Genomic DNA, 119,574 nt, shown 5'->3' on the forward strand with positions numbered 1-119,574 from the left:
ATCGGCCAGGGAGAGTAAACTAAGAACAAATGTTTTCCATGATAAAATACACAATAGTGGTCTATGGTGTATAGCGTAGCATTTTATTTATATTAAATTATATAACTTCCCCAATCACACTGACTACAAAAAAACGTGTTTGCGTAGTTACTATTATACTACTAGTAATTATTTGTTTGACTATCTCTAGCCTTGATAAAACGGGAAGTAATGTTGCCCTTACTACACAAATGATATAAAATATTTAATTTTGGTAAAAAAAAAACGCTTTCTGGCAAGAAAAATTAAAACCATTTGGCCCCATCTTTTCAAGCCAATTATAATCTTTTGGTCGTTCAATCATGAATTGATACAGCATTCATCTAATCGACACAAAACTTTGGGAAGTTGTTGTGAATACTTTTTCGCTGCCATCGTCAGTAGCGTAGCGAAGGGACGGGGGGCGGGGGGGGGGGGGGGGAGGACATATGTCCCCGGGCGACGACCTTAGGGGCGCCAAAATGGGTTGGAAAAATAAATTGAAAGGCTGAGGGGGCGCAAATCAAAATTTTGAGGGGGGGGGGGTGCAATCAAAAGTTTGAGGGCGGGGTGCAAATCGAAATCTTGAAAGGGGGGGGGGGGGTGCAAATCGAAAAGTTTGTCCCCGGGCGCCGGGAAGGGTCGCTACGCCTCTGGCCATCGTTGAACTTAGTTGTAGCAGGAGTCACAGGAATTGTTTGCATTAAAACCCGAAAAGCCTAGCTGCGCCACGTTGCACATATATATATATATATATATATATATATATATATATATATATATATATATATATATATATATATATATATATATATATATATATATATATATATATATATATATATATATATATATATACATACTAGCGTACCCGACCCCCGCGCGTTGCCGCGGGGATAGAAGAAAGTCTGACGAAATATATTAGAAGGATATCACCAATGCATTACCAATCATATGTTCTTAAACGCGTGTCCTACTTTTCTAAAACTGTGTTATTTAAATGTAAACAATGCTTGCGCTTGGATAATTATTATCGGGACACGGGTTTTCCTACACCACCGCATGAAAACCTTGAGTGTACATTAATCACTCACAGAAATAATGAGGTAGAACACACTTCGGTGACCGCCCATGTGTCACGGACGTAGAGGGGCGCTCTCAGGAGCCCCCACCCCCCGATTACACTACCGCATAGGCACAGCGTACGGCCCCTGGCTCCTTAAAATTAACAGGCGCCATCGTGCTCATAGGATAACCCAGCGTGCCAATAGCATCCTGTTAATAATGATGCAGATTTCGTCATTCGCTAAAGTGACACAAATGAACAGAAATTTTTTCTTTAACACGTAAAAAAATTATTTGACGTGTTTTAAACATCAGTGTGACTGATGCAATATGCTAGCGTTACTAATGGTCTATTATTAGATGCTCGATCTCAATTTCTGACTGGATCGTCTAATAATAGATGCTTATTGCATCATTCGCAAAGTGACAAAACTCTACAGTAGGCTCCTCATATTAAAAAAGTTATTTTTTCATCTTTCGCAAGGTGAAGAAACTGTACAGGATTTCCTCGCGTTACAAAGTTATTATTTTGAAGCCTGTTGTTGTTTTACCGCTGAATATAGTAGTACCCCTTACTCGCTATGCAGGACGCTCGATTAACGGATGCCAAGTGCCAACATAGTCGCTCTAAAACTCTGGGCGCCAAACCGTGTATTACCGAAAGTTGTACCCTATATGGCGCCGCCCATAAGAAACTTAAGTTTTGTTTTTCGCAGAAATATTCTCGGGAGTATTCTCGTCTACTCCCTAAAGTTTCATAGTATTCGGATGAACCGCATCCGAGTTTTATTTTTTATAAACCGTGTATAGAGAAAAAGAAATCGCTCCCCCCCCGGGGGGCGCCGCCCTTGCAATATTAAACAATATTTTTTTGCAGAACGCTACTATTGAGTGATCTAATCATCTCCCCAAAGTTTCATGGTACACGGATGAACGGTGTGAAACCAACATTTTATAAACCGTATATAGAAAAAAATCGCAGCCTCCCGTGGCGCCGCCCTTGCGAAATTAAAAAAGGATTTTTTTTTACGGAACCTTTCCCTGAATTGTTCTAATCAACTCCCCTAAAGTCTCATGATTACGCATAACGGTGTCACACCAAAATCGACTTTTATTTTTATATACCGTATATTGAAAAAAAATCGCACCCTCCCGTGGCGCCGCCCTTGCGAAATTAAATTTTTTTTACAGAACCCTTCCCTAGAGTAGTATAATGAACTCCCCAAAGTCTCATGGCTATCGGATGAACGATGCCAAACCAAAATCGACCTTATTTTTATATACCGTTTATAGAAAAAAGCAAATGCGCCCTGTCGGGGCGCAACCCCTGCGAATTTGAAATACTTTTTTTTCGCAGAAACCTCCCCAGGAGTATTCTCAACAACCTCCTAAAGTTTCATGGCGATCGTGTGAACGATGTCACGGCAATTCACTTTTATTATTTTTATATACCGTATATTGAAAAAAATCGCACCCTCCCGTGGCGCCGCCCTTGCGAAATTAAAAATGATTTTTGTACAGAACCCTTCCTTAGAGTGTTATTATGAACTCCCAAAAGTCTCATGGCTATCGGGTGAACGCTGTCAAACCAAAATCGACTTTTTATTTTTAAATACCGTATATAGAGAAAAACAAATCGCGCCCTGCTGGGGCGCCACCCCTGCGAATTTGAAAATTTTTTTTCGCAGAAACCTCCCCAGGAATATTCTCAACAACTTCCCAAAGTTTCACCGCGATGTGATGAGAGGTGTAGTAATGCATACAGGTCAAACAGACACACAGACAGACACACATACATTGCTTTTTATATATATATATAGATATATATATATATATAGATAGATACATATACATATATATATATATATATATATATATATATATATATATATATATGTATGTATGACTGTGTGGGGGTGTGTGGGGGTGTGTGGGGGTGTGTGGGGGTGTGCGTATGTGTATAAACAACGCAGTAGACCTAAATGCTGTTTTACTTGAGACTAAAAAAAACCCCCCGATAATTCCCCAGCTAAAAATAGCCGTGGTATTCCCAGCACGTCATTGTGCAAGGATTCCTAGACTGGTAGGTCGTGTCTTCGTGACGTTCTTCTATTTAAGTTCAACTTTCACACTTTATGTTATAAATTCATAAAGAATCGAAAATGTAGCAAGAATCTTTAATAACATGAACAAAATCTTCTAAAACTTAGCTCAGTATTTTATTATGTAAATCACACATCCCCAAATAAAAATATTGGCGTTTAATTTAGCAGAAAAAAAATTCCGTGAATGTCGATATGAAACTGAAGAGAAAATATGCATGTAAACTAAATTTAATTTTAATGTAAATTGGAAAAAAAAATTAAAATAATTTAGAATAAAAAAATTAAAATAATTTAAAATAAAAACAATATATTCAATAACATTAGTTGACCACACTATAAACAAAACTAAAGTGAACATAAATAGATCTAACTTGAAAAAAAATTGTGAAAAAATAAATAAAAAAAAATTGAAAATAAAATTGTGAAATATTTCAATTAACAAAGGTGATCACTAAAACATATTTGGTGACCTTGACCTTAAACATAATGGCACCACGAGACTATATATCTAACTTTTGCAAAACTCACAAAAAATGTGTGAACTTTTGAATTATAAAATAAATTATGGGGATTCATATACGTTTTTAACACAAAAAAAAAGAAAAAAAACAACAAACAAACAAACAAAGAAAACAAAAACAAACTAGAACGAGGCTCTGTTTGGGAGTAAACAATTGCAATGTTGTAACAACACAGCCTTTCTTTTAAAACACATTATGTATTTTAGTAATACAACCTTTCTTTTAAAACACATTATGTATTTTAGTAATACAGCCTTTCTTTTAAAACACATTATGTATTTTAGTAATACAGCCTTTCTTTTAAAACACATTATGTATTTTAGTAATACAACCTTTCTTTTAAAACACATTATGTATTTTAATAATACAACCTTTCTTTTAAAACACATTATGTATTTTAATAATACAACCTTTCTTTTAAAACACATTATATATTTTAATAATACAACCTTTCTTTTTAAGTGAGAGGTAGACTGAGAGTGAGTATCGGTTTTATGTAAACAATGTCTCTAAGAGGTGATGGCAGTTGGTATGCATATTATATATATATATATATATATATATATATATATATATATATATATACAGAGCCGGCGTTAGGAATACGTGGGGCCTAGGGCCAACCATCCGCGCGGGGCCTGCTTTTTTCCATTATATATATATATATATATATATATATATATATATATATATATATATATATATATATATATATATATATATATATATATATATATGTATGTATATATAGGCCTATATAATATGCATGCACACATAATAACAAATAAATGTTTTGGAGTTTATAAGCTAATGCCAAACTTTCCACTTTAATAACAGATGTTTATCTCTTCCATGTTTTAACCCAATGTTCTTAGTTTTTTTCCTTGCTAAGATATTAAATCACTTTTGACAGTTAAATCACTTAGGCAAATCAATCACGTGCCACATAATTAGGAAAATAAAGTTGTTTAAATTGTTTGTTAATGACTAATCCTAATATATAAAAGGCCATGTGCGCTCTTCTCGCCCTCTCTCTGTCCGCAAAATATTTTCGCCGGACATCACGTCAGAATCGGCAGCGATATATGGATACCGATATACGGACTTTTGTTGAAAATAATATGTTAGATGTTTTAAATGTATAACCACAATTTTATTTAAAGAAGAAAAATAAAAAAATAAAGGTGTATTCGAATGTAGAAAAACAATTTTAATTATGCAACAGGAAAAGCATTTATAGATGTGAAAAAGAACGCATAAAACTGTGACGTCACTAATGTTTATACATAAACTAATGACGTCATCTGTCATGTTTAGAATAAAAAGAAATGAACTATTTCATTCAAATTTGATTTAGATCTACGTACACTATGAAATGTATACAATACAATTTTTCCGGCCTAAACTCATAAAATTTATTTTATTTATTTGGATTCTAGATCTAGAGATTCTAGATCTAGACTAGATCTAAATCTACGCAATAACTAGACGTAGACGCTAAGATCTAGATCTAGATTTAGACTCTAACTACTCTAGAATCTATTCCAAAAATAAATTTCTATATTAGGACTAAACTATTTCAAGACTTAATTATTTTATACAAAATCTTTGTTTGGAACTGAATAATTTGGGATAAAAAAATTAATTTGAAAGAATAGGCATATTCGCGTAAGTTAAGATTTTAAAATACGTCTTTCATTCTCTGTGTTATATAAGGTGCCTAAATAGCTGAGATGATAGTGTACTTAAAACCACGCAGGTGGTGCGGGTTCGAGACACACCAAGTCAAATTTGGTAATCAATATTTTAAATTTTGCTCGGGCTAAACTTAAAAGAAATAATTCTATTAGCATTCTAGATCTAGATATTCTAGATCATCTAGATCTAGATATTCTAGATCATCTAGATCTAGAGATTCTAGATCATCTAGATCTAGAGATTCTAGATCTAGATGATCTAGATCTACGGAAAAACTAGACTTACCCCGATGTAGACCCTACCTAAATCTAGAATCTATTCAAACAATACATTTCTATACTAAAGTATTTCAGGGCTTAATTACTTTATTGAAATCTTTGTTTATCTATGCAATTTGCTAATCTCTATAATATATAAAGCAAAGTTGTCGGGTGCCCGAGAGGGCACTTCCCGGCGCCGCAGGCGCTTCAAATTTGGCAGGATCTTGCCTTGGGGGGACAGAACACGGGGGCCAGTTGGCCGAAAAGTCTACAATGAGGGGGTCAAAACTGACCTTGACTGACCGGTGCCTTATATGAGCTATAAATTGAAAAAAAAATGTCCACGGAGGAACCTCTTCATAACTCCTAAGGTCGTAGACCGACCCTCGGGCGAATTAATTAAGCATTCAAATTCTCAATGTTTTCGAAAGTCTAAGCGAAGCTGGGCAGTATGCCTAGTAGTTAATATAAAAGTCATGCGTTTTAGGTGTATCTAAAAAAAAGAGAGTATTAGTAAGCACAGAATTTTAGACACATTACAAAATCAACAAAACTTAAGTAATTAAAATGAAAAGAAATAGAAAAACACTGATAGCTTTTGGACTTAGCTCGAATCGTGATTAAACAACTGTTACAAATCGTGAAAATAAACTCTAGGTTTATGGATATCCACAATATATGTATGGGGGGTGCAAATCGAAATCTTAAGGGAGGGTGCAAATCGAAAAGTTTGTCCCCGGGCGCCGGGAAGGGTCGCTACGCCTCTGGTAAAGGATAACTGTGCATTGAAATCTATGACTATGGGATGCCATACCCTAAAAAAAGGGTCACCAAGTTCAAGTACTTCGTTAATGGATCTCTGACTGGAGTCATTCAAAACAAGGTTTGTGTTTATAGAGCGTCCACGTATTACTGGGTATTACATTACCGATCATGATCACGGTCACACAAGAGAAGGTTCGTGTCTATAATTAGAAAGTGACAGTCAGCTACACCTTATTTATGAGTTTTGCGACGGCATACTCGGGCTGTCGTGAATGTAAGTACTTTAGATTAGACGTGTGAGAAATCAAGACAAGTTTACAATACAGCGAACTCGGCCTGAGGTATCAAAACAGTATAGACTTCAAAATTTGTTTAGAATCCATACAATATTTTAAAACCAAAATCATTATTGTCTTAACTATTGTAAAGGATTTCCCTATAATAAAAATGTGCTTACTCACTCTACAAATGCCGTTAAGTTCATCAAAGTATTAGATATAAATTGAAAGACCGCGTTTATTGGGGGAATATCAATGATTACTAAATCACAACCCCCCAATGCCTCAACGATGCCCCTTCCTTAATCAAAGTTGTGCGACGAGGACAATTCGCTGACTATATCATGTGAGCACCACTGGAAGACGATTGAATAAAACAATTTGGATGAATTCGGTAAATTAATCATTCTGTCTTGGAACGGATGAATCTTTAAGATGACACAACATAACAACAGTTTTAAATTTCTTCCAAAAAATAATAATAAATCACTCTGTTTAATGCCCCCTGATATAGATCCTAAGCCCCCCCCCTCATCGCCCTCCTCCCACCCATCTGCACGCAACTGAATGTTAATTTTGTTATACCAAGACAAGTAGGCCTAGATATAGGACATCTACAACAAGAAAGTCAGGGCTAGCTTTCATCAGGTCACTAACTGTCGTCTGCTACAGACATCCAGTCTTCTCACTAAAAAGACGTCTTCATTGGTCCGCATACTATAGGGTATCTCTTTACGTGTTTCCCAAATTTACATCCTATGTCAGGTCCGGGGCTAATTCTCGACCGCCATCTCCAGTCAGCTCAGGTCAAATGCAAGGCGACCGTACCCTACACAAAGGGGAGGTGTGACACTGTTTTTGTATCGAATTACGGCCTTTCCCAGTTCAGGTGGGTGGTAACTCACTCACATTAATCGTGGCCTCAGTTATAACGTCGGCATTCGACCATTTAGTTATTCCCAATTGAATTCAGCAACAATTTTTTTAAGTTTACAAACTAATTCAGATAACAGTGACAGTGCTGAAGCGCGGGGCCCCTTCAGGCGCGGGGCATGGGGCGACCGCCCCGTTTGTCACCCCCTAACGCCGGCTCTGTATATACATATATATATATTTAAATATATATATATATATATATATATATATATATATATATATATATATATACACTTATACCTATGTGTGTGTGTAATGCAGAGGTGGGGGTATAACGCGTGACTTCAGCAGAAGTGTGAGTTAGATCAAAGAAAGTGATGAATGTCTGGCATTTTGTTTTTAACAGGAGAAATGAGAACTACATCTGGTCGTTCAAACATGTGGCAGATTGTTCTCCTCACCCTCTGGCTCAAACAGTGGGCTCACATCCAGGTCAGTTCAGGTATTTCGGTAACTAAAGGGAACATGTGGGTAACTAACCAATGGGAACATTTGGGTAACTAACCAATGGGAACACATGGTCAAAATAAAATTTTGTAATCAACCTATAGGCACACGCTTTTCTTGACAGTTATTTAAATAGTGGTGCGTTATTATACATTTAAAGAAAATTATTTCTTTTCTCCTTTTAGTGAATAATTGTATAGAAGCTTGTTATTAAAACGTTATTACAAACTTTTGTTTAACTTGCTTCCTCTGTCGTGCTTCGCCGTAGATCGAAACTGGTGAGAGAAATTTCGACCACTTCTAAAGGACCAATTTCTTTCCAACACCGATTATACTGCAATAATATGTCATCGATTTGAATGAATTTGATGCACTATTAATTTGTAAGAATTAATTAACGTTTCCAACGTAAAGTACTAAATTTCCGCGACACAATACGCTCCTTGTGTACATTTGGTGCGCAATAGTTTTTAGTCCTGTTATTCTATTGTATTAAAATTTTAAAGTATTGAGATTTGAAAAAAAAAACGTTTAATTAATAACAAGCATTATTTTCTTTAAATATATAATAATACACTACTATTTAAATAACTAGCAAGAAAAGCGTGGGTCAAAATAAATTTGACTAATGTGGATGCTTAATTAAATTTTAAAGAATTAATTAAAATTTCCAATCTATATATATAATTCTCTTCTGGGATCAGTTAGAAAACAAGCTGCAAGCGCGCCTTTGCAGTCCCCTCTCTTCCTCTCTATCACTATCACTACCACCCCCACCCCACCCCCACATGATCTGGTGAGCGGTGTTCACTCTGTTTACATTTTACAATCACAGAGACGGGTTTGGTGACGGCTATTAGGGGCAGATAATTTAGTTTGAAACGATTTTAAACTTAGAGGAGGTAACTAAGAGGACGCTGCTTTCACGTGGGGGGGGGGGGGGGGGTAGTGTTTTTAAGCAAATATTTTCAATGGTAGCATTGGTACTGTCAAATTCACAAATTATAAATTACTGAAAAGTAGAAAAAAAACAACTAAATAGCGGCGTATGATACGCAGCGGGTCGGCTCGTATAAAATACTATCCACGGCGCTATTTTAAGCAAATTTTTCGTTTTGATTTTTTGTTTTGCAACTGTATTGTATTAACATTTTAATAATAAGCTTTTATGTAATAATGCACTAAAAAGGAGAAAATAAATGATTTTCTTTCAATATATTATAATACATCACTATTTAAATAACTAGAAAGAAAAGAGGGGGTCTAGTAAAAGTATTCAATACATTTTATAGTGACCCCCTCTTTTCTTTATAGTTATTTAAATAGCGGTGTATTATAATATATTTAAGAAAATCACTTATTTTCTCCTTTTTAGTGCATTATTACATAAACGCGTGTTGTTAAAACGTTTTTATGCATAAAAAAAATTGAATAGAATCACGTAGAAAAAAACAAATGAACATAAACAATAGACAATCAGTGCTTTATAAAAGAAACGTTGATTAATTAAACACTTTTTTTCATAAAATGTTTTAATAACAAGCTTTTATGTAATAATGCACTAAAAAGGAGAAAATAAATTATAGACTACTATTTAAATTACTACAAAGAAAAGCATGGGTCACTTAAGTATCTATTTTACTAATATTTGAGAAGAGACCCACGCTTTTCTTTATAGTAATTTAAATAGTAGTCTATAATTTATTTTCTCCTTTTCAGTGCATTATTACATAAAAGCTGGTCATTACAACGTTTTTATGAAATTTTTTGAGTACTTTACATGTATTATCTATATACTACTAAAAGTCAAGTTTGTTTACATGTTTGAATATTTATTTGTTTTTTTGTTTGTTTGTTTGGCTGATTGACTATTGTGATATGTTCGACTCTATCTGGAGAGCTGTAAAATAGTATGTAGGTAGAGAATAATTTTTTAATGCAGACAGACTGTTAATCACAAATTTATTTAAAGACGTTAATTAATTAATTGATTTATTCATATGTATATTAACCACTTTTTTTAAAAATGTTAAAACATTGACTAAACTTTGTGGGAATAGTGACGTCCCTTGATGTGTTTACTTTTTGGTACAATAAAAATGGCGGACTCCATCATAGACTTTGTGGCCCATTCAAAAGTTTAACGTGTTACAAAGCTAATTTTCTGCCGGCTATAACTTAAACAATACGTCCGTTTGCTGTATTTATTACGTTCCAACACTTATATCAATTTTAAACTGTCTTTTTTCATTTAGTTTTACAATAAATTTCTCTAGATCTAAAGATCAGCTGTCGAAGGAAAGTTTAGGCGGTAATCTATCGTTTTGGGTACGTAAAATCGCCCGCGGCTATAAATGTACGAAAACGTTACCTCATTGTCAAGGCTTTAATACTATTTAATAGAAGTTTATTGTCATATGTTTGTGTCAAATATTATAGATAAATGAATAATAAACCAAAATCAATCGCTAAATATAAAATTTTTTTTATCAATGTAGGCCAGAAAATAACTTTGAACAGCAGTGTTTGAGAGCAAGATTTGCTATATAAACAGCAGCCATTTGTAAAATAGAGTGGCTTCCCCCTGAATTTGCGCTATAAGCTTATAAAAATAAAACTTAAACAAGATGGCTGCTATAGTAAATGAGCATGGTTGCATCTGTGGGAAACATCGCTAGTCTTCATTTATTATGAAAAAGTTTAAAAACAGGTACATAAATGAAACAAGGAAACATGTTTGTATTTTAAAAAACATAAATCCTCCTCAAAATGTGAAATAATTATTAAAATTTAAGGAGTCACCTGTTTTTCACATTACAAGTCGCGGGCGATTTTACGTACCTAAAACGATAGATTACCAGTTTAGGCCTAGCGTAGATTCTAGATCTAGATCTAGCCTAGATCTAGGTCACTAGACTCAATGTAAATTCTAGATCTAGACTTAATGTAAATTCTACATCTAGAATCTATTTCAGGCCTTAATTATTTTATATAAATCTTTGTTTAGCTTCAATGATCATCTAATTCGAGAATACATGGGATTTTTTAAAATCTAGGTTCTATAGAGTCCTTTCATATGACGTCACGTCCGTTCGTGATACCTACGCCCGCCGCCACAGTGGTGTACACCAGACGTAAACACAATCAGCTGTTCGCCAGCGCTGGACGTGTTCACCAGCGCTGGACGTGTTCACCGTATGTAAAGAATCGCGCCGCGGAAAAGGAAAAATACGTTAAAAAACTTGAACTCTTAGGAATTGAAGATCCTTATACTGTTATTGACAGTTTCGTATAAATAAATATGTGGACAAAATTTCTAAATAAAAATACTGTTAGTAATACTGTTTGCGTTTAGAGTTAAAGTAGCCGAATCTGATCAAATGCAGTTCTCGATACTTTGTTTCAGGTAAGGACAGTAAAATAATAAACTTCATTGTAATTATAAAAGATAACTATTAATAAAACAAATATGCTCGACCTTCACAAATACTAATAGTAAAAGACAAAGTCAAAAGTAATAATAAGAATAATAAGATCTAATAGTAGGCCTAATACCTGGGTCCGCTGGGTAGACATAGAATCTAGAATCTACTTCTTTACTTAAATTTAATTACTTTAGATCTACATTCGATTCAAAATACACCCATAATAAATCAAAAGTAGTCATAATAGGCCTAATAAAGCATTTAATTGTCTCTAAGATCTAAAATCTCGCTCTATTATCTAATCATTTTTTTAGCAAACGAAATTTTCTGAAATTGAAATGGAAAATCCACTGTTTATAAAAGAAACAAATCAAGCTAGAAACATAAGTGAGATGGTTTAGAATAATAACAATGGACCCAGTCTACAATTGATACAATTGCAGGTCTACATAGGGCCTACAGTCTAGTAGTTTACAGTAGGCACCTAGTGTGTAGCTAGTATACTAGTGTGTAGCTGTCCAGAGTTAAGATTCTTAATGCCTTAATGCTTTCCCCTGATAAGCCATGTGTGCTATAAATGACATAACATGACACCGAGGTGAGAAGTGTTGAGGGGAGAGCAGTGGGACTTTCCCCTTTGTTCTCCCTGCTGGGCCCTGAGGGTCAAAATTATATAAGAAATACTATCTCTGTGGGGCTGGGTATCACGGAGGTGAGACATTTTCAGGGGAGGGCAGGGCAGACCTCTTAGGTTTTATTGTGGGCTAGATACAGATGGGGGCAGCCATCATGAGGGTTGAACGTCAGTATTAATGTGTCTGATTACTTCCCTGCTGGATTATAAGGGTCTTAAATTGTATAACATGCTACCCAGATTGGTTATTACCCATGGATTATATCAGCTGATTGTGTTTACGTCTGATGTACACCACTGTGGCGGCGGGCGTAGGTATCACGTGATTTAGGTCACGTGTTTGCAAGGACTCTATATCTAGATATAGTAGGATTACTCACTAACTTGGAGGCGTGGTCGGCTGCTAACAACAATATGGCGTCCGGACCGGACGCATGTCTGCCGATCATTTTTAGGCCATGTTTACCACGAGCAAAATGGCGGGTGTTCACATTATTTAAACATGGTATAGGTGGCCAGGGCTAGATATGCCAGAAAAGCATTTTAAAATTTGCTTTGGAGAATGAAGGCTAAATTTTAAAGTCAGTGTCATAAAAATTAATAGAACTTTTTTTTTTACGTTTTCAATTATTTTTTCTTAAGCCCTATATGTGAATGATAAGGTTGACTATCAGGACCTCGCGGGGCACAGGGCAGGTGAAGTAGGGTTCATCTGTTTCTTTGTCCTAAGCATATGAAGGGATAGTGTGGTCAGAGACATGCTCGGCTGGAATAGTTTTTTAAACGATAAAAACATGTTGTCTGAGACTTGGCGGGACACTGGGCAGGTGAAGTAGAGTTGAGTAGGTCACCTGTGACGTCAGTATATGAAGGGATAGTCCGAATTCGGTGTTTTTAAAAGATAAAAAACATATTTTTGAATGTGGGGTCTGCTTTTTGTGACGATAAGTGACACTGCAGTAGCGTAGCGAGGAGGAGGGGGACATATGTCCCCGGGCGCCGACCTTAGGGGGCGCCAAAATGGGTTGGAAAAATAAATTGAAAGGTTGAGGGGGTGCAAATTGAAAGTTTGAGTGGGGGGGGGGGGGGTTCAAATCGAAATCTTGAGGGGGGGGGGTTCTCATCAAAAGTTTGGGGGGGGGGGTTGCAAATCGAGATCCTGCGGGGGGGGGGGGGGGGTTCAAATCGAAAAGTTTGTCCCCGGGCGCCGGGAAGGGTTGCTATGCCTCTGAGTGACATACGTGATGTTTTTTTTTGATGGATGACCCCCGAAACCCACAGTTATCCAACGGATGACGGGTAGTCTAGTTTACAATAGAGTTACATGACTAAAAACCATTGCGCACCTATTGAACGTGACGACGCCCTATTGAACGTGATGACGCGTGTCTAATAGCGCGGAATAGTTTGATGAGCCAGTTTACTAATTTGGACAAAATTTTAATTAATTTATAAAAAAATAATCAGGCAACCAATTAAGTCAAATTGAATGTCATGTTGCATTGTCTTCATGTCTTGACCCACGTACCAACTACGAACCGTATCTGTCAGAAGTGCCTGCAATTTTGCTCGGGCGTTTCGATCTAGACAGACTGACGACTGACGACAAACTGACGAGGAAGTGAGTTAAATAAAAGCTTGCAAAAAAAAAAAAAAAACAAGAGAAAAGTATCTTTTACTTATCTTTTACTTATCTTCTACTTATCTTTTACTTATCTTTTACTAGTCTTTTACTAATCTTTTACTTATCTTTTACTAGTCTTTTACTTATCTTTTACTAGTTTTTTTACTTATCTTTTACTTATCTTTTACTTATCTTCTACTTATCTTTTACTTATCTTTTACTTATCTTTAACTTATCTTTTACTTTCTTATGTTCTACTTATGTTTTACTTATGTTTATGTATCACTGCCTCAGTGGGGTTAAGTTGTGATAATCACCCACTGAGGTGTAGTGCGGCTAACCCAGAGAGATAGCAACACACAAAACATGTTGTCTTCTTTACACAACACACAAAACATGTTGTTTTCATTACACAACACACAAAACATGTTGTCTTCATTACACAACCACAAAACATGTAGTCTTCATTACACAACCACAAAACATGTCTTCATTACACAACCACAAAACATGTAGTCTTCATTACACAACACACAAAACATGTTGTCTTCATTACACAACACACAAAACATGTTGTCTTCATTACACAACACACAAAACATGTTGTCTTCATTACACAACCACAAAACATGTTGTCTTCATTACACAACACACAAAACATGTCTTCATTACACAACACACAAAACATGTTGTCTTCATTACACAACACACAAAACATGTTGTCTTCATTACACAACCACAAAACATGTTGTCTTCATTACACAACCAGCTCAGTTGACTAGAGAAAGATGTAAACAATTCCAGACAGAACTTTTCATACAGAACTTTTTCCAGACAGAACTTTTCATACAGTACGTCATAAAGAATTCCTTAAAATTTCAAACAGCCCTAAAATGATGTAAACACAAATAGGTAACATACTTGTATATATTAAGCAGACTGGTCATAAAATAATAAAATAAAATATATTACGACCAGTATGAAAATACACTGCAAGTATTTTAAGTGGAGTTAAATTACTTCACATATCTAGTCCGTAACTTTCGGTTTTAGTATGATAATATCAACACAATACCTTCATTAGTTCTATATACATTACTCTAGTTCTTCTATGTCCATATCAGCGTACAATACCTTCATTAGTTCTATACACATTACTCTAGTTATTCTATACCCATGTCAGCGTACAATACCTTCATTAGTTCTATACACATTACTCTAGTTCTTCTATGCCCATATCAGCGTACAATACCTTCATTAGTTCTATACACATTACTCTAGTTATTCTATGTCCATATCAGCGTACAATACCTTCACTAGGTCTATATACATTACTCTAGTTATTCTATGTCCATATCAGCGTACAATACCTTCACTAGGTCTATATACATTACTCTAGTTATTCTATGTCCATATCAGCGTACAATACCTTCACTAGGTCTATATACATTACTCTAGTCATTCTATGTCCATATCAGCGTACAATACCTTCACTAGGTCTATACACATTACTCTAGTTATTCTATACCCCTGTCAGCGTACAATACCTTCACTAGGTCTATATACATTACTCTAGTTATTCTATGTCCATATCAGCGTACAATACCTTCACTAGGTCTATATACATTACTCTAGTTATTCTATGTCCATATCAGCGTACAATACCTTCACTAGGTCTATATACATTACTCTAGTTATTCTATGTCCATATCAGCGTACAATACCTTCATTAGTTCTATACACATTACTCTAGTTATTCTATGCCCCTGTCAGCATACAGTCCTGATCACCCGCAGTCTGGGGTTTGAATCCAGTTGACACATTCACAACTACACACAGAGGTCACATGACATGGGTAACACGGCGAAACATTGCTCACCGAAGGGCACAAAAATAACATAAACATTTGCGGTCCCACAGGGGTCTTACAGGGGTCACACAGGGGTCCCACAGGGGCCGCAACCAAATAAGTTTTAAATTATCCCCTGGCTGGTAACCCATGGTTTGTCTTAGATTTAAAATTTCCTCCATTTAACTGAAACGGTACTCAAGATATCGGTACATGAACTTTGGTCTACCTAACTCAAACAGTATTCAAGTTATAATCTTAACACGGAAATAGAGTACCACTGCCGGTTACCGAAACTATTTTAAAGTTTGACAGAAGCATGCGCATACAATGTATTACTGTTAGTAAAATTTCTACCTAACTTAAACAAGTTAATAAGTACCACTTCCGGTTATCGGAAATAATTCAAAAGTTGATACAGAACTATAAATTTGATATAATTAATACATGAAATGTAGTCAACACAACTGAAACGGAACTTAAGTTATCTTGATCACAGACAGACAGACAGACAGACAGACAGACAGACAGACAGACAGACAGACAGACAGACAGACAGACAGACAGACAGACAGACAGACAGACAGGCAGACAGACAGACAGACAGACAGACAAGCCCCTATACACCCCTACAACCCCCTATACACCCCTACAACCCCCCTCCCCCATACACCCCTACAACCCCCCTATACACCCCTTCAACCCCCTCCCCCCTCTATACACCCCTACAACCCCCCCCCCTCTATACACCCCTACAACCCCCCTCTATACACCCCTACAACCCCCCTCTATACACTCCTACACCCCCCCACCTTTAGCCACATGTAATCACCCACCTCTGATGTTGCAACCTGTGGAGACACGTCTACAATCTAAAAATAATATCGGAAATTTCCGTTGATTCAAAACGAAAGGTGAGCTTTGATAGAACGGGGGACAGAGACATTGGTGAACTTTCGGTTGGAAACTTTTCCCCGGAAAGTAAAGACGGCCACGAAAACAGCAGCCGACACACACACACATACACATGATGGGGTGGGGGTGAAATGGTTTCAGCACAAACTAAACCGCCCATGGCTTCTATAGAAACTATCTCGCCACACAAAATGTAGGTCAGCTAGTTCTAGGAACTTAATGTTCCTGCTACATGTCGCCAACAGTATGTGTAGTTTTGTTTCCTCATCTGTCCACTGCTAGATTGTAAAGCCATGTTTCTGTGCTAGTTGTGTAAACCCATATTTCTAAACTAGCTTGTAAGGCCATGTTTCTCTACTACCTTGTAAAACCATGTTTCTCTACAAGCTTGTAAAGCCATGTTTCTCTACAAGCTTGTAAAGCCATGTTTCTCTACAAGCTTGTAAAGCTAGTGTTTCTCTACAAGCTTGTAAAGCCATGTTTCTCTACTAGCTTGTAAAGCCATGTTTCTCTACAAGCTTGTAAAGCCATGTTTCTCTACAAGCTTGTAAAGCCATGTTTCTCTACAAGCTTGTAAAGTCATGTTTCTCTACAAGCTTGTAAAGCCATGTTTCTCTACAAGCTTGTAAAGCCATGTTTCTCTACAAGCTTGTAAAGCCATGTTTCTCTACAAGCTTGTAAAGCCATGTTTCTCTACAAGCTTGTAAAGCCATGTTTCTCTACAAGCTTGTAAAGCCATGTTTCTGACCAATCGTGTATGTCGCCAGGCTAGTGGTGTGCCCGTCAGACTTGTGGAGATGTGTGCCGAGGGTCAACACTTCTCATCACTGACCGGAAGTTGCCAGCCGTGCTCCAGGTGTGACTACTTCTCCGTGCAGCTCAGGGCATGCACGCGCTCGACCGACACCACCTGCCTCAGGTGTTTGAGTGACACAGGTGTCAGGCGTCAGACGTTTTCGGTGAGTTGTTGACATCTGCCTGACATCTGCCTGACATCTGCCTGACATCAGCTCAACTTGTGACCCAGTTAACCCCTGCCAAATGTCACAAATGACACCTGACCTAATCACACACCTGACCTACTTGAACACCTGAAGGTGTAACCCCGTTCTCGCGAACACAGCCAACGATTGGCCCAAATTTTGTATTAGCCTTCCTGGTCTTTGTTAAGTGGGTTGACTCTACTTCCCCCTGCCCCCTCCCCCTCCCCCATCTGTGTCTAGTGGGTTGAATCTACTTCCCCCCCCCCCAATCTGTGTTAAGTGGGTTGACTCTACTTCCCCCTCCCCATCTGTGTTAAGTGGGTTGAATCTACATCCCCCCCCCCCATCTGTGTCTAGTGGGTTGAATCTATTCCCCCCCCCCCCATCTGTGTCTAGTGGGTTGAATCTATTCCCCCCCCCCCCCAATCTGTGTCTAGTGGGTTGAATCTACTCCCCCCCCCCCCAATCTGTGTTAAGTGGGTTGACTCTACTTCCCCCCCCCCATCTGTGTCTAGTGGGTTGAATCTACTTCCCCCTGCCCCCCCCCCCCCATCTCACGTGATCATGACTAATGACATTTTGCCAAGTATGGATTACATAAACACAGTGAAGTGTCAGTACATGCTGACATCAGAAATGCTGACTAAAGTTTGTCATGCCTCCATGACTACCCGACTATTGTTGTAGGCTTGAAATCACATCTATTTTTAGAAAAGACACAAAGTTACGGTTGTATGGATATTCAGCCGCGCCTAGCATAGCATTAGTTCTGTGTCGTACTTTGACTGTCAGTGTAGTGGGTGGGGCTAGATCCACAGGGAAGTAAAACATAACCACATTTGTGGGGGGGGGGGGAGATTGTTTAAAAATAAATGACGTAAGCCTTATAAGATCAGAAGATAATTTTCTCAAAATTTGTAATAATAAATCTGTATTTAAATAGCTAAAAAGAAAAGTGTAGGTCGCTATATTATCTATTGACTAAAATTAAAGAAGTGACTCGCGTTTCATTTTTAAAAACTTTTTTCCCTGTAAATTGCTATGAATACATAATGCAGTAAATTCAATTGTAGTAAATTCAATTGGCCAACATTTTCTGTATCGTGTAGTGATTATCATTGTTAGTGTCGTGTAGTGACTATCAATGTTTAGTGTCGTGTAGTGACTATCAATGTTTAGTGTCGTGTAGTGACCATCAATATTTAGTGTCGTGTAGTGAATATCAATGTTTAGTGTCGTGTAGTGACTATCAATGTTTAGTGTCGTGTAGTGACTATCAATGTTTAGTGTCGTGTAGTGACTATCAATGTTTAGTGTCGTGTAGTGACTATCAATGTTTAGTGTCGTGTAGTGACTATCAATGTTTAGTGTCGTGTAGTGACTATCAATGTTTAGTGTCGTGTAGTGACTATCAATGTTTAGTGTCGTGTAGTGACTATCAATGTTTAGTGTCGTGTAGTGACTATCAATGTTTAGTGTCGTGTAGTGACTATCAATGTTTAGTGTCGTGTAGTGACTATCAATGTTTAGTGTCGTGTAGTGACTATCAATGTTTAGTGTCGTGTAGTGACTATCAATGTTTAGTGTCGTGTAGTGACTATCAATGTTTAGTGTCGTGTAGTGACTATCAATGTTTAGTGTCGTGTAGTGACTATCAATGTTTAGTGTCGTGTAGTGACTATCAATGTTTAGTGTCGTGTAGTGACTATCAATGTTTAGTGTCGTGTAGTGACTATCAATGTTTAGTGTCGTGTAGTGACTATCAATGTTTAGTGTCGTGTAGTGACTATCAATGTTTAGTGTCGTGTAGTGACTATCAATGTTTAGTGTCGTGTAGTGACTATCAATGTTTAGTGTCGTGTAGTGACTATCAATGTTTAGTGTCGTGTAGTGACTATCAATGTTTAGTGTCGTGTAGTGACTATCAATGTTTAGTGTCGTGTAGTGACTATCAATGTTTAGTGTCGTGTAGTGACTATCAATGTTTAGTGTCGTGTAGTGACTATCAATGTTTAGTGTCGTGTAGTGACTATCAATGTTTAGTGTCGTGTAGTGACTAACCGTGGAAGAAAAAACTGTCACTTAATTATTTGATGCAGGTCCTTACAAAGGGGAACAACCCAGTTATTGACGGCTCTTAGAAAGTTGTAGTAGACTCGACTAGAACAACTAGCCTAGAGCCCCCCCCCCTCGACTAGAACAACTAAAAATTTTGTTATATAATCATGACATCAAGGCTGTTATATAATCATGACATCAAGGCTGTTATATAATCATGACATCAAGGCTGTTATGTAATCATGACATCAAGGCTGTTATATAATCATGACATCAAGGCTGTTATATAATCATGACATCAAGGCTGTTATATAATCATGACATAAAGGCTGTTATATAATCATGACATCAAAGCTGACGTCAGGTGTGGAGAATAACGTCATGACCCTGTCTTGTCCACAACACCCCATGTGTCTCAAATGTCAACCCTGTCTTGTCCACAGCACCCCATGTGTCTCAAATGTCAACCCTGTCTTGTCCACAGAACCCCATGTGTCTCAAATGTCCACCCTGTCTTGTCCACATGTGTCTCAAATGTCCACCCTGTCTTGTCCACAACACCCCATGTGTCTCAAATGTCAACCCTGTCTTGTCCACATCACCCCATGTGTCTCAAATGTCAACCCTGTCTTGTCCACAGAACCCCAAGTGTCTCAAATGTCCACCCTGTCTTGTCCATATGTGTCTCAAATGTCAACCCTGTCTTGTCCATAGCACCCCAAGTGTCTCAAATGTCAACCCTGTCTTGTCCACAGCACCCCATGTGTCTCAAATGTCCACCCTGTTTTGTCCACAGAACCTCATATGTCTCAAATGTCCACCCTGTCTTGTCCACATGTGTCTCAAATGTCCACCCTGTCTTGTCCACATGTGTCTCAAATGTCCACCCTGTCTTGTCCACATGTGTCTCAAATGTCCACCCTGTCTTGTCCACATGTGTCTCAAATGTCCACCCTGTCTTGTCCACAACACCCCATGTGTCTCAAATGTCAACCCTGTCTTGTCCACATCACCCCATGTGTCTCAAATGTCACCCCTGTCTTGTCCACAGAACCCCAAGTGTCTCAAATGTCCACCCTGTCTTGTCCACATGTGTCTCAAATGTCAACCCTGTCTTGTCCACAGCACCCCATGTGTCTCAAATGTCAACCCTGTCTTGTCCACAGAACCCCAAGTGTCTCAAATGTCCACCCTGTCTTGTCCACATGTGTCTCAAATGTCAACCCTGTCTTGTCCACAGCACCCCATGTGTCTCAAATGTCCACCCTGTCTTGTCCACATGTGTCTCAAATGTCCACCCTGTCTTGTCCACATGTGTCTCAAATGTCCACCCTGTCTTGTCCACATGTGTCTCAAATGTCCACCCTGTCTTGTCCACATGTGTCTCAAATGTCCACCCTGTCTTGTCCACAACACCCCATGTGTCTCAAATGTCAACCCTGTCTTGTCCACATCACCCCATGTGTCTCAAATGTCAACCCTGTCTTGTCCACAGCACCCCAAGTGTCAAAAATGTCCACCCTGTCTTGTCCACATGTGTCTCAAATGTCCACCCTGTCTTGTCCACAGAACCCCATGTGTCTCAAATGTCCACCCTGTTTTGTCCACAGCACCCCAAGTGTCTCAAATGTCCACCCTGTAGACCTGGGGAGTTTGTCCTGACCTCCTGTACGTCCGCTGAAAAGACAAAGTGTGCCCGGTGTCCCCGGGGCTCCTACAGTGGTAAGTCGCTGCCACAATAATTTCAGTCATGTGCTAAAACTGCCACAATAATTTCAGTCATGTGCTAAAACTGCCACAATAATTTCAGTCATGTGCTAAAACTGCCACAATAATTTCAGTCATGTGCTAAAACTGCCACCATTATTTCAGTCATGTGCTAAAACTGCCACAATAATTTCAGTCATGTGCTAAAACTGCCACCATTATTTCAGTCATGTGCTAAAACTGCCACAATAATTTCAGTCATGTGCTAAAACTGCCACAATAATTTCAGTCATGTGCTAAAACTGCCACAATAATTTCAGTCATGTGCTAAAACTGCCACAATAGTTTCAGTCATGTGCTAAAACTGCCACAATAATTTCAGTCATGTGCTAAAACTGCCACAATAATTTCAGTCATGTGCTAAAACTGCCACCATTGTTTCAGTCATGTGCTAAAACTGCCACAATAATTTCAGTCATGTGCTCAAACTGCCACCAATGTTTCAGTCATGTGCTAAAACTGCCAGCAATGTTTCAGTCATGTGCTAAAACTGCCACCATTGTTTCAGTCATGTGCTAAAACTGCCAGCAATGTTTCAGTCATGTGCTAAAACTGCCACCATTGTTTCAGTCATGTGCTAAAACTGCCACCAATGTTTCAGTCATGTGCTAAAACTGCCACCATTGTTTCAGTCATGTGCTAAAACTGCCAGCAATGTTTCAGTCATGTGCTAAAACTGCCACCATTGTTTCAGTCATGTGCTAAAACTGCCACCATTGTTTCAGTCATGTGCTAAAACTGCCACCATTGTTTCAGTCATGTGCTAAAACTGCCACCATTGTTTCAGTCATGTGCTAAAACTGCCACCATTGTTTCAGTCATGTCCTCCTACTCCCCCTACTGCGCCCCGTGTACTGACTGCGGCAACAGGGAAACCCTGCAGAACTGTACAGGCAAGCAGGACACAGTCTGTGGTCAGTGTAAGCCAGGTGTGTCCTTTAGTTTCTCGCATTAACACAGGTGTGTTCTTTAGTTTCTCGAATTAACACAGGTGTGTTCTTTAGTTTCTCGAATTAACACAGGTGTGTTCTTTAGTTTCTCGAATTAACACAGGTGTGTTCTTTAGTTTCTCGAATTAACACAGGTGTGTTCTTTAGTTTCTCGAATTAACACAGGTGTGTTCTTTAGTTTCTCGCATTGACACATGTGTGTCCAATAGAAATGTTCTAAACAGCCTTACCTGTAATTATTCTCTCTGTATTTAGGTATAGTGGCCACACGTCTCTTGCTATAAATAGATGACCTTCACCTGCATCTAGTAACGGTTTGACCTTTGTCCTCAGGATTCTACAAAGATTTTTCCCTGAACAAATGCAACCGGTGCATGTCTTGTCTACCAGGTGAGCCACACCTGGCTGAGTGTGCAGGTGGTGCAGACGGTAGACTCTGTTCGGGCATGTTGCTGCACCAGTGGAGGCAGAGAAACATCATAGGTCAGTTGGTTTACACCTAGTCAGGTGACATTTGATGACAGATGACATATGATGACAGGTGGCATTTAATGACAGTTGACGTTTGATGGAAGGTGACAGTTGATGACAGGTGACATGTATAAAACCAAATGTCACTGAATGTAAATCTTCTGTGCAGATTCCGGTGGGTTCAGATCCAAGCAAGAAGTTGTGATTGCGCATGTCAGCACCAGCACCCAACCGTCTACCGTCTGGACCACAAACTTGACCACTCGACTGACCAGTGACCACAACCTCCTGCAGACAGACATAGCTCAGGTGATCCTCATCTCTCTCGTCTGCTTCATGCTCTCCACAATGCTGGTCATTATGATATGCAAATTATATCGCAAGATCCAGGCCATTGGTCGAGGCTGCCCACGTGACCAGATACTACAACCAGCGGAAGTAAACAAACAGGCGCAGTGGACGCTGGGACCAAAGGCCGTTAATATAATTTATATAGGCCCGGCTCAATGTAAAAACAACTCTCGACCTATGAATGAGCTAATTTTAGAATCCATGACAAACCACGTTTGATCGTGACGACTGTAAGATCTGTTTGTTGGTTCATCTTTCATTCCCACACAGCATGCAGTTCGATACATCTGGAACCTCGGGCCATCGCTTCACGTCTGGCCATCGCTTCAGTCTAGACGTCTGGCCATCGCTTCAGTCTAGACGTCTGGCCATCGCTTCAGTCTAGACGTCTGGCCATCGCTTCAGTCTAGACGTCTGGCCATCGCTTCAGTCTAGACGTCTGGCCATCGCTTCAGTCTAGACGTCTGGCCATCGCTTCAGTCTAGACGTCTGGCCATCGCTTCAGTCTAGACGTCTGGCCATCGCTTCAGTCTAGACGTCTGGCCATCGCTTCAGTCTAGACGGAGACTTGTGCCCTGTCAGTTTACAAATTACATGTCAGCTAGAGGAGAACACACCGCTAGCCTTAAGCTAGCATAAGCTAAAATACTACTAATTGTAGCCAAGCTGAAGGTTTAAGCTAAAATTAGGCTGCTGGTATGGCTGCAGCTATGATTGCTGTCAATTTAGTCATAGTTTGCGTTGGATTTATTCTCATGAATTAGCTGCTTAATATCTCACGTCTGACAATATATCATGCTAAATGTCATTGCAATATAGTAAACAGTTCAACAAAAATGTCATGTCCATGATCACGTGATATTTACACCTTCGATTGGAAGGGGCAGGGGGGGGGTAGGAAAATAATCTTTAAAAATGTAAAACACATGAAATTACGAAGGGTCACTACGGGTCAACATCGAGAAATCAAGGAGACACTGAATACGATTAGCCGTACCATCTAGGTCATCTAAAACACGCAAACATTTTATAAACTAGTGGTGTTATGGTGTGGTGTGTGGTTTAATGTGTGGTGTCGTAAGATTTATGGTAGTTTGTGGTGTGTGGTGTCGTAAGATTTATGGTAGTTTGTGGTGTTACACGTCTTAAAGTATCTTTGAATGTTTTATCCACGGCTTTGTTGATAGCACTGCCCACGTGACTATATTAGTCATGTTAGCCATGTTAATTAGAACGCTTGTTCTAATTCCAAATAATCAGCTTCTAATAAAATTGTTGTACCCGTTTATTGCTTGAGGCGGCTTGTGAGAAGTTTGTGGAAAATTTTGTAGCTAAGATTTGATTGGCCCTTGGTTTTCAAATGTTTCAGATAAAAACGTGTGCCAACTTCGATGGTCAAGAACTTCAAAGATAATTAATCAGGTCACTGAACTAATTAGTTCCACCAGCTGTGAGGGATGCTTGAGTTGGAGAGTCTGATGTTCATTGAGTCTGGCATCCACCACTCAAGTCACTGATTCCACCTGGCCTGTTCTAAACTTTAGACACAATTTTCTGGCCCTAACTGAGCTAATTTTAGCCGAGGGAAACCGTAATAGGAAGTTTATTTTTAAAAAGCGGGAAAATTTTCTCCACGACTTTGGGAAGTTAAAAACAAAAGCGAGAAAATATTTCGTGCTGTTCACATGCGCACTTCAATAACATTTTTTTGTAGCCTTGAGGCTGTTTATATCCGCTGTATGTGCTGGTTGTATGTACTAAATGAATGTGCTACCTGTATGTGCTACCTGTATGTGCTATCTGTATGTATAAGTCACCAATGATTGTTGATTTAATCACCCATGATTATTGATTCAATTACCCATGATTGTTGATAAGAACCACAAACAATAAAATAAATTTACATTTTATAACAGTACAAAAATCATTAACGTTTCATGTGTTCATTGAGTCAAAAAATGTACAAAAACCAGGTTTCAGTTGATCTTGGGTTGACCTTGAGTTGACCTTGGATGAAGAGCTGTCTTTGAGTAGGCAGGACGTACAAATATGAGGTGGAGGGTGAGGGTAGGTGGTGAACAGGGGACAAAATATTTCGTGTGTGAACTAACAAAGATTTTATCGGTAAACCACGAGTCGTCCCGTGCCACCACACTAAACAAAATGATGTACAAAGTAGCACACCACACAATTTGTGTACACCACACAATTTGTGTACACCACACAATTTGTGTACACCACACATTGTGTATACAGTACACGTTGTGTGTACACCACACATTGTGTGTACACCACACATTGTGTGTACACCACACATTGTGTGTACACCACACATTGTGTGTACACCACACGTTGTGTGTACAGTACACAATTTGTCGTTCGTCTGTCACACATTGTAAAGGTCCATGGGTCAACGTGTAGTCTCTACCTTGTGATGGCGATTTGTCACGTTTGTTGTCTGGCCACGCTGTCACGTGGTCACGTTTTCATATACTCACGTTGTTGTATAAGACATCACAAGGTCAACATGATATAGGTCAAGGTCATGACATTTCATCACAATATCATAATGAGCATATTAATAATTTAACGCACATAATTGCATACATAGCTTGATCAAAAGTTAATGACTTGACATTAAATGTCAATAAAATCTTGACATTTCTGGGTCACATGGCATATCGACAAGTCAAAGAATTCAGACAGTGGCACTAATACAAAATAGAATGAATATAACACATCACAATTTGGTTCAACTCTTTCTGCCACGTACATTACAACATCAACCACACATGTCATTACCTGCCGACACGACACCAACACCTGTCATCACCTGACACCATGACACCCACACCTGTCATCACCTGACACACACGTAATCACCTGACACCATGACACACCCACCTGTCATCACCATGACACACCTGTCATCACCTGACACCATGACACACACACCTGTCATCACCTGACACACGTCATCACCTGACACCATGACACACCTGTCATCACCTTACACCATGACACACCTGTCATCACCTGACACCATGACACCCACACCTGTCATCACCTGACACCATGACACACACACCTGTCATCACCTGACACACGTCATCACCTGACACCATGACACACCTGTCATCACCTGACACCATGACACACCTGTCATCACCTGACACCATGACACCCACACCTGTCATCACCTGACACCATGACACACACACCTGTCATCACCTGACACACACGTCATTGCCTGACACCATGACACACCTGTCATCACCTGACACCATGACACACACACCTGTCATCACCTGAGAATGTCTTGAACAAAATGAAAAGACATTAAAAGACCCTTAATTTTTTGTTTGATGAAATGAAATCTTATGAAGACATGGGCTTATAGAAAAATAGATTCTTTGCATATAATAGGAGCTGACAATTGGTTATCAGATATGAGATTTGTCATGCGTCAAAACGTGTCGTGCTCTGTTTTAAGCGCTGTATCCACCATGAACTTTTCAAATCCAATGTAGGGGGGCTCGGGCACCTGAAAGAGAACAACCGTTGAACGTTCGTCAGGCTTCAAATGCTGCACCAGTACAAGATAATCAAGCCACAATGTAATCAAACCACAATGTAATCAAGCCACAATATAATCCAGCCACAATGTAATCAAGCCACAATGTAATCAACCCATGTTTAACATACTCTTACTATATGTGACATCACTAACCTGTCTAGATATCACTTACCTGTGTAGATGTCACTAACCTGTGTAGATGTCACTAACCTGTGTAGATGTCACTAACCTGTGTAGATGTCACTAACCTGTGTAGATGTCACTAACCTGTGTAGATGTCACTAACCTGTGTAGATGTCACTAACCTGTGTAGATGTCACTAACCTGTGTAGATGTCACTTACCTGTGTAGATGTCACTAACCTGTGTAGATGTCACTTACCTGTGTAGATGTCACTTACCTGTGTAGATGTCACTTACCTGTGTAGATGTCACTAACCTGTGTAGATGTCACTTACCTGTGTAGATGTCACTTACCTGTGTAGATGTCACTAACCTGTCTAACCACGACCAATCTGCTGACTCACCTGTCTATGAGGACAAGGGTCAAGGAATTTATCAGATCCGGAATGGCTTGATGGTTCCGGGGTCTGAAAAAAAAAGTTCCAGTAAAACAAAAAGCACAAGACATTTGTACTTTTGTCAAAGTAGAAAAGTTCACATCTCTAGGCAAAATATTGTCATCGTGCAAAAGTTCAAATCTCTAGGGAAAATATTGTCAACGTGCAAAAGTTCAAATCTCTAGGGAAAATATTGTCAACATGCAAAAGTTCAAATCTCTAGGGAAAATATTGTCAACATGCAAAAGTTCAAATCTCTAGGGAAAATATTGTCAACATGCAAAACTTCAAATCTCTAGGGAAAATATTGTCAACATGCAAAACTTCAAATCTCTAGGGAAAATATTGTCAACATGCAAAAGTTCAAATCTCTAGGGAAAATATTGTCAACATGCAAAAGCTAAAATCTCGAGTTTTGCACCGTCCGAACTGTTAGGAAGCGAGTTTAAGATGGGCTTGTAGGATAACGTGAATTCACAGACAAAAAACGATCCAATACAAATATCGAACAGGAGCGCTTTTGTTCAGTCCTCTGTTTATTACACTTTTGTTCAGTCCTCTGTTTATTACACTTTTGTTCAGTCCTCTGTTTATTACACTTTTGTTCAGTCCTCTGTTTATTACACTTTTGTTCAGTCCTCTGTTTATTAGACTGTCCAAACTCGTAATAGACGATCACTTTCAAAACGTCAAAATGACCCGGGACAAATCGGCCCAGTCAAAATGGTAAACGGAAAAAAAGTCACAGGAAAAAAAAACACAGAAAAAAAGTCACAGTTTTTGCTAGGAAAAAAAGTCACAGAAAAAAAGTCACAGTGGAAAAATTTTATCGGAAAAAAAGTCACAGAAATAAAGTCACAGAAAAAAAGTCACAAAAATCATTTTAGAAATATTTTTATTAATTTGTTAAGAATTGTAAAATTTTGTATGTTTATTGTTGTGGGTTGTATTTTTTGATAGCATAAATTATTTATAGACGTTAAAAGCATTATGATTTATAACAATTGTAAGTAAAAATACTCTAAGATAATTTACACAACAATCTCAACTTGTTACGTATTTAGTTAAATACGCGGTAGAAAAGTTAATTATAAAAGAAATTTAGGCAAATTTTGCCATGAGTTGAGGGCAGCAAGTCAGATGAACTTACCATTTCAGGGTAATTTAATATTGGTATTTAAAAAAAAACACGATGAAAACCGTGGACTTTGGAGCATTCTATTAAATGCTACTAATCTTAAGTTTAACATAATTACAATCTACATACTTCACAATAAATATTTTTAGATGAATTATAAAAATTCCTATGCGTATACAGCCTACACACATTACATTACATTTAATTAATCCTAAGTTAATTTGCACTCTCTAAATATTTAATACATAAAAGTATTTACAAATATCATGCAAATATATATTTGTGACTTTTTTTCCTGTGACTTTTTTTCCTGTGACTTTTTTTCCTGTGACTTTTTTTCTGTGTTTTTTTTTCCTGTGTTTTTTTTTCCTGTGACTTTTTTTCCTACAATCGTCAAAATAGCCCTGTCAAAAGGGCCCCGACTTATTGGCTCCAGTCCAATGGGCTCCCGTCATACTGACTCCCGACAAAGCGGCTTCTGACATATTGGCTTCTGACATAAGGGCTCACGACAAATGGGCTAACCCTAATCAAACAATAAGCGACACCCTTATACACCATAATTAGTTGGGCCAGGCAACACAATATATTAGATATTAAAGATACATTTAGAAACCTACATAATAAACGCATTACACCAAAAGGAATGGAAGTAAGACTAATTTTTAATTAACACCAGTTTCACGAAATACAAAGTCAAATCAAAATGTTAAAATAACATGTCAAACGTGTAAACAAAATATACAAGAAACCGAGAAACACATTTATTTAGATTAAATATTAATACAGAAAGCAAAACAAACACTTGCGAAAATATTATATACCACCAATCAAACAGCCACAACAAATGAAGCAATCTCACTTAACTTAATTAACACGACTAGACAACAGAAGATGAAAACAGAATAGTAGCAACGGCTGTTTAGAGATTGACTATATGGGAATATTCGGAATAAAATAAGATTTTCTTTTAAAAAATGCTCTGACATCGAGTTAAAAGAAATATTTTAAGCATAGCTAAGACATAGACTGGGAACTCTCGCCTAACTAAAAAAAAACAAAATAAAGTATTAATATTAATTAAGACAGTCTCAAGCCAAACATCACGTGAGCGCCCTCGAATAAATTAACGTTATAACAGTCATTTGGTTTCTCAGGTGTTAAAAGAGCACAATCTGAAAGGTAGAAAGAGATACACACCTCCCACCCCTACCCTCCCCATAATGTAAACAAACTCACCTGTCTCACACACATAATGTAAACAAACTCAGGTGTCCCACACACATAATGTAAACAAACTCACCTGTCTCACTCCCATAATGTAAACAAACTCACCTGTCTCACTTCCATAGTGTAAGCAAACTCACCTGTCTCACTCCCATAATGTAAACAAACTCACCTGTCTCACTCCCATAATGTAAACAAACTCACCTGTCTCACTTCCATAGTGTAAACAAACTCACCTGTCTCACTCCCATAATGTAAACAAACTCACCTGTCTCACACACATAATGTAAACAAACTCACCTGTCTCACTCCCATAATGTAAACAAACTCACCTGTCTCACTCCCATAATGTAAACAAACTCACCTGTCTCACTTCCATAGTGTAAACAAACTCACCTGTCTCACTCCCATAATGTAAACAAACTCAGGTGTCCCACACACATAATGTAAACAAACTCACCTGTCCCACACACATAATGTAAACAAACTCACCTGTCTCACTCCCATAATGTAAACAAACTCACCTGTCTCACTCCCATAATGTAAACAAACTCACCTGTCTCACACACATAATGTAAACAAACTCACCTGTCTCACTTCCATAATGTAAACAAACTCACCTGTCTCACTCCCATAATGTAAACAAACTCAGGTGTCCCACACACATAATGTAAACAAACTCACCTGTCCCACACACATAATGTAAACAAACTCACCTGTCTCACACACATAATGTAAACAAACTCAGGTGTCCCACACACATAATGTAAACAAACTCACCTGTCCCACACACATAATGTAAACAAACTCACCTGTCCCACACACATAATGTAAACAAACTCACCTGTCTTACTCCCATAATGTAAACAAACTCACCTGTCTCACACACATAATGTAAACAAACTCACCTGTCTCCGGGATTCATATGGCAACATCGAGTCTTCCCTGTCGTTTGGCGTGGCACACAATGTGGTCAGTGTGTTTGTGCCCCTGAGGTAGCCGTCGTTTGGAGGATTTGGTTCGTTCTGTGGGGAGAAATCGTATGACGTTTGACCAGATTTAGGTCTAAGTGTAAACACGATTTGTATCAGCATGTTGGTCTAATTAGTGTAATTTATCAGCATGTTGGTCTAATTAGTGTAATTTATCAGCATGTAAAAGTATCCTCGAAACGGAACGCGATGCTGAAAGTTTTTTTACAAGCTTTTACTTAACTTCCTCTGTCGTTCTCCCTACTGTCTGCTGTCCTGTCAACTATATGTCTTGCTCCCAACTGTCTGTCTTCCTCCTAACTGTCTGTCTTCCTCCTAACTGTCTGTCTTCCTCCTAACTGTCTGTCTTCCTCCTAACTGTCTGTCTTCCTCCCAACTGTCTGTCTTCCTCCTAACTGTCTGTCTTCCTCCTAACTGTCTGTCTTCCTCCTAACTGTCTGTCTTCCTCCCAACTGTCTGTCTTCCTCCCAACTGTCTGTCTTCTTCCCAACTGTCTGTCCTTCTCCCAACTGTCTGTCTTCCTCCTAACTGTCTGTCTTCCTCCTAACTGTCTGTCTTCCTCCTAACTGTCTGTCTTCCTCCCAACTGTCTGTCTTCCTCCCAACTGTCTGTCTTCCTCCTAACTGTCTGTCTTCTTCCCAACTGTCTGTCCTTCTCCCAACTGTCTGTCTTCCTCCTAACTGTCTGTCTTCCTCCTAACTGTCTGTCTTCCTCCTAACTGTCTGTCTTCCTCCCAACTGTCTGTCTTCCTCCCAACTGTCTGTCTTCCTCCTAACTGTCTGTCTTCCTCCCAACTGTCTGTCTTCCTCCCAACTGTCTGTCCTTCTCCCTACTGTCCGTCGTCCTGTCTAGATCAAAACGAGCGAGCAAAATTTCAGGCACTACTAACCGGGCACTTCTTAAATTGGGGACCTGGGTCAATAACCAATGACAATGCAATATGTCATTAAATTTGACTTAATTGGATGCCCAATTAATTTGTTGAAGAATTAATTACAATTTTCTGAAATTAGTAGACTGTCCCACTCAAGCTTTTATGTAATAATACACTGAAGATGGGAATATAATTTAGATAATATCAAGTGACCCTGACCCCAACATAACCAAACCTTGACCTTTGTAAAAGCTCACCTTATTCTTGTTCCTAAAACACAAAAATTCAAAGACGCCCAGTGAGATAGCGATCACTAGGCCGACTATCAGGATGTAGAAGATTCCAGCAACATTGCTCAAGGTCAGCGACACCTTGCCTTTCTGGAGACAAACAGGTCATACGTCATTAGATGTCGCAAACATTAAAAAAATGAACATTTTAACATCAAATAATTAAAAACTGAACATTTTATCATCAAATAATTAAAAACTGAACATTTTAACATCAAATAATAAAAAACTGAACATTTTATCATCAAATAATTAAAAACTGAACATTTTAACATCAAATAATTAAAAACTGAACATTTTATCATCAAATAATTAAAAACTGAACATTTTATCATCAAATAATTAAAAACTGAACATTTTATCATCAAATAATTAAAAACTGAACATTTTAACATCAAATAATTAATAACTGAACATTTGAACATCAAATAATTCAATATTAAAAGTTTCAACATCAAATAATTCAAAAACAAATATTTCAACTAAGAGTAGGCTGCTATCACGCGGGGTGTGTGGTGGTGGGGGGTTATCGTCCTTAACGAGCTACTGATAATGTTTTAATGCAAATATTTTCAGTGGCAGCATTGGTAGTGTCGAATTCACAAATTATGAATTTCTGAAAAGTAGAAAATAAAACAACTAAATAACTGTGTATTCTGCGGGTCGGCTCGTATAAAATATTTTAACATCAAATATTTGCCGAGGTTAAGAAACAAATTCACTTCATCTACCCAATGGAGCGTTAGGTCTAAAGAGGAATCTTTACTTTTTTTTATTTCAATATAAAATATTGCAACATTAAATATTACAAACTAAATATTTCATCACCAAAAAAAAAATAAATAAATACTAAACATATTTCAATTCTAATCACTTTAACATCAAATAATCCAACACCAAATATTTCACCATCAAATAATTCACCATCAAATATTTCACCATTATACACTTCAACATAAAATATTTCACCATCAATTATTGAGTCCACAAAAAAAAAAAAAAAAAAAAAAAAAAAAAAAAACTTAATGTGGGCCATAATTTTTTTTTCGGACATTTATTTAGACCTTGCCCGTCTATTGTTCCACAAAACGGACATTTGTTTAGCCTTAAATTGCACAAGGACCAACACCCCGCACCTCACACATACACGCACATATATCTACACACACACACATAAATACACACACAGACACACACACATAAATACACACACACACACACCGGACAAGCAAGTCTAGACACTCTTGTCCAGCGGGTGTTGTGAGGACCTTACCCAGGGTGACCACAACTGACCTTGCTCTGGTGAAGGCCGCCACATTGACCTTTCTCCACCCACCACTTCTGGTGCAGAGTGTACAGAGCTCCTGTCTCCTTCAATTTGAGAACAGCAACATTAATGGGATCTCTGAAACAGGTCATTACAGCTACATTAATGGGATCTCTGAAACAGGTCATTACAGCTACATTAATGGGATCTCTGAAACAGGTCATTACAGCTACATTAATGGGATCTCTGAAACAGGTCATTACAGCAACATTAATGGGATCTCTGAAACAGGTCATTACAGCAACATTGATGGGATCTCTGAAACAGGTCATTATGGCAACATTGATGGGATCTCTGAAACAGGTCATTGCAGCTACATTAATGGGATCTCTGAAACAGGTCATTACAGCTACATTAATGGGATCTCTGAAACAGGTCATTACAGCTACATTAATGGGATCTCTGAAACAGGTCATTACAGCAACATTAATGGGATCTCTGAAACAGGTCATTACAGCAACATTAATGGGATCTCTGAAACAGGTCATTACAGCTACATTAATGGGATCTCTGAAACAGGTCATTACAGCTACATTAATGGGATCTCTGAAACAGGTCATTACAGCAACATTAATGGGATCTCTGAAACAGGTCATTACAGCAACATTAATGGGATCTCTGAAACAGGTCATTACAGCAACATTAATGGGATATCTGAAACAGGTCATTACATCTACATTAATGGGATATCTGAAACAGGTCATTACAGCAACATAAATGGGATATCTGAAACAGGCCATTACAGCTACATTAATGGGATATCTGAAACAGGTCATTACAACTACATTAATGGGATATCTGAAACAGGTCATTACAACTACATAAATGGGATATCTGAAACAGGTCATTACAACTACATAAATGGGATATCTGAAACAGGTCATTACAACTACATAAATGGGATATCTGAAACAGGCCATTACAGCTACATAAATGGGATATCTGAAACAGGTCATTACAACTACATTAATGGGATATCTGAAACAGGCCATTGCAGCTACATTAATGGGATATCTGAAACAGGTTATTACAGCAACATTAATGGGATCTCTGAAACAGGTCATTACAACTATATAAATGGGATATCTGAAACAGGTCATTACAGCTACATAAATGGGATCTCCTAAACAGGTCATTAAAGCTACATAAATGGGATCTCCTAAACAGGTCATTACAGCTACATAAATGGGATATCTGAAACAGGTCATTACAACTATATAAATGGGATCTCCTAAACAGCCCATTACAGCTACATTAATGGGATCTCCTAAACAGGCCATTACAGCTACATTAATGGGATATCTGAAACGTCATTACAGCTACATAAATGGGATATCTGAAACAGGTCATTACAGCAACATTAATGGGATCTCTGAAACAGGCCATTGCAGCTAACCGTATGCTACCTTAGAGGAGAGTTTCTGGGCGTGGCTACACCGAAGCCGAGGTTGTTGAGTTTGCCACCAACGCTGACAGTGTCGCAAGGCTTCCGCTCATTGTAGTACTCAACTAGAGATGACTCAGCCAGAAAGGCGTACTTATTTTTGGAGTCAGACACGCGCTGGGGAGGCAATAGGCATGGTGACACATTAGGTGGTGACACATTATACAGGTGGTGACACATTATATAGGTGGTGACACATTATATAGGTGGTGACACTTTATACAGGTGGTGACACATTATATAGGTGGTGACACATTATATAGGTGGTGACACTTTAAACAGGTGGTGAAACACTGTGCAGATGATGACACATTATATAGGTGGTGATATTTTATACAGGTGGTGACACATTATATAGGTGGTGACACTTTATACAGGTGGTGACACATTATACAGGTGGTGACACTTTATACAGGTGGTGACACATTATACAGGTGGTGAAACACTGTGCAGATGATGACACATTATATAGGTGGTGACATTTTATACAGGTGGTGACACATTATATAGGTGGTGACACTTTATACAGGTGGTGAAACACTGTGCAGATGATGACACATTATATAGGTGGTGACACATTATATAGGTGGTGACACATTATATAGGTGGTGACACTTTATACAGGTGGTGACACATTATATAGGTGGTGACACATTATATAGGTGGTGACACTTTAAACAGGTGGTGAAACACTGTGCAGATGATGACACATTATATAGGTGGTGATATTTTATACAGGTGGTGACACATTATATAGGTGGTGACACTTTATACAGGTGGTGACACATTATACAGGTGGTGACACTTTATACAGGTGGTGACACATTATACAGGTGGTGAAACACTGTGCAGATGATGACACATTATATAGGTGGTGACATTTTATACAGGTGGTGACACATTATATAGGTGGTGACACTTTATACAGGTGGTGAAACACTGTGCAGATGATGACACATTATATAGGTGGTGACATTTTATACAGGTGGTGACACACTGTGTAGATGGTGACACATTGTATAGGTGGTGACACACTGTGTAGATGGTGACACATTATATAGGTGGTGACACTTTATACAGGTGGTGACACATTATACATTTGGTGACACATTATACAGGTGGTGACACTGTGTAGATGGTGACACATTATATAGGTGGTGACACTTTATACAGGTGGTGACACATTATATAGGTGGTGACACACTGTGTAGATGGTGACACATTATATAGGTGGTGACACTTTATACAGGTGGTGACACATTATATAGGTGGTGACACATTATATAGGTGGTGACACTTTATACAGGTGGTGAAACACTGTGCAGATGATGACACATTATATAGGTGGTGACATTTTATACAGGTGGTGACACATTATATAGGTGGTGGCACTTTATACAGGTGGTGACACATTATACAGGTGGTGACACTTTATACAGGTGGTGACACATTATACAGGTGGTGAAACACTGTGCAGATGATGACACATTATATAGGTGGTGACATTTTATACAGGTGGTGACACATTATATAGGTGGTGACACTTTATACAGGTGGTGAAACACTGTGCAGATGATGACACATTATATAGGTGGTGACATTTTATACAGGTGGTGACACACTGTGTAGATGGTGACACATTGTATAGGTGGTGACACACTGTGTAGATGGTGACACATTATATAGGTGGTGACACTTTATACAGGTGGTGACACATTATACATTTGGTGACACATTATACAGGTGGTGACACTGTGTAGATGGTGACACATTATATAGGTGGTGACACTTTATACAGGTGGTGACACATTATATAGGTGGTGACACACTGTGTAGATGGTGACACATTATATAGGTGGTGACACTTTATACAGGTGGTGACACATTATATAGGTGGTGACACATTATATAGGTGGTGACACTTTATACAGGTGGTGAAACACTGTGCAGATGATGACACATTATATAGGTGGTGACATTTTATACAGGTGGTGACACATTATATAGGTGGTGGCACTTTATACAGGTGGTGACACATTATACAGGTGGTGACACTTTATACAGGTGGTGACACATTATACAGGTGGTGAAACACTGTGCAGATGATGACACATTATATAGGTGGTGACATTTTATACAGGTGGTGACACACTGTGTAGATGGTGACATATTGTATAGGTGGTGACACACTGTGTAGATGGTGACACATTATATAGGTGGTGACACAGTATACAGGTGGTGACACATTATACAGGTGGTGACACATTATACAGGTGGTGACACTGTGTAGATGGTGACACATTATATAGGTGGTGACACTTTATACAGGTGGTGACACATTATATAGGTGGTGACACACTGTGTAGATGGTGACACATTATATAGGTGGTGACACTTTATACAGGTGGTGACACATTATATAGGTGGTGACACACTGTGTAGATGGTGACACATTATATAGGTGGTGACATTTTATACAGGTGGTGACAGTCTCTAGATGTGACATTCTTGATGATGACATACTCTCTAGTAGATGTGTATGTGTGTGAGTGTTGGTGGATGGAGGCTGTAGACTGACCTTGACCCCCTCGTGTGAGGTCTGTACGAGAACCTCAGGGTGAGCCTGCATGTAATTTCCCATCTGTTTGTAGACAGGGACATCAGAGTTCTGGGGACAACATCAACAGTTCAACATGACAACATCAACAGTTCAACATGACAACATCAACATGACAACATCAACATGAGAACATCAACATGAGAACATCAACAGTTCAACATGAGAACATCAACATAACAACATCAACAGTTCAACATGACAACATCAACAGTTCAACATGACAACATCAACAGTTCAACATGACAACATCAACGGCTCAACATGAGAACATCAACAGTTTAACATGACAACATCAACAGTTCAACATGACAACATCAACAGTTCAACATGACAACATCAACAGTTCAACATGAGAACATCAACAGTTCAACATGACTACATCAACAGTTCAACATGACAACATCAACAGTTCAACATGACAACATCAACAGTTCAACATGACAACATCAACATGAGAACATCAACATGAGAACATCAACAGTTCAACATGACAACATCAACAGTTAAACATGACAACATCAACAGTTCAACATGACAACATCAACAGTTCAACATGACAACATCAACAGTTCAACATGACAACATCAACAGTTCAACATGACAACATCAACAGTTAAACATGACAACATCAACATGACAACATCAACATGAGAACATCAACATGAGAACATCAACAGTTAAACATGACAACATCAACAGTTCAACATGACAACATCAACAGTTCAACAAGAGAACATCAACAGTTTAACATGACAACATCAACAGTTCAAAATGACAACATCAACAGTTAAACATGACAACATAAACATGACAACATCAACAGTTCAACATGACAACATCAACATGAGAACATCAACATGACAACATCAACAGTTCAACATGACAACATCGACAGTTCAACATGATAACATCAACAGTTCAACATGACAACATCAACAGTTCAACAAGAGAACATCAACAGTTTAACATGACAACATCAACATGACAACATCAACAGTTCAACATGACAACATCAACATGACAACATCAACATGAGAACATCAATAGTTCAACATGAGAATATCAACATGACTACATCAACATGACAACATCAACAGTTCAACATGACAACATCAACATGACAACATCAACATGAGAACATCAATAGTTCAACATGAGAATATCAACAGTTCAACATGACATCATCAACAGTTCAACTTGACAACATCAACATGAGAACATCAACATGAGAACATCAACAGTTCAACATGACAACATCAACAGTTCAAAATGACAACATCAACAGTTCAACATGAGAACATCAACATGACTACATCAACAGTTCAACATGAGAACATCAACATGACAACATCAACAGTTCAACATGACAACATCAACAGTTCAACATGACAACATCAACATGACAACATCAACAGTTCAACATGACTACATCAACACGACAACATCACTAGTTCAACATGACAACATCAACAGTTCAACATGACTACATCAACATGACAACATCAACAGTTCAACATGACAACATCAACAGTTCAACATGAGAACATCAACAGTTCAACATGACAACATCAACATGAGAACATCAACAGTTCAATATGACAACATCAACATGAGAACATCAACATGACAACATCAACAGTTCAACATGAGAAAATCAACATAACAACATCAACAGTTCAACATGACAACATCAACGGCTCAACATGACAACATCAACAGTTTAACATGACAACATCAACAGTTCAACATGACAACATCAACAGTTCAACATGACAACATCAACAGTTCAACATGAGAACATCAACAGTTCAACATGACTACATCAACAGTTCAACATGACAACATCAACAGTTCAACATGACAACATCAACAGTTCAACATGACAACATCAACATGAGAACATCAACATGAGAACATCAACAGTTCAACATGACAACATCAACAGTTAAACATGACAACATCAACAGTTCAACATGACAACATCAACAGTTCAACATGACAACATCAACAGTTCAACATGACAACATCAACAGTTCAACATGACAACATCAACAGTTAAACATGACAACATCAACATGACAACATCAACATGAGAACATCAACATGAGAACATCAACAGTTAAACATGACAACATCAACAGTTCAACATGACAACATCAACAGTTCAACAAGAGAACATCAACAGTTTAACATGACAACATCAACAGTTCAAAATGACAACATCAACAGTTAAACATGACAACATAAACATGACAACATCAACAGTTCAACATGACAACATCAACATGAGAACATCAACATGACAACATCAACAGTTCAACATGACAACATCAACAGTTCAACATGATAACATCAACAGTTCAACTTGACAACATCAACAGTTCAACAAGAGAACATCAACAGTTTAACATGACAACATCAACATGACAACATCAACAGTTCAACATGACAACATCAACAGTTTAACATGACAACATCAACAGTTCAACATGACAACATCAACAGTTCAACATGACTACATCAACATGGCAACATCAACAGTTCAACATGACAACATCAACATGACAACATCAACATGAGAACATCAATAGTTCAACATGAGAATATCAACATGACTACATCAACATGACAACATCAACAGTTCAACATGACAACATCAACATGACAACATCAACATGAGAACATCAATAGTTCAACATGAGAATATCAACAGTTCAACATGACATCATCAACAGTTCAACTTGACAACATCAACATGAGAACATCAACATGAGAACATCAACAGTTCAACATGACAACATCAACAGTTCAAAATGACAACATCAACAGTTCAACATGAGAACATCAACATGACTACATCAACAGTTCAACATGAGAACATCAACATGACAACATCAACAGTTCAACATGACAACATCAACAGTTCAACATGACAACATCAACATGACAACATCAACAGTTCAACATGACTACATCAACACGACAACATCACTAGTTCAACATGACAACATCAACAGTTCAACATGACTACATCAACATGACAACATCAACAGTTCAACATGACAACATCAACAGTTCAACATGAGAACATCAACAGTTCAACATGACAACATCAATGACAACATCAACATGAGAACATCAACATGACAACATCAACAGTTCAACATGAGAAAATCAACATAACAACATCAACAGTTCAACATGACAACATCAACGGCTCAACATGACAACATCAACAGTTTAACATGACAACATCAACAGTTCAACATGACAACATCAACAGTTCAACATGACAACATCAACAGTTCAACATGAGAACATCAACAGTTCAACATGACTACATCAACAGTTCAACATGACAACATCAACAGTTCAACATGACAACATCAACAGTTCAACATGACAACATCAACATGAGAACATCAACATGAGAACATCAACAGTTCAACATGACAACATCAACAGTTAAACATGACAACATCAACAGTTCAACATGACAACATCAACAGTTCAACATGACAACATCAACAGTTCAACATGACAACATCAACAGTTCAACATGACAACATCAACAGTTAAACATGACAACATCAACATGACAACATCAACATGAGAACATCAACATGAGAACATCAACAGTTAAACATGACAACATCAACAGTTCAACATGACAACATCAACAGTTCAACAAGAGAACATCAACAGTTTAACATGACAACATCAACAGTTCAAAATGACAACATCAACAGTTAAACATGACAACATAAACATGACAACATCAACAGTTCAACATGACAACATCAACATGAGAACATCAACATGACAACATCAACAGTTCAACATGACAACATCAACAGTTCAACATGATAACATCAACAGTTCAACTTGACAACATCAACAGTTCAACAAGAGAACATCAACAGTTTAACATGACAACATCAACATGACAACATCAACAGTTCAACATGACAACATCAACAGTTTAACATGACAACATCAACAGTTCAACATGACAACATCAACAGTTCAACATGACTACATCAACATGGCAACATCAACAGTTCAACATGACAACATCAACATGACAACATCAACATGAGAACATCAATAGTTCAACATGAGAATATCAACATGACTACATCAACATGACAACATCAACAGTTCAACATGACAACATCAACATGACAACATCAACATGAGAACATCAATAGTTCAACATGAGAATATCAACAGTTCAACATGACATCATCAACAGTTCAACTTGACAACATCAACATGAGAACATCAACATGAGAACATCAACAGTTCAACATGACAACATCAACAGTTCAAAATGACAACATCAACAGTTCAACATGAGAACATCAACATGACTACATCAACAGTTCAACATGAGAACATCAACATGACAACATCAACAGTTCAACATGACAACATCAACAGTTCAACATGACAACATCAACATGACAACATCAACAGTTCAACATGACTACATCAACACGACAACATCACTAGTTCAACATGACAACATCAACAGTTCAACATGACTACATCAACATGACAACATCAACAGTTCAACATGACAACATCAACAGTTCAACATGAGAACATCAACAGTTCAACATGACAACATCAACATGAGAACATCAACAGTTCAATATGACAACATCAACATGAGAACATCAACATGACAACATCAACAGTTCAACATGAGAAAATCAACATAACAACATCAACAGTTCAACATGACAACATCAACGGCTCAACATGACAACATCAACAGTTTAACATGACAACATCAACAGTTCAACATGACAACATCAACAGTTCAACATGACAACATCAACAGTTCAACATGAGAACATCAACAGTTAAACATGACAACATCAACATGACAACATCAACATGAGAACATCAACATGAGAACATCAACAGTTAAACATGACAACATCAACATGACAACATCAACAGTTCAACATGACAACATCAACGTGAAAACATCAACATGAGAACATCAACAGTTCAACATGACAACATCAACAGTTCAACATGACAAAATCAAAGGTTCAACATGACAACATCAACAGTTCAACATGACAACATCAACAGTTCAACATGACGACATCAACAGTTCAACATGACAACATCAACAGTTCAACATGATAACATCAACAGTTCAACATGACAACATCAACAGTTCAACAAGAGAACATCAACAGTTTAACATGACAACATCGACAGTTCAAAATGACAACATCAACAGTTAAACATGACAACATCAACATGACAACATCAACAGTTCAACATGACAACATCAACAGTTAAACATGACAACATCAACATGACAACATCAACAGTTCAACATGACAACATCAACATGAGAACAACAACATGAGAACATCAACAGTTCAACATGACAACATCAACAGTTCAACATGACAACATCAACAGTTCAACAAGAGAACATCAACAGTTCAACATGACAACATCAACAGTTCAACATGACAACATCAACATGACAACATCAACATGAGAACATCAATAGTTCAACATGAGAATATCAACAGTTCAACATGACATCATCAACAGTTCAACTTGACAACATCAACATGAGAACATCAACATGAGAACATCAACAGTTCAACATGACAACATCAACAGTTCAAAATGACAACATCAACAGTTCAACATGAGAACATCAACATGACTACATCAACAGTTCAACATGAGAACATCAACATGACAACATCAACAGTTCAACATGACAACATCAACAGTTCAACATGACAACATCAACATGACAACATCAACAGTTCAACATGACTACATCAACACGACAACATCACTAGTTCAACATGACAACATCAACAGTTCAACATGACTACATCAACATGACAACATCAACAGTTCAACATGACAACATCAACAGTTCAACATGAGAACATCAACAGTTCAACATGACAACATCAACATGAGAACATCAACAGTTCAATATGACAACATCAACATGAGAACATCAACATGACAACATCAACAGTTCAACATGAGAAAATCAACATAACAACATCAACAGTTCAACATGACAACATCAACGGCTCAACATGACAACATCAACAGTTTAACATGACAACATCAACAGTTCAACATGACAACATCAACAGTTCAACATGACAACATCAACAGTTCAACATGAGAACATCAACAGTTAAACATGACAACATCAACATGACAACATCAACATGAGAACATCAACATGAGAACATCAACAGTTAAACATGACAACATCAACATGACAACATCAACAGTTCAACATGACAACATCAACGTGAAAACATCAACATGAGAACATCAACAGTTCAACATGACAACATCAACAGTTCAACATGACAAAATCAAAGGTTCAACATGACAACATCAACAGTTCAACATGACAACATCAACAGTTCAACATGACGACATCAACAGTTCAACATGACAACATCAACAGTTCAACATGATAACATCAACAGTTCAACATGACAACATCAACAGTTCAACAAGAGAACATCAACAGTTTAACATGACAACATCGACAGTTCAAAATGACAACATCAACAGTTAAACATGACAACATCAACATGACAACATCAACAGTTCAACATGACAACATCAACAGTTAAACATGACAACATCAACATGACAACATCAACAGTTCAACATGACAACATCAACATGAGAACAACAACATGAGAACATCAACAGTTCAACATGACAACATCAACAGTTCAACATGACAACATCAACAGTTCAACAAGAGAACATCAACAGTTCAACATGACAACATCAACAGTTCAACATGACAACATCAACAGTTCAACATGTTGAACCTACAGCAAAAAATTGCAGCGTAGCACCGGAAGCCACGGCGCCATATTTGATGGTTGGATGGTTGACGAGGTCATCGACTGACTCGATGGGGCTAACCATCCTCTCGATGGTCAAGAAAGCTGCCAGGTTGGCCGTGTAGGAGGAGATGAGGATCAGGACAAAAAACCACCAGGCCCCGCCGATAATACGTCCAGAGATTGACCTGAAACAAGTGACGTCATTAGTTCTACTCACACACCTGTCAACCCCTCCCCCCCAATTAATGAAACTGGCACCCACCTGGGACAGCTGTCGCCCCCCCCCCATGTAATGAAACTGGCACCCACCTGGGGCAGCTGTCGCTCCCCTGGAACATGAGCGCCCCCATGGAGAACCAAAATGAGTTGAAGAGAGAAAAGTCGTTGTGGTAGACGCCGTCGGATTCCTTGCGGACCTTGGACCAGTCGACATGCTGACCATCCTTGACCTTCTTCCACTCCACTGGACTAAACCTGGACACCAGGAACAGGCCGATGCTGACCGTCAGGTAGGCGATGATGATGCACAGCCACACCTGTAAGTCATAGACACACCTGTAAGTCATAGACACCTGTAAGTCATAGAGACACCATTAAGTCATAGAGACACCTATAAGTCATAGAGACACCTGTAAGTCATAGAGACACCTATAAGTCATAGAGACACCTGTAAGTCATAGAGACACCATTAAGTCATAGAGACACCTATAAGTCATAGAAACAGCTGTAAGTCATAGAGACACCTGTAAGTCATAGAGACACCTGTAAGTCATAAAGACACCTGTAAGTCATAAAGACACATCTGTAAGTCATAGAGACACCATTAAGTCATAGAGACACCTATAAGTCATAGAGACATCTGTAAGTCATAGAGACACCTGTAAGTCATAGAGACACATGTAAGTCATAAAGACACCAATTAGATAGCTACACCTGTAAGACATCCACATAGTGTGTTTGGTATTCGGTAGGAACAAAAAATCTTTTAAGGGAGCTAATCTTGGCGCACACTTATAATGTATTTGTTGCCTCCCTTACACCGCGTTTACACTTGCCACACTGCATGTCTCGAGACAAAAAACTCACGCAACAGCTAATATTTCTCCCCGCAGAACATGTTTATATACTAGTTGCTACTTTTTTTTCTAGATATGTTTAGTATACATGTGTGAAAGTGGTGTTACAACACAAAATCGACTGTCTATTTTTACGGCAGCGTTAATGATTTTATTTGGTTGTTCTACAGAACATCTGTCTACATTTTTAGACATAAAGTATACCTCTATAGACAGTGGCCCAGATACCTCTATAGACAGTGGCCCAGATACCTCTATAGACAGTGGCCCAGATACCTCTATAGACAGTGGCCCAGATACCTCTATAGACAGTGGCCCAGATACCTCTATAGACAGTGGCCCAGATACCTCTATAGACAGTGGCCCAGATACCTCTATAGACAGTGGCCCAGATACCTCTATAGACAGTGGCCCAGATACCTCTATAGACAGTGGCCCAGATACCTCTATAGACAGTGGCCCAGATACCTCTATAGACAGTGGCCCAGATACCTCTATAGACAGTGGCCCAGATACCCCTATAGACAGTGGCCCAGATACCTCTATAGACAGTGGCCCAGATACCTCTATAGACAGTGGCCCAGATACCTCTATAGACAGTGGCCCAGATACCTCTATAGACAGTGGCCCAGATACCCCTATAGACAGTGGCCCAGATACCTCTATAGACAGTGGCCCAGATACCTCTATAGACAGTGGCCCAGATACCTCTATAGACAGTGGCCCAGATACCTCTATAGACAGTGGCCCAGATACCCCTATAGACAGTGGCCCAGATACCTCTATAGACAGTGGCCCAGATACCCCTATAGACAGTGGCCCAGATACCTCTATAGACAGTGGCCCAGATACCCCTATAGACAGTGGCCCAGATACCTCTATAGACAGTGGCCCAAATACCTCTATAGACAGTGGCCCAGATACCTCTATAGACAGTGGCCCAGATACCTCTATAGACAGTGGCCCAGATACCTCTATAGACAGTGGCCCAGATACCTCTATAGACAGTGGCCCAGATACCTCTATAGACAGTGGCCCAGATACCTCTATAGACAGTGGCCCAGATACCTCTATAGACAGTGGCCCAGATACCTCTATAGACAGTGGCCCAGATACCTCTATAGACAGTGGCCCAGATACCTCTATAGACAGTGGCCAGATACCTCTATAGACAGTGGCCCAGATACCTCTATAGACAGTGGCCCAGATACCCCTATAGACAGTGGCCCAGATACCTCTATAGACAGTGGCCCAGATACCTCTATAGACAGTGGCCCAGATACCTCTATAGACAGTGGCCCAGATACCTCTATAGACAGTGGCCCAGATACCCCTATAGACAGTGGCCCAGATACCTCTATAGACAGTGGCCCAGATACCCCTATAGACAGTGGCCCAGATACCTCTATAGACAGTGGCCCAGATACCCCTATAGACAGTGGCCCAGATACCTCTATAGACAGTGGCCCAGATACCTCTATAGACAGTGGCCCAGATACCTCTATAGACAGTGGCCCAGATACCTCTATAGACAGTGGCCCAGATACCTCTATAGACAGTGGCCCAGATACCTCTATAGACAGTGGCCCAGATACCTCTATAGACAGTGGCCAGATACCTCTATAGACAGTGGCCCAGATACCTCTATAGACAGTGGCCCAGATACCTCTATAGACAGTGGCTCCATGAAGGAGAAGACGCCAGGCCGCTGACTCTGAGGTTTCTTGATCATGATGGTGACGCCGATCTCCATGAAATGCTTGGAGAAATCCACGTAGCGTTCTCTCTCGGCTGTGATGGTCAGTGGGGCGATGGCAAGGTCAGCTACCTGAGACATGGAGTGGGGGGGGGGAGATGTCAAGGTCAGCTACCTGAGACATGGAGTGGGGGGGGGGGGGAGATGGCAAGGTCAGCTACCTGAGACATGGAGTGGGGGGGGGAGATGGCAAGGTCAGCTACCTGAGACATGGAGGGGGGGGGGAGATGGCAAGGTCAGCTACCTGAGACATGGAGGGGGGGGGGGGAGATGGCAAGGTCAGCTACCTGAGACATGGGGGGGGAGATGGCAAGGTCAGCTACCTGAGACATGGAGGGGGGGGGGAGATGGCAAGGTCAGCTACCTGAGACATGGAGTGGGGGGGGGGGGGGAGATGGCTAGGTCAGCTACCTGAGACGGAGTGGGGGGGGGGGATGGCAAGGTCAGCTACCTGAGACATGGAAGGGGGGGGGGGGAGATGGCAAGGTCAGCTACCTGAGACTTGGAGTGGGGGGGGATGACAAGGTCAGCTACCTGAGACATGGAAGGGGGGGAGATAACAAGGTCAGCTACCTGAGACATGGAAGGGGGGGAGATGGCAAGGTCAGCTACCTGAGACATGGAAGGGGGGGAGATGGCAAGGTCAGCTACCTGAGACTTGGAGTGGGGGGGGATGACAAGGTCAGCTACCTGAGACATAGAGGGGGGGGGGGGGATGACAAGGTCGGCTACCTGAGACATGGAGGGGGGGATGGCAAGGTCAGCTAACTGAGACATGGAGTGGGGGGGGGATGGCAAGGTCAGCTACCTGAGACATAGAGGGGGGGATGACAAGGTCGGCTACCTGAGACATGGAGGGGGGGATGGCCAGGTCAGCTACCTGAGACATGGAGGGGGGGATGGCCAGGTCAGCTACCTGAGACACAGAGGGGGGTAGTGGGTAGGGTAGTGTTGGGGTGGGGAGATGCGATGAAGGGGTGTCGTAACTCACTTAAAATTTTGTATCAATCAGCTGGGAGCTTGGAATATTTTGTCCTGGATACCTCACACAAGTTCTGCAGTTCCACACACTAAGCAAGCATTCACCCCCACACACTAAGCAAGGACTCACCCCCACACACTAAGCAAGCATTCACCCCCACACACTAAGCAAGCATTCACCCCCACACACTAAGCAAGGACTCACCCCCACACACTAAGCAAGCATTCACCCCCACACACTAAGCAAGCATTCACCCCCACACACTAAGCAAGCATTCACCCCCACACACTAAGCAAGCATTCACCCCCACACACTAAGCAAGCATTCACCCCCACACACTAAGCAAGCATTCACCCCCACACACTAAGCAAGGACTCACCCCCACACACTAAGCAAGCATTCACCCCCACACACTAAGCAAGCATTCACCCCCACACACTAAGCAAGCATTCACCCCCACACACTAAGCAAGGACTCACCCCCACACACTAAGCAAGGACTCACCCCCACACACTATGCAAGCATTCACCCCCACACACTAAGCAAGGACTCACCCACACTAAGCAAGGACTCACCCCCACACACTATGCAAGCATTCACCCCCACACACTAAGCAAGCATTCACCCCCACACACTAAGCAAGCATTCACCCCCACACACTAAGCAAGGATTCACCCCCACACACTAAGCAAGGACTCACCCCCACACACTAAGCAAGGACTCACCCCCACACACTAAGCAAGCATTCACCCCCACACACTAAGCAAGCATTCACCCCCACAGACTAAGCAAGCATTCACCCCCACACACTAAGCAAGCATTCACCCCCACACACTAAGCAAGCATTCACCCCCACACACTCTGCAAGCACTCACCCACACACACTAAGCAAGCATTCACCCCCATACACTAAGCAAGGACTCACCCCCACAGACTAAGCAAGCATTCACCCCCACACACTATACAATGACTTACCCCCACACACTATGCAAGCACTCACCCCCACACACTAAGCAAGCATTCACCCCCACACACTAAGCAAGCATTCACCCCCACACACTATGCAAGGACTTACCCCCACACACTAAGCAAGGACTCACCCCCACAGACTAAGCAAGCATTCACCCCCACACACTATACAATGACTTACCCCCACACACTATAGAATGACTTACCCCCACACACTATACAATGACTTACCCCCACACACTATACAATGACTTACCCCCACACACTATACAATGACTTACCCCCACACACTATACAAAGACTTACCCCCACACACTATACAATGACTTACCCCCACACACTATACAATGACTTACCCCCACACACTATACAATGACTTACCCCCACACACTATACAATGACTTACCCCCACACACTATACAATGACTTACCCCCACACACTATACAATGACTTACCCCCACACACTATACAATGACTTACCCCCACACACTATACAATGACTTACCCCCACACACTATACAATGACTCACCCCCACACACTAAGCAATGACTTACCCCCACACACTATACAATGACTTACCCCGTAGATGAGCTCGCCTATCATGCCATTCCACGTGTTATTGCTGTGCTCGAGTCTACCGTACGCCCCATCTGACACGATCTTAAACTTGTAGTTGAACCCCACCTCCTTGGCCAGTTCGCGAGCCAGGTCGGCCGAGAAGCCTGGACAAGAAAAAGACATTTAGGGAGGATGGCGACATTGTTGGATCGCGACATTTCCTTTCATTCCTTCATCGATTTGTGTGTCCCGTCTTAATGAGGCTTAATTGGGCTCAACGGTTAAAAACGGGTCGTCACACACACACAACCACACAAAAAATGTGAGTGAACACACATAACGACACAAAAATGTGATGTTAACACACACACACAACCACACAAAAATGTGAGGTTAACACACACATACAGTTGTGAGACGTACACTTACTTAGAGTGACGTACCTTCATACTCTATGGAGGATCCAGATTTTTCTTTGATCTTTAGAAACGGCTCAATCTGAGGGGTAGAGGGTAACGTGTGAGAGGGTAACGTGTGAGAGGGTCACGTGTGAGGGTCACGTATGTCAGTTGAGATTTTTGCTACACCCCTTTTGCCATATTGTTGGCCAATTACATTCAACTTCAACAAAACATACCTCACTTGTCGCCCAACAAGAGATATACCATTCAACCCAGAGGCGGAACTACAATGCCGCCAGACCGCGCAATGCGGGTTGGGGGTGTGCATTTTAGGGGGGCCCACAGCCGACCATAATCAATTTTTATAGGTTAAAAAAAAATTAATTTTCTTGCATTTTTGACTTGATGGTTGTGTTGTTAAAGTAATACTGTAGCTGTGGTTGGATTATCTTATACCATAGACACCGTCCAACTTTTCCCTTCACTGTGAAAGCCGATTTCTCTTTCTCTTACAATCAAACACACGCTGTTGTCGGCAAAATTCTTTAGAAAGAAAAAGTCCATCGCGCAAGAGGCAGCTAGCTGATATTAAAACGACTTTAGCTTCTTTATAACGTTTATTAGGGAAATTTGCTAAGTTGTTGAGTTCACTCGCGCAAAAGTTTCTGTCATAGGCCAAACATTTGTTTAAAAATATTTCAAAACTAGATAAATGGCCCGTTGAGGAAGGGTACAACGGGCGCTAGGCTGATAGTGCTGTCTCTTTTCTCTAAACTAAAACCATCCCACCCCCCCCCCACACACACCCCCACCCCCACCCCCCCCACACACACCACCCCCACCCCCCACCCCCCACACACACCTCCACCCCCCACACACCAACCACCCCCACCCCCTCACACACCACCCCCACCCCCCACCCCCCACCCCCCACCCACCCCCACCCACCCACCCCCACCCCCCAAAAAAACATGTCTACCGTCCCATTCAACGAAATATAATTATATACTTTTTCCAGTGTCCGCCCCCTCTCCGAAAATTCTACCCCCGCCACCGAAAATTTCAAGTACCCCCACCCCTCTCCGGGGAGGAAAAAGTCTAAACGAAAACCACCCCACCCCCCCACACACCACCCCCCCCCCCACACACCACCCCCCCCCCCACACACCACCACCCCACCCCCCCCCCCACACACACCCCCCCCACACACCACCCCCCCCACACACACACCCCCCCCACACACCACCCCCCCCCCCCCACCCCCCACCCCCCCCTAAAAAAACATGTCTACCGTCCCATTCAACGAAATATAATTATATACTTTTTCCAGTGTCCGCCCCCTCCCCGAAAATTCTACCCCCGCCCCCGAAAATTTCAAGTACCCTCACCCCTCTCCGGGGAGGAAAAAGTCTGAAAGAAACACTGGTGTCGCGCTTAGCCACTACCCGAAGAATTGCATTAAAGAAATTGCAAGAAAATCACTTTTTAGATTAGACACATTAATTAGGCGGTAATTTTATTATAGAGTATCGATGAAGAAATTTCTTTTGAGTTGGGGAGGGGGGGGGCTCAGACGTTCTTACGCGGGGGGTGGGGCTTCGCCCCTACCCGAAGAATTGTATGCAAGAAACTCTACACGCAAACCATTAAGATTAGACAACATTTCCTTTTTATTCAATGTTAACGCGAAAATCAATGACGTCATATAACTGTGAGCACTCTCTGGGTTTGAGATTATTTTCTACTCTGTGCTAAATGTGTCGACGTCATACTTCGTTTTTCGAAATACTGTGCATGTTTTTAAATTCCTTGTGTTTTCTCTAGAGCGTTCTTGTCAGATAGAATTTTTTGTTTTCTCTAGAGCGTTCTTGTCAGACAGAGCGTTCTTGTCAGATAGATAGATACATACACAGACAGCGAAACTATTATTATAGATGTGTAGTTGAGCGCCCCGAGATCCCCAGGGGCTATCTTAGCACCCGGGGTCAGCTTATTCGGCGTCCTGCACAGGGGGATAGGTGTAGCACTTGAATCATAAGTCTCGCTGCATCAGGGGCCTCCGCCGGGGGGCGACCCAAGAGGCGTTTCGGTGGTAGTGTGGACAAACTAGCGCCCCAACAAATAAACTTTATTTTTCAAACAGACGAATGCACTCACACACATAACATGTAATTCGTTTTAATTGAAAAACAACAACAAAGAAATGGTTTTTTTTCTTTTGTATATTGATATATATATAAATAAATATGTATATATATATATATATATATATATATATATATATATATATATATATATATATATATATATATATATATATATATATACATATATCTAATTATATAGCAGGTCCAAAAAAAATGTTTGTGGGGTGGCCCTTTTTTCGAGTTTTATTCTAGTTTCGCCACTGATTCAATCCTCTGACACTGGCAATCACATAAAGCGACATCAACATGTCATTGAGCCAGCCAGAGCTTCTTCCAGGCATCCTTCCGGGGAGGATCTGACCCCCCCCCCCCCCGAAGAAAGTCTACCGCCTCTCCCCGAACGAAAAGTTTCTCCCCCGGAGAAAAAAATATTTTTGGCGTTGACCCCGCCCACCTGACTATGACCTAGACTCCGCCCACCTGACGTTGACTCCGCCCACCTAATGACATGCAATTGATCCCGCCTACCTCTATAGATGTGATGATGTAGGTGCCATTGATGTGTTTAAAGTTGTCGTTGGTTTCTTGGCTCTGGGATTTACTCGGGTCAGATTCTCGCACAAACTGGGCTTCAGGTGACCACGTCCCTAAAGGAGAGAAAGTTGACCACATGTGTTAAGAAAAGAAAGTTGACTACATGTGTTAAGGACAGAAAGTTGACTACACAGATTTAGGAGAGAAAGTTGACCACATGTGTTAAGGAGAGAAAGTTGACCACATGTGTTAAGGACAGAAAGTTGACCACATGTGTTAAGGAAAGAAAGTTGACTACACGGATTTAGGAGAGAAAATTGACCACAAGGTTTTAGGAGAGAAAGTTGACCACAATGCTTTTGGAGATAAATTTAACCACATGTGTTAAGAAAAGAAAGTTGACCACAAGGCTTTAGGAGAGAAAGTTGACCACAATGCTTTTGGAGATAAATAAAACCACATGTGTTAAGAAAAGAAAGTTGACCACAAGGCTTTAGGAGAGAAAGTTGACCACAATGCTTTTGGAGATAAATTTAACCACATGTGTTAAGGACAGAAAGTTGACCACAAGGCTTTAGGAGAGAAAGTTGACGACACTTCGAACGAGAGTGTTTGGACTGATGGTGAGCGATGGTGTTTGTGTTGAGGTAGCCTATGTGTAAGGGTGGGTGATGTGTGCCAAGTTGTAGTGTGCAATCGAAGGTTAGGTGTTAGAGTGAAAGTGTGGGTGTGTGGGTGTGTGTGGGTGATGTGGGTGGTGTGTGTGTGTTGTGTGGTGAGGATGTGTGTGTGGTGTGTGTGTGGTGTGGGTGAGTAGTGAGGGTGTGTGTGTGGTTTGTATGTGTGGTGAGGGTGTGTGTGTGGTGTGTATGTGTGGTGTGGGTGTGGTGTGTATGTGTGGTATGTGTGTGGCGTGTGTATGTGTGGTGTGTATGTGTGGTGTGTATGTGTGGTGTGTATGTGTGGTGTGGTGTGTGTATGTGTGGTGTGTGTGTGTGTGTGTGATGTGTGGTGTGTATGTGTGGTGTGTATGTGTGGTGTGTATGTGTGGTGTGGTGTGTGTATGTGTGGTGTGTGTGTGTGTGTGTGATGTGGGTGTGTGTGGTGTGTGTTGTGTGTAGCGTGGGTGTTACAACATGTCTGGGTTCACTTAATGTATGTCGAGAAAATCTATTCAGATGCTAACCAAGTTTTACAAGCAATTCTCATGAAATAAAACCGTTAGAATTGAATGTCAATTTATCTTGTACCTTCCCCACCCTCCCCTCCCTACATTAAAAATATTTTATAGCAACCCCCCCCCCCCCCCCCATGCTGGCGACACTTAATTAAAGAAACTTGAGTCCCAGGGGAGGCACATGTGTTCTCGACACACTGGGAAACTGCATCTGTCTTCTAGAACCATCCGGCATGCCAGGCGCTTCAAGACTGGCCCAAATTCAATTCTTTCTTTCTCGTGACGTCACTAATAAGAACATACTAGGAAATTCTGCATCAGAAGATGTTTTGATGTTAGTGTTGAAATAAAAGTGTTGATGTTAGGGTTTAAATAAAAGTGTTGATGTTAGTGTTGAAATAAAAGTTTTGATGTTCTTGTAGTTATACAATCCTGGATTTATTTCTAGTCTGTTGCAAACATCACACCTGTGTCGCCATCATCTGTGACGTCATGGCACAACCTACCAATGACATCGCCACGCCAACTCCCTATGACGTCAGCCTCCCTCCCTATGACGTCAGCCTACCTCCCTATGACGTCAGCCTACCTCCCTATGACGTCAGCCTACGTCCCTATGACGTCAGCCTACCTCCCTATGACGTCAGCCTACCTCCCTATGACGTCAGCCTATCTCCCTTTGACGTCAGCCTACCTCCCTATGACGTCAGCCTACCTATCTTGTGTAAGCCCCTCTCCTCGTTGGAGAGGAACACGTCCAGCTTATAGTTGTCCCTGTAACCCTCCTGGTCAAAGGTCAAGCTACCCGTGAAGCCGCTGGGGGACCGCTGAAACAAAGACGTCACGTGTTTACAATTGGCTGAAACAAAGACGTCACATGTTTACAATTGGCTGAAACAAAGACGTCACATGTTTACAATTGGCTGAAACAAAGACGTCACGTGTTTACAATTGGCTGAAACAAAGACGTCACATGTTTACAATTGGCTTTCTATAATATTTTTGAACCTCATTTGAATAATTAAAAGAAAAAAAATATTAAAAGAAATAAATTACAACGACGTAATGTGTTTCGAACCCGTACCACCCGCATGGTAACTAATACACTAGCATATCCAACAGCTGGTAATACGATTTCATGCAAATTTAGTGGGTTCATTTACTCACAGCCAACTTAAAATAAAGCTAAATTGCGCGAATATTTTTTTATATTAAATTATATCCTAATTTAGCCAATCCGATTACTAAAATATTTCAGGCCTGAAATAGTTTAGTAAAGAAATTCATTGTAGGCCCAGATTTTAGGTGTAGAGGCTAGGCAGAGCTAAAACCTAATGCTGGACCTAATCCAGTGTGCTAGTGTTTCTTCCAGACTTTCTTCTCCGGGGGGGGGGGGGAGTAGGGAGGGGCGGATGGACTAAAATTTCCGACAACTATGACCTCAACTAAGACAAACTTTTGACTCGATAACCCAAGTATGACCCCAAGTATGACCCAAAGTATGACCCAAGTATGACCCAAAGTATGACCCAAGTATGACAATAGGCTGATGCCCTAGGTCAAGTACGACTGCAGTAAGACATCGAAGTAAAATACCAACCACTTGTCAACAGCCGGAGGCATTACACCCACCCCAGGCCATCATACCCCAGTCAAGCCCACCTCACCTCGCCCCCAGCCCACCTCACCCCACCCCACCATAACCGTCTAGCCCACCTCACCCCACATTACCCCACCCCACCATAACCGTCTAGCCCACCTCACCCCACATTACCCCACCCCACCATAACCGTCCAGCCCACCTCACCCCACCATAACCGTCCACCCCACCCCCACCCCTACCTTTTTGATCATGGAGACGAGCCTAGGGCCGAACATCCAGGGCAGGGGGGGCCTGGTGGTGCAGGGCACGCCCCTGGTCTTGTTGAGGTTGTAGAGCTCGCCCCGCCTGAAGCTCCACCGGAACACGTCGCTGTCGGTCTCCAGCATACCGGCGATGGCACTCTCTACCACCTGGAACCCGTCCACTGCCAGGGCAGCCGGCACCTGGGGATGGTCACGTGATTCTGCTGTCCACGGTACAACACAAGGCTGGCCTACATGGTACAGGGGGGCAGAGGGGGCTCGCTAACTCACCTCACTCACATGACTGACGCACTGACTCACCTGACTGACTCAATGACTCATTTACCTGTCTGACTCCCTGACTCACCTGACTGACTTCCAAACTCACAAGACTGACGTCCTAACTCACCTGACTCCCAAACTCACCTGACGCCCTGACTCACCTGACGCCCTGACTCATCTGACTGACGCCCTGACTCACCTGACGCCCTGACTGACCTGACTGACGCCCTGACTCACATGACGCCCTGACTCACCTGACTGACGCCCTGACTCACCTGACGCCCTGACTCACCTGACTGACGCCCTGACTCACCTGACGCCCTGACTCACCTGACTGACGCCCTGACTCACCTGACTGACGCCCTGACTCACCTGACGCCCTGACTCACCTGACGCCCTGACTCACCTGACGCCCTGACTCACCTGACGCCCTGACTCACCTGACTGACGCCCTGACTCACCTGACGCCCTGACTCACCTGACTGACGCCCTGACTCACCTGACGCCCTGACTCACCTGACTGATGTAGAGCTGAGAGAGCGGGTCCAACAGCTGGAAGCCGGTGACGTTGACTCCCCCATGCCGGAACCGTGACAGCTCCATGGAGTTAAAGTCCTGTGGGAGGGGAGGGAGGGAGGGGAGGGAGGGTTGTCAGCAGGACAGACGAGATTAAGTCATATAGTAATTGTACCAAATGGTTGAGATGACACAAAAGAAACACAAGACATCATATAAATGACAGCAAAACATGACATCATACAAATAACAGCAAGCACAAGACATCATACAAATGACATCAGATACATGACATCACCACTAGATGACATCAAGAGAGAACTGACCAGAGTGGCCAAGAGATAGTTGTATCCCGCCTTGTTCATGCCGACCTCAGGAATCTGAGGACACAACAATCATACAATCATTGATCTGGGACACAACAATCATACAATCATTAATCTGAGGACACAACAATCACACAATCATTAATCTGGGGGATACAACAATCACACAATCATTAATCTGGGGGACACAACAATCATACAATCATTAATCTGAGGACACAACAATCACACAATCATTAATCTGTGGACACAACAATCACTAATCTGGGGGACACAACAATCATTAATCTGGGGGACACAACAATCATACAATCATTAATCTGGGGACACAACAATCATTGTCTCTAATCTTTAATGTCACACAATCCTTGCTACATTTTTGTACAGGGGTTGTGTGTGTTTATGTCTCTGTGTGTGTCTATGTCTGTTTGTATGTGTTTTCTATGTCTGTGTGTTTTTATGTATGTGTGTGTGTGTTTTTATCTGTTTGCGTATGTTTTTATGTGTGTGTGTGTGTGTGTGTTTTTTAAATCTGTTTGTGTGTGTTTTTATGTCTGTGTTTGTGTGTATTTTTGTCTGTTTGTGTGTGTTTTTATCTGTGTGTGTTTATGTCTGTGTGTGTGTGTTTTTTTTATCTGTGTGTGTGTTTATGTCTCTGTGTGTGTGTTTATATCCCTGTGTGTGTGTTTATGTCTGTGTTTGTGTGTATTTTTGTCTGTTTTTGTGTGTTTTTATCTGTGTGTGTGTTTATGTCTGTGTGTGTGTTTTTTTTATCTGTGTGTGTGTTTATGTCTCTGTGTGTGTGTTTATATCCCTGTGTGTGTTTTTATGTCTGTGTTTGTGTGTATTTTTGTCTGTTTGTGTGTGTTTTTATCTGTGTGTGTGTTTATGTCTGTGTGTATGTGTTTTTTTATGTGTGTGTTTATGTCTCTGTGTGTGTGTTTTTATATCCCTGTGAGTGTGAGGCGCTACGCCAGCAGACTCCACAGCCCGAGAGTGTGTCGAGCAAATATTGAGGCATTTGATCAGACGACAAGAGCCAGTTGTTCCCCTTTAGACCCCCTCTTCCCCTGCCTGATTGCCAATTTCGGAAATTACTCTCGGAGATTTCTATCTATTTCTCCCCGGAAAAAATGGGATACAAAAAAAATGAACGGAAACCTTAATTCCGCCAAGACTGTGTTGTTTGTAGCTAAGCTATTGTATTAAAACAGGGATCCTCTTGATTTTAATATGGATCTTCATGGTTTCAATCTGGTCTAATGTTTGTAGGCGGTCCTTAAGATTGGTAGGGCGGTCCTTAAGATTGGTAGGGTGGTCCTTAAGATTGGTAGGGCGGTCCTTAAGATTGGTAGGACGGTCCTCTAGATTTTTATTGAGCTGTCACTAAAGGTAGCCTGACACTGACGTGTGTACGTCATACAGGTAGCCTGACACTGACGTGTGTACGTCATACAGGTAGCCTGGCACTGACGTGTGTACGTCATACAGGTAGCCTGACACTGACGTGTGTACGTCATACAGGTAGCCTGACACTGAGGTGTGTACGTCATACAGGTAGCCTGACACTGACGTGTTACGTCATACAGGTAGCCTGGCACTGACGTGTGTACGTCATACAGGTAGCCTGACACTGACGTGTGTACGTCATACAGGTAGCCTGCCACTGACGTGTGTACGTCATACAGGTAGCCTGACACTGACGTGTACACACATTCAAGCTTTAGTCCAACGTTTAACACGGAACTAATAGGACGACCTTTCTATTCTTTTTAGCGCAATTTCCATGCGGACAATTGCGATTATTAACTCGTCATTTCTGGATGGATGGATGGATGGATGGATGGATGGATGGATGGATGGATGGATGGATGTGTGTCCGCAGCTTTAAGTCGTATCTCCTCCACAACGAAGCAATATCGAGGACTAGTTCCAAAAGCAAATATGTTAAGCAAGTTCCGAGGATGATTGTGAGCCAAACAAATTCCCGGAATTCCTTCCTGGATTTCCCGGAAAAGCCAAAAAACCTCGAAAAAAGGCAGTTTTTGGCCCATATCTCGGCAACCAGACCACTTAGCGACTTGAAACATTTACTAATCGATTTCTGCCATAATTTAGAACAATATTGCCGAAGAAAGTTTTCAAAAATATCCTTTCGTTTGGTCACAAAAAATTAATTAAGAAAATTGCGCTTAAATTGTCACTAGACTTTTTATTAATTTTTTAAATTCTCCACACAAGTAGTTTTCTTTTACAGTATCTTTTTGTTTCTTACATAATCATATAAATATTTTTTCTTACATAATCATATAAATATTTTTTCTTATATAATCATATAAGTATTTTTCTTAAATAATAATATAAATATTTTTTCTTATATAATCATATAATTGTTTTTTCTTATATAATCATATAAATATTTTTTCTTATATAATAATATCAATATTTTTCCTTATATAATCATATGATTATTTTTTCATACATAATCATATATTTTTTCTTATATACTCATATAAATATTTTTTTAATATAATCATATAAATATTTTTTCAAATAAAATCATATAAATATTTTTTCTTATATAATAATATAAATATTTTTTCTTGTATAATCATATAAATATGTTTTCTTACATAATCATATAATTTTTTTTCTTATAAATGATATAAATATTTTTCTTTTATAATCATATAAATGTTTTTTCTTATATAATAATATAACTATTTTTTCTTATATAATCATATAATTATTTTTTCTTATATACTCATATAAATATTTTTTCTTATATAATCATATAAATATTTTTTTCATATATAATCATATAAATATTTTTTCTTATATAATAATATAAATATTTTTTCTAATATAATCATACAAATATTTTTTCTTATATAATCATATAAATATTTTATATAGGCTAATTGAAGACCTTAGTGCTAAAAGTACTTAAGTCACATTTTTGTCAAAATCAAACTAAATAGCCATTGCTACCTTTCCGGTTAAGCTGGATGTCCTGTATAAATATAAAAGCTTAATTATGTACCTAAGTCCCCCTTTAAAGCAAACCAAAAAATAGAAACACCAACTTCTGTGAACAAAAAGTAATTAAGTCCAATGTTTCGGTGCTAAAAGTTCTTAATTTCGCTAATCCAATCATTTTGCTCGATTTGGGTCACATGGTTTTATCTTCTAAACTGAAAACAATGGCAGACAGGGAAGACGTGCAAATTGATGATACTCAATCTAAAGCAAAAAAAAGGAGGCTTACGCCATCAAAATGGAAAAGAAATGAAATCAAGGTGGCTAAAGTTAAAGGTAGTATTTTCATTTATAATTTTTGTTTCATTTAAACAATAAATAAACACTTTCTTATATTTAAATTCAGAAAAAAAAAATCTAGATTTAGGTCACAAGAGCACAAGACTCTGTTAGTGTTAACTGTTAAGTAGTAAAGTACTGTTAAGATTCAAGAATCTTTTCAAAAGAATATAATCTAGAGATCTAGATTCTAGATCCAGATCTAAAAATATATAGATCTAGACTAGATCTATAATAATATGGCTAGATTGTAGACTAGAATAGATCTAGATTCTAGAAATCTATTTCACTAGGGCACTATCACTAGGGCGACTAGGCCTATTCTATTTCGGTATTTCATAGTATCTACTATCTAGTGTCTAGATCTAGATCTAGTCTAGATTCTAGATAGAATCTAGGCAAAAAAATAGCAATTTTTTCAATTAATGTTTGATCAATTTAACCCTATCCCTACAAGGCGGGTCAAATTGACCCGACACTGCTACATTTTAGTTAATTACTGGTCAACCACTGGACCAATTGTTTTGAGCTTCTAGATATGCTACCTACACATACAATGCTTGATTTCAGCATAAAAATGAATGTTTAATTTTGCACGTGTGCATGAGGGTGAGCAGGTTTAGGTTCACTATTCCTCTCCCTACTAACATGGGTCAAATTGACCCGTATACTTTTATATAGAGAAAAACTCTACTGGAGCAGGGGAAAGTGGTATAAATCTATAGAAGTTTCAAACAACTTCCCTTGGAGCTAGACCTTTTGGGCTCATAAGTTTGTATCCCTTCCTGCCTTACTGAAGACAGCAATAAGAAACATTTTTTTCAGCGCCGAAGCGCAACAATCCTTTGTTCAACATTGTTGATAGCATGTTTTTAGACTCAACCTTGTTGTTACAAATGAAACTAGTGGATTGCTAGGTTTGGGCCTACTCATTGAGAAGTTGTAAGGAAAGATGTACCAACTGATGACTGCATGGGTTCATTGGCTACTGTATAATTTCGAAAGCGATGAATCAGACCTGAACTTATTTTTGCTGCTGAATTTGGAAATTAGGGCCATACTGTCAATAAAGTATTTAGGATATAATCAAGATACAGCAGGAAGCCAATATTGAATTGTATCTATGCAGTCTTTTGCGACAAAAGCCATCTGATGAGGTCAGTTTTCTGGTCCATAGATGTTAGACCATGTCACCTCAGACAGTCCAACCATAGTTGGGTAAAATAGGACCAACTCCTTGACCAGCTTTCACATGGAAAGTACATGGAACCATATTTCGATAAATCAATGGATATTGATATAGAGATAACTAATGTATCAATCTCTGGTAACTTTGTACTTTACATTGAACTAAGTTTTTGGCTACTAATCTGTGTCAAGCATGCATATTGATGCAAAAATGATGACATCAAAATGGAAAGACTGCATAAAATCATCCATGTATGGCTCTAGCAACATGCCCCAATGGGCAAACTAAGTGGTAGCTAATGACCATATTTTTCAATTTCCAACTGTCTCCAATAAGTTGAAATACAAAGTGACAGCTATTACAAATAGACAGCAGCAGATTTACAAAATTTGTATATTGTCAAAAAAGTTGGTTCTGCCCCAAGTTGAGCATTGAGTATAGAGAACTATGTCCAAGCTACTGCAATTCACATTAGATCAAATAGTAATAGTAGACAAAAAGAAGCCTTCTGAAACCACCCACTGAGTGTTGGGCCCAATAGCGTCATCCAAAAGTTATTATGCAAGATACATGTTAGATGGGAAAATAACTATTTGTTAAATATATAGATTCTATCTCAAGTCTATATAGCTTTACTGTGCAAACTGATAATAATTGTGATTAAGTTTTCTTGCATATGAAAAATAAATTGATAGTAAAGGTATACGATTTTATATTTAGTAACGTCTAGTTTTATTTATGCCTAAAAAGTATAATAATAAATTACCTAAAACTAAAATTTAGTGTAGAAATGTATAAACTATAATTTTAGTGTCCATCTATCATTGAAATAATAGTTATGCTATAAAAAATATACATATGCAATAATAGATTCTTATATAAAAAGTATACGGGTCAAAATGACCCGCCTTGTAGTCGAATACAGTGAAATAGGGTTGTAGGGATAGGGTTAATGTGAATCGAAGTCAAATGGCATAATACACGGAAATAGGCCAACTAAAGGCTACCCTTTTTATCTCAAAATTAAAATCTTTATTTAGATCTAGACTAGTTGGCCTATACTAACTATACTTTGTGTGTATAGGTATAGAGTATAGATAGGCAGCTTAATAAATTTTTCTTAAACAGGTTAATTAATCAGTAGAGCCTATTATTATTAAGTTAGGCACTATTTACTATTTGATTAGTATTAGACATTAGGACTATTTTTAGGCCTACTGTTATTTTAATATTATATTAAATCTAGATCTAGTGATTGATTACTCTGTATTATTTGTTTTACTGAGTTCAACAGTATAAAATTAATAGAAAATAATACATTTTATATTTTCAGGAGAAGCACATACATCTTACGGTAACAAGCTCAAGCCAGCAAAGGAGGCTTTCATTGTGGAATGTCGGTGCAAATGCCTGACAAAACTAACCGAAGTGGAGAGGAAAAGAATTTTCACAGAATTTACTTCATTGAAGGACCATGAGGCGCAAAATGTTTATCTACGTGGATGCATTAGTGTAAATCCTGACACAGTAATACGTCGAAGGCCAAGAAAAGAAGATGCTAAGGAGCGAAGCAGCTTTTCTTATTCTGTAACTGTCCAGGAACAAACCATCTTAATTTGCAAAGGAGCTTTTCTTGGATTGCACGGCATAAAAGATTCGAGATTAAAAAGAAAAGTCCTTAACTTTTCTGTCAGTATAGCGGATGGACGTGGTAAACATGGCAATCATAAAAAGATTGATGAAGAAATTCGAAAGCGGGTTTGTGACCACACTAGAATGTTTCCTGCTCGTGAAAGCCACTATAGCAGATCAAAGAATATGCACAAGAAATACCTTGATGCCTCACTGACAGTTGCTGAAATGCACAGATTATTTATTCAAGAAAATCCTGATCTGCAGGATACAATCAAATACTGGTTGTATCATGACATTTTCAACTATGAGTTCAACATTAAATTCGGATTTCCTCGCTCTGACATATGCGACAGATGTGAGAGATTTGTAGCGGACATAAAGGCTGCTGAAATAGCCAATAACAGTGTTTTACTTAAAGACCTGAAAATGCAGCATGAGCTCCACATCAGGAAAGCTGATGTGTTTAATGTACAAATAACTGAGGCCACTTCAGCTGCAAAGGTAACTCAAGACACTGCAGTGATCTGCATGGATTTTGAAAAAAACCTGCCCCTACCTCTAACTGGCATTGGGCAAGAATATTACAAACGCCAACTGTGGATCCATAATTTATGCATCCATGATAATGTTAATAACTCAGCAAAAATGTATCTTTATGCAGAGCATTTTGCAGCCAAGGGTCCTAATGAGGTTATATCTTGCCTTGACCATTATATTTCTACACTGGATAGGTCAATATCTAAGCTTGTCCTGTTTGTGGACAACTGCTTCTCCCAGAACAAGAATCGTTACATTTTTGGCTATCTACAGGGCATTGTGAATAAAAGTCCCTACCTGACAACAGTTTATTTAAACTATCCCCTTCCGGGACATAGCCGAATGCCATGCGATCGAGATTTTGGGCGCATTGAAAAGCGCAGGCGTAAAACTGACAGGGTGATTCTCCCTTCTCAATGGGTTTCCCTCATTAAGCATACAGATGTACAAAGTCCTTTTGATGTTGTTTATGTAGAACATCCCCTCACGGATAACATGATGGATGATGGGACTCCTATTGTTAAAGTCCTTGATTATAAAAAAGCTTTTGACCCCCTTTTAAAGCCTATCACTGGCATCAGTGAGTTTAGAGGGGCCAAGTTTGAAAGGGGCAAGGAGCCTCTAAGCAGGAATTCAATGACATCTGACTGTACAGATTTGGTGCCAACATTCAAAAGGGGGAAAAAACTCTCTACCCTTTTGACCATTAAGCCAAATAGGGCATTCATTAATTTCCTGCCTGTAAAGACAGCGAAAGTGAATGATATCAAGGAACTTTTAAAACATGTCAGCATACCAGCTGAAGCAACATTTTATGATAATATCAGAGGTAGAGATACAGCTGAGGATAGCAGTGACTCTGAATCTGTGGAATAGTGATTTTGTTTTTGTGTACAGTATTTTAATAAAATAATGTTAAAATTTAGATGATTTATTTTGTTACTTTGTGAAAATTTATTATAAAACATACTAAAGACTATAAAACATGGTGTTACTAACCTCATTCTGTAAGAAGTACAACTGATAGCTACAAAATCACTTTTTAAAAAAATATTTTCTTGAAAAAGTACTTAAGTCCAATGCTGAAATTTGGTGCAAAAAGTACCTAAGTACTCAATTTGGACAAAAAGTACTTAAGTCAAAAAACAAATAAGTCATTATCTCATAATATTTCATGGCTTTTCAGCTAAATTTGCCCATACACATTCATTACACATGTATATAATAAACCAAATCAATAAAAGTGGATTTATCTTTATTGCCTGATTTCAGGGTCAGTTTGAAATTTCAAACCCTGTTATCTCAAAATGGGTATTTTGTGACTTAAGTACTTTTAGCACTGAGGTCTTCAATTACATACATTCTTTTCTTATAGTTATATACATTTTTTCTTATATAATTCTTTTATAATTATACAAATACTTTTTTTTATGAAACTAAAAAAAAGTCTTTTCATAATTTGTGTTTTAGCGAAAATGAAAATTTAGGAGGGGTAGTCTACAAAAGGGATTGAGCTGTCAATAGGAGGGATTGGGTTGTCAATAGGAGGGATTGGGTTGTCAATAGAAGGGATTGGGTTGTCAATAGAAGGGATTGGGTTGTCAATAGAAGGGATTGGGTTGTCAATAGAAGGGATTGGGTTGTCAATAGAAGGGATTGGGTTGTCAATAGAAGGGATTGGGTTGTCAATAGAAGGGATTGGGTTGTCAATAGAAGGGATTGGGTTGTCAATAGAAGGGATTGGGTTGTCAATAGAAGGGATTGGGTTGTCAATAGAAGGGATTGGGTTGTCAATAGAAGGGATTGGGTTGTCAATAGAAGGGATTGGGTTGTCAATAGAAGGGATTGGGTTGTCAATAGAAGGGATTGGGTTGTCAATAGAAGGGATTGGGTTGTCAATAGAAGGGATTGGGTTGTCAATAGAAGGGATTGGGCTGTCAATAGAAGGGATTGGGTTGTCAATAGAAGGGATTGGGTTGTCAATAGAAGGGATTGGGTTGTCAATAGAAGGGATTGGGTTGTCAATAGAAGGGATTGGGTTGTCAAGAGAAGGGATTGGGTTGTCAATAGAAGGGATTGGGTTGTCAATAGAAGGGATTGGGTTGTCAATAGAAGTGATTGGGCTGTCAATAGAAGTGATTGGGTTGTCAATAGAAGGGATTGGGTTGTCAATAGAAGGGATTGGGTTGTCAATAGAAGTGATTGGGCTGTCAATAGAAGGGATTGGGTTGTCAATAGAAGGGATTGGGTTGTCAATAGAAGGGATTGGGTTGTCAATAGAAGGGATTGGGTTGTCAATAGAAGGGATTGGGTTGTCAATAGAAGGGATTGGGTTGTCAATAGAAGGGATTGGGTTGTCAATAGAAGGGATTGGGTTGTCAATAGAAGGGATTGGGTTGTCAATAGAAGTGATTGGGCTGTCAATAGAAGGGATTGGGTTGTCAATAGAAGGGATAGAGCTGTCAATAGAAGTGATTGGGCTGTCAATAGGAGGGATTGGGTTGTCAACAATTGACTTGATACCAGTCTTCCTTTAGTAGAAACATCTTTGTGACGTTGCATTTTGTCAAGACATAAAAAAGTGACAGAAAAAACGTGACTTTCTTAAATTTCAGCCCTCTCTAGCCCAAGTTGAGAGCTGTCCCCCAGCACCAATTTCCACCGGCCCGTCCTGGCGTGTTTTTATAGCACTCAACTCGGACCTCCATTACTGACGGCGCTCCGTTTTTGTGGCGTGCGGGTTGTACAGCACAGCCAACCCTCTCGCTTCAACCAGGCACACAACCCGCTGTACAGCACAGCCAACCCTCTCGCTTCAACCAGGCACACAACCCGCTGTACAGCACAGCCAACCCTCTCGCTTCAACCAGGCACACAACCCGCTGTACAGCACAGCCAACCCTCTCGCTTCAACCAGGCACACAACCGGCAGGGCCAAGTCGCTTCAGCAATAATCCACAGTACACAAGGTCCACAGTACACAAGGTTTTGTATCATGTTCTAGTCTAGCAGTCGTCAAAAGATTTATGACACTGTTAAGACAGTCAACAGTTAAGACAGTCAACAGTTAAGACAGTCAACAGTTAAGAAAATACAAAATTACATGCTGAAAGAGTTAGGGTTTGCGTAAAGTTTGTGTTTGGTTTAGAGTTAGAGTTTGTGTTAGGGTTTATGTAAGAGTAAGATTTTGTGTTAGAGTTAGGATTTGGGTTAGGGTTTATGTTAGAGTTAGGATTTGGTTTAGAGTTTGTGTTAGAGTTAGGGTTGTGTTAGGATTGTTGCCCAAGAAAGAAGTTGTTCCTGGCAATACAAAAGGTGGCTGTTTGGTTGCATCATGAGCTGATTGCCTGGTGGATAATCTGTGGATTACCTGGTGGATAATCTGTGGATTACCTGGTGGATAATCTCAAGATTACCTGGTGGATAATCTGTGGATTACCTGGTGGATAATCTGTGGATTACCTGGTGGATAATCTCAAGATTACCTGGTGGATAATCTGTGGATTACCCGTACCACAAACGACGGGTTTAAGACACCTGCTCTTGAACTAACGAGGTCACACTCCCAGCAGCGGTCAACTCACCTGTCTTAAGACAGTTTTATAAGCTTCTTCCGATGAGAGGTCAAGGACGATGCCCTTGAACTCGCTGGAGCTGTCCATCTTGTCAATCATCTTCAGCTCGTCGTGTACGTCCGTCAGGTCTTTGAGCCGGACCATGGAGTAGTAGTGGAGGTCCGCGTTTCTCAGCCGGTACATGTTGTGGAGTCGCTGGAGACCTACACGTCACACAGAGACCTGTCAGCTCAATAATCAACATGACCTTTGACCTAACATGATTACCAAGTACTTTAAATAAGGTGAAAGGTTAAGCCAGCACCATCTTCACTTGTGCTGTCACACCCAGACAAACTGGCAATTAAAAAGTTTGGCCAGTTATTTGTCCATCCCTTGATTGTGTACAAATAAAAAGAAAAACGACACGACGGTACGTTACAATGATCACATTTTGAGAGCTGTGTTCACATCCGTTAAAACGGGTGTCGGACTTCTGTGCTAGCAGCTTTTTGCCCTTGTCGGCCTTTTGGCTGTCGGTCATTTGGCTGTCGGCATTTTAGGCAGTCGGCCTTTAGGCAACATCCAGTCGATAAAAAATAGTTTACTACCATGTTCTGTGGTCATTAAAGCACGCCAGCTGTTGTGTTATGTATGTGTACATATACTACACCAACTGATGTGTTATGTATGTACATACACTACACCAACTGATGTGTTATGTATGTGATACTACACTGAGCGAAACATTAAGCCAGGTACTAACGCTATGATATATTTTCACAATGCAATTAAAAATTCTTAGTTTGCCGTTATCCTGTACTCCGTTGCTTGAATTTAATTTCTCTCCACGTTTGACAGGCGCATAAAAATAAAATTTCGGGCAATGTTACAAAATTTTTCTAGTTTTAATCAACAAAATAATTTGCACAACACAATCATTTTTAAAAATATTTTTTTCCATTCTTCAAGTTCATGATTTTTTTTTTGTAAAAAAGAATTAAAATAATCACGAGCTGTTTCGGGAGATGTTTGACGTTTGTGAAATATGAGAGTTGAAATGAAATTTGAAAACAAAATTTGAAACCAACTTTTTTCTTTACAACCATCGGAGCTTAATTTGAGCCAGGAGCTTAATGTCTGCTGGGAAAGGTCTAATCGTGGAGCTAAGTATTTAATAGGAAAGGTCTAATCGTGGAGCTAAGTATTTAATAGGAAAGGTCTCATCATGGAGTTAAACATATATTGGGAACGGTCTTATCGTCCAGATAATAAAATATTGAATGAATATATGATTAGAGTTAGATTTAGGGTTAGGGTTAGAGTTAAGGTTAGAGTAAGGGTTAAGGTTATGGTTAAGATTAGGGTTAGAGTTAGGGTAAGAGTAAGGGTTAAGATTAGGGTTAGAGTTAGGGTTATATATTATCGGGTTAGGTTTAACGGGACCTAGGGGTAGGTTTAACGACCAACCTTCATCCGAGTCAAACAGGAAGTTGACGTGACGCCAGCCCAGGTAGGCGATGAGGTCAATGATGGCGCGCGTCGTGTCGGGCCGCAGGTGGAACTCGTAGCTGGAACAGAGAGGTAAACATACAGACTGACCTTTAACCCCGTATGTAGAACAGAGAGGTAAACATACAGACTGACCTTTAACCCCGTATGTAGAACAGAGAGGTAAACATACAGACTGACCTTTAACCCCGTATGTAGAACAGAGAGGTAACATACAGACTGACCTTTAACCCCGTATGTAGAACAGAGAGGTAAACATACAGACTGACCTTTAACCCCGTATGTAGAACAGAGAGGTAAACATACAGACTGACCTTTAACCCCGTATGTAGAACAGAGAGGTAAACATACAGACTGACCTTTAACCCCGTATGTAGAACAGAGAGGTAAACATACAGACTGACCTTTAACCCCGTATGTAGAACAGAGAGGTAAACATACAGACTGACCTTTAACCCCGTATGTAGAACAGAGAGGTAAACATACAGACTGACCTTTAACCCCGTATGTAGAACAGAGAGGTAAACATACAGACTGACCTTTAGCACCGTATGTAGAACAGAGAGGTAAACATACAGACTGACCTTTAGCACCGTATGTAGAACAGAGAGGTAAACATACAGACTGACCTTTAACCCCGTATGTAGAACAGAGAGGTAAACATACAGACTGACCTTTAACCCCGTATGTAGAACAGAGAGGTAAACATACAGACTGACCTTTAGCACCGTATGTAGAACAGAGAGGTAAACATACAGACTGACCTTTAGCACCGTATGTAGAACAGAGAGGTAAACATACAGACTGACCTTTAACCCCGTATGTAGAACAGAGAGGTAAACATACAGACTGACCTTTAACCCCGTATGTAGAACAGAGAGGTAAACATACAGACTGACCTTTAGCACCGTATGTAGAACAGAGAGGTAAACATACAGACTGACCTTTAACCCCGTATGTAGAACAGAGAGGTAAACATACAGACTGACCTTTAACCCCGTATGTAGAACAGAGAGGTAAACATACAGACTGACCTTTAACCCCGTATGTAGAACAGAGAGGTAAACATACAGACTGACCTTTAACCCCGTATGTAGAACAGAGAGGTAAACATACAGACTGACCTTTAGCACCGTATGTAGAACAGAGAGGTAAACATACAGACTGACCTTTAACCCCGTATGTAGAACAGAGAGGTAAACATACAGACTGACCTTTAACCCCGTATGTAGAACAGAGAGGTAAACATACAGACTGACCTTTAACCCCGTATGTAGAACAGAGAGGTAAACATACAGACTGACCTTTAACCCCGTATGTAGAACAGAGAGGTAAACATACAGACTGACCTTTAACCCCGTATGTAGAACAGAGAGGTAAACATACAGACTGACCTTTAACCCCGTATGTAGAACAGAGAGGTAACAAACAGACTGACCTTTAACCCCGTATGTAGAACAGAGAGGTAAACATACAGACTGACCTTTTGCACCGTATGGAGAACATAAAGGACACCATACAAACTGACATATAAATGTAGCCCAACCCAAAGCCCAATACTCACGGGGAGGGGTCGCCCCTGATAGAGGAACTAGAGAGCGTGGTGCTGATGAAGGGCATGTGGAAGGTGGCGGAGAGAGCCTTGACGATGTCAGCAGACTCCATGGACTTCTGGCCCACAATAGCAAACACACCTTGGGACATCAGGAGACACACTGAAACAACAGGGCAAATCATGACATGATGGGGCAACAGGGCAAATCATGACACACTGAAACAACAGGGCAAATCATGACACACTGAAACAACAGGGCAAATCATGACACACTGAAACAACAGGGCAAATCATGACACACTGAAACAACAGGGCAAATCATGACACACTGAAACAACAGGGCAAATCATGACATGATGGGGCAACGGGGCAAATCATGACACACTGAAACAACAGGGCAAATCATGACACACTGAAACAACAGGGCAAATCATGACACACTGAAACAACAGGGCAAATCATGACACACTGAAACAACAGGGCAAATCATGACACACTGAAACAACAGGGCAAATCATGACACACTGAAACAACAGGGCAAATCATGACACACTGAAACAACAGGGCAAATCATGACACACTGAAACAACAGGGCAAATCATGACACACTGAAACAACAGGGCAAATCATGACACACTGAAACAACAGGGCAAATCATGACACACTGAAACAACAGGGCAAATCATGACACACTGAAACAACAGGGCAAATCATGACACACTGAAACAACAGGGCAAATCATGACACACTGAAACAACAGGGCAAATCATGACACACTGAAACAACAGGGCAAATCATGACACACTGAAACAACAGGGCAAATCATGACACACTGAAACAACAGGGCAAATCATGACACACTGAAACAACAGGGCAAATCATGACACACTGAAACAACAGGGCAAATCATGACACACTGAAACAACAGGGCAAATCATGACACACTGAAACAACAGGGCAAATCATGACACACTGAAACAACAGGGCAAATCATGACACACTGAAACAACAGGGCAAATCATGACACACTGAAACAACAGGGCAAATCATGACACACTGAAACAACAGGGCAAATCATGACACACTGAAACAACAGGGCAAATCATGACACACTGAAACAACAGGGCAAATCATGACACACTGAAACAACAGGGCAAATCATGACACACTGAAACAACAGGGCAAATCATGACACACTGAAACAACAGGGCAAATCATGACACACTGAAACAACAGGGCAAATCATGACACACTGAAACAACAGGGCAAATCATGACACACTGAAACAACAGGGCAAATCATGACACACTGAAACAACAGGGCAAATCATGACACACTGAAACAACAGGGCAAATCATGACACACTGAAACAACAGGGCAAATCATGACACACTGAAACAACAGGGCAAATCATGACACACTGAAACAACAGGGCAAATCATGACACACTGAAACAACAGGGCAAATCATGACACACTGAAACAACAGGGCAAATCATGACACACTGAAACAACAGGGCAAATCATGACACACTGAAACAACAGGGCAAATCATGACACACTGAAACAACAGGGCAAATCATGACACACTGAAACAACAGGGCAAATCATGACACACTGAAACAACAGGGCAAATCATGACACACTGAAACAACAGGGCAAATCATGATGGGGCAAATCATGACACACTGAAACAACAGGGCAAATCATGACACACTGAAACAACAGGGCAAATCATGATGGGGCAAATCATGACACACTGAAACAACAGGGCAAATCATGACACACTGAAACAACGGGGCAAATCATGACACACTGAAACAACAGGGCAAATCATGACACACTGAAACAACAGGGCAAATCATGACACACTGAAACAACAGGGCAAATCATGACACACTGAAACAACAGGGCAAATCATGACACACTGAAACAACAGGGCAAATCATGACACACTGAAACAACAGGGCAAATCATGACACACTGAAACAACAGGGCAAATCATGATGGGCAAATCATGACACACTGAAACAACAGGGCAAATCATGACACACTGAAACAACAGGGCAAATCATGATGGGCAAATCATGACACACTGAAACAACAGGGCAAATCATGACACACTGAAACAACAGGGCAAATCATGATGGGGCAAATCATGACACACTGAAACAACAGGGCAAATCATGACACACTGAAACAATGGGGCAAATCATGACACACTGAAACAACAGGGCAAATCATGACACACTGAAACAACAGGGCAAATCATGACACACTGAAACAACAGGGCAAATCATGACACACTGAAACAACAGGGCAAATCATGACACACTGAAACAACAGGGCAAATCATGACACACTGAAACAACAGGGCAAATCATGACACACTGAAACAACAGGGCAAATCATGATGGGCAAATCATGACACACTGAAACAACAGGGCAAATCATGACACACTGAAACAACAGGGCAAATCATGATGGGCAAATCATGACACACTGAAACAACAGGGCAAATCATGACACACTGAAACAACAGGGCAAATCATGACACACTGAAACAACAGGGCAAATCATGACACACTGAAACAACAGGGCAAATCATGACACACTGAAACAACAGGGCAAATCATGATGGGCAAATCATGACACACTGAAACAACAAGGCAAATCATGACACACTGAAACAACAGGGCAAATCATGATGGGCAAATCATGACACACTGAAACAACAGGGCAAATCATGACACACTGAAACAACAGGGCAAATCATGATGGGGCAAATCATGACACACTGAAACAACAGGGCAAATCATGACACACTGAAAGAATGGGGCAAATCATGACACACTGAAACAACAGGGCAAATCATGACACACTGAAACAACAGGGCAAATCATGACACACTGAAACAACAGGGCAAATCATGATGGGGCAAATCATGACAGGATGGGGCAAATCATGACAGGATGGGGCAACAGGGTAAATCATAGATCAATATGGCATCGTAAAGTTTATTCCTGGTAAAACATTTTCTTGGTGAAGTATTTTCTTGGTAAAGTATTTTCTTGGTAAAGTATTTTCTTGGTAAAGTATTTTCTTGGTAAAGTATTTTCTTGGTAAAGTATTTTCTTGGTAAAGTATTTTCTTGGTAAAGTATTTTCTTGGTAGAGTATTTTCTTGATAAAGTATTTTCTTGGTAAAGCATTTTCTTGGTAAAGTATTTTCTTGGTAGAGTATTTTCTTGGTAAAGTATTCACTTGGTAAAGTATTTCGTTTTCGCCCGCTCCGTAGTGGGTACATTTTCCTCAGCCACCGCCCCCATCTTTGACATGCGCGTCGGCCACTTCCGGCTCGTCATTCACGGGGACATTCAGGGGACCGGGAAACACCGAAACGTCATCTCGTTTTTTTCTATAGGGGTAGGGGGGGGGTGGACCTATAGGGCAGCATGTGTGTGTGTATGACTATATGTTTGCCGGTGTATGTGTATTTGTTTACACGTTTATATTATAAAATAATTCTTAATGTCGCATTCTTTAATACATATATTTACACACATACGTATGTACTACACAGATATTTATGCACATACATATGTACTACACAGATATTTACACACATACATATGTACTAAACAAATATTTACACACATACATATATATATATACTCAAATATATTTACACAACTAGAATTTGGAAAATGGTGAAAGGCCAACCATTGTAGGAATATAGACTAACGAGCCGACCCGCAGCGTATCATACGCCGCTATTTAGTTGTTTTATTTTCTACTTTTCAGTAATTCATAATTTGTAAATTCGACAGTACCAATGCTGCCACTGAAAATATTTGCTTTAAAACACTAACCCCCCCCACTTTCCCCTAACACCGACCCTACACCCCCCCCCCCCCCCCCCCCCCCCCCCGTGAAAGCAACCTCCTCTTAGTTATTTCTTAGTTACCTCCTGTAAGTTAAAAATCGAACTAAATTATCTGCCCCTAATAGAAACCCGGCTCTATGATTTGTAAACATTTAGCTTTGTAAAAATTTAGAGTGAACACCGCTCACCAGACAATGTTGGGGTGGGGTGGGGGGTGGTAGTGATAGTGATAGAGAGAAAGAGAGGGGACTGCAAGGAGGCGCTTGCAGCTTGTTTTCTAACTGATCCCAGAAGAGAATTATATATATAGATAGATTATTGAAACAATTGAACTAATAACTGACCTAACAACTGACCAAACAACTGACCAAACAACTGACCAAACAACTGACCTAACAACTGACCTAACAACTGACCAAACAATTGACCTAACAACTGACCTAACAACTGACCCACCCCAGCAGATTTCCCTTGTGTAACACATCGCCACATTTTCGGTCATGACAGCCTGGACAAATTTCAAGCTCCGTCGTCCCCCCCGTCCACCAGCACCTCCCCCTCCCCTCCACCAGCACCTCCCCCTCCCCCAGCACCCCCCCCCCACAGTACCTCTGATAGTCTTCAGACGTCTCGTCTCCAGTTCGTACTTGTAATCGGATTATCTGAATTGGGTGGTTGCTTCATTGGGTCTCCAGGCGATTAGAGAAACGATACTTTCCGCAGTAATCGAATACGACAAACATCGCTGCAATTAGTCTTGTACGGTCAGTATCGATATTTTAGCCCAGCTTTGGAGCATCTCGATGTCTAATGTTTTGCCAAGTTTCAAAGGTAGATTGTATCATGTATAACAAGTTTCTAAGCTTGATTGTATCATGTATATAAAGTTTCTAAGCTTGATTGTATCATATATAACAAGTTTCTAAGCTTGACTGTATCATGTATAACAAGTTTCTAAGCTTGACTGTATCATGCATAACAAGTTTCTAAGCTTGATTCGATACAATCGTGCGATGTGCTGAAATTGGCATCGATACCGTCAATTGTACGATATTTTTAACTCCTCTATTCTTCAAGTAATCGTCGAGGTAGAAGGGGCGAATCCCTCCCCTCCCCCAGTATGGCGTCTCCTCCCCCGGGAGGGTCGCCGTATTAACCAATTTGGGGAGAGAGTGCAGGCAGGACGACGCACAAATTGATTGCTCGCCTCTCTCGGCACAACATTTCGTGTTTCAGCTTGATTTAAGGCTACATCTTGTAGCACATGATTTAAGGCTACATCTTGTAGCACATGATTTAAGGCTACATCTTGTAGCACATGATTTAAGGCTACATCTTGTAGCACATGTAGCCACACACACACGTAGCCCCACACACACGTAGCCCCACACACACACATAGCCCCACACACACGTAGCCCCACACAGATTTAGTCACACACACGTAGCCCCACACACACGTAGCCCCACACAGATTTTGTAACAAAAAAATTCATAACAAAACAAATGACAGCTGGAAGGAACCTTACTGGATTTTCTTAGAGCTTGAAGGTCGACCTATAGCGGGGCATTTGTTCACTAGCCAAGGTCAAACAATCAAATGTTCAACTACAAGGTCAAACAATCAAATGTTCAACTACAAGGTCAAACAATCAAATGTTCAACTACAAGGTTAACCTACTAGGTCATATGTTAAACCATAAGGTGAACCACTAGGTCCAACTGTTACAAGGTCACTGAGTCAATTGGCGAAAGGTCATGTCAAATAGTTGTCAGCAATTTGAGTCAAGAACCAAACCCATGGGCTCCCGGTCAAAAACCCCCTGGACATAAACCCCCCGACCTAAACCCCCTGGACAAAAACCCCCTGCGACATAAACCCCCTGGACAAAAACCCCCCGCGATAAAAAACCCCTGGACAAAAACCCCCCGCGATATAAACCCCCTGGACAAAAACCCCCCAATTGAGGTTTATATAAGGAAAAACCAAAGATGACGAGAAACAAAATTAATATAAAAATACAAAACAAACATTAGGAAAAAACTTTTATTTTTATTATAACTTTAAAAAGACAGATTGTGAGCGATGCCTCGCAAATACTCAATAATGGTGGACTCATTAAAATTTTTAACAACAGTTAAAATTCGAGAGCTTCTATCAATATATTTTTTTTTCTGTTTTGGTAAACAGTGACCTGAATTAATCTGTGTACAATAAACCTCTTGGAGAGATTGTTCCTTTTTAATAAAGTCAATAAATTTCCAAATATTTGGGTGGCAACATCCCATATTCGACTGAAAACTTCTGTGCCAGCCTTCAACTGAGTTGTTTGTTTTTGGCATATGGTCTTCTGCACGTGTGTGCATGTTCCAAATGTCAAGTGGAAACATAGGTTGTCTTCGACCTCGACGTTGTGGTCTGCCAATATAGTAGTCCTCAAAGTAGTCTGCAATCGGCATTGCTTCTTGGGGGAAAATTTCCAATAATTTTTCAAAGGCATAACTCATGTGTTCGATGGGAACAAAGGCCAACACAGGTAGCATTCTGAGCTTGAGAGCAAATTCACTATCAACTTGGTAGAGTTGTTGAAGGCCAGAGTCCTGAATTTTTCTGTATATATTTTGGCTAAGATGGAAGAAACATCCTTTGACCTCACACTCTTTCAACACTTTTTATCACAGCCATTTCAAAGTCAATCATAACAGAAATTGGTTGCAGGTTTGTGTTTAAGACCGTTAGCTGCTGTAAGAGTGTTGTGTATGTTTCCTGTGTTTTGTTTTGAAGTAAGGCATAAACACACGGAACAGTCCGTCCATTGACCAATGCATGGACTGTGTACAGTTGTGAAAACAATGCAGGAGCTGTTTTGAATGTACCATCCATAAACCAGTGCTGATTAACCTCCAATAACCTAAGGTTGTCCTTGGTTCCAAACAAAAACATCCTACCTTTTGATTTGGCACCGGAATCGAACAGAAGAAATTGTTGTTTGTCCATCTTGTGTCATTGTATATTGTTCAGGAATGATTATATCATCAACATTCCTTGGATCAGACAGTGGGTGTTTTAGCGTTTGACGTTGACGCCTGATGTTACGCCGTATGTGTGGAACCGAGGGCAGCTTGGCCTTGGCATCTTCAGTAAACGTAGTAATAGACTGAGTGATGATCTGCTGGGGTGTTGCTTCCGTTTCTTCTGCCAGTTGTTTCATCTGCTGCACTACTTTACACACTTCCAGTTGAGATGGATCTGGTCCATGCGAATGTTCATTACATCGTCCAACAAGCTGTTCACCATGAATCTTTATTTTTGCTTTGCATTCTGCCTTGTTGCGTCTTTTGGAACACTCAAATGACACAACGCCGTTCGCCAGATCTTTTTGCTTGACATAAACATAGCCTTCAAAAATCACCTTTAAATTTCCTTTATTGGATTGAACAAACTCCATTCCAGAAAATATACGATTTGTCGAGAAATAAATTTGATTTTATATTTATACCATGGTTCTGTATGCCAAGGTGGAGATGAACCAAGCTTCCGCCGGTGAACCCCTCACATCTTTTGAATTGTTAAGAATGTGTTGCTTTGATCCGCACGGCTCCCACATGTGGATGACCTATATCTAAGGTGTTGTCGGTGCCCGATCTTTGATCAAATACAACTAAGGTCACTCCTTGATTTCGAAAAGCATTTTTTTTAGGTAGAAACTATTTTCTTAGTCGTAAAAAATTAAATTAATTTAATGTAATTATTTTTTTTTAAATTTCTTGGTTCACATCATCGTTATTTTTTCTTTATATAAACCTCAGTCCGGGGGTTATTATCCGGGGGGTTTATATCGCGGGGGGTATTTGTCCAGGGGGTTTATGTCGCGGGGGGTTTTTGTCCAGGGGGTTTATGTCGGGGGGTTTATGACCAGGGGGTTTTTGTCCAGGGGGTTTTTGACCGGACACCAAACCCATGTCAGTGACGTCATCACAAATGTCAGTGACGTCAGTAATTCCAAGGAAGACGAAAGACCAGCAAAATGTGACAGTAACATGAAGGTCAAGGCCAGACTGTTGTTGATTGGAAGAGTGTGTCAAAACGAGGTTGGGGGTCTGGTAATTAGATTGCCCCCCCCCCCCGTCCCAAACAAGAACTCATTTCGTCTCCATTCGCTTGGTTATGGCCGGCAATTTTCTCAACAAATGACGTCATCCTACTGTTTCCCGCTTTTCGTTATTTCACAAAGCTTATTGGGTACATGATCGGGTTCACTACACACCACACACCAAAATCTACACACCACAGTCTACACACCACACACCAGATTCTACACACCACACACCAAACATATCACAATACACACCACACTCTACACACCACAGTCTACACACCACACTCTACACACCACACACATCACACACCACACACACCACACACCACACTCTACACACCACACTCTACACACCACACTCTACACACCACACACACCAGATTCTACACACCACACACCAGATTCTACACAACACACACCACAGTCTACACAGTCTACACACCTCACTCTACACTCTACACACAACACTCTACACACCACACTCTACACTACACACACCAAACTCTACACAACACACACACCAGATTCTACACACCACACACATCACACACCACACACATCACACACACCACACACCACACACATCACTTACTTCACACCACAATCTACACACCACACACCAGATTCTACACACCACACACCTCACTCTACACACCACACTCTACACACAACACTCTACACATCACACGCTACACACCACACACATCACACACACCACACAACACACGCTACACACCACACACATCACACACACCACACTCTACACACCACACACCACACACTACACACCACACTCTACACACCACACCACACACACCAGATTCTACACACCACACACATCACACACCCCACACACCACTCTACACACAACACACCCGATTCTACATACCACACACCACACTCTAAACACCACACTCTACACACTCTACACACCTCACTCTACACACCACACTCTACACACTACACTCTACACACCACACTCTACACACCACAATCTACACAACACACACCACACTCTACACAACACACACCACACTCTACACACCACACTCTACACACCACACACACCAGATTCTACACACCACACACATCACACACTCCACACACCACACACATCACACACTCCACACCACACTCTACACACCACACACCAGATTCTACACACCACTCTACACACCACACACCAGATTCTACACACCACACACCAGATTCTACACACCACACATCACACACTCCACACACCACACACACCACACACTCCACACCACACTCTACACACCACACACCAGATTATACACACCACACACCAGATTCTACACACCACACACCACACTCTACACACCACACTCTACACAACACACACCACACTCTACACACTCTACACACCTCACTCTACACACCACACTCTACACACCACACTCTACACAACACACACAACACTCTATACAACACACACCACACAACACACCACACTCTACACTCTACACAACTCACTCTACACACCACACTCTACACACCACACTCTACAGACCACACTCTACACACCACACTCTACACACCACACTCTACACACCACACTCTACACACCACACTCTACACAACACTTTACACAACACTCTACACAACACACACACCACACACACTACACACCACACACACCACACACACTCCACACTACACTCCACACACCACACTTCACACCCCACACAACAAACACCACACAACACACTCTACACACCACACTCGACACAACACACACAACACTCTATACAACACACACCACACAACACACCACACTCTACACTCTACACAACTCACTCTACACACCACACTCTACAGACCACACTCTACACACCACACTCTACACACCACACTCTACACAACACTTTACACAACACTCTACACAACACACACACCACACACACTACACACCACACACACCACACACACACCACACACACTCCACACTACACTCCACACACCACACTTCACACCCCACACAACACACACTACACCACACTCTACACACCACACTCTATACACCACACTCTACACACCAAACTTCCACACACCACACACTACACTCTACACACCAGACTCTACACACCACACTTCCACACACCACACTCTACACACCACACAACACACTACACTCTACACACTCTACACACTCCACACACCACACTCTACATACCACACTTTACACACTACATGCCAGATTGTACACACTATACAAACTAGGCTACAATGAAACAACCTTTCAATCGCCGACAAATTTCTCCAAATAGCGGTCCGTGTTAGTTGGTCAAGAATAATAAGATTTAATTAATTGCCCTACATATTCAGAGTGACAACTAAAAATAGAACCAGTCGTTTCAAACTTGACAGCAAATCTTATGGCCGTGGAAGTCATTTTATGATTGTTTCAAGTCATCTTAGGACTGAGTCAAATATCATGTTGATTTTCATGCATAAACATAAATTAGTTGCACGTATTGTTTTGACAGACGCGATTTGTTTGTACGATATTTGTTGGACGAGATTTGTCGGACGAGATTTGTTGGACGAGATTTGTTGGACGAGATTTGTTGGACATTTGTTGGACTAGATTTGTTGGACGAGATTTGTTGGACGAGATTTGTTGGACGAGATTTGTTGGACGAGATTAGTTGGACGAGATTTGTTGGACGAGATTTGTTGGACGAGATTTGTTGGACGAGATTTGTTGGACATTTGTTGGACGAGATTTGTTGGACGAGATTTGTTGGATGAGATTTGTTGGACGAGATTTGTTGGACGATATTTGTTGGACGATATTTGTTGGACATTTGTTGGACGAGATTTGTTGGACGTTTGTTGGACGAGATTTGTTGGACGAGATTTGTCGGACGAGATTTGTTGGACGAGATTTGTTGGACATTTGTTGGAGATTTGTTGGACGAGATTTGTTAAACGTTTGTTGGACGAGATTTGTTGGACATTTGTTGGACGAGATTTGTTGGACATTTGTTGGACGAGATTTGTTGGACGAGATTTGTTGGACGAGATTTGTTGGACGAGATTTGTTGGACATTTGTTGGACGAGATTTGTTGGACGAGATTTGTTGGACGAGATTTGTTGGACGAGATTTGTTGGTCGAGATTTGTTGGACGTTTGTTGGACGAGATTTGTTGGACGTGATTTGTTGGACATTTGTTGGAGATTTGTTGGAGATTTGTTGGACGAGATTTGTTGGACAAGATTTGTTGGACGAGATTTGTTTGTACGATATTTGTTGGACGAGATTTGTTGGACGAGATTTGTTGGACAAGATTTGTTGGACGAGATTTGTTGGACGAGATTTGTTGGACGAGATTTGTTGGACGAGATTTGTTGGACGAGATTTGTTGGACGAGATTCGTTGGACGAGATTTGTTGGACGAGATTTGTTGGACAAGATTTGTTGGACGAGATTTGTTGGACGAGATTTGTTGGACGAGATTTGTTGGACGTTTGTTGGACGAGATTTGTTGGACGAGATTTGTTGGACGAGATTTGTTGGACGAGATTTGTTGGACGAGATTTGTTGGACGAGATTTGTTGGACGAGATTTGTTGGACGAGATTTGTGATCTAAATGTCCCACATAACCACCCTCTCCAGACACCTTACATACACACCCTGGTCACACCCACCCCTACACACCCTTGCCACACCCACCCCTACACACACGCCCACACACCCCTCCCCACACACCCCTCCCCACACACCCCTCCCCACACACCCCTCCCCACACACCCCTCCCACACCACGTTACTCCCGCAATAAAATCTATTTAAACCATACCCTTCTCCTCCGCTCTCTATACACAGAGGTCATTTATTATTGATGGAAATCAGGCAAGCATCCCTACAAGTTAATCCCCACTAAGTGGTGTGGGGAACATTTGTGTGGGGAACATTGGTGTGGGGAACATTTGTGCGGGGAACATTGGTGTGGGGTACATTGGTGCGGGGAACATTATGAGGGGAACATTGATGTGGGGAACATTGATGTGGGGAACATTGATGTGGGGAACGTTGGTGTGGGGAACATTGATGTGGGGAACATTGGTGTGGGGAACATTGGTGTGGGGAACGTTGGTGTGGGGAACATTGGCAATGTCTGACATCTATTCATTTACCCACTACTCAGCGTGGGGGTGATTGGGTGGGTGGGAGTTGAGGGGGGGTACACACTTTATCCAGGCTACATACATTTTAACATAGCCCAACTTACATAATGGTAAGAGACACATCAAGACAGAAACATCAAGACACAGTCACATCAAGACAGACAAAGTGAGACACAGACACATCAAGACAGACACACTGAGACACAGACAAATCAAGACAGACACAGTGAGACACAGACACACTGAGACACAGACACATCAAGAAACAGACACATTAACACAGACACACTGAGAAACAGACACATTAAGACAGACACACTGAGACACAGACACATCAAGACACAGACACATCAAGACACAGACACATCAAGACAGACAAACTGAGACACAGACACATCAAGACACAGACACATCCTAACAAGACATCTGAGTCTGACACTAACATACAGCTGGACTGTTAGAGGTGGACCCGGTGGAGGGGGAGCGGGTGGAGGGGGAGGGGGTGGAGGGGGAGCGGAGGGGGAGTGGAGGGCGGGGTGGGTAGGCGTGCTTTAACAGCAGTAATCGATAGTAAACAAACGCCTATTTCCTGGTCTGTAAATATTGTCCGCTATTGTCTGATAGATCAAACTTCGAGTCATGATGTTGGCTACGTCACTTGGTGAAGAGACAGAGGTCCACACAGATAGAGGACCACACAGATAGAGGACCACACAGATAGAGGACCACACAGATAGAGGACCACACAGATAGAGGACCACACAGATAGAGGACCACACAGATAGAGGACCACACAGATAGAGGACCACACAGATAGAGGACCACACAGATAGAGTCCACACAGATAGAGGACCACACAGATAGAGGACCACACAGATAGAGGACCACACAGATAGAGGACCACACAGATAGAGGACCACACAGATAGAGGACCACATAGATAGAGGACCACACAGATAGAGGACCACACAGATAGAGGACCACACAGATAAAGGACCACACAGATAGAGGACCACACAGATAGAGGACCACATAGAGAGAGAGGACCACACAGAGAGAGAGGACCACACAGATAGAGGACCACACAGATAGAGGATCACGCAGATAGAGGACCACACAGATAGAGGACCACATAGATAGAGGACCACACAGATAGAGGACCACACAGATAGAGGACCACACAGATAGAGGACCACACAGATAGAGGACTACACAAATAGAGGACCACAAAGATAGAGGACCACAAAGATAGAGGTCCACACAGATAGAGGACCACACAGATAGAAGACCACACAGATAGAGGACCACACAGATAGAGGACCACACAGATAGAGGACCACACAGATAGAGGACAGGACCAGACAGAGAGAGGACCACAAAGAGAGAGGACCACAAAGTGAGAGGACCACAAAGTGAGAGGACCACAAAGTGAGAGGACCACAAAGTGAGAGGACCACAGCCCCACCATGAGCCCACATTTATCAGACTTAGAACAACGCCTGAAGTCTGGCGGGACCAATCATTTAATGCGATCAATTGAAATTAGTCTCTTAATTACCGACCGCAGGCATTGACCTCAGGGTGTGGAGGTAACTGTAGATTTCTCACACATCAACAACATCATATGAACATCGTATGAATGTCACATGTGCAGGTTGTGACTCCTGTGTTACACTACAGCAGGTTGTGACTCCACACTACATCAGGTTGTGACTCCACACTACAGCAGGTTGTGACTCCACACTACAGCAGGTTGTGACTCCACACTACAGCAGGTTGTGACTCCTGTCTTACACTACAGCAGGTTGTGACTCCTGTCTTACACTACAGCAGGTTGTGACTCCTGTGTTACACTACAGCAGGTTGTGACTCCACACTACAGCAGGTTGTGACTCCACACTACAGCAGGTTGTGACTCCACACTACAGCAGGTTGTGACTCCACACTACATCAGGTTGTGACTCCACACTACAGCAGGTTGTGACTCCTGTCTTACACTACAGCAGGTTGTGACTCCTGTCTTACACTACAGCAGGTTGTGACTCCTGTGTTACACTACAGCAGGTTGTGACTCCACACTACAGCAGGTTGTGACTCCACACTACAGCAGGTTGTGACTCCACACTACAGCAGGTTGTGACTCCACACTACATCAGGTTGTGACTCCACACTACAGCAGGTTGTGACTCCTGTCTTACACTACAGCAGGTTGTGACTCCACACTACAGCAGGTTGTGACTCCTGTCTTACACTACAGCAGGTTGTGACTCCACACTACGGCAGGTTGTGACTCCACACTACAGCAGGTTGTGACTCCTGTGTTACACTACAGCAGGTTGTGACTCCACACTACAGCAGGTTGTGACTCCTGTCTTACACTACAGCAGGTTGTGACTCCACACTACAGCAGGTTGTGACTCCACACTACAGCAGGTTGTGACTCCACACTACATCAGGTTGTGACTCCACACTACAGCAGGTTGTGACTCCTGTCTTACACTACAGCAGGTTGTGACTCCACACTACAGCAGGTTGTGACTCCTGTCTTACATTACAGCAGGTTGTGACTCCACACTACAGCAGGTTGTGACTCCACACTACAGCAGGTTGTGACGCCTGTTTTAGACAAATGACCAGACGAAGAAAAGACCAATCTTTAGGAGCAATTGACTACAATGATTTCCTCTAAGCAACACTCGAGTAGAAATAAGTAGGTTTGTCTCTATTTAGGCGGCCTAGCCGTGATTTTAAGTCGAGATTACAAGGGGCCCTCATTACAAGGGGCCCTCATTTCCCTTCCCCAGTAGAAGATTATCAGTGGCGTAAAATGGTTTTTCGCGATGGGGGCTGGGTTGGGGTTCTTAGGGGGTGGTTGCTGGGGTGGGATTTTATGGGGTGGGATTTTATGGGGTGGGATTTTATGGGGTGGGATTTTATGGGGTGGGATTTTATGGGGTGGATACTATGTGTGTGTGTGTGTATGCCAAAGGATGCTCATGAGGACGTGTATGTGTGAATGGTGCCAGTATCTGTGTGAATGGTGCCAGTGTCTGTGTGAATGGTGCCAGTCTCTGTGTGAATGGTGCCAGTCTCTGTGTGAATGGTGCCAGTGTATGTGTGAATGGTGCCAGTCTCTGTGTGAATGGTGCCAGTCTCTGTGTGAATGGTGCCAGTGTCTGTGTGAATGGTGCCAGTGTGTGTGTGAATGGTGCCAGTGTCTGTGTGAATGGTGCCAGTGTCTGTGTGAATGGTGCCAGTCTCTGTGTGAATGGTGCCAGTCTCTGTGTGAATGGTGCCAGTCTCTGTGTGAATGGTGCCAGTGTATGTGTGAATGGTGCCAGTCTCTGTGTGAATGGTGCCAGTGTCTGTGTGAATGGTGCCAGTGTCTGTGTGAATGGTGCCAGTGTGTGTGTGAATGGTGCCAGTGTCTGTGTGAATGGTGCCAGTCTCTGTGTGAATGGTGCCAGTCTCTGTGTGAATGGTGCCAGTGTGTGTGTGAATGGTGCCAGTGTCTGTGTGAATGGTGCCAGTGTCTGTGTGAATGGTGCCAGTCTCTGTGTGAATGGTGCCAGTGTCTGTGTGAATGGTGCCAGTGTCTGTCAGATACACAGCTCTCTCTTATCCATATCACAGATGGTAAAGCGTGACCATCATTGACCATCATTGACCATCATTGACCATCATTGACCACCATTGACCATTATTGACCATCATTGACCATCAGTGACCATCAGTGACCATCATTGACCATCATTGACCATCATTGACCATCATTGACCATCATTGACCATCATTGACCATCATTGACCATCATTGACCATCATTGACCATCATTGACCATCATTGACCATCATTGACCATCATTGACCATCATTGACCATTTTTGACCATCAATACCATCAGTGACCATCATTGACCATCATTGACCAGCAGTAACCATCAGTGACCAGCTATGTCCACTCCTACTTAAAGCCTGCGGTGTCCGGTCTAATGACCCTCCCCCTTCCCCCCCCCACCACTAGCCAGCTTTAGAAGCTATCCTTTTGGGGCCTATTAGTGACCTCATTAGAGAGACAGTCGAGTCTTTAGACCAGCCCATGGTGGGGAGGGGGGGATAACATTAGAAGGGCTGACTCAGTCAGACAGCATGACTGAAACATATGACTGAGACAGTGTGACTTAGATAGTTCTCCCCCCCCCCCCCCCCCCCTCTAAGACTGCTGTAATCGCCTAATGTAAAAGCCTCCCCAGATCCCATTAAACGAGATTTAGTTCGTGGGGATTAACACGATCTTTTGTCCAGCAACAACATTTTCTAGGCTGGGTTTAAATTTCATTTCAGACATTAAGAGGAAAAAAGTCGAATGATATTATGAACCGTTTTTTGTTTCAAAGAGAAAACTGACGCGAAACGTTGAGCAACTTTTGCAGACAAGGGGAGGCTAGAGGAATCGATAACTCTTGGTGGGCATTATTTGGTTGGGGATGGCAGATGGCAGGAAGGCAAGATGCAACGACACACTGGACATTGGCGTCAAGCAGTGACGTCACACTGGACATTGACGTCAAACAGTGACGTCAAACAGCCAACTTGGTGAAGTTAGTGACGTCAGAAAGTGGCTCTACGACAGTGACGAAAAGACATTGACTCAAAATAAAGTCATTAAAGTGACCTTCCTACATTAGAGTGACCTTCTACCATTAGTGTGACCTTCCATCATTAGTGTGACCTTCTACCATTAGTGTGACCTTCTACCATTAGTGGACATGACACTAACTGACATGATACAAACTGACATGACACTGACATGGCACTAACTGACATTACGCTAACTGACATGGCATAAACTGACATGACAATAACTGACATGACACTGACATGCCACTGACATGACACTGACATGACACTAACTGACATGCCACTGACATGACACTAACTGACATGACACTGACATGACACTGACATGACACTAACTGACATGTCACTGACATGACACTAACTGACATGACACTGACATGACACTAAATGACATGACACTGACATGACACTAACTGCCACCTACTTGCACTGGCGACTTGGAAGTTGCTCGTCGTGTCGACCTTCTCCATACGGAGGTTGACCTTGAAAGGTCTGCTCGAGCTGTTCCTATGCTGGGTCAAGGCCTTCTCAAAGGCACGCTGGGAGTCGGTGTCCTTCGTGTCAAAGATGGCGCCTGAAACAGATGACATGTTTGGTAATAGATGTCCGCATGGTGTTTGTATGGTGTTTGTACGGTGTTTGTATGGTGTTTGTATGGTGTTTGTATGGTGTTTGTATGGTATCTGTATGGTGTTTGTACGGTGTTTGTATGGTGTCTGTGTGGTGTCCGTAAGGCTCGAACACCAGCCCCTGTAGATACCAGAATTACTCGAGTATTTCCGGTTCCTGAGAAGCGCCAAGGGCGATAATAAATGTTTTCTTCTATTTCCGGTAGTCCGGGGCTTATGGGAAGTTTTGATGCTGCCAGCCAGCTTGTGAAAGTAGGAGATGATAAATCAGGGAGTTTTTATTGAGGGGGGGGGGGGGGGGTGAAGTTTGGCGAGGATCCAGGTTTATTTAAAGCTTGGGTAGACTTGCCCTTGTGGGTTGGGTGGGTGCTGTGTGTGTGGTGTGTGTGTGGTGTCTGTGTGGAGTATGTGTGGTGTGTGTGTGGTGTATGTGTGGTGTCTGTGTGGTGTATGTATGGAGTATGTGTGGAGTTGTGTGGTGTGTGTGTGTGGAGTTGTGTGGTGTAGGCTATGTGTGGTGTATGTGTGGAGTTGTGTGGTGTCTGTGTGGTGTATGTGTGGAGTATGTGTGGAGTTGTGTGGTGTATGTGTGTCATTATTTGCCTGTTTGCGATAAGAATATAATCGATCCATTTCTTTCAACAATAAATAAGTTATTTATAACTTGGACGATTTAAAAAAGAATTAATGAACATGTTTTGTGTGATGTTATCAGGGGAAACAATCAAATGTTCTAGCTCTATCAGGGGAAACAATCAAATGTTCTAGCGAAACTCAGATGTTACTGGTGACAATGCGCTCTGTGACTCGTGATAACAGACCGGAAAATCTTGCCGGCAAAGTTTGGTCAGACCGGCAAACTTTGATCATGCCGACAAAGTTTGATCAGACCAGCAAGTTTGATGAGACCGGCAGAGTTTGGTCAGACCGGCAAAGTTTGATCAGACCGGCAAACTTTGATCTTGCCGGCAAACTCGGATCAGACCGGCAAGTTTGGGCCACTGGGTACATCCAACCTCGTCAACTGACGGCGTTTAGAGCGATCGATTCTTGGCCCGGGGTTCAATTATTTGTCGGTTTGCCGAAATAAATAATCGGTGGCGGCAGGAGAACGGGACCAGCCCGTGCTTAGCCGCGCTAGAAGACGAGCCCAGGATAAAGCGGTGAATGGCCGCCCGCTCGGAGAGTGAAATGGAGAATTTGTTGGCTTTGGGATCGCTTTTTTTATTTTCAATTTTCTCTGTCCGCCGCGCTGAGAATCAGAGATTTCTTGGGGCGTAATTATTGTACGTCATTACAGCGTTACAAGGGGGGGGGGATGTTAATATGCCGCTAGAGGGGTAGGGTAGTCTTTAATATTGAACTATAGAGGTGGGATGGGGGTGGTAGTTGTGTCGCAACAATGGTCCTAGGTGGGGGGATGACGCTAATACTCCATGGCCCTGGGTGGGGGGGGGGGGGATGACGCTAATACTCCATGGTCCTGGGTGGGGGGGGGGGATGACGCTAATACTCCACAACATAAAGCCTGGCTCATTAATTAGCCGAGCCACAATTAAGAAAACAAGCAGCGACTTGACTAAATGGCCGAACTAATTGGAGAAGTTCAATAATGTGTGTGTATGTGTGTGTGTGTGTATGTGTGTGTGTGTGTGTGTGTGTGTGTGTGTGTGTAGGATACGGCAAACGCGATCCACTCATTTTAAACTTAGGGCAACATTTTGAGACGGTAGCCATTGAATGACATTTGGAGACGGTAGCCATTGAATGACATTTGGAGACGGTAGCCATTGAATGACATTTGGAGACGGTAGCCATTGAATGACATTTGGAGACGGTAGCCATTGAATGACATTTGCAGACGGTAGCCATTGAATGACAACATTTGAAGTAGACAGCCATTAAAAAATCTCTTCTATGATATCGAATGGATGGAAGCCTTTAACAAGCGAACTTACACCAAGTCGATTGGACCAAGTCAATTTGACCGAGTCAATTTGACCAGCTTACTGAATTATTCAAGTCTTTGACTCCGGCCAAATGAGGGCTCCTCTTAGGTGATATGTCGTGGTGGGAAAAGTTGGGGGAGGGGTGGGTGGGGGTGTAGGGAGGGGTGGGTGGGGGCGTAGGGAGGGGTAGGTAAATAATAAGTAGAGGAACATCAATCAATTTACAAATAAATAGGCACTAGAAATACAACAAACCCACTCACACTGAGCAGAGCTGTACAGGAATTGTGGGGAGGGTGTGTAGGTTTGGTGTGTGAGGTTCGTAGGTTTGGTGTGGAGGCTTGTAGGTTTGTGAGTTTGGTGTGTGATGTGTGTAGGTTGGGTGTGAGAGGTTTGTATTTTTTGGCCGTCAAACAAAATGGCCAGCAAGCGACGGGTGGGCCAACAAAATGGCCAGCAAGCGACGGGTGGGCCAACAAGATGGCCGGCAAGCCACGGGTGGGCCAACAAGATGGCCGACAAGCCACGGGTGGGCCAACAAGATGGCCGGCAAGCCACGGGTGGGCCAACAAGATGGCCGGCAAGCCTAGGACGATTGATCCAAGTCTGGGCCGTAACAGATCGCTGCCAGGGCCGGTAATTACTCGATGGCATCGACGTCACGCAAGGGGAGGGGGGGGGGGGGGGGGGGCAGGGGGTAAACGGAAAAAAAGTCACAGGAAAAAAAAACACAGAAAAAAAGTCACAGTTTTTGCTAGGAAAAAAAGTCACAGAAAAAAAGTCACAGTGGAAAAAAATTTTTGGAAAAAAAGTCACAGAAATAAAGTCACAGAAAAAAAGTCACAAAAATATTTTTAGAAATATTTTTTTTATTTGTTTAGAATTGTAAAATTTTGTATGTTTCTTGTTGTGGTTTGTATTTTTTTATAGCATAAATTATTTATAGACGTTAAAAGCATTATGGTTTATAACAATTGTAAGTAAAAATACTCTAATATAATTTACACAACAATCTCAACTTTTGTTACGTATTTAGTTAAAAACGCGGTAGAAAATTTAACTATAAAAAAAATTTAGGCACATTTTGCCGTAGGCTATTCTCTGGTCGGCCTCTCCTCAGTAGGCATTGTCCGAACATATTTTGTATTGTTGACGTCATGCGTCAATGACAGCATTTGAACCTTGTCGGCTTTCTTTTTTATCCTAAGTGTTGTTATGTAATGAGCGTGCTAAATGTGGGCAGTAAAGGTGGTTGAACTAAACATCTAAACATAACTATTGTGGCCATGAGTTGAGGGCAGAAAGTCAGACGAACTTACCATTTCACGGTAATTTAATGTTGGTATTTAAAAAAAAAACAGGATTAAAACCGTGGACTTTGGAGCATTCTATTAAACGCTACTCATCTTAAGTTTAAAATAATTACAATCTACATACTTCATACTAAATATTTTTAGATGAATTATAAAAATTCCTATGCGTATACAGCCTACACACATTACATTACATTTAATTAATCCTAAGTTAATTTGCACTCTCTGAATATTTAATACATAAAAGTATTAACAAGTATCATGCAAATATATATTTGTGACTTTTTTTCCTGTGACTTTTTTTCCTGTGACTTTTTTTCCTGTGACTTTTTTTCTGTGTTTTTTTTTCCTGTGTTTTTTTTTTCCTGTGACTTTTTTTCCTACAATCGGGCAGGGCATGCACCGCACGGGGTTGTGGCTCCAGCCGCCCCGCGCCGAGTAGGGCCACAGGTCAGGGGGGATAATTGAATCATAACTTGCTCGCCCCGCCCGCGGGCCACACGCGTGACTGACGGCCGGATCACGTGACAGTTGATGACGTAATGTCGATCATCACGTGACAGTTGATGACGTAATGTCTATCATCAGCCCCCATTAGGAAATCTTATTCACCATTTCATTCGCATTCATGTCAAAAACTTAAACAAACAAAGGAAAATCATTTCAACCACATTTTTTTTTTCAGTCAGACATTTTCTTGTTTTTATATGCTTTGATGTAGTATTCAAAGTCCTATAGTTGGTTAGTTTGTGTGTTTGTTGAATTGTTTGTGTGTTGTAGACTAAGTTCTTAGCGGTTCAAATATTTCTAAATGTGTCAATTAAAAAAAAAATTGTTAAAACCTTGTTGTAAGGTTTCATAGATATGTTGTATGATATGTTGTATGATATGTTGTATATGTTGTATGATATGTTGTATGATATGTTGTATGATATGTTGTATGATATGTTGTATGATATGTTGTATGATATGTTGTATGATATATTGTATGATATGTTGTATGATATGTTGTATGATATGTTGTATGATATGTTGTATGATATGTTGTATGATATGTTGTATGATATGTTGTATGATATGTTGTATGATATGTTGTATGATATGTTGTATGATATGTTGTATATATTGTATGATATGTTGTATGATATGTTGTATGATATGTTGTATGATATGTTGTATGATATGTTGTATGATATGTTGTATGATATGTTGTATGATATGTTGTATGATATGTTGTATGATATGTTGTATGATATGTTGTATGATATGTTGTATGATATATTGTATGATATGTTGTATGATATGTTGTATGATATGTTGTATATATTGTATGATATGTTGTATGATATGTTGTATGATATGTTGTATGCTATGTTGTATGATATGTTGTATATATTGTATGATATGTTGTATGATATGTTGTATGATATGTTGTATGATATGTTGTATGATATGTTGTATGATATGTTGTATGATATATTGTATGATATGTTGTATGATATGTTGTATGATATGTTGTATGATATATTGTATGATATGTTGTATGATATGTTGTATGATATGTTGTATGATATGTTGTATATATTGTATGATATGTTGTATGATATGTTGTATGATATGTTGTATGATATGTTGTATGATATGTTGTATGATATGTTGTATGATATGTTGTATATATTGTATGATATGTTGTATGATAAGTTGTATGATATGTTGTATGATATGTTGTATATATTGTATGATATGTTGTATGATATGTTGTATGATATGTTGTATGATATGTTGTATGATATGTTGTATGATATGTTGTATGATATGTTGTATGATATGTTGTATGATATGTTGTATGATATGTTGTATGATATGTTGTATGATATGTTGTATGATATGTTGTATGATATGTTGTATGATATGTTGTATGATATGTTGTATATATTGTATGATATGTTGTATGATATGTTGTATGATATGTTGTATGCTATGTTGTATGATATGTTGTATATATTGTATGATATGTTGTATGATATGTTGTATGATATGTTGTATGATATGTTGTATGATATGTTGTATGATATGTTGTATGATATGTTGTATATATTGTATGATATGTTGTATGATATGTTGTATGATATGTTGTATGATATGTTGTATGATATGTTGTATGATATGTTGTATATATTGTATGATATGTTGTATGATATGTTGTATGATATGTTGTATGATATGCTGTATGATATGTTGTATGATATGTGGTATGCTGTAGTTCTATAATTGCTTAAAGATCTACAGCTCGTGAATGCAAATCAACTGTTTCTGCGACTATTTTTTCACACACACACGAGAGTTGTGTCTCATAAATCGTCTTAGTTTTGGCTTTCTAGCACAATTTCTTTTTTTTTTTAGTCTGGTTCAAATTTTTGTGAAACATACACTGTACTGAAACATTGTTTCACACAAAAACTACCCAGGTTTTACACAAAACCTATACAAGTTTCACACTAAACCTGCCCAAGTTTTACAAAAAACCTACCCAAGTTTTACAAAAAACCTACCCAAGTTTTACATAAAACCTACCCAAGTTTAACATAAAACCTACCCAAGTTTTACATAAAGAATGAGTAAGTTTAAAAAGTGTCGAATGTTTACAGGAGGTGGTTTGTGTGTGTGTGTGTGTGGGGGGGGGGGGGGAGGGGGGGCTGATGGCCGTGCCCCGTAGGGTAGGAGTTGGTGGTAAAAAAAAACCCCACCCTTCGTACGCTACCAGAACCAACACGTTAGAAGTAAGGGTGGGGGGGGGGTGGTGTCACCCAAGCGGTGTTAGGTGGTAGAGCGAATGTATTGGTTATCTTTTGGTGTTTTTTCTTGGCGGTTTTCTCTGAATTGAGCGGCCACCCACGTGACACTGGCGGCCACCCACGTGACATCAACGGCCACCACGTGACATGTGACATTGGCTGTCAATCAGACCTCGATGCCAAGCTTGACAAGCCTGTGACCACGTGACCACGTCAAGCAGGGTCAAACAGGGTCAAGCAATGTTAGCAGAAATCAGCCGACAGCCCGCCCCGCCCAAACGTCATTAATGAGCGCGGTCCTCCCTAGCGGGCGCGGCTCCCTAGAGGGCGCCGCCCTACTTGATGGAAAAAGTTGCTGGGGGAAAATCGATCCAGTTACAGTTTGTTCCATTTCCATTTTTGCTGTTTTATAGGTGGGGGGGGGGGGGGGGGGGGGGGGGGGGGGGGGGGGGGGGGGGGGGGGGGGGGGGGGGTATGGTGGGAACACGGGAACTTTGAAAGTTTATGGCCGAGATATTTTGTTTTTTAATGACCTAATGGCCAAATATTTTGTTATTGAAATTGAATGGCCTAATGGCCAGATATTTTGTTATTGAATGGCCTGATGGCCGAGATATTTTGTTATTAAATGGCCTTAAGGCCAAATATTTTGTTATTAAATGGCCTTAAGGCCAAATATTTTGTTATTAAAATTGAATGGCCTAATGGCCAAATATTTTGTTATTGAAATTGAATGGTCTAATGGCCGAATATTTGGTTATTGAAATTGAATGGCCTAATGGCCAAATATTTTGTTATTGAAATTGAATGGCCTAATGGCCAAATATTTTGTTATTGAATGGCCTGATGGCCAAATATTTTGTTATTGAATGGCCTGATGGCCAAATATTTTGTTATTGAATGGCCTGATGGCCAAATATTTTGTTATTGAATGGCCTAATGGCCAAATATTTTGTTATTGAATGGCCTAATGGCCAGATATTTTGTTATTGAATGGCCTGATGGCCAAATATTTTGTTATTGAATGGCCTGATGGCAAATATTTTGTTATTGAATGGCCTGATGGCCAAATATTTTGTTATTGAATGGCCTGATGGCCAAATATTTTGTTATTGAATGGCCTGATGGCCAAATATTTTGTTATTGAATGGCCTGATGGCCGAGATATTTTGTTATTGAATGGCCTAATGGCCAAATATTTTGTTTTTTAATGACCTAATGGCCAAATATTTTGTTATTGAAATTGAATGGCCTAATGGCCAAATATTTTGTTATTGAATGGCCTAATGGCCAAATATGTTGTTATTGAATGGCCTGATGGCCGAGATATTTTGTTATTGAATGGCCTAATGGCCAAATATTTTGTTATTGAATGGCCTGATGGCCAAATATTTTGTTATTGAATGGCCTGATGGCCAAATATTTTGTTATTGAATGGCTTAATGGCCAAATATTTTGTTATTGAATGGCCTGATGGCCAAATATTTTGTTATTGAATGGCCTGATGGCCAAATATTTTGTTATTGAATGGCCTGTTGGCCAAATATTTATTCCTCTAACTATGCGCGTGAACAAGTCAGCCGAAGAATCGAGTTCAAATGGGTTGTTTCGATACAACTCCAAAGTGTGTCTGGGCGATATCGATACACAAATTGTTCCGATCAAAAAGCAATTATTGTCTCCGAGGGTCATCAGGCAGACGAGAGCTTTGTAGAGGGGCGGGGGAGGGCGGGGGAGGGGGCTCATTCCAATAAAGTGCCGTCCCCGGCAAGTGCCGTACACGGCAATGTTAGACCGGCCCAATTAAAACTCACTCGAATAATAAGCGGGAGGAAAACTTGCCAGTAAAAAAAAACTGACAAAAATCAAGAGAAAGAACAAGTTGTGTGCTGATGACTTGAAATATTGACTGGGATGACTTGGGGAAGGGAGGTAATCATATAAGGGGGACGAAGGGACGGGGGGACGGGGGGGGGGGGGGGGGGGGGCAGGTAATGATTTGACGATGGGGGGAAAATGATCTGATGATAGAGGGAAGGTCATCATATTGTGAGGGGGGGGGGGGTAGGGAGCAGTAAGACGTTTTTTACCATCTTAAAATTTTTTTCTTTTGATAGACTTTTCTTTTGTTGGTTGTCTTCATGTCATTACCTCACACCAAGTTTGGATGTCGTATTCATGTCATGTTCATAGGTCATATTAAGATGTCAAGTTTAAATGTCATGTATAATGTCATATTGTGATGTCAAGTTTAAATGTAATGTATAATGTCACATTAAGATGTCAAGTTTAAATGTCATGTATAATGTCACATTAAGATGTCAAGTTTAAATGTCATGTATAATGTCACATTAAGATGTCATTAGCTGCTCCATAGCAAGTATAGCACTGGGATCAACGCTGTCAACTAGTGGGACAACAGAGTAAAACGTTGGGCGGGTCTGACAGTGTGTGTGGAAGTGTGGTGTGTGTGTGTGGTGTGTGGGGCGGGTCTGGCAGTGTGTGTGTGGAAGTGTGGTGTGTGTGTGGTGTGTGGGACCGGTCTGGCAGTGTGTGTGTGGAAGTGTGGTGTGTGTGGTGTGTGGGGCGGGTCTAGCAGTGTGTGTGTGGAAGTGTGGTGTGTGGGGCGGGTCTGGCAGTGTGTGTGTGGAAGTGTGGTGTGTGGGGCGGGTCTGGCAGTGTGTGTGTGGAAGTGTGGTGTGTGTGGTGTGTGGGGCGGGTCTAGCAGTGTGTGTGTGGAAGTGTGGTGTGTGGGGCGGGTCTGGCAGTGTGTGTGTGGAAGTGTGGTGTGTGTGGTGTGTGGGGCGGGTCTGGCAGTGTGTGTGTGGAAGTGTGGTGTGTGTGGTGTGTGGGGCGGGTCTAGCAGTGTGTGTGTGGTGTGGTGTGTGGGGTGTGGTGTGTGGGGTGGGTCTAGCAGTGTGTGTGTGGTGTGGTGTGTGGGGTGTGGTGTGTGGGGTGGGTCTAGCAGTGTGTGTGTGGTGTGGTGTGTGGGGTGTGGTGTGTGGGGTGGGTCTAGCAGTGTGTGTGGGGTGTGGTGTGTGGGGTGTGGTGTGTGGGGTGGGTCTAGCAGTGTGTGTGTGGTGTGTGGGGTGGGTCTAGCAGTGTGTGTGGTGTGTGGTATGTTAGTGGATCTAGCAGTGGTGGGAAGCGGGCAGACAAATTAAAATCTCAAAATAAATTAGAATTCAACAACTTTACACCATTTTTTGTCTTATGTATCACCCAAAGGTGGTCTTTGCTTGGTGTGCGTGTTAGCACACCTATTTAAGGAGTTGGGTTTTTCCAAGTGTTTGACTGTGCTAATCCTGACTATGGGTTTTTCCAAGTGTTTGACTGTGCTAATCCTGACTGTGGGTTTTTTCCAAGTGTTTGACTGTGCTAATCCTGACTGATGGACTAGGGAGGGCAAGGTCAAGACTAAGAGATATTGACAAATCAATGTGTCAGTCTATTTTTGGCGGGTTCATTTTGTTTGCAGATATCGTTCACCAGATATTCACTTAACTAGCAAGAACTCAGTTGAAATAATTAGAAGCTGTCTGGCCAGGTATGTTGGCCATTGCCAGCTTGTCGTGTGTTTTCTACCTAAATCAGGTCCATGAGAACAGGCGTCACACTTCAATCCTTTACTGTAGCAGAGCTATGTACAACTTCAATCCCTTACTTTAACAGAGCTATGTACAACTTCAATCCCTTTACTTTAGCAGAGCTATGTACAACTTCAATCCCTTACTTTAGCAGAGCTATGTACAACTTCAATCCCTTACTTTAGCAGAGCTATGTACAACTTCAATCCCTTACTTTAGCAGAGCTATGTACAACTTCAATCCCTTACTTTAGCAGAGCTATGTACAACTTCAATCCCTTACTTTAACAGAGCTATGTACAACTTCAATCCCTTACTTTAGCAGAGCTAAGTACAACTTCAATCCCTTATTTTAGCAGATAAGTCGATCTAAAGGGAAAGACAATTTTCGTCTCTTTACGATTTTATTAGATTGTGTGTTGAGATAAATATTATTTTTTTTACTAGCTTAATAAGTTCCATTCACACCAAACTAATGTAGTATTGTGGTCGTCTTGTGTCGGAAAAAAAATCCAGTTTGAAATATTGTCTGTATGTATGTCTGTGTGTCTGCGTCTGTGTGAGCTTCACCACAATAACTTGAGATGACGTGGGATATTTCATCACATTACATTTAGGTTGTGACTAGTGTAGCTTGAATGTATAGAACGTGAAGTGAAGCACACATTACATTTGTTGAAACTAAAGTAATTGGTTTACGTTGATTTTAATACATTTCTAACATGTAATTTTAAAGTTTAAAATACATAGTACACAAAAAGTAAATAATTCAAACGTGTATAATACCGAGCTTTTATCATTACTATATTTATATTTTCTTCACTCATATATATATATATATATATATATATATATATATATATATATATATATAACAATTAAAATGAATTGATGAATTTATATACTAGCAAAGCGCCCGCACAGCGCTGCATGCGTATTGCGGTTGCACGTCACTGGTATAGGCGTGTCAATGGTGTGGATATTCCTACAGCCCACCCCTTTTGTAATTTATGATTGGGAAACTATCTTTTAAAACAAAACCAGTGATTCTCTTAATCTAAATCAGTGTCATAATAATTATAAGGCGGTTTTTTTTCTTGCTCGGAACTCATACGAATAATAAATAAATAAATCATTAAGCCAAACGTAAAAAAAAAATAAAGAAATAATTAGTCATTCTCGTGCTTTGAGAATTCCCTCTGCCCACTTTCTTGGTGGGAGCATTAAAAAAATAAACCGGGAGTGATCTCCCCTAAACTTTCTCGAATATTCTTATTTGAAACAACAGAGGATGGCAACTCGGGATATAGAGATAACTTTTAATCCATTTGAAATAGGCCCTACTTAAACTTTTTAAAATAAAATAAAATCTCGTAGAAAAAAGAATTGCACACCAAGTGAACGTCAAATAAAATGTGCATAATAGTGCGAAATATTAGTACTATAAATTCACATGCGTTTTTTGAGAAATCAAAAATAGCAAAAAATACTATTTCCGGTCAACGGAAATTACTCAAAATTTGACAGAAGACAGAGAATTAGATCTTTTACTTCCAAGTGAAATTTCGTTTATCTATCTGAAATAGTACTCAATTTATAGGCTTTTGAAAAATTCAAAGTAGAAAGTTCCACTTCCGGTTATCGGAAATAGCTCAAAAGTTGATACGGATCTACGATTTTGATATAATACTTACATATGAAATTTCATCAACCTAGCTGTAGCGGTACTCAAGTTATCGTGTTTACACACACACACGCAGACACACACACACACATACACACACACAGACATACAGACAAGATTGCAAAACTATGTTTTTCCGTAAGGGAATGGTAAAACGTCGAGATTTGCAAAAATCTCGATTTTTTTTGAACAATTACAAGACTTTGACAGTGACTGCACTGACTGCTTAGGTTCCGAACCCATGCCACCTGAGTGATTAGCTCACGTGCTAGAGACTCGGTGAAAATATCTGTATTATTTATCACACTCTCCGATATCCTAATTTCAAATGTTTTTATTTAATTATATCCCAATTTAACCTACTAGCTCCAAATGTCCCAAATGTCCTACCCGCCCAAAATGTCCTACCAGCACCAAATGTCCTACCCGCCCAAAATGTCCCCCATGCTGATGCCACGACCAGTGTTTAAAACCCACGTTACGATGTGTTAAACAGAATGAAAGAAATTCTGAAACGCCAGGGACTAAAAAGTTGGATGAATTTTGGATGAATCTGACATTTAATCTACGGAGGCTGAAAACAGGGGCATCACTCGCTATGGCTGGCATATTTATTGGGGTAGATTAACCAAAGCTAGAAACTGGGCCGTGATTGCGGCCCCTGATTTATGAAAATCCAATGTATTTCCATGTGCACGAGGGAGGGTGTGGGGGGTGGGGGTTGGGGTGGGGGGGATGGGTTGGGTGGTTACATGCTAGTCAGGGTGGGATGTTATAAATGTCAGAACGGACAGAAAAATGTCTGATTGTGTGATATATTTAAATCTAACGGGACTAGACCGAGGCTTTATGCTAATCAGTGTGGAATATTTAAACGTTGTCAACACGACACGATGCCGCTGATATCGGGGGGAGATGTGGGGACGGTGGGGGGTGAGGTGCCAGAGAGTGAGGTATGGGGTGTGGGGAGTGGGGTGTAGGGTTTGATGTGCAGGATCTGGTGTGTGGGAAATTGTTTTCATTAAGTACCAAAACACTGGGTGCAGGGCACAGGCCCTAGATGGAAAATTTTGACGTCATTTTCAGTTTGAAGATTTGTGTGGATTAGTCATACCCACATAGTCCATAGCTAATGAACATTCTGGATGTTTGTATGCTGCTTCAGGTTAATGTGTATACCCACGACCTCCATGTGGATACAGGTCATGACCTAATGTTAGCAAACCAATGACAGAAATAAAGGTCATGACCTAATGTAAGAAAACCAATGACAGAAATAAAGGTCATGACCTAATGTAAGAAAACCAAAGTCAGAAATAAAAGAGTTAACAAAGTGAGCTAATTAGCAGGACTGTCCTAGAGTTATCCTCTCCTTTCCTACCCAGACCCCCCCCCCCCCCACCCTAAGCAGGACTGTCCTATGACTAGAGTTATCCTCTCCTTACCTACCCAGATCTCCCCCCCCCTACATGGAGTCATCAAGTGCATGGCCATACATCTTAAATACATTTTTTGGCACAGAACACGTTGTCATGGGAACCGAGACATTAAATCTCATTTTCCAATTCTGTTCTAATAAGCGAGATTAAGGGTATCTTCAGACTCAACTTAAGTGTCACACTGTCACATTGTCACAGTGTCACACTCTCACAATGTCACACTGTCACACTGTCAAAGTGTCACACTGTCACACTGTCACACTGTCACACTGTCAAAGTGTCACAATGTGTCACAACTTTTGTTCAGGCTCTCCTAAGTGACACGGTCAAGCCCACTATTTTTGGAATTTATAGAGAAGGTTGTGTGATGGGCATCCCAGAGACGGGTTGACTAATGATGGGTTGACCAATGACGGGTTGACCAATGACGGGTTGGCCAATGATGGGTTGACTAATAGACGATTTCCGAAAGAAAAATAAAACGAGTGCTCTCGGAATTAGCGGTTGGACGAACAGCCCCGAGTCTGTCGTCATCTAACAACAATCATACGTCACCACTAATTAATGAGGGTAGGTTGCCTTTGGCGATGCATCAAAATCTTGGATAATGTTGTGTCATGTCATGTTATGTCGTGTAATGTCATGCCATGTCATGCCATGTCGTGTCGTGTCATGTCGTGTCGTGTTATGTTATTTCATGTCATGTCATGTCATGCCATGTCGTGTCATGTCATGTCGTGTCATGTCGTGTCGTATCATGTCATGTCATGTCGTGTCATGTCGTATCATGTCATGTCATGTCGTGTCATGTCGTGTCGTATCATGTCGTGTCATGTCGTGTCGTGTCATGTCATGTCGTGTCATGTCGTGTCATGTCGTATTATGTCATGTCGTGTCATGTCATGTCGTGTCGTATCATGTCATGTGTTGTTGTCGGTATGAATCTCTGACCAGCAATGAGCGACCTGACACCGGGCTGATCAAATATTTAGCGACTGGTTGTGACAACAAGATGAACAAACCAGAAAATATCGACCTCGTCTCTAGCAGCAGCGGCCAGGGTTATGTTCAGTGCTCACTCAAAGATACAACGACTGACACAAACCTAACGACTGTCACAAACCTAACGACTGACACAACCCTAACGACTGACCAAATCTATAACCTTGACAAGATTACACTGACACTAACGTCATAGAACTCCAGCTGTAACCACTGATCGAATCAATCACTGATCGAATCAATCACTGATCGAATCAATCACTGATCGAGTGATCACACAAAACAGCCACCCCCCATTTTGTTATTCAAGAATTTAATATTTAAGTTAATTTTAAAGCCTAATTTATAAATACATTTTTGTGGATACCAGGAGTAGAGCGACAAACTACCAATTAAAAAAAAATACTTATATGACATTTCGTCAGCCGAAACGGTACTCAAGTTATCGTGTTTACAGACACACATACACACATACCGACCGACAGTTACATAGGCTCTACTCCGTATAGTAAACCGTACGGAGGTTTAAAAAAAACGAGAAAACTTATTTCTAATCATAGCTTAGAAAGGTCACACCAAACTAAATTTATTCTTTACTTTTTAATTTCACTGAGAAAGTATTGTAATCGTACAAAAAAATTAAACTCGAGATTTTGACAAATATCGACGTTTTACACCCCCCCCCCAGAGTCGGAAAACTGTATGTATTTCTTTGTGTCTGTACATCTGTATATCTGTGTGTCAGTGAGGCTATGTACGTGTCTGTAAACACAATAACTTGAGAACCATTTCAGTTATGGTGGCAAAATTTCATATAATATCAAAATTATAGTTCTGTATTAACTTTTGAGCGATTTCCAGTAACCGGAAGTGGTACTTAACTTTAGTTCTGGCTCAGAGTTTTTTTTCAGGCATCTCTTCGGGGGAGGTGGGGGGGGGGGGGGGAGAAGATAGTCTACCGCCCCCCCCCCCCCCCGGACGAAATGGAATTTCTATAGAAAATATATACTTTTGACAATGTCCGCCCCTTCCCAGAAAATGTTGTCCGCCCCCCCCCTCCCGAAAGTTTCAAGTGACCCCCCCCCCCCGGGAGAAAAAAGTCTGGAAGAAACACTGTTCTGGCTTCTAAAATACCGACATCTTAATTAAGTACAGTTATAATTAGCTAAAGTATAATATATTATTCTCTAGATTCTTTTAAATTTTGAGTGATTTCCTGACAACAAAAGTATTACAGAACGCTATATACAATTTTTGAAACAAGATCACTGTACTGGACCGATGTCTTCAACAATTTTAGGTCAGTCTGGACTCTATGACAGTCAACTGTCACATAAATTTAGTTCAATTAGATGTTTTATTATCTTTTATTTTAAATATGTAATCAATTTTTCTTTAAAAATTGCTAATTGTCCGCACTATCATACATACATTGTGTATGTTCATTTAGTGCGTAATTCTTATACTATATTATATATATATATATATATATATATATATATATATATATATATATATATATATATATATATATATATATATATATATATATATATATATATATGCAGCGACCAGAAAAAACCGTGTACACCTATGCCACTATGCCACTTGTGGAGGTTGTTCAACTGGAACATTCGATCAGGTAAAAATCTGCCACCGTTAAGCTCTACAAAAAAAGCATCGGGGCGGGGTAGAGGATGGGAGGTAGGGATTGCACACACTCCCCCCCCCCCCCCAGCATTGTTTGTTCAAGTAATAAAGGCTGTCCCTAAAATAAAAGTAGAGGAACCCAAGCTTAATCTGTTACATTAAGCTCTGAGCTTAATCTGTTACATTAAACTCTGAGCTTAATCTCTGAACATCATCCTGAGCTTGTTTGATCAGCCAAGATAAAGGGAGGTCATTCAATGATAGAAATACAGAGAAACAGAGTAAAACGTACACAGGAAACCATTACAATCACTTTATCTAGCTTCGTGGTTCATATACTTTTGACCGACTTCTCAGATATGCAGTTAATTATCACAATTTTCGGCGGCCATAAAGGAGTAAAATATGTTTTAAAAACTTGATAATTTCAGGCTCGAAATATTTTTGAGTCCATTTGTGCGGTGGTCGTTGTCTGATGATCGGTAGAATTTGCAATGACATATATATATATATATATATATATATATATATATATATATATATATATATATATATATATATATATATATATATATATATATATATATATATATATATATATATATATATATACATATATATATACCTATATATATATATACGAGCCGACCCGCGGCGTATCATACGCCGCTATTTAGTTGTTTTATTTTCTACTTTATAGTAATATAATTTGTGAATTCGACAGTACCAATGCTGCCACTGAAAATATTTGCTTTAACATACTATCGGTTGGTCCTAATAGGAGTCACTAAACCCGGCTCTATGATTATAGGCATTTAGCGTGAACCACAGCTCACCAGACCATGTGGGGTGGGGGAGGTTGATTTATGCCTAGTGAAGAAGAGAGGGGACTGCAAGGCGCGCTTACAGCTTGTTTTCTAGCGTCTCCCAGAAGAGAATTATATATATACGAGCCGGCCCGCGGTATAACATACGCCGCTATTTAGTTGTTGCTTTTTCTACTTTTCAGTAATTCATAATTTGTGAATTCGACAGTACCAACGCTGCCACTGAAAATATTTCTTTAAAACACTATAAGTAGCTCGTTAAGGACCATAACCCTCCCCCCCTTTCCTCCCCCCCCTACGTTTAAAATCGTTTCAAACAAAATAATCTGCCCCTAATAGTCGTCACTAAACCCGGCTCTGCTTGTAAACATTTAGAGTGAATACAGCTCACTAAGACCATGTAGGGGTGGGGTGGTAGGGAGCGCGTTTACAGCTTGTTTTCTAGCGTCTCCCAGAAGAGAATTATATATATAGATATATATATATATATACACACACACACACACATATATATATATATATATATATATATATATATATATATATATATATATATATATATATATATATATATATATATATATATATATATATATAGGTCTTTTCTTACGGGACGCGTTTTTTTTTACTTACTCGTAAACCGAGTATGGAGAAAGTATTGTAATCTATCGAAGATTTTTTGACGACATTTGACAGTTTTTGATGTTTTGCAGCTTGCCAGTACTCCCGACTGTATCGTGTACGGAATATAAAGGGTGCATTCTAAACGTGTAAAAAATCTAAATTAAGATTTTGATAAAAATCGTGGTTTTATAATCTTCCGAAGACGGTAAAACTTCGTTTTGCTTCTCTGTATGCGTCTGTAAACAAGATAACTAGAGTACAGATTCAGTGATGTTAATTTTTTTGTTTCAAATGTATAGTTTTCTCTCGCTTTTTAACGATTTCCGGGAACCGGATGGGATACATACTTTACTTCCGGTATCTCAAAAGCTGATTACGTGAGTACCGTTAAAGCGAGGTAAACAAAATTTCAAGTATTAGATGGTATGCGAAAGTTCTTTTCAACTTTTGCACGATTTCCAGTAACCGGAAGTGGTACGTGGCTCTATTTTCTTGGCAACACGATGTCTTAAATACTGTTTCAGTTAGGTATATATGATTTCATATATAAGTAGAATCTTATAACTGGATTGCTTTAGAATTTAGAGAAATTACCTCCGATATTCGGAAGTAGCACTTTACTCTATTTCCGTTTCCTAAAATAAAGATAAGTTAAATACCTTTTTAGTTAGATAAACGAAATTTAAAATAAATACAAGATTTTATTCTATTGATTTTCTCCCCTAATTTTTTGAGATTTCCGGTGACCGGAAGTAGTATTTTACCATATTCTCGATTTTTTCCAAAATACCACTTCTAACGGACTGATTCATTTCAAACTTTGCACGTAGGTCGAGACTCGATTACACTGCACTGTGAATTAAACAGTGACTTAAATAGATGGTTAATTAAGTTAAAAAAATATTAATTAATGTTTCTTTATAAAGTACGAATGTTTCGCTCAATTATTTTCAAAATATTTACGTTCATTGGGTGCGCAATTCTTTTTCTACTCGATTCTATTATCTTTAAAAAAATATTTTAAAATAATTTCTTTAAAAAACATTTCTAAAGCCATTATATTAAATTAATTAATTAATTAAACGGGAAAGTTTAGGGGAATTTGCTCGCGCTTTATGTTTGTAGTTCCTGCACTGACTATTTATACCGTCTTTTGTTTAAAATACAATTAATTAATAATTAATTAAGTAGAAGTAAGACTAGAGATCGTGGAACAGTTTGTAATATCCTCCCCCTAACCTCATACACATTATATAACATTTGACTGCGATCCCTCATTATATAGGCCTACCCCACCCCCTGCTCATTATGATGAATAAGGGTGTAGGGCAGTACCTTCCTATCAACCTCCCTCGTGGTATAACCAATGTCTTGAAAAGATCAATGATGATATTTTTAAAGGGAACCACAGATGATTGATGAATCGATTAGACTTCTACGACATGCCGTCTGACGGGTAGACCAACGGGCACATGTGACGTCATACAACATGCCGGACACCGTCTGACGGGTAGACCAACGGGCACATGTGACGTCATACAACATGCCGGACACCGTCTGACGGGTAGACCAACGGGCACATGTGACGTCATACGCAGTGCCGGACACCGTCTGACGGTTAGACCAACGGGTCAGTGTGACGTCATACGAGCACAGACACTGTGACGTCATGACGCCGGACATAATGCACGCCTGACAAGATCAGATTCAATTAGATCACGTGATTGGCCAAAACATCAGCGTAGCCTAATTTGGTGTGTGTGTGTGGGGTGGGGGGGGGGGGTCTGAGGGACGGGGAGAGGGGTGAGAGGTCAAGATTGTGTTGAGGTTCTGGTGATTTAGTGATGGGTTAATTATGGGTTGGGGTCACATTAGCATTGACCGGTAGTCTGACAGACATAACACCGGCAGTCTGAAATTTATAAGACCGGCCGTTTGACAGCCATAAGACCGGCAGTCTGACAGCCATAAGACCGGCAGTCTGACAGACATAAGACCGGCAGTCTGACAGACATAAGACCGGCAGTCTGACAGCCATAAGACCGGCCGTTTGACAGCCATAAGACCGGCAGTCTGACAGCCATAAGACCGGCAGTTGATCGCGAGACCACTCACCTATGGGGATTCCCCCGTTGTAGCCCACTACACCGGTCAGGAGTGAACACAGGATGGGCAGGACGAACATGACGTCATAGTCCGTGGGGGTGGGGCTGGAAATAATCCACCGCATGTCACCTCTCTGGTCTCAGACTGCTGCCAAGTTTTGGTGACGTCACGTTGTGATAGTAACTTGACAATCTGTGTGCCAAGTTTTGGTGATGTCACGTTTAGGAACTTGACAATCTGTGTGCCAAGTTTTGGTGATGTCACGTTGTGATAGGAACAATCTGTGTGCCAAGTTTTGGTGATGTCACGTTGTGATAGGAACAATCTGTGTGCCAAGTTTTGGTGATGTCACGTTGTGATAGAAACTTGACAATCTGTGTGACAAGTTTTGGTGATGTCACGTTTAGGAACTTGACAATCTGTGTGCCAAGTTTTGGTGATGTCACGTTTAGTAACTTGACAATCTGTGTGCCAAGTTTTGGTGATGTCACGTTTAGGAACTTGACAATCTGTGTGCCAAGTTTTGGTGATGTCACGTTTAGTAACTTGACAATCTGTGTGCCAAGTTTTGGTGATGTCACGTTTAGTAACTTGACAATCTGTGTGCCAAGTTTTGGTGATGTCACGTTTAGTAACTTGACAATCTGTGTACCAAGTTTTGGTGATGTCACGTTTAGTAACTTGACAATCTGTGTGCCAAGTTTTGGTGATGTCACGTTTAGTAACTTGACAATCTGTGTGCCAAGTTTTGGTGATGTCACGTTTAGGAACTTGACAATCTGTGTGACTGCTCAAAGATGGAGTGAGGTGAGGTAATAAACTCTTCCAATCTCTCGCTCTAACAAATCAAAGATGGCGTCATGCTGACATTTTGTTCATACTACACCGTCTGACCTGCAGTAAAGACAATCAGAAATTATTTGATTACAAACTTTTCTTTTCCGGCAAGAAATTTAAAAATCTTTTAAAATGACAGATTCAACAGGAGGTTCACTAAAGACACACACCTACACACCAACACACCAAAGTGTACACACCTACACACCCAATTGATATATCAACACACTAATTGTATACACCTACACACCAAATTGATATAACAACACACCAATTGTATACACCTACACACCAAATTGATATATCAACACACCAATTATATACACCTACACGCCAAATTGATATAACAACACACCAATTGTATACACCTACACACCAAATTGATATAACAACACACCAATTGTATACACCTACACACCTAATTGAAATAACAATACACCAATTGTATACACCTACACACCAAATGTACACACCTAAACACCACATTGATATAACAATACACCAATTGTATACACTTACACACCACATTGATATAACAAAACACCAATTGTATACACCTACACACCAAATTGATATATCAACACACCAATTATATACACCTACACACCAAATTGATATAACAACACACCAATTGTATACACCTACACACCACATTGATATAACAACACACCAATTGTATACACCTACACACCTAATTGATATAACAATACACCAATTGTATACACCTACACACCAAATGTACACAACTTCACACCACATTGATATAACAACAGTGAATAGAAAGCTCGTCTCTATTGACAAGACATAGACTACTGTCTATTGACTAGACTACTGTCTATTGACTAGACTACTGTCTATTGACTTGACTACTGTCTATTGACTAGACTACTGTCTATTGACTAGACCTAGACGGGGGTCAGGAAACTGTAGGTGGAGTAGAGTGTGAAACATGTCTGTATGGTGTGAGACAATGGATTTCGATTAAAACCATCAAAGTGTGAAGCTAAGCTCAAGCCTCGATTTGAAATGTGATCCAAACGTCACAAGAAGTGTAGTTTTACACGATAAAAAAGTGTTGTGCTACACAAGAGGTCCGTGGGAAATCAATTCTTCTCCATTCGGCGCGGTTATGAAATCAAGTGGTTAAAAAACCAATCAATAATTAGTGGTTAAAAAACCAATCAATAATTTGTAATTAGAGACCAGGTTCTGGGGTTGCCAGCCCAGAATAATTTCGGAAGTTGGGGGAGGTGAGAGGGGGGGGGGGTGAGGGGAGGGGGTGAGGGAGGTGTAGGGGGTGGGGGGATGATTTGAATATTTTAGTGACAGTAGAACAAAACACAGCCGCCACAATAGGGCTGGTAAGTAAGTCACAAACCAGTTCTGTGGCTAATGCAGGTTTTATTGAGCCGTAGAACTGGTTGGCGACCTACTTACCAGTCCTATTAAGTAAAGTTCCCTTTCGAACCTGACGGTCCATTGGGCAAGTGAAGTAGAAAAGACCTGTTTCTGTAACCTCGGCATATGTGGAGATAGTGTAGTCAACACTATGCCGCCTTTACTTTTCCCTAACCTGAGTCAGGTACCCATTAGAGCTGGGCAGCCTCAGGGACTTTCTACAGACTTGAACCGGGATTCGAACTTCAGACCTTCAAGTCATATGTTCTAACACTTGACCACACCGTCCCGTGCTATAGGGTTAAAGCTCGACATTCCAACCAGACAATATCGACAACTTTTGTGTCACACGTGACCTATAACTTTACGGGACATTTGTTACAAATAACGACATTTGTAGCTATAAAGTAAGATATTTGTAGCTATAACATAAGATATTTGTAGCTATAACATAAGACATTTGTAGCTATAACATAAGACATTTATAGCTATAACATAAGACATTTGTAGCTATAAAGTAAGATATTTGTAGCTATAACATAAGACATTTGTAGCTATAACATAAAACATTTGTAGCTATAACATAGATTTGTAGGTATAACATAAGATATTTGTAGCTATAACATAAGACATTTGTAGCTATAACATAAAACATTTGTAGCTATAACATAGATTTGTAGGTATAACATAAGATATTTGTAGCTATAACATAAGACATTTGTAGCTATAACATAAGACATTTGTAGCTATAACATAAGATATAAAAATAAGACATTTGTAGCTATAACATAAGACATTTGTAGCTATAACATAAGACATTTGTATGTATAACATAAGACATTTGTAGCTATAACATACATTTGTAGGTATAACATAAGATATAAAAATAAGACATTTGTAGCTATAACATAAGATATTTGTAGCTATAACATAAGACAATTGTAGCAAGTTCCTAGTGTGAACGAGTAACGTCCACCTAAAAATAGCACCTGATCTAATTTGCTTATCTCCACTTGACCGCCAATCGCACGCCACCATTTCGGCCATCGGGAAAACCCGCTAGGTCACGTGTTTAGGGACCATCCGATCCCCAGTATACAGGCCTGATGGACCAAATTTTTGATGGACCAAATTTTTGATGGACCAAATTTTTGATGGACTAAATTTTCGGTGGAGCGAATTTTTGATGGACCAAATTTTTGATGGACCAAATTTTTGATGGACCAAATTTTTGATGGACCAAATTTTTGATGGACTAAATTTTCGGTGGAGCAAATTTTTGATGGACTAAATTTTTGATGGACTAAATTTTCGGTGGAGCGATTTTTTGATGGACCAAATTTTTGATGGACCAAATTTTTGATGGACCAAATTTTTGATGGACTAAATTTTCGATGGAGCAAATTTTTGATGGACCAAATTTTCGGTGGAGCAAACTTTTCTACGGAAATATATTAGTAGCGGTTACTTGTTTTAATTACTGATGCTAATATATTTCTACGGAAATATATTAGTAGCGGTTACTTGTTTTAATTACTGATGCTTCAAAAACAGATTCTGTAGCTGGGAATTAAAGGTTTAATGCATCTTTAACTGAGAAGTAGCAGCAAGAAGAGCCGGCATATTATGGATCCATGTATTTATTATCAAACTCTTTTGAAATCTTGGTTTTAGATATTCATAACGACCAACTCTTTAAAGTCCCCTTAGAAAAGTTTCTCCTCATAAAAGTTCACCTTAGAAAAGTCCCCTTGGAAAAGTCCCCCCCCCCCCCCTCTGTCTACCCAAAAGTTTCACCAGAACACCATGTTTAACCAAACTGTAATCTCGGTGCTTTGTAAAATTTAAAAGCTAGGATTGTGTTATCGGCTTACAGAACTCAATCAATTGAAATGAATTACTTTTTTTTTCAGAGAAAAAAAGGGGAATAGCCTCCCTTTATCGTCCAGCCAATCAGCAAAAAACACACGCCCGAGTAAGGGGAGAGAACTCCGATGACAATCAGAGGTAGATCTGGTTTCTTCCAGGCGGGACCACACATTTTTACAGGACCACACAACAGGACCACACATTTTTACAGGACCACACAACAGGACCACACATTTTTACAGGACCACATAACAGGACCACACATTTTTATAGGACCACACATTTTTACAGGACCACACATTTTTACAGGACCACACAACAGGACCACATAACAGGACCACACATTTTTACAGGACCACACAACAGGACCACATAACAGGACCACACATTTTTACAGGACCACACAACAGGACCACACATTTTTACAGGACCACACAACAGGACCACACATTTTTACAGGACCACACATTTTTACAGGACCACACAACAGGACCACATAACAGGACCACACATTTTTACAGAACCACACAACAGGACCACACATTTTTACAGGACCACACAACAGGACCACACATTTTTACAGGACCACACAACAGGACCACACATTTTTACAGGACCACATAACAGGACCACACATTTTTATAGGACCACACATTTTTACAGGACCACACATTTTTACAGGACCACACAACAGGACCACATAACAGGACCACACATTTTTACAGGACCACACAACAGGACCACATAACAGGACCACACATTTTTACAGGACCACACAACAGGACCACACATTTTTACAGGACCACACAACAGGACCACACAACAGGACCACACATTTTTACAGGACCACACATTTTTACAGGACCACACAACAGGACCACATAACAGGACCACACATTTTTACAGAACCACACAACAGGACCACACATTTTTACAGGACCACACAACAGGACCACACATTTTTACAGGACCACACAACAGGACCACACAACAGGACCACACATTTTTACAGGACCACACAACAGGACCACACATTTTTACAGGACCACACAACAGGACCACACAACAGGACCACACATTTTTACAGGACCGCACATTTTTACAGGACCACACAACAGGACCACACATTTTTACAGGACCACACAACAGGACCACACATTTTTACAGGACCACACATTTTTACAGGACCACACAACAGGACCACACATTTTTACAGGACCACACATTTTTACAGGACCACACATTTTTACAGGACCACACATTTTTACAGGACCACACAACAGGACCACACAACAGGACCACACAACAGGACCACACAACAGGACCACACATTTTTACAGGACCACACAACAGGACCACACATTTTTACAGGACCACACAACAGGACCACACATTTTTACAGGACCACACATTTTTACAGGACCACACATTTTTACAGGACCACACAACAGGACCACACAACAGGACCACATATTTTTACAGGACCACACAACAGGACCACACATTTTTACAGGACCACACAACAGGACCACACATTTTTACAGGACCACACAACAGGACCACACAACAAGACCACACATTTTTACAGGACCACATAACAGGACCACACAACAGGACCACACATTTTTACAGGACCACATAACAGGACCACACAACAGGACCACACATTTTTACAGGACCACATAACAGGACCACACAACAGGACCACACATTTTTACAGGACCACATAACAGGACCACACAACAGGACCACACATTTTTACAGGACCACATAACAGGACCACACAACAGGACCACACATTTTTACAGGACCACATAACAGGACCACACAACAGGACCACACAACAGGACCACACAACAGGACCACACAACAGGACCACACATTTTTACAGGACCACACAACAGGACCACACATTTTTACAGGACCACACAACAGGACCACACAACAAGACCACACATTTTTACAGGACCACATAACAGGACCACACAACAGGACCACACATTTTTACAGGACCACATAACAGGACCACACAACAGGACCACACATTTTTACAGGACCACATAACAGGACCACACAACAGGACCACACATTTTTACAGGACCACATAACAGGACCACACAACAGGACCACACATTTTTACAGGACCACATAACAGGACCACACAACAGGACCACACAACAGGACCACACAACAGGACCACACAACAGGACCACACAACAGGACCACACATTTTTACAGGACCACACAACAGGACCACACATTTTTACAGGACCACACAACAGGACCACTCATTTTTACAGGACCAGCACATATTTTATTGTATTTTGCGATGCAGAAGAATTTCATACCATATTCCCATTAGGACCTCAATTTTACACAAATCTCACATTTTTACACAAATCTATCATTTTTACACAAATCTAAAAATTTAACATTTTTACACAAATCTAACATTTTTACACAAATCTTACAATTTTACACAATTCTCACAATTTTACACAAATCTCACATTTTTACACAAATCTCACAATTTTACACAAATCTCACAATTTTACACTAATCTCACATTGTATGTATTTTGATGGATCTTCTTTCTCTGAGTTTTTAACAGAATGACAAGAATGCTAGACAAACAAATTGATTAAAAAAACAGGGGCTAGTTAAAAGGAAACCAAATGGATTCGAATTTACGTTGGGGTGATGGTGTCGTGTTTGTGGTAGAATGTTGGTGATGGTGTCGTGTTTGTGGTGGTAGCATGTTGGTGATGGTGTCGTCTTTGTGGTAGAATGTTGGTGATGGTGTCATCTTTGTGGTGGTAAGCATGTTGGTGATGGTGTCGTGTTTGTGGTAGAATGTTTGTGATGGTGTCGTTTTTGTGGTGGTAGCATGTTGGTGATGGTGTCGTCTTTGTGGTAGAATGTTGGTGATGGTGTCGTTTTTGTGGTGGTAGCATGTTGGTGATGGTGCCGTCTTTGTGGTAGAATGTTGGTGATGGTGTCGTGGTTGGTATGATAATGCTGTTATGCTGTTGCTGGTGGTAATACCATAACTTAGTCTAAATCAATACGACCGGCTTTGTTGAAAAAAGTTTTCAAGTTTTGTCGTTTTGCTCACCAACATAGAAAAGATTCAGAATAACGCCACACACGGGTAGGTTAAAAAAACATTAGTTCGGTTTCTCAATGAACACAGTTCACAAACATTAGTTCAGTTTCTCAATGAACACAGTTCACAAACATTAGTTCAGTTTCTCAATGAACACAGTTCACAAACATTAGTTCAGTTTCTCAATGAACACAGTTCACAAACATTAGTTCAGTTTCTCAATGAACACAGTTCAAAAACATTAGTTTAGTTTCTCAATGAACACAGTTCACAAACATTAGTTCAGTTTCTCAATGAACACAGTTCAAAAACATTAGTTTAGTTTCTCAATGAACACAGTTCACAAACATTAGTTCAGTTTCTCAATGAACACAGTTCACAAACATTAGTTCAGTGTTTCTCAATGAACACAGTTCACAAACATTAGTTAGTTTCTCAATGAACACAGTTCACAAACATTAGTTCAGTTTCTCAATGAACACAGTTCACAAACATTAGTTCAGTGTTTCTCAATGAACACAGTTCACAAAAATTAGTTTGTTTCTCAATGAACACAGTTCACAAACATTAGTTCAGTTTCTCAATGAACACAGTTCACAAACATTAGTTCAGTTTCTCAATGAACACAGTTCAAAAACATTAGTTTAGTTTCTCAATGAACACAGTTCACAAACATTAGTTCAGTTTCTCAATGAACACAGTTCAAAAACATTAGTTTAGTTTCTCAATGAACACAGTTCACAAACATTAGTTCAGTTTCTCAATGAACACAGTTCACAAACATTAGTTCAGTTTCTCAATGAACACAGTTCACAAACATTAGTTCAGTTTCTCAATGAACACAGTTCAAAAACATTAGTTTAGTTTCTCAATGAACACAGTTCACAAACATTAGTTCAGTTTCTCAATGAACACAGTTCACAAACATTAGTTCAGTTTCTCAATGAACACAGTTCACAAACATTAGTTCAGTTTCTCAATGAACACAGTTCACAAACATTAGTTCAGTGTTTCTCAATGAGCACAGTTCACAAACATTAGTTCAGTTTCTCAATGAACACAGTTCACAAACATTAGTTCAGTTTCTCAATGAACACAGTTCACAAACATTAGTTCAGTTTCTCAATGAACACAGTTCAAAAACATTAGTTAGTTTCTCAATGAACACAGTTCACAAACATTAGTTCAGTTTCTCAATGAACACAGTTCACAAACATTAGTTCAGTTTCTCAATGAACACAGTTCACAAAAATTAGTTTGTTTCTCAATGAACACAGTTCACAAACATTAGTTCAGTTTCTCAATGAACACAGTTCACAAACATTAGTTCAGTGTTTCTCAATGAACACAGTTCACAAACATTAGTTAGTTTCTCAATGAACACAGTTCACAAACATTAGTTCAGTGTTTCTCAATGAACACAGTTCACAAACATTAGTTAGTTTCTCAATGAACACAGTTCACAAACATTAGTTCAGTTTCTCAATGAACACAGTTCACAAACATTAGTTTAGTTTCTCAATGAACACAGTTCACAAACATTAGTTCAGTTTCTCAATGAACACAGTTCACAAACATTAGTTCAGTGTTTCTCAATGAACACAGTTCACAAAAATTAGTTTGTTTCTCAATGAACACAGTTCACAAACATTAGTTTAGTTTCTCAATGAACACAGTTCACAAACATTAGTTCAGTTTCTCAATGAACACAGTTCAAAAACATTAGTTTTTTTTCTCAATGAACACAGTTCACAAACATTAGTTCAGTTTCTCAATGAACACAGTTCAAAAACATTAGTTTAGTTTCTCAATGAACATAGTTCACAAACATTAGTTCAGTTTCTCAATGAACACAGTTCACAAACATTAGTTCAGTTTCTCAATGAACACAGTTCACAAACATTAGTTCAGTTTCTTGGTTCATTTTTATAAAATAATCTTCAAGCCGGCAGAGATGATAACACCAAAACATCAGCAACCACACAACCACCATCTACACCATAAACACCAGCAACCACCATCTACACCATAAACACCAACAACCACACAACCACCATCTACACCATAAACACCAACAACCACACAATCGACATCTACACCATAAACACCAGCCACCCCAACACAATTTGATCCAGTTGGTTAAACTGTTTTACCTGGCGAGATTAGCCACCTGCCAACCATTTCAATTGGGATATTTAACATGGTCAAATGAACTGGTATAAATCGTGGCTATTAACCTTTGAACCTATTAGAATAATTTCAGTAAAATACCTATCTGTGATCCGGACTTTTTTTTGTTCACGTGAAAAAAACACATCTATAAACAGCCTACATATTAGCCTTGCCACCAATTCAATTAATTAATTTTGAATTTAAACAATTCGTATAAATGCCTTTACTAATGAGTTCGTTGACTATCGAGCATATGATTCAATTTAAACTATTCAAACTTTTATTTTCTTTGACCGTGAGATTAGCCTGATCCCTAATTGAAAGGATTACACAATCACTTCACAAATAAAAGAACTAATCCAAGCAGGAGATTAAGGTGCTAAGAGAACCTACCATTTCCCGCATCTAGATCCCTTTCAAAACGATATTGTGAAGAAAAAAAAAGAGAATAGATAAATAATAATTTTCTGCTCGCCAATAGCCGGCCCGCACAGTACGCGGGGCGAACGGCCTAGAGATAGCCGCGCGACAACTCAACGTTTGGTGGGGCGCTTAGCTTTCGTGCGCCTCGCTATGGATGCTGGGGGTGGGGGTACGGATCGGGTGGGGGGGGGGGAGCTAGATTAAAACGACCGTTTGACCAGTGTTGGAGTTGTGTGAAGGTATTTGCTGGTGTGTTGATCGTGAGTTGTGTTCAAATGTTGTGGTCATGTTTTGTTGCGTGCAGGCGGGGGAGGGGGGGGGGGGCTGTTTATAGGGGTAGGGTGGGGTGGGGTGTTGTTTATAGAACTTGTAAGTTTATCGTTCTTTCTCGCGTTAATTCGTGTCTGGTTAGCCAGGGAGAGATAAAAGTTTTCGAACTAAATCAATTGTTGTGAACGGGGTTTCCCATTGATAACAAAAAACTTGGCGGCTATTTGTTAGTAGGTCCCGCTTCAAGATTTCAAAATCATCAAACGTTCCAGAAATGCAACAACTGTAAAAACTTTCAACGCTGTTTTGTTCATATGGATGGGAACAAACACATGTGTATGCATTTTTGAATATAATAGTTTTGTGTCGGTAAGTATATTGATTTTATTTCTTTTGTTGATAGTTTGTCCAAGGCTAGGGGACATTACTCTGACTCTACTCAGTCTTTGCTACGAGACTTAAGATTCCCAGACCTAGATCTAGATCTAGATTCTAGAATCTACCAACTAAGATCTACATTGCTTTAATCTAGTTCTAAGAGTATAAGTTCATGAATTAGAATATATTAGATCTAGATCTAGATTCTAAATCTAGTATTTTAGTGATCTAGATAAAATATTAAAAATATTAAGAAAAGGATGACGGTAAAAACTAAAACAACAGGAAAATGAGGATGACTTCCAGTCTCACTCAGCCTACGAGTTACGACTTACTTATTAATCGAATCTAGATCTAGATCTAGATATTAGATCTAGATATCTAGAACTTAGACAACAATGTTAATGTTAATAGACCTAGATCTAGATCTAGCTAGATTACTGAACTAGACTCTAGTACTGATTACTCAGTGATTACTGTTTAATATTTTAGAAGTAGGCCTATTAATTAGTTATTAGAAGTAGCATGTAGATAGAATAGATGGCTAGATAGATACTATTACTAGATCGATATAGAGATAGTAGAATAGATCTAGATCTAGATTCTAGTTGCAGATGGATGGTAGTATGGTTGGTAGGCCCTAGATCTAAAATCTAGATCTAGAGAATCTAGTAGATCTAGATAGATTCTAGATCTAGATTAGATCTAGTTTAGGTAAAACCTACCCTAGTTAAGTTTAGTAAGAGCTAGTAATGCCTAGTAAGGCTAACCTGTTTTTGATTTTAAATCAATTTTTTTATATCTAGAATCTAGACTAATTTACTAGATCTAGATCAGTAGCCAGTAGAGTGATTAGAGTAGTAGTAGAGTGTAGTGTAGAGTACTGTAGACTATTGTAGAGTGTAGGTACTAATAACTAGACTGAAACTAAATTAGACTAGAATCTAGGTCTAGATACATTTAGGGCATACAGACTTATCAGACTACAGTGTTGCAATAAGTAGATCTAGTAATATATAGTATATAGATTAAATTTAGTTTGAAATTGTTACAGTAGTGCTACTACTTTTCTAAGTAGTAAGTAGTGTAGACTACTAGAAGAGCAAGATGATAGATCTCCATCAAGCTACAATAGAGTTTAGTTAGTAGTTAGTTAGCCGTAGTAATAGTACCAAAAGCAGTGTAAGTAGCACAGTAAAAAAAAAGTATTACTAGGCCATCTACTATTGTATTAGGCACTTTTATTTTTAGCAAGTTAAAGTTTGGTTAAGTACTAGTCTTCTAGCAAGTTGCCTAGTAGTAAACTTATAAACTAGATCATGTGTATTAGTACTATTAGACTTGTAGGCTAGTCTTGTTAGTCTAGACCAGGGACTATAAAATCTACAATTGATAACTTTCGGCCTTTTAGTATAAGCCTAATTATTAATGAATTACAGGGTACAAAAATTAATAAATTGGTCAGAGTCAGTATGGTTACAGTTAGCTGTTAATAGAATTAAGTTTTAGATCTATTGACTACAATTTTTAGTTACAAGTAATGAAAATGAAACTAATAGTTTTGTAATAGTTAAGCTATGGTTAACTGTAAACCAGATATTTTAGTTTTTAAGACAAGCTAAGTAGATAGAAAACTGAACCTTTACAATAAATTAAACCTTTTATAAATATATATATATATATATATATATATATATATATATATATATATATATATATATATATATATATATATATATATATATATATATATATATATATATATATATATATATATATATATATATATATATATATATATATTAATATCTCATATTAGTTAAATAATTATTTTAATATAATATATGGATAAACTTAATAATTTATTATATTTAAATTCTCTAGGTACTTGGCAAGCAATTTTCTCACACTTTACTGTGGCTATTTGTGCTGATCTTGAGCTAAAGGTGAGCTGAATTTTTTTATAATAAGCCATTTTTCAGCTTAAGCCCAAGTTTGAAATCGATTCAGTGTTCTAATTCTTAAAGAATATGTTGCTACTAAGATTATATACTGCAAGTATTAATATGTATGGCTTGATAGTGGGACTGTCAGACAGTAGCTTTCACATTTCTATCCTAAAAGATAAGAGTTCAGATCCCTGGTTTTAGTCCTGGTATGATGTCCTAAGTCTCATGAGTACCAGCTCTCATGAGTACCTGGCTCAAGATAGGGAAATTAAAGGTGGCTGGGTATATACCTCTGAACACTCTAATTTTACATGCAAATGTCACAGAAACAGGTGAATTTTAATTCAACTGCTATATTGGCTGTCTGTTTTAATCAATGATTAATTTTTTCATATTACAGAAAGTTGTTAAAAATATTATTTATTTAATTTCTAGGTAAATGGAACAGCATGGATGTGGATTTTTAGACACAAGGAAGCTGAATTTAACTTTTAATGAAGAATTTAAATGATGATTGTCCATGAAAAGAAATATTAATCATATACATTGTAATGCTGTATTGATGCATCTTCTGTTTTAATTAATTAAAAAACCATCCATTTATGAAATTCTTTTCATTTTTTTTTTCAATTTTAAAACTAGTTCTGTTTTGTTATTTGAAAACAATGATGAAAGTATACTGAACTGCCATTGAGATATTAATATAAATGCTATTGTTTATAGTTTAATTCTTTCAGAAGCAACTATATTGACATCAAAACTGAATCTTTATTGTACACTAAGTATAAAAGCTTACCCGCAAACCAGTCCATGTCAACAATTTATTGACATTCAAACATTAAATTTTTTTAAAGGTGATTTTTCTTAAAT

At 40.1% G+C, this 119,574-nt stretch overlaps 2 protein-coding genes and 1 long non-coding RNA gene across 7 annotated transcripts; 2 read left to right on the forward strand and 1 right to left on the reverse strand.

Moving 5' to 3' along the window:
- Positions 1-3,087: 3,087 nt before the first annotated feature.
- LOC131937024 (uncharacterized) lies at positions 3,088-25,041 on the forward strand. Of its 4 annotated transcripts, XM_059294229.1 has the most exons (8): positions 3,088-3,166; positions 7,993-8,078; positions 17,308-17,499; positions 21,192-21,303; positions 22,167-22,277; positions 22,632-22,781; positions 22,939-23,078; positions 24,490-25,041. In XM_059294229.1, exons 2-8 carry the CDS (start codon positions 7,998-8,000, stop codon positions 24,532-24,534), a joined length of 831 nt encoding a protein of 276 aa, XP_059150212.1. In that variant the 5' UTR covers positions 3,088-3,166; positions 7,993-7,997; the 3' UTR covers positions 24,535-25,041. The 4 variants fall into 4 exon arrangements, with proteins under 4 accessions (XP_059150212.1, XP_059150188.1, XP_059150204.1 ...); XM_059294205.1 differs by having other exon boundaries at positions 22,939-25,041; XM_059294221.1 differs by lacking the exon at positions 3,088-3,166 and adding an exon at positions 4,559-5,377 and having other exon boundaries at positions 22,939-25,041.
- On the reverse strand, positions 24,989-106,827 carry LOC131937013 (glutamate receptor 3). 2 transcript variants are annotated; one of them, XR_009386140.1, is made up of 23 exons: positions 106,312-106,827; positions 87,123-87,272; positions 69,933-70,083; positions 68,327-68,427; positions 66,887-67,080; positions 56,624-56,677; positions 56,298-56,396; positions 55,497-55,700; positions 54,370-54,481; positions 52,472-52,590; positions 49,839-49,893; positions 49,417-49,559; positions 46,795-46,956; positions 44,362-44,588; positions 44,039-44,237; positions 37,127-37,216; positions 34,511-34,665; positions 33,071-33,182; positions 31,745-31,867; positions 30,530-30,646; positions 27,224-27,286; positions 26,419-26,664; positions 26,371-26,387 (listed from the first exon to the last, which is right to left on the reverse strand). XR_009386140.1 is itself a non-coding variant. In XM_059294193.1 (22 exons), the coding sequence occupies exons 1-22, from the start codon at positions 106,424-106,426 to the stop codon at positions 26,587-26,589; spliced, it is 2,823 nt and encodes a 940-aa protein (XP_059150176.1). In that variant the 5' UTR covers positions 106,427-106,827; the 3' UTR covers positions 24,989-26,586. The 2 variants fall into 2 exon arrangements, 1 of the variants encoding a protein (XP_059150176.1); XM_059294193.1 differs by having other exon boundaries at positions 24,989-26,664.
- Positions 106,828-117,397: 10,570 nt separating this feature from the next.
- On the forward strand, positions 117,398-119,293 carry LOC131936998 (uncharacterized). Its single transcript, XR_009386135.1, has 3 exons — positions 117,398-117,469; positions 118,640-118,701; positions 119,140-119,293. It is a non-coding gene; the product is annotated as an uncharacterized LOC131936998 (long non-coding RNA).
- The last annotated feature ends 281 nt before the right edge of the window (positions 119,294-119,574 follow it).

Source organism: Physella acuta, unplaced genomic scaffold (genome assembly GCF_028476545.2).
Source record: "Physella acuta isolate Inbredline_101_S28 unplaced genomic scaffold, ASM2847654v3 ptg000017l, whole genome shotgun sequence".
NCBI lineage: Eukaryota > Metazoa > Mollusca > Gastropoda > Physidae > Physella > Physella acuta.

Coding starts and splice junctions, on each gene's coding strand:
- LOC131937024 (XM_059294205.1), top strand. CDS start 7,998: ATGAGAACTACATCTGGTCGTTCAAACATGTGGCAGATTGTTCTCCTC. Junction 21,304..22,166: donor TCCCCGGGGCTCCTACAGTG/GTAAGTCGCTGC, acceptor CCATTGTTTCAG/TCATGTCCTCCTACTCCCCC. Junction 22,278..22,631: donor CTGTGGTCAGTGTAAGCCAG/GTGTGTCCTTTA, acceptor CTTTGTCCTCAG/GATTCTACAAAGATTTTTCC.
- LOC131937013 (XM_059294193.1), bottom strand. CDS start 106,426: ATGCGGTGGATTATTTCCAGCCCCACCCCCACGGACTATGACGTCATG. Junction 52,591..54,369: donor GAGGGGCTTACACAAGATAG/GTAGGCTGACGT, acceptor TCTCTCCTTTAG/GGACGTGGTCACCTGAAGCC. Junction 37,217..44,038: donor CTACGCTGCAATTTTTTGCT/GTAGGTTCAACA, acceptor TGTTGTCCCCAG/AACTCTGATGTCCCTGTCTA.